The sequence below is a fragment of the Aythya ferina genome (assembly GCF_964211825.1).
Source record: "Aythya ferina genome assembly, chromosome: 14".
In the NCBI taxonomy this organism is placed as follows: domain Eukaryota; kingdom Metazoa; phylum Chordata; class Aves; order Anseriformes; family Anatidae; genus Aythya; species Aythya ferina.
Genome location: NC_140312.1, coordinates 19,673,044 through 19,811,354, shown reverse-complemented (window position 1 = coordinate 19,811,354; position 138,311 = coordinate 19,673,044). Strand labels below are relative to the sequence as shown.

At 53.1% G+C, this 138,311-nt stretch overlaps 4 protein-coding genes, 1 long non-coding RNA gene and 2 pseudogenes across 11 annotated transcripts; 6 read left to right on the top strand and 1 right to left on the bottom strand.

The window, feature by feature from the left end:
* Nucleotides 1–8,357: 8,357 nt before the first annotated feature.
* ARHGEF37 (Rho guanine nucleotide exchange factor 37) lies at nucleotides 8,358–21,279 on the top strand. 3 transcript variants are annotated; one of them, XR_014697879.1, is made up of 14 exons: nucleotides 8,358–8,731; nucleotides 11,200–11,417; nucleotides 11,869–11,992; nucleotides 12,201–12,348; nucleotides 13,177–13,376; nucleotides 14,304–14,434; nucleotides 14,976–15,080; nucleotides 16,472–16,582; nucleotides 16,950–17,279; nucleotides 17,624–17,752; nucleotides 17,949–18,144; nucleotides 18,535–18,707; nucleotides 19,064–20,605; nucleotides 21,085–21,279. XR_014697879.1 is itself a non-coding variant. In XM_084535553.1 (13 exons), the coding sequence occupies exons 2-13, from the start codon at nucleotides 11,214–11,216 to the stop codon at nucleotides 19,271–19,273; spliced, it is 2,061 nt and encodes a 686-aa protein (XP_084391679.1). In that variant the 5' UTR covers nucleotides 8,358–8,731; nucleotides 11,200–11,213; the 3' UTR covers nucleotides 19,274–21,279. The 3 variants fall into 3 exon arrangements, 1 of the variants encoding a protein (XP_084391679.1); XR_014697880.1 differs by lacking the exon at nucleotides 8,358–8,731 and adding an exon at nucleotides 9,329–9,483; XM_084535553.1 differs by having other exon boundaries at nucleotides 19,064–21,279.
* Nucleotides 21,280–27,981: 6,702 nt separating this feature from the next.
* LOC311444599 lies at nucleotides 27,982–29,370 on the bottom strand. Its single transcript, XR_014697977.1, has 2 exons — nucleotides 29,156–29,370; nucleotides 27,982–28,494 (listed from the first exon to the last, which is right to left on the bottom strand). It is a non-coding gene; the product is annotated as an uncharacterized lncRNA (long non-coding RNA).
* Nucleotides 29,371–35,301: 5,931 nt separating this feature from the next.
* PPARGC1B (PPARG coactivator 1 beta) lies at nucleotides 35,302–79,474 on the top strand. The gene is made up of 12 exons (XM_084535983.1): nucleotides 35,302–35,432; nucleotides 63,257–63,430; nucleotides 65,327–65,539; nucleotides 67,394–67,510; nucleotides 67,925–69,074; nucleotides 69,500–69,536; nucleotides 69,852–69,916; nucleotides 70,321–71,080; nucleotides 71,713–71,788; nucleotides 72,530–72,651; nucleotides 72,874–73,028; nucleotides 74,790–79,474. Exons 1-12 carry the CDS (start codon nucleotides 35,349–35,351, stop codon nucleotides 74,891–74,893), a joined length of 3,057 nt encoding a protein of 1,018 aa, XP_084392109.1. The 5' UTR covers nucleotides 35,302–35,348; the 3' UTR covers nucleotides 74,894–79,474.
* Nucleotides 79,475–83,444: 3,970 nt separating this feature from the next.
* Nucleotides 83,445–93,789, top strand: LOC311444400 (annotated as a pseudogene). The gene is made up of 4 exons: nucleotides 83,445–83,578; nucleotides 84,381–84,846; nucleotides 90,340–90,447; nucleotides 92,950–93,789. The product of its transcript is annotated as an uncharacterized misc_RNA (transcript).
* On the top strand, nucleotides 84,846–89,467 carry LOC311444677 (uncharacterized protein). Its single transcript, XM_084535984.1, has 4 exons — nucleotides 84,846–86,601; nucleotides 86,698–86,720; nucleotides 87,147–87,289; nucleotides 88,599–89,467. Exons 1-4 carry the CDS (start codon nucleotides 86,416–86,418, stop codon nucleotides 88,676–88,678), a joined length of 432 nt encoding a protein of 143 aa, XP_084392110.1. The 5' UTR covers nucleotides 84,846–86,415; the 3' UTR covers nucleotides 88,679–89,467.
* A 9,022-nt stretch (nucleotides 93,790–102,811) lies between the features above and the next one.
* Nucleotides 102,812–120,527, top strand: SLC26A2 (solute carrier family 26 member 2). Of its 3 annotated transcripts, none has more exons than XM_084535981.1 (3): nucleotides 102,812–103,197; nucleotides 109,352–110,005; nucleotides 112,363–120,527. In XM_084535981.1, exons 2-3 carry the CDS (start codon nucleotides 109,364–109,366, stop codon nucleotides 113,866–113,868), a joined length of 2,148 nt encoding a protein of 715 aa, XP_084392107.1. In that variant the 5' UTR covers nucleotides 102,812–103,197; nucleotides 109,352–109,363; the 3' UTR covers nucleotides 113,869–120,527. The 3 variants fall into 3 exon arrangements, with proteins under 3 accessions (XP_084392107.1, XP_084392108.1, XP_084392106.1); XM_084535982.1 differs by lacking the exon at nucleotides 102,812–103,197 and adding an exon at nucleotides 103,408–103,559; XM_084535980.1 differs by lacking the exon at nucleotides 102,812–103,197 and adding an exon at nucleotides 103,581–103,865.
* A 6,721-nt stretch (nucleotides 120,528–127,248) lies between these two features.
* On the top strand, nucleotides 127,249–134,764 carry LOC311444399 (sulfate transporter pseudogene; annotated as a pseudogene). The gene is made up of 3 exons: nucleotides 127,249–127,918; nucleotides 128,738–128,941; nucleotides 133,427–134,764. The product of its transcript is annotated as a sulfate transporter pseudogene (transcript).
* Nucleotides 134,765–138,311: the final 3,547 nt, after the last annotated feature.

The following is a 138,311-nucleotide window of genomic DNA, read 5'->3' as shown; positions in this document are numbered from 1 at the left end:
TAGGGCTTCCATTAGTCTTTCCCCCGAGTATGATTTCTTGAGTCATTTTCAGGAGCATGGCTTTCATACATGCTGTGTGTCATGGTGTAGGATGCTGGGGGAAGACAGGAGGAGCAGAGGAGGTGATGCAGACTGCCTGCTGCTGCAGCGGGGCCAGAGCCATCATCCCAGAGAAGGACGTGGCTGGCTCAGCCCTGCCTGCTCAGCACAGGCTTTAGTCACGCTGCATGGAGATGCACACATCTCCTTCCTGGTGGCAGGAGCCAGCTGAGCGCTGCCCATCCCTGCAGGTTCCCCACCACCTCTCTGCGTGCTCTGGGTTTCTCTGCGCATTTTGGGAGGAGCAATCCTGAGCCAAGAGCAGACCCAAGTGCCTCCCTGTCCCCAGGGCCCTCCAAGCAGGGACATTTCTGCTGTCTCCCATCTCCTGCATCTAAAAACGCTCACAGGCTGTCCCCGGAGCAGGAGCTGGCACTCGAGCAGATTGCAGAGGAGGGACGAAGCAAAGGGCTGCTGAGCCTCATGGTTTTATTGCTCACAGCACATCTTATGGTGGCTTTTATCAGCACCTCCACAGGTGTCAGGGAGCCAGTCCTGGGCAGCCAGGGCATTGTAGTTCCTTCCATATTTTTGGAGCAAATTGCTTCCTCCCAAGGTTGGAAATAAAACACAATTGAGAGCATTCCAGAGTCCGCAGAACAGGAGAGCCCCCCCTGCAAGGGCTTGGTGTAAATGTCTCTGAGATTTTGATGCACTCTTACTTCCTAGGATATCCTGATTACTTGGTCCTTGCGAGATTCGCAGCTGACCAGCTCCTGAGGGATGCTGAGCGCTGGCCCATGTCCTGCATGCCATGCACAGAGCACGGCAGTGGGGTGCTGCTGGACAAAGTCTCAGGATTTGGACTTGGGCTGGAGAACCCAATTCCAGGCAAACTGGGGCTGGACTCTGGGGCTGCAGGCCCATTGTGAGTGTGCCCTCCCAGTGCAGGATCTGCTCATATCTCATCACGTACAGCAGTCACCTGCAGGCCCAAACATCTTCTCTGCTCAATGGAGCAGCTTTTCACATCATTCAAAAGCTACTTCTTGTGTAGATTAGAAAAGCAGGGGCTGAGAGATGCTGTTTGATTATGCCTGAATTTTTCTCTCGCCTCCTCCAACAATCATCATGAGCTCCAGTTCATTTGCACTTGTGAAAAGTGCAGGGTGGAAAGTGCCAGGTAAGGGGAAAGGCTCATCACATGTTGTTGCTGCCACAGTGCAGGAAATATCGCTAACAAATCAATCAGCCCCTGATTACACAGCCCTGCTCCGCATCTCTGGAGCAGCACTCGTGCTATGTGGGTTCCACTTTACCATGCGGGGCTGAGTTCATGCAGGTTGTCCCACTTTGGTGCCTCTGAGAGCAAGTTCCTTCAAGGGCTCCTTTACTGATGGTTCTCTGGCTAATTTTAGCACCAATGAACAGAATTTTAGCACAGCTCAGGGGAGCGGGGCCGTAGTTTTCAAAGACAGGTGTCCATGTTAGATGTTGCAGGTGACACAGAAAGGCACAGAAATGTTTGTGCAGGATCTCACATGCACTGCACTCTCTGTGCCCATGCTCCAAACCAGCCAGACACATGCCAGCTTCAAGCCCAGAGCTCGGTGGCACTGAGACCCTGAGGGCACAGCTCAACTCAGGCTCGGTGGCACATTAATGTAGTTTTTGGCCACCATGTCTTCTAGCAATACACTGAATTGCTGCCTGCTGCTCAGAGGCACTGAGCCATTCATTTGCTCTGAAAGTAGCTGGGTGCCTAGAAGAGCAAGGCACTTCACTGATGTCCACAATGCCAACCTGGGAGCAGCACCAGCGAGGTGCATCTCTTCCTGCTGCTCTGCAGTGAGCACAGCTCTTGCAAGAGCAGCCCACATCATCCTCTGCACCATCCTGTGCCGATGGGGGGCAGGGACAGGTCCCTGCTGCAGAGCACGGGGCAGCTCCGCCAGCCTGGAACCCTCCTCAGGTTCATTGAGCCAGTCAGCTCTGCTAATCTGCTCTGCACCTGGTCTGTTTGCACTCAGGCTGAGCAAAAACACAGGTATTTTTATTATCCTGCTGCAGGAATGCCACATGGCAAGGGTCTGCTCACCCTGCTTGGCTGTGCCGCTAGCCTGGTGCAAAGCCCAGCAGTGCCTGGGGAGCAGATCGCAGTGTAGGTGTGACGCAGGCCTGAGACTTGTCACCTCTCCAGGTGACGTCCCTGTGGCTCTGGTAAGGTCCCCGGTGCCCCTGCTCCCAGTGGGGTGCGGAGCCCTCCAGGGCTGCCAGAGGGGAGGCAGCATGGTGCTGGGCCCTGCAGCAAGCCCTGCTGCTCAGCCTGAAGGAGCAAGGCTCCTTGGGGCTGGCACCCAGCCGCGAGCTGAGATAAGCGACGTGCACCAACCGAAGCTTCCTGGGAGAATCCACAAATGTGGGACCTGCCTCCCCTCTGCAGGGAGGGAGGGGGAAATGAAAGCTTAGAGGAGGAGAAATGAGGGTTTGATGTGCACCCAAGGCTGGATCTGGGGTGCAGCAGGAGGTGAGGAGAGGAGACGCACAGATGCAGGCTGGAGACAGAGGCGGAAGTGAGCCCTAGCAAAATAACTTTTTAAAAAATTATCTTTTGTGACCAGAATACATGTTGTGGTTTCCATGAATTCCTGGACTCTTTCCCCCTCCCCTGTCTCAAGGACATCACAAGATGACTGTTAACAGCAAATTTGTTGCTTCTGCTAGGCTGTATGTTGCCTGAGAATCCAGAGAGAGCACAGAGGGATGCTCCGTGTCATGAGGCATTCCAAAAAACACTTCTAGAAAAATAACTCCAGTTCATTATTACCAACTCTTGTTGTAACTCTGCTCTGTTAAACCCAAAGGCAAGGGAAACACCTTGTGGTGGTCTGGAGCTGATCAGGAGCACGGCATGAGCAGGGCTGAGCCCGCGGTGAGGAGCAGCCTCCCTGTGGTGGCTCTGCCCCCAGGCAGCCCAGCACGTCATGAAGGCAAGAACATCAGTGCATGGTGTTCCCGGGGAGCTGCCTTGTGCGTGGCTTCACCTCAGTGCCCAGTGTGGCAAATCCAAGAGCCATGGGGCAGCTCCTCCAGGCCAGTGCCCTGGCTCCAGCTATGGCCACCATCAGGTGATGGAGGAGCACAGTCAGGGTGCAGCAATACTTCCCAGTGCAGTCTCAGCTTCCAACAGTCGTGCAGCCTTCAGGAATTGGTGATGGCTCTCTGTGTTTAATAACTGAGTAGAGTTTTTCCCCATGAATTCATCCTGTTTAAATGCTTTGCATCTGTCACATCCTGTGGCCAGGAGCTCCATGGTTTAACTACGCGTTGAAGGAAGAACCACTTCCTTTTCCTTGTGCTAAACTCCCTGCAGGTAGTGTTAGCTGGAGCCCCTATTCCTGCGTCAGAAGAGGCGGTGCACAGTCCCTCCCATGTCTGCATCACAGCCTCCCACTCATTCCTGCTCCTGGCCATGGAGCATTCCTCATACAGAGGCTGCAGTTCCTTCCCTGCTCCATGTCCCCTGTGGGATGCAGACAGTGGGGATAGCCAGACCTGCACACAGCCTCCTAAACTGTTGGCAATCATGGTCACTTTGCTGTTCCTCCCCTTTCTCAGGCGATTCTTTTTTTTTTTTTTTTTTTTTTTTTTTTTTTTTTTTTTCTGAAAATCCTAAATCAGGCACGTTTGGGCCATTGTTGCCTGCAGCACTGTGGACTCTGGGCATGCAGCAATTTCTCATAAGCAGTGGCTTTTCAACAGTAACCGATCAGCCAGGCTCTGGAAATTGCTCATTGCCAAATCAATGATTGTTCTTCTTCTTGCCTGCTCCTTGAACAGTCCTGAGCAAAATACTCCTGAAAAAAGTCCTGAAAACATAACTGCAGTATCATATGCCAGCACGGTGTGTGGCAGACCCACGGGAAGCCGAGAGCTCCTGTTACCAGTTTGTTTTCTCTTACAGGCTGCTCTCACACCAGCGAGCCTGCCCCAGTGCTGCATTTACCCCGGCCTGACCTGGGACTTCTGTCCACAGAGCTTCTCCGTGGCTCGTGGATAAGGGCAGATTGCCTACAGGATTTGGGTGTGAGGTAGCATGCAGCATCAGTCCTCCAGCTATGGATGCAGTGGTACAGGAGGAAGGAGACCCTGCTGACAGCCCTTTGGAGAGGATCTCAGCTGCAGTGTGGAGCACGGACTGAGCACGAGAAGCCCTGCAAGGCTGGCAGCCAGGAAAACCTGTTGACTTGAAACCTGATAGTGAGCAGAAAGAAAATGTATCCCTCATTATGCATCGGGGCTCCTGGAGGAAAGAAGGGCACACTGTGAGTGGCGGCTCCCTGCTCAATGCTGCTGACCTTTTGTGTGCTCCAGATCTGCTCTCCCAGCACAGAAATACCTGGGGGCAGACCTCTGGTGTGCTTCCCCATGGGGCAACAGCAGGCTGCCTGCTGCAGTGTGCGATGGCAGAAGGACACATCCCCTGCCAAAGGGCCCCTTCCCAAAACCTGGGACGTGCTGGTTTCCTACCAGCCATGGGGTGGTTGGCACAATCCAAAGGCTCCTCCAAGGCCAGCTGTCCTATGAGGAGCATCAGAGTCCATGCCAGTCCACCCTGGAGCCTGGATGGGCTTTGTCTCCTCTCCAGCTCAGGCAGATGTCTGGGGATTCTGGAGAGCCCTGGAGAACCCCATGACCCTCCTTGGCCAAGAGCGGGATCCGAGGCTTGGCAAAGAGTTTTCCAGCTGGGGCGTAGGCTGGTGAGTCAAGGTGGGTGGAAGAGCTACAGCTGGCACCAGGTACCTGGGTTAGCAATGGCGACATCCCTCCTGACGCTGCCATCGTCACGTGGCCGCAGGGAGGCAGTGAAGTAATTGCTGCTGACGCATGAGGGGCCTCGCTCACAGCCAAGAGACTGACAGCGGGCACTGCCACTTAGGCAGGGAGCAGTGCGTCAGTGGAGCTGGAAGTGCCCCCAGTGGAGATGCCTGTTTCTTCCTGACTGGGCATTTATCTGCTCAAGATCCAAAGGGGAAGCCCAGGTATTGGGTTTTTCTCCTGAAAAGGCTCCGTGGGCTTCCTCAGCCCACTACAGAAAGCCTGGGGGCTGCCCACCCCATCCCTCCTTCATGGCAGGGCACGGAGCTGGTGGCCTACTGCAAAGTCTTCCCTTCAGCCCCCCGTACCGTGCTCTGGGACACAGCACGTGGCTGAGATTCATGGGCGGGGCTGTGCCCCCAGTAGCACTCAACGCCCCATTTCCAAGGGGAAGCTGCTGTGCTTGCCTGTGGCGCAGACACAAGCCCTGTCACATCAGAGACACTCCCAGCTGTGTCAGTGGAAAAATGGATGGAGAGCTGGTACACAAACTGGCTTGGCAGCTTCAAAGGCTGCTCCTGCCTTCCACCCACCCTCTGTGCCTCTAATGAGCAAGAAGAGTCACCTCCTGCAATGCAGGAAGCAGCTACTGCGGTGGCTGTGGGGTAACCGCTCCTGCAGGAGCTTACCTGAGGAGCGGATGCTGGTGGGACTCCAGAGGCAGCTGATCCCAAAGGAGAAGGTGAATCCTGTAGGGGTGTGCCTCTACTGATCTTCTCGTGCCCTCACCTTGTGCAGGACAGCAACTGCACCCTGGGGTGGGGTGCTGACTGCAGGGTGCTTAGTGAAGGCACGGTGTGCTCTGGGACCCCACGATGGCAGCGTGGGGCTCCGATCCTGCAGTGGGTGGAGCAGGAAACTGTACAAAGTCAGGCAGGGAGAAGATATCAGTTTGATCAGTGTTGCTGATGGATCAGCATAAATTAGCCAAATTTTCTTCTTCCTCTTCTCGTGCCTCCTCACAGCCAGCAGAAGGACGGCAGGGCTCGGTGGGACAGAGCTCTCTGCGAGCCGCCCTGTCCCCAAGCACCATGCACAGTTCTGCATGTGGCCAGGCCAGAGGAGGGAGCTATGGCCCTGCAAACACATCCTGCACGGCTGTGGGGCCACCAGAACCCAGGAGGGACCCAGTGTCAGCATTCTTGATGGGCAGGAATGGGATGCAAACCATGGCCCTTACAAAACAACCCACCTGCTACCTGGCTGACCGTGCTCCCCAGCAAACTGCTACCCTCCACCACAGAGGTACCAGCAAGAAAAGGCCCAGAATCACTGGCCTTGGGAGGGCACAGGGGATCTCAGAGCAGGGAAAGCAATGCAGGGCATTAGGGGTGTTGTGGGGTGAGGGAAGGACCACAGAGGCCAGTGGACATGAAGCTTCAGGCACGAAAATGTTGGTACAGGAGACGGGAGCTGCAGCCTTGGAGAGGCAGAGAGGAGCTGAAACTTCCTCCATGAAGCAGGTCTGTCTGACCTTCACCTTCCTCAGGAGGATTGCCTCATGGGGTTGCCTGCAGTGGGGGAGGAAAAACCCACAGGAATGGAGGCTGAAGCCCACAGCCTGGGAGGAAGCAGGAGGGGCAGTGGCAGCAGTCTGTGCGCAGGGAACTGTCATCCAGCCATCATCATGCTTCTTTTCCTGCGGGCACCAGGCACGTGCTGTGGGGAGATGAGAGCAGGGAGGTGATGGCACAGCTGGGGGCAGAGCAGCAATGGAGATTTCTGCCTCTGTCACCAAAGACACCCTCACGCAGAGCAGGGAAGGAGCATATCATGCAGCTAAGACAAACAGAGGCCTACAGCCCATTAACAACCCCCTTAGAAATAAAGAGCTGTCTCAGTTTATTCTGCTCGGATCAAGTTCAGTATCTGCTTATTTTTAGCCTCTCCTCTGCCTCATGGTGGAGGCAGTGCCCTGCTGGCATGAGGCTGGAGCCTACAGCTCCTTTCTGACCGCTGGAGCTAAGGCAATCACTGCCTGCTCGGTGCAGCCTGGTGAGCCATGTGGGTGTCAGTACCAGCAGAAGGTGTGCCCAGCCCTCCTTGCTCCCGTGGTGGATTTAAGTACTGGTAGTGTCAACTGGAAGGGGAAGAAGCAGGAAACGAAATGACATCTATATGGAATGGCATCTATGTGGTTTTTCAGGTGGTGCTTTTTCTGATGACCAGCTAGATACGAAGACCTTTAGCTTCACGTCATTTTTCTTCTCTTCCTAGCACCTTGGCTCGAATCCCCTGCTTACACAGCATACACACACAGTGGTGTTGGAGGCAAAGTCCACTTCCTAACCCTGCAGTGTGGGAGGAAGCTCTGTGAGTAGGACACACCTGCCAGCACATTCTTGAGAAAGCTATTTTTTTCCAAGTGTTTTTGTTTCCAACATGAATGGCTGGCTGATAGCAGTGTGTGGTTGTGAAGTCCTTTCAAGACGGGAAAGAAATCCAAAGAAGAGCAATAATAATGGAGAAAGATTGAATAAAGGAAATACAACCTTCCTGTGCGAACACACTGCTCCAAGCAGAACCTCCTGCCTGCCGGTATTGGACATATCCAGAGCTGTCATGCTTTGCATGGCTAGAAGCTGTGTCTGTTTTCAAAGCAAGCCCTGGCTAACTCACACTGCGTCTGCTGCGTTCCCAGAGAGCCCCCTGATGGCTTTGGCATTCACTGATCAGCCTGAGCTTTAAGGTTTTGCATAGCTGCAAAAATCCCTGCACTCTGAGCTGTCGGCAGCAAACAGCCTTGGAGCGAGATGTCAGCGGGCTGTCATCACCCTGCATGGGGGCATCACCCTGTCCCAGAGCAGCCACTGAGCTCCCAGGTAGCAGAGGGTGTGACAGGGCCGGGCAGTGCTGGAGGTGGCTCTAGGAGAAGCTTCCTGGAAAAACAGGCGTGCAGCGAGGCTGCAGCGACCTGCTGCGCAGCAGCAGAAGGCAGCCCTGCCCTGCTGCTCCTGCCGTACTGTGCTCTCCCATGCGTCTCCCCCTCCAAGCTCACTGGGTGCGGTGTTTCCAGGGTCTGAAGGCTGGCTGGCCATGAGGACAGAACACATGGGGCTCCTGCAGATCGGCTTAATGGGAGCGCCAAACCTGGGAACACACTTGTGCTGGGCTAGCCCTCACCTATTTGCTTTTCCCTTGTACCCAGAGCCCAGCAGTGTCAGCTAGCCTGCTCCCTCGCCTTCCTGGCTCCCCAGGGAGCCCTGGGGTGGTGACAGAGCTGTGACACCTGTCACAGAGCCACCCACATGGAGCCACACAGCCCCAGTCCTGGGCTGGATGGGAGGAAAGCAAGAAGGAAACTGCTCACACCAGGGAAAACAACTCGGCAGCATGGTGGTCTTGCAAGGAAAACACCTGAGCCGTGTTACCAAGCCTCTGAAAAAATGGAGTGGAATTGAAAACGTGCCAGGGGGAACGCCCACTGTGTGAGCCAGTCGGGGCGGAGCAGTCAGCCAGGAATGCTGCCCTGCTGTCCTGGCCCATCAGGGCAAGGGATGTAGCCAGGAGGAGAGGACTGCCTGGCCAGGGCGCCATCCGCACCTGGGAGAGCCTGTGCCAGGCCCTGGTGTGATGAGGCAGCCAGTGCTGATGTGGGCAGAGAGGTGGTGAAGTGCCTCGAGGGGCAACGGCTCTGTTGGACGTGGTATCATTGCATCTGCCCAAGGATGGAGCTGGGAAACTCGTGACAGCGCCGCAATGCTGGCCCAAAGGTACCTGGATGGGCACCTCCCTGCTTCACAGCTACCTGGGCAAGGCTAGAGTCGCTGCTGCAGGGGAGGAGGAGCACCTGTGTCCCCGAAGTCCCAGCCAGGTAAAGCCCTCGCTGCCTGTCTGCATGTGGTCAGTTGTGTGCTCCCGTGTCCGTGTCCCCCCCCGGGTGCACCCCTCGGTGGGGCGGTGCGTGAGCCCTTTCTGCCGTGCGGCTTTTGGGACTCCGTGTGCCAACCTGGAGAAGTCCCGGTGCGGCTGTCAGCTCCCCGCGGCTGGGCTGGGGATGAGCACAAGGCTGCGGGAGCTGGCCGTGCATTAGGCTCTGCCTTCTCCTAGCTTGTTTGCAGGGCTGCAAGCACGGTGCGAGCAAAAAATAAATACGTACACATACAAAATGAACACCAAACGCCTGTGGTGGCCAGCTGCGCAGTCTGCGGCACCACTTCCTTCGCTTCTGTTTGCTCCAAGCCCTCCCTGCGGCTGAGCAACGGGGCACGGGCAGGGAGCCGAGGGGATGCCCCAGGCCAGGGGGGGCTCTGGGGGGGGGCTCTGGGGCGGGGGCCGGGCGCCGGCAGCGAGCTGGGAGCCGGGCACACGGGGCTGCAGGAGCGGAGGCGGCGGGGGGAAGCCTGCGCCTACCGCGGGCACAGCTGCTGCCTGGGGGCTCTGCCCCCGGCCCCCCGAAGCCCCCAGCTCCTGGGGAAGCCGGGACCCTGCCGCGCACCCTCGGCCCTGCCGGGGGCCGGCCCTGGCCGCCCGCGGCCCCCCCGCCGTGACGCAGCGGGTTTATCATTAACGCCCCCCCGGCAGCGGCAGCGCGGAGCCCGGCGCCAGCCCTTGCCTCGGCCGCAGGTAAGAGCCGGGGGGAGCCGGGGGCAGCCGGGGGCTCCCACCGGCTCTGCTCTGCCCCCCGGGGGCAGGGGGGCATTTAGGGTGCCGGGCCCGGGGTGCTGCCGGCCCCGGGCGCTGCGGTCAAGGATGCTGCGGGCTGGCGGGGCACTGGGGGAGGCGGGGAGCGGGGGATCAGCCTGCTGGCAGTCTGCTCGCTGCTGAGTTTGGATTTTGTGCGTCCTCCGGGGTGTCAGATGGAGTGGAGGGGAGAGGTTTCCTCAGCCTGGGAATGATCCCCGGGGATGCTGGTATAGGGACCAGTGATGCCCCAAAACCCGAGGGAAACTAGCACAGGGCAGCAGTGGGGGGTCGGGGAGTGGGGCTGGACCCTCAGCTCTGCCCTCGCCTCAGTCCCCACACCTGCGTGGCCAGCACCACACAGAGCTCGCAGCCAGCTCTGCCAGCCCCAGCCATTCGCTTGTTTAACGATGTTTGGCGGCATCCCTCTGACTGGGCACCTCCATGGCACCCAGAAGGATGCAAGACCCTGCTCCCCATGCCCCCCTGCAGCCCACATGCAGATGTACCCGATACACAGGGGGCAGAGATGCCTGCTCACGGGGTGCAGTTCTGTAAGGCGGGCAGAGGTGCCATGCCTTCCCTCAGCGTATGTCCGCTGCCAAGCCCAGGGCTCCTCCACAGTAGCTCTAGGTTTGCTAGGCAGGGGCATCCACGCTACCCAGTGCTCACAGCCACAGCACCCACTGTTTGCTAGAGCAGACCCTGAGCAGAGGCTCCAGTTTGCCTACAGCCCCCTGCTCCCCTGCAGGTGCCTGGGGCTTTCCGCACCCTTGGGGCCACAGTGTCCTGCAGCTGCATGCCGGGGGCCATGCTGGTGTGGGCTGGGCTGTTTCTCTCTCTCTCAAGGCCTTGTGCCTTGCACTGCCAGGTCACAGCACTATCTGTGCTGCCTTGAGAGCTGCACCTTCCTCCTTGGCCTTGGCACGAAGAGAGGACGTTCCCCAGGAAGGGAAATGCCATGAATCAGCTTCCACTTTTCTTGTTCTCTGTGAGCAGAGGAAGCTGGAGCAGGCACCACGGTGCAAAGCACCAGGGGCTTCCAGTGCCTCTGGCAAAGGCACCCATGCCTTCACCCACTTCCTCCCTCCCCTCCTCTCCCCCCCCAGTAAATCAGTAAATCAGCTCTGCCTAGCACAGAAACGCCTGTTGTTCAGGCACTGCAAAAACACTCTTTGTACTTTGAATAGGACTCTTGAATGCGAGGCAGCACGCCAGGCGCTGCCACAGCAGTATCAGCCAGCCCGGGTGGTGCCAGCGTGGACATGGAGGCATTAAAGCCCCAGACTGCTCTCGGGGCAGGGGGGCAGAACTGGTGCTAGGGGTGCGGTGCGGCCCCCTGCCTGCAGCCGGGGCTGCCCCTGTCTGCTCCCAGCTGCTGGAATTTGGGCACGGGTGCTTGGCAAGTCCTCGCCTGCCTCATGTGGGTGCCTGCCCTTGACAGCCAGCCTGCTCCTCACCCGCAGTGTTTTTATGGTTTTATGGTTTTGGAGTATGGCACTGCAGCTTGTGTGTCCTGTGCAACAAGCGTGCATCCCAGAGACGTGCCCGGGGATGTGCTCCTTGCCCTGGTACAGGGCGACCGAGCGTGGGCACCAAGCCAGACCCCGTAGAGCAGTCCCTGCTCAGCCCGTGACCTGGACACACCTGCCCTTGCAGAGCATCCCGCTGGCATGGCGAGCCCCCATGCTGAAGAGCTGCCCGCCGAGGGCACAGCCGACCCCGACGCACACATCTACGAGGAGGTGACGCTCTGCGAGAGGATGGAGCTCAGCCAGCGCCTGGCTGTAGAGGAGCTGATCACTACCGAGGCCAGCTATGTGCACAACCTCCAGCTGTGCCTGTCGGACATCCGGGCACACCTCCAGCAGAAGCAGGTGAGGGGGGCTGTTGGCACCTGTGCTGAGGCTGGGGACTGTAGGGTGAGCCCATCAAGAGCAGTGAGGTACCTGAATCCTGGCAAGGCCAGTGCTGAGCATGGCTCCGAGGTCACTGCCTGCTCACCCTGTCCTTCCAGCCTCCCGAAATGCCTCCATCAGCCAAGGTCCTGGGTTGGACGGTCATCAGGTCTGACCCAGTACAGCCATCCTAAGGCACTAAGTGGTACCTCTGTAATGTTAGAAAGGCCTCATTGTCCTGCTTGGGAGCAAAGCCAGCTCTCAGTATCTCCAAATGCCTCCTGGAATGGAGCATTTCCAGCTCCTCAAATGTCATGAGAGGCAGCTGGAAGGATGCTGGTGCTTGGGAGGGTGGGTGTGATTCCGGGATGCAAGGTCCACCTTCACCTCATTTATTTGGCTTGTTCTGGGGCAACTTTGTTCCCTTCAGCTGCCTGATTTTGACCTGGAAGGACTCTTCTCCAACATTGACGACATCCTTCACCTCTCCAGACGGTTCCTCAGGGGACTCGAGGCCACGGCTGCGCAGGAGCACGATCAGCTGCTGGGCATCAGTAAGTAGGGCAGTGCCAAGAGCAGATTCATGCCAGCAGCCCCTCTGCAGCCAGGGGTCTCTGCTGGATTTCTGACCTGCAGAAAGCGAGTGCTTGGGGGCAGCGTCAGGCTCAGCCCAGCAGGGGTGCAGAGCTGGCTCAGTGTGTGGGACAAGACTCCTTCCCATGGGAAAGGAGCAGCCTCTCCAGCCCGGCCCTCCTTCCCCAGGCACCCTGTTCCAGGAGTTCAAAGAGGAGATGGAGACTGTCTACAAGACCTACTGCACCAGCTATGACAATGCCCTCCTGCTTGTGGAGAGCTATCGCAAGGACCCCAGGCTGCAGGAGGAGATCATGGATACCCTGAATGCAACAGTGTAGGTACCTGCTGCCGAGGCCACCACCTCCCTCTCCGTGGTTTGCCTCCTGGCCTTGCCCTTCTAAATAAGCCGCCTTCTCGGTGCCCAGGAGCATGCACCCATGCTGAGTGCAGGACCGTCATGGCATTGCCTGCTGTAGTTGCTGGCAGCCTCTCCTGCATCCTCTGGGACCTGCCAAACTGGCGCTACAGCCTGGGGGTCTTTTATGGCAGACCCCAAAGCAAGGGATGGGGTGGCACACACAGCCCCTGCCTGCTCCTCACCCCCACATTGCTCCCATCCAAAGGGCTGTGCCCACAGAGGGCACGGACTCCCCGGCATCACCAGAGAGACAGGCTGGCCCTAGGGGACTGCTGCTGCCCTGTCAGCACGGTCATGAGCACTGCCAGCAGCAGACATGGCAGCGGAGGAGCCGCTGGGGTTTCCTGCTGCTTGGAGCACTGCTGACATGACTCCTCAGGCTGGTTGTGCAGGAAGGAGGGGCACTGCCTGCACACCCCGTGCCTGGCAGCTGGACAAGCCCAGCACTCTTCGGGGAGGCCAGGAACCCTCCTGGGGCTGGCACTGCCTCCGGGATGGGGGGGACAGCAGCCCCTTGCCAGCACTGCCCAGGGGGGCACAGGTGGCGGGGAGCTGGGGTTCATGGCCAGAAACCCCACTGGGGCTGCAGGCACAGCTCACCTGCAGGTTCAAGGCAGCAAATCTCTCCTGGTGCTGGAGAGGCTCCATTTTCTCCCCAAAATGCTTGCAGAGAAGCGTGGAGAAGCAGCAGGGCAGGAGGGCTGCTCTTTCCCATCGGCCTCATGAAATTCCCCTCTCCGCCAGGCCTCACACGAGCGCCTCGGACCTCAGCTTCTTCCTGGTGATGCCGGTGCAGAGGGTCACCAAATACCCACTGCTGCTGGGCAAGATCCTGGAGAACACCCCCGCTGGCACCAGTGCCCACCAGGCCCTCGCCGCGGCCGTCAGCGCCATGGCCCAGGCCAATGCCAACATCAACGAGTACAAGCGGCAGCGGGAAGTGGGTGAGTGGGGGCACGGTTAGGGCAGGATACATGGCACTGGCAATGGACTTGGTGCCCGGGAAGCCTCAGTCCAACCTTAGTTGTGTCCTGGTGTTTTTGCGTTAATTCCTGCTCAAGTCCAAGCTCTCCCTTCCTCTTGCCCTTTGGTGGAGCTGCAGCAGGGGCGGTGTGCCGGCAGCTCTTGGCACTGTGCTCATTAAGGGGGCTGCAAGGCACCGCTGGTGCTGCTCAGACAAATGCCACCCTGGCCAAGCTGCAGGAGCAGGGTGGCAACCGGGGGGAGCACAGAACTGGTCTGCCTGCATTCCCTGAGCTGGGGAATTGGGAGGAACAGTCCTGTCCTTGGGACAGGAGAAATCAAGCTCCCCACAAACATGAACTTGCTTTTCTTTCTGGTTTTCATGGTAATTTCCCCGGGGCTGCCCTTCTTTGATGTGGGTTGTGCTTATCCTGTTGATCAGCCCCAGCCTCGCTGCTGTTTGCACCTCGCAGTTTCCCTGCTTTGCCAGGCTGCCAAGGATGCTCTTACAACTTTTCCAGACGTGTCTCATTTTCCCCTCATTCCAGCAGCTTCCAACCAGCTGCCCCAGCATGCACCGAGGCCCCTCAGGCTGCGAGGCAGGGCCAGGACAAGGGACACATCTGCCTGCAGCCAAACTGCCAGCACACAGTGCTTCATCAAACCCAGCATGAGCCAGGTCTGCTGTGCTGGGTTAGATCTGTATCTGCCCGGGCTGTGGGCAGGATTTTGGGTCCCTGCTGTCCTATGAACAATGAACAAAGCACCCTCAGGGTCCTGTGGGTGCTGTAGGGGAGGGCAGTTGTGTGAGCAGCCCCTTTGCCCGTTCCCCTGCAGAACCAATGCTGGGCCCCCGGGGACGCCTGGCCCCTCACCAACTTTTTTCCCTCCCCACATCATGTCTGCAGCGACCAAATACAACAAGGCCGAGCACCTGACGCTGCGGGACCGCCTGGCTCGCCTCAACACCCACTCCATCGCCAAGAAGACCACGCGTCTGAGCCGGCTCTTCATGCACGAGGCCGGCTTTGTGAGCAAGGTGCGAACCTGCCTGTCCGTGGCCAGCACCCGCTGCCCCTTCCCTGGCTGCTTCTGGCACTTTCCTCCCGTCCCCAAGGTGGGGAGAGCCGAGCCTGGCCAATGCTGACTCCCAGTGGCCCGTGCTGCCATAAGAGCCTCTGTCCCACTGCCAAGTGACCTAAGGGTGGCTCCTGCTGCCCCATTGCAAGGGTCAGGAATGCAGGTACAGAGCTTCCTGCCTGCCTCTGTGGGAGCTGCAAATGTTAAAGGGGAGCACCTTGACCTCCAGAAGCCCTGGAGATCCTTGGGCATCCCAGCAAAAGCAAACAAACCCAGTGGCAGGGACCACTGCTTGCAGCTGTGGCATTTTCCCCAGCAGCACCACAACCCCATGCAGTGCCCTGTTCCCGTGTGCATCCCACACACCCCAGACCTTGGCCCTTTTCAAACTCCTGCAGCCCCTTAGGGTCTCCCCCTCCTCATCCCCCAGCTTCATTACCCCTGCCTGAACCCTTCCCTGGCCTGCCTGAGCTAGGGACAAGCTGCCCTGTGTCTTGCAGACGGAGGACAAGGAATATGACAACCTGGAGGAGAAGTTCCAGAGCGTGGCATCCAGTGTGGCTGCGCTGAAGGAGAACGTGGCATCCTACATGGCACATTTAGAGGTAAAACCCTGACCACTTGCAGGGGAGTGGCCCCATCCAGGCCTCAGAATGCATTTCAGAGGGTTGCAGAACACTTCCAAGCAAGGAAACAGCAGTTGGAGATGTTCAGGGACTTTCAGCTCTCAGCTAAAATGAATTGTTGTGCTGGGGGCTTGCACAATATCTGAGGATCGCTCCTGTCCAGGGGAGGTTAAAACAAAGACATTGTCAACAGAGTTGGGTGTCTATTGGGAGCAATCAGTCCTTATGCTGATCATTACTGCAAGGTATCAAACAGCTGAAAGTGCTAAATGTTGTTCAGCCTGGAAACTCTTGCATTAAGAGGCAGAAGGCAGAAGTGTCCCCAAATCAGGCACGACAGCAGACTTCCTTTTGGAGGTGCCCTGGGTCAATAATTGCTATGATTTTCTCATTGAAATCCCTCAGGGCATCTGAAAGAAATGAAAGTATGAGTGATGGCAAAGCTTGCAGTCCCCAGACACTATTATCAGGAAAATCTCAGGAAATTGCAGAGGGTTCAGAGAGCAGAAATGCGAGGGGTGGAAAGATCTTGTCATGAAAATATTGAGAAAGGTTCCCCAGGTTGGATGGGGACAGAGGAAAATGGGACAGGAAGACTCCCTGGAGCCCAAAGAGTGGGTAAAAAGGACAGAAAACAAGAGGATGGCAATCTGCACACCAGTGAGATGTGGCAGGGTCTGACTGTTCCCCAGGACATTGGGTGTGCCTGGAAACCTGCCTGGCACTGCCCCTTGGGGAGCTGCATCTCCGTCACCTGCCTGGCTTCAAGCAGGGCATTAGAGGTCTGCAGACAGGCCTGGCAGCCTGGGAAAAAAGCTGGGGTAGGAGTCATGCTGGGCTTGGATGTTGGGGAAGGTGCCTGCTGTATTTGTGCCATGTCTCTTTCCCTCGGAAAGCTTCTTGCAGCCATCCCAGGGAGTCAATGAAGACATTCCCGTACCGCAGGGGTGGCCTGGCCTCTCTCCACACTGGCTGGCAGGGCTCTGTGTATGCCTGTGCCCCCAGCACAACGCAGAGGCAAACCTTGCTTCAGACATTGCCAGGAGCACCTCTGCAGGGCTGGGGAGCAGCACACAGAGCAGTGGTCAGAGCTGCCACCTCCTACTCACAGGGTCAGTCCCTTTTGTATTTCCATCTCCAGTCCCTTCTGTGGCAGGGAGGGCCGCAAAGGAGAGGTCACCTTTCCCATCCCACCCCTCGTGCTCTCCATAAATGCTTTGCACACAAACAAAAGGAAGCCCCAAAGCTGCTGGAGCACCAAACCCACATGTCAGGGTGGCGTGCCTTTGGGAACGTGGGTGTAGGTGAAGGTGGTGGGCTGGTGCTGGGCAGTGCCTGGAGGCCAGCCCCCATCGCTCCCTTCCTTTCAGGCGTTCCTGGTGCCGGCCCCACACAAGCAAGAGCTGCAGATGGAGGAGGGCCCTGCCCAGCAGTACCAGCACCTCGCAGAGCACCTCCACCGCGCTGTTTTCCCCGAGTTTGTGAGTGCTCCTTCCCTGCAGGTCTTCAGGGTCACAAGCAAGCAGTGCCAGGGCTGGCTGCTCCCCAGGGGAAGGGGAGCCAGAAATTGAGGGTGGCCCCAGTGCAGGGAGTGTCCTCAGCAGCAGGCGCAGCCCCGGGGGGCCTGTGAAGCCCTGGTTTTGTGTGGTGGCCAGGGTGACTGCTCTACCAAGGGGCTGCTTTGGCAGGCATCCCACGTGGATGGGAAGGACACCTCGGGAGCTCCACACTCCACACAAGCCCTCCACCCAGTCCCCCAGGCCTTTCCTAATGCACAGGACAGTGCCCCATGCAGACTGCTGGGCCTGCTGGGGTTCACATGGAGACTTGGGTCCTCTTGCCCCACAGAAGCAACGCCTGGACAGGCTGGTCTGGCAGCCCCTCTGCAGCCTCTCAGAGATGCTGGTGGGGCCACAGCAGCTGGTCAAGAAGCGCCTGGACAAGCTGCTGGACTACGAGGAGATCCAGGAGCGCAAAAGCGAGCTGGGCAGTGTGACGTATGATGAGGAGGCTGCCATGAACACCTACCTCGCCATCAATGCCCTGCTCGTGGCCGAGCTCCCGCGGTTCAACCAGCTGGTTGTGCAGCTCCTGGGGCAGGTGCTGGGCTCCCTCTGCGTCCTGCACCAGGACCTGGCTGCGGAGGTCCTGCACGAGGCAGAAAAAGAGCTGAAGCAGGTGGGAGAGGCTTTGGAGTGGGGGCACATGCTGGTGTACGTGCTGAGCCTGACCTCCCTTTGGGCCGTGAGGGCTCTGAGGGCTTGCTGCATCCCCAGCCTGGGTGGCTGGGGGCTCAGGACAGGACCTGGGCACTGCTCCTTTGGGCGCAGCCCAAGGGCTCACAGCCAGAGGGCAGCAGCTCTTGTTGCTGAAAGGGGATGGATCTCAACTGCAAGGTGCATCTTCATCACTCCGTTCTCTTGCTTTGTCACCTCTTTTCTTCTTGCTCCTTCTCTTCTGACCCTACCCACAGCTCTGTGCGTCCCTACAGGCCCCTCTGACCTCAGGGTCTGTCTTCACAGCTGCCCCATGGCCACATGCCTCTGCCCGCTTTCTGGAGGCTGGTGGAGGACACTCTGCAGCAAGCTGGTGCCCAGCTCCGTACGTTCACCCAGGCGTTTGAGACGGTCACACCGAGCCCTGTGACACAGGTAGGAGCTGGGAGGGGTGTCCTGGTTCAGCAGGACTGAGGCTGCATGGTGCAGGACATCTCCCGGGGGGAGGCTGGCTCAGACAGCAGCACAGGAGGTCACCGCAGCCACAGTGTGCACATGGAGCATGCACACGGAGCACCTCGGCCTACTGCATGTCTGACTAAGAGCTCGTATGTCTCTTGCTCCCCACCAGCCCCTGACCGCTGCCGAGGAGCGGAAGGTCCTTTCCCTCGTGAGCAAACACGGCCCAGACAAACTTTACCAAGTGACAAGCAACATCAGTGGCAGCAAAGACTTGGACCTGACCTTGCAAAGGGGACAGATTGTGGCTCTGCTGCAACGCGTCGACACCAAGGGCAACACGAGCAGGTGGCTGGTGGATGCTGGAGGTACTGCAAGCACTGCGGGGAGGCTCTCCCTGCCTTGGCACCAGGGTCAGAAAACAAATCTGAACCATTTTCTCAGCTTGGATGAAGCTGGCTCAGACCAAACACAGCTCTGCTTTGCCAGCTACACATGTAGCCTTTAGCTCTAAACCTTGGGTTTCCCCATTTGTTCCCTGTCGTGGGTGGGAAAGCGGAACCCTGTGCATGCAAACATCCTGAAACCCCTTTTTTGGGGTTTCGTTGCTTGATGTTCCCTAGCAATGGGCCAGTTTAAGCAGGGCTCTTGTGCCATGCAAGGCAATAGCCAGGTTATCCTCCCTTTCTCCTCCAGCTAGCCCTACATGTGTCAGGCAGCAGGGCTGCTTGAACAGTGTGTATGTGCATTTCCTCCAGGTCCCCGAGGGTTTGTGCCTGCTGGCAAACTGCAGCCCTATAGCCCAGTGCAAGGCCAGCAGACCGGGATGCAGACGCCAACCCAAGAGAGTGTCCCAGACAGAAGGCGACATTCATACACATCACCCGAGGCTCCCAGGCCCCAGGTGGCCACGTTCACCCCGGCTTTCCAGGTGAGAGTGGGGGACACCCCCTGGGCTGTTTCTCACGACCCTTCTAGCTCAGTGCTTGTCCCTGCGTGTGGGTGGGGATGTGGACCTGCTTTTCCAGCACATGGGATTATATATATGTGTAGCTGTTTGCCTGGCTGGAGTGGCACAGCTGGGATTTGCCTTGCTGGGACCTGCTGTGGACAGAGCAAAGCAAGTTGTGCCTGGTGGGATCCCCACCATCCCTCCACTGATGGCAGGATTGTGCTGCCCTCTTGGAAATAGCCTCTGTGTCCCCTATAGATCCTGCCCTGCCTGTCCCTTCCCCTCTTGCCTCCTGTTCCCAGCAAGGGCTCCCTCCCCTCCTTCACTTTCCACAGATGGTCGCTGGCTTCTCCTTCACCGCCAGGAGTCCGCAGGAGGTCAGCCTGCAGGCTGGGCAGCCCGTGGTGGTGCTGGAGCCACATGACAAGAAAGGCAGCAAGGAGTGGAGCCTGGTGGAGGTGAACGGCCAGAGGGGCTACGTGCCCTCCAGCTACCTGGTGACAGTCCCTGTCCAGGAGCCCATGGGCTGGAGCGTGCCTGTGTGAGCACCACCAGCCCAGCACCCCAGGGCGCAGGCTTCGTGCTGCTCTTAGATGAGAGCCATCTGCTTGGCACCCGAGGAGCTCCTCACAGAGATACTGGAGGGGGGTGGCTGCATGGCCCTGGGCTGGGGAAGCAGCAGGATATGGCCCAGGGGATGTGGGCACAGGCACGGAGGTGGAGAGATGTGTTTTGTGCCAATGGGCACAAGGGCTGGAAAGCAGGAGGGTGACATGTCCCATGTGTGTTTGCTTACTACTGGGAGACACAGAGGGAAGGCTCGGGATGGAGTGCCAGCAGGTGGCTGCAGGTTTGCAGGGGTTTGTTGAAATTTGTGTCAGTGGGAAAAGTGTCCCTACGGGTGGTGAGATGGAACTGTCTATAGGTAGTTCAGGTCCAAGCTGCAAAGGCTGTAGTGCCACAGAGGGGTGAGGGGAGGTAGCTGGTGCTGCTCATTTTCTCTCCCAGCCCCAAGGGGTGAGCTGGGCTCTGCAGTACCAGCTATTCCTGGGCCAAACCTCAATGGCCATGGGACCTTACCTGCAGGCTCTGTCCCCAGGAGGTACCCTTGGACGTGGTGTGAGGCTGTGGAGCACCAACGTCCCTCACTTCTCCCAGAATATTTCCCAAACCCTTTGCACTCATTCCTGTCCCAAGCCTCGAGCTGCTCCCTCAGGGTGAGCAGAGGGCACAGGTCTCTTCCAGCCTAACCACAAGGAAAAATAAAGGGCACAAGAGTGCCTTTAAATAGCACGGTGAGGACACGCTCTCCTAGGAGGAATGCTCTGGCCAGGCAGGTGGAACATGCTTGTGACCAGGGACAGGGGGATGGTGGGCAGGGATGGCTCCTGGCCAGGCGCCGGGGCCAAGGTTAGGCATTGGAGCAGGGCCATGCCTGTGGCAGATGCTCCCAGCCTGGGGTCTCGCCATGCCCAGGGCTTTGCGGGGTGGCTGCTGCTGCCTGCATCCTGCCCGCTGCCCTGCAAGTTGTTTGGTGCTGGTGCAGCACCGGGGCTGATTCACATCCTGGATGTGGAGGCATTTGGATGGTGTCCACACACAGGGTGTGCCAGCAGGGATCAAATCTGACCTGCTGGCCCCTGGCCTACTTGTTTGTGTGCTGGGGGGTGCACAGTGGTCTAGGCAAGGCTGGTGTGGGTTAAACTTCTTGCTGGCACAGAGGGGTGCAGAGCCCTGGGAGGGTCTGCAGAGCCAATATGTTGGCCTAGGATTGCATTAGCTTCATGAGCATGAATTGTGTGCGGAGCAGGAGCTCCCTTTGTCCCCACAGTGGCCCCAGGCAGCATGCTGCAGACGTGCCCTGCCCCATCTTCCTGGTGTGCAGGATCCAGCCCTGTACTTGGGGAGGCACAGAGCTGCTTCCCTACCTCTCTGCCTGCTGCTTCGGCCCCAGGGACAACAGCATCCCTCATTCCCTTGCTCTGGTGGGAGGAGAGAGGCAAGAGAGCTAGCTGTCCCTGAGGAGCAGGGTGCCAGCACAGCCATGTTCCTACAGGCATGCAGTGGCTGCTCAGGCTCTGCTCTGCCCCTGCCTTATCTCTGTGCCCAGGTGTGCACAGTCCCAGGGGCACAGTAGGAGGCTCGGCAGGCAGGAGCCACAGTGTGCCTGCATCTGGGCACACTGGGGGCAGGCAGGGATGGCCGTGAGACCAGTCCAGCCAGCACCACAAAGAGGAGAGCAGCACCCGTGGAAGTCCCAAGCTGGGGTTCCCAAACCCTGACCCATCCCCACACCCCAGGGTGCAAGGAGGGGAGGAAACGTGCAGCGGTGTGCAGGGAGAGGGGCTGAATGCAGGAGACGGGTGGCCCAGGAGAAGCAGGACCCCCAGGACCTGCCAGGAAAGCTGGCTGCAGGGCCAGAGGGGGGCTGAGCCCGGCAGAGTGTGGCCCTGGGGCTGGGAGGTGGGAAGGAAGGCACGAGCAGCGCTCCTGGCTCCTGCCTTGCACAGCCAGCACCTGAATTGTCTAATAAAGTGTGAAATTGCTTTCATGCTCTGCTACCTTTGCTGAGATGGACCATCATTAAGGCACCTCCCTTCCCAGCCAGCAGCCGGCTGCTGCCTATGTCCCTGCTGTCACGGCTCTGCCAGATGAGCCATGGGCTCGAGCTGTGCCTGGCTCAGCCCAGCAGCAGTGCTGTGCCTGCTGGTACCTCCAGCCGGTACTGAGCACCCTTGCCTCCTGCTCAGCCCCTGCCCAGAACATTGCGCCCAGCATCCAGCTGGCCGTGAAACCATGCCACAGCGCTGGGACAGGGGCCGTGGACCCTGTCTTTCCCCCTGCCTGCCCTCTGGATGCCCTTGGGGATGCCAGGAGGTGGTGCTCCCTGTGCCAGGTGCCTGGAGCCCTGCTGGACCCTTGCTCTGGCACTGCAGGAGAGCAGGGCTGTCCCCCCACCGTGCAATGACTGATTACCACCAAACCGCCAGCATGTGAGCAGGGACCATTCGCTGGCCTTAATAGCAATAATCAATCATCGCTCTCCTGCTCCAGGCCTGGCTGCTATGCGAGACTCTCTGGGGCTGGGGGGGCTGCTGGGGGCTGCAGTGATAGCAGGGGGACGTCCCCTGGAGGGGACACAGAGGTCTTGTGGTGGCTTTTCTTCCACTGGGAGGGCAGTCCATGTCCCCTGTGGGAGAGGACACGCCAGCTGCTCCACGTCTGTCTGCCTGGATCTCTGCAACCAGCAATTTTGGAGGGAGGATGGGGCTGTGCAAGAGCTGCGGGGGGCTCCCAGCTTGGCCCCCCCAGGTACCTGTGCCCAAGGAGCTGCTGAGTGGGAGCCAGAGGGAGTCGTGCATGGGATTTGTGCATGTGCAACCTGCAGGAAATGCCAGGCAGCCAAGATACTTTGCCCCAGGGAAAAAAAAAAAAAAAAAAAAAAGTAATGTTTTCCAGGCACTGATAAAGTTAAACCCTTGATCTGGTTAAAAGTTTCCTCCCAAAGGAAAGCTGGGATGGGATGTGCTCGTCCTGGGATGGGACGTGGAGGAGGCAAAGCCCTATCTTAACCTGGGTGCTGTCCCCACCATTCCCCCTGAACCTTCACGTAACCCTATACCCCACGCCGCCTCCCCTTGCTGCAGCTCAGCCAAATGCCACCAGCTGAGGGGAGGCTTCTTGCCACCACAAAGCCAGCCTGTCCCCGACATGACGTGAGCCAGCTGGAGCAGCTGGGCAGCACTGCCCACTGCGTGGCGAGCACGACGGCCCTGCACCGCACTGCACCATGCACCCCTGTCCCTGCTGTGCCCCCACAGCATCCCCGGGCACAGAGCCCCTGGGCGATGGCCCCTGCCCCCCACGTTGGGCTTCCCCTGCCCCTCAGTGTGGGTGCTTCACCCTCCTGGCAGCCACCGGCAGGGCCCTGCAGGCCCTCCCATCCCCAAGGTGACTTTGCTGGCGGGTGAGCTCCTGGGACTTTCCAGAGAGCAGAGGCTGGTGCACGTGGTGAGGGGTGTAGGATGAGCAGGGCACGGTCCTGCTGCGTCTGGCAACAACTGCCAAGCTGATAAAAGGGCAGACCCCACAGCCTGAGGTGCTCCTGCACCCTTGGGTGGCTGCTCACAGCTGTCACAGCAATACGTGGGGCTGCAGCAGCAACCTAAATGCCTCTCAGGGTGTCCTCAGGGTGCTGGTGGCCCCCAGGGTGCAAAGGCTGCTCAGCTGGCTGCTCCCACTGGTGCTGGGGGAATCCGCTGTGCAGCTTCCTGCTGGAACAAACACTGATGGTGGGAGATGGAGATGGAGAAGCTCATCCCAGCATGGAGGGGAACATCCCCAGGCATGTCGCTGCCCCTCCTGACTGAGGACAGCCGTGTCACCCTGCCTTTTCCAGGCTCTGGGCTTTTCACGGGTTGCCTGCTGTGTGTGCACAGCATACCTCCTCCAACCACCCCAATGCAGTGCCAGGAGACATTTCAAAGCCTTCTCCTAGCCACAGGCACCTCAAGGAAAAGAAAAGAGCGGTGTAATTCCCACCTCGCTTCCGAATCACCACAAGCCATCCCAGCTGCTAGACAAACCCAGCACCACCTGCAGCCCCAGCTCCCCTTTAGTACTTAACACGGCTGGGACTTGTGAGCACTCCTTCATTAGCATTCCTCCTCCTGGAGCCTGCACAGCCTGTTCCCAAGGCCGGGATGTTAACTGAATTACTTCCCCCAGCACTGCCGCAGCTCTGGGGACTCCAACACCTCCATGTGCCACCGGGCAGCCTCCGCAGAGCCTGCTCTCACCTTCGGGCAGGAGCCAGCTGCGGCCAAGAAAAATACATCCAGGCAAAGGGAAATCCAGGCTGGAGAGAGGGCGCAGCAGCGAGTCACTGCAGGGATTCAGGAATCAGAGCAAATCAAGCCAAAGTGGAAACCAGAAGCCCAATGGGGCTGGGGGAGCAGGGGGTGCCCCTGCCCGAAGGGGGTGATCTGTGGGGTTTGTGCCCCGTGGACTGCTCCTGACCATGGGTACAGGCTGCAGACACAAATCCCTTCTGTGTGCTCAGCTGGCATCCTGGCCAGCATTTACCTAAAACACACCCTGGGGAGGAAAGGATGGGCGGGGGATGGGGAGGGGGAGGAAGGCTGCCTGCTGTTTGTTTTTACTAATGAAGCCCCATAATCAAATCATTTCAATTTTAATTGTAAAGCCAGCAGGCAGATTTCTGTCTCCAGATGGGACGTGACAGGAATAGTTCAAGGTTGGCCATGTTGTACCACTCCACTCAGTGAGTGCCCGGAGCAGCCCCAGGCAGGGATTCCCACCTGGCCTCTGGTCCTGGGGGTGCAGAGACCACACAAGCCCCCCAGGCATCATTCCCTGCAGTAAAAATAAAGCCTTGAGGAAAAAATGAAATGAAATGAAATGAAATGAAACGAAACGAAATGAAATGAAATGAAATGAAATGAAGTAGGAGAGAAGGGGGTTCCAGCTCATGGAGCTGCTCCTGGGTGCAGATGCTCAGCACTGCTGCCTGGCAGCACCCAACATCTCCCCTGCTGCTTCATCCCATAAAGGGGAAGCCCAGGGATGGATGCATGCCCCAGGTTGGAGCAGTGGAGGCAGGAGCCATTTCCCCTGCTTCTATCTCCCAGCTTGTTCAGAGTACATGGGATTTATTCGTGGCTTGCACCTAGCACATTGTATGCTTGGATTTGGGGAAAGGAGAAAAAAAAAAAAAAGAAAAAGGGGGGGGGGGCTTTTTTTTTTTTTTTTTTTTTAACTAGCTGCAATGTTACTCCTCCAGCTGCAGAGAGCTCTGCTCAGGAACTTGGAAGCAAATGACTGAGGAGAGGAAAAAGCTGCCCCATACCTAATAAAACATGTGTCTTGCCCAGCCTCTTGTTTGGGCTCCCTAGGGCTGCTGTGCCGCCCGTGTGGCTCACATGGAGCACAAACACCCTGTGCCCTTCCCAGGGTGATGGCACAGCCATACCAGGGCTGAGCCGAGCTCTTACCAGCGCCTGCTGCTTCTGACTGTGCCTCTCCGAGCTGCTGCCCTCTCCTTGCTCATGCAGCTGGCAGCATTTCTGGAATCCCCTGGGAGGGCTCTGGGCCCAGGGGGTTCCTGGTGCTGAGCAGCCACCAGCATCCCTCCGGCCAGGCCTCTGCGCTCTTATCTGCTTGCAGTTCTCATGCCTGAGTCATCAGGGGCAGGAACATCAGATCAGAAATCAAGCCATTAACTCACTGAGCAGCACTGGCAAAGGACCTCAAATACAGGCAATGGAGCCCCTGCGTCTGGGGCTCCGGGATGGGGGCAGGATGTGTCCCTCTGGGCCCCCTGCAGCACCCTTGTGTGCCACCACCTCAGCACAGTGCCCCTGGGCTGGGCACATTCCACTCCTGCTTCCCACATGGCCTGTGCATGCCCATCCTGGCTGGGCTGTGAGGGTATGTGCTTCTGTGCCTTTACTCCTCCTCCTCCTCTTTCTCCTTTTTTTTTTTTTTTCTTTTCTTTTCTCTTTTTTTTTTTTTTTTTTTCTTTTCTCTTTTTTTTTTTTTTTTTTTCTTTTCTCTTTTTTTTTTTTTTTTTTTTCTTTTTTAAACATGCACAAGTGGGAATTAAATCAAGGCCACTAAACTCATTCGCAGCAGCAGCCCTGCTGGGCTCACAGGCAACGTGTCCCCACCAGTCCCGTGCCACAGCTACCTGTCCCTGGCTGGGACAGCACCGCCTGCTGGCACCCTGTTGGGGATGGGGACCTTGGTGCGACCAAAGGGACAAACCCACCCAAGCCACGCCACCTGCGAGCCATTCCTCTTCCACGTTGGGATCTGAAAATGCAGCACTTAGCAGCTGCTCAGGTGCCCTGGCTGCTGGTGGCCCAAAGCCCCATGGCATCAGGCTTGGGGCTGGGGCTGTGCTGTCAGAGCAGGAGGTGCAGTGCTGGGGGCTGGCTTGTGGCCACCCCTGCAGCACGGCTCAGCCCTGGGGGATGAGGCCAGATGATGAGGAAGGAACAAGTCTGGGAATGCACCGGCAGCCCCTGACCAGATCTCATGTTCGCAGCAGGGAGCAGGAGGGATGCTGCTCGCAGGTGAGCTTCCCTGAAGATGCGGCTTGTCTGCTGCCCAGGGACAAACCCAGAGCAGTGAGGGGATGGGATGGCTGCTGGGAATTTCAATGCCCGCCTGTGAATGCTGGTTTTGTTCTGTCCCAGACATGGCCATGCTCTGCCCAGGAGAAGCAGCATTCAAATGAAGCTGATCATAGGATTCTCGCCTGCAAATAAAGCTGGTCCAGAAAATCCAGGGAGAAATGGAGCTTGAAAGGAGCCCTGGAGTGGCACCCTGCCCCTGCAGGGCCCTGCCAAGAGTGGCAGCCCTGCTGCAGGGAACAGCGAGTAGGCCTGTAGTGGGTTTACATGGCAAGGTTTTGGTAGCAGGGAGCCATAGGAGTGGTTTCTGTGAGAAAGATCTAGAAGATGCCCCATGTTTGGGAAGGGCCCCATTGTTTTCCAGATCTGAGCCAATAAGCGATGTTGTTTGCGCCTCTGTGAGAGCATATTTAAGACAGGGAAAAAAACGCTGCGCCAGACAGCAGCCGGGAGTGAGAGAACAGCCTTGCAGGTGCCAAGGTCAGTGTAGAAGGAGGGGGAGAGGTGCTCCAGGCGCCGGAGCAGAAGTCCCCTGCGGCCTGTGGTGAGGACCATGGTGAAGCAGGATGTCCCCCTGCAGCCCATGGAGTACCACGGTGGAGCAGGGTTCCATGCTGCAGCCCGTGGAGGAGACCACGGTGGAGCAGGTGGCCCTGCACCGACGGAGGCTGCCGCCTGTGGAAGACCCCTGCCGGAGCAGATTCCGGGCCGGAGCTGTAGCCCGTGGAGAGGAGCCCACGCAGGAGCAGGTGATCTGGCAGGAGCTGCTGCCCGTGGGGGAGCCAGGTTGGAGCAGTTTTCTCCTGAGGGATGGACCCCGTGGTACGGACCCATATCTGGAGCAGTTCTGGAAGAGCTGCTGCCTGTGGGAAGCCCACGCCGGATCAGTTCATCAAGGACTGCATCCCGTGGGTGGGACCCCACAGCACAGGGGACGAGAGTGACCGAGAAGGAGCGGCAGAGAAGAAGCGCTGTAGACTGACCATAACCCCCATTCCCCGTTCCCCTGCGCCGCTCGGGGGGAGGAGGTGGAAGAGGGTGGATGGGGGGGGAAGGTGCTTTTGTTTTTTTTTTTCCTTTGTTTTCTCACTTCTCTCGCTTGTTAGTTGTAGGCAATAAATCTTACTATCTCCTTATGCCGAGTCTGTTTTGCCCGTTACAATAATTATTGCGTGATTTTCTCGTCCTTATCTCAACCCTTGAGCCCTTTTCACATATTTTCTCCCCATTCCTCTTTGAGGAGGGGGAGTGAGAGAGCGGCTGTGGTGGTGCTCGGCTGCCCACTCGGAACCACGACAAGGCCTCGGGGGGGGGGGGGGGGGGGGCACGCTCAGCGCCACAGGGACATTGTGGGGATGTGGGGATGTGGGAGCCAGACTGGGCTCTCCAAAGAGCCTCCCACTCCTCTGCACCCCCCGGTGTGCTGTCATCATGGGGCTGGGCCCGGGGAGCTGGTGCTGTGCACATGACCAGCAGGGGTGAGCCAGAGAGAGGAGACATCCAGGGACAACCTCGAGGTAAAGATCTCAGCTTGGTCATCAGCCTGGGATAGGAAACTCTGTCCTGTGACCGACCACGGCTCTGGGCAAATGGAGATGCCACCAATTGCCACAGTTTGTGTATTGACTCTACGCACGCTGTCAAAGCCATGCCTCAAAGAGCTAGATTTGTATGGATAACAACATTTCTTATCACTGTTGCTAATGTGATACCAGTCCATTCCAATCTACGTATTTCCATAATTTATTTTAACGAAGTTTAACAAACTAGTTTACTTTTCAACATTTGTGTATGTCCTGTTTGCTCATTTATGCGTGCAACAAATGACATTAAAGCTACTAAATATTTAGAAAATAACAAGTGTATGTAAGAAGTGCACTTGTCATAAAAAAAAAAAAAAATAATAATAATAAATCAGGTTTTGTCTTCTCTGGCACGTGGAGCCTTTCCCAACACTGGATATTTCCCCCCCTTCCCATGCCACCATCGGGCTGGAGTGGGAGCCCAACCTGGCCACTGCCAGGCCCCATTCCCAGGGAATGCTGAGGGTTGTGACCCCTGCTGCTTTTTTATTTTTATCACCCTGACAACACCGCTGCTTAGCTTGGATTTTATTAAAAGTAAGTTGTGCTGTTAAAGGACAGCCCCACGCTGGTCAGGCCCTGTGGGAGGTGCCCCCAGCCTCCCTGCCCTGCACTCCCTGCCCCTGCCCCTGCTCCCATGCCTGCAGCCCCATCCTCCCAAGCCCAGTGGGGAGATGAACACTGTTTGTCTTCGGGGCATTTGCAGCCTCCAGGTGAAGCTGAGCGAACCTCCAGCACTCTGGGAAAGCTGCTGAAGGCTGTGCGAGGCAGCAACCCAGGTGGGCTTCTTAGGTGGGTACGGTGCGTACATCCTGGCATGGACAAGTTTTGGGGAACGAAGCTGTGGTGCAATGACAGAGCTGCACCCGCTCATGGCCAAGGGGACTGTGCTGCAGCTGCTGCCCTGCTGTGACAACCCCGGTTGCTGAAAGCCCTGCAGGGAGTGCTGTTTGCAGCTGTAGGGATGCAGCCCTTTGCCTGGAGCCCAGCCAAGAACCGCTCAACGTCTGAGCCTTCCGCCGCTTCCTGCTTGCAGAGAAGGAAGAGTAATGAGTGAAGTCTTGGGCAAATATTTTGGAAATCAAAAGATCTCACTCTCCAAGCGCCGCTGAGCTTAGTGGCTTTACGGGGGGCAGCGTGCAGTCAGCATGCGGGTCATGAGAGAGACGTGGCCCCTCAGAGCTCCCAGTTCCCTGCTTTGGCAAGGAGGAGAAATTGCACTGCTGCACTCTGCCTTGCTCCATTTATTCCGTTGCCCCCCCCCCTGCTTTGCCAGCTAGGCCATTCCCAAATACAGCTTCACCCCAGCTCTGATGCTTCCTTCTTATATGTATCAGCACGGCTAATAATAACAGCCCCAAATTCTCCCTGCCTGTCGCTTAGTTCACAGAAATGGTGCTGTGCAGTCACGATGCCTCCATTCGGTTTGTGTGCATGCCCTTCACTGCATAAAACGTGTGGGCATGCCGCTCCCCCCTACCCCAGTTGTGCGACTGGGGGATTTGGATGCAATACCCAAACTCCCAGCTCTTTGCTCCTGGGAATATTGTGCCTGTCCCCATGGCAGGCAAATTAGCTACGTGGCTGTATTCCTTACCTTCCTAATGAGCCGAGAGCACACAGGAGAGATCAAAATAGCCCCAGCTGACACAGATACCTGTGCAAAGCAGTAGGGGCCTGCACTCACCTTTGTAATTGCATGCTGCATGGCGATGAGTCACCCACAGCCCCGCTCGGGCAGGCAGCACACCGGCTGCCTGCCTCCCGCTGCAGCATGCAGGCAGCCTTTGCCTCGCTGAATTTGTCACCGTCTGAGAAAGAGCCGTTCCCCTCCGGAAAGGGGGGTCCAAAGCACAGACAGCGAGTGGTGAAAGCAGCAGGGAAAAGGATGGGAACGAGAGCATCTTGCGGCTTTTGAAGCTCTCCAGGCATTTCCAAGCGTCAAGGAGATGGCGCGAGCTGTGATTTTGCTGCATTATTTCTGTTGCTAGCGGGCTTTGCGCAGTGAGCTGCTGTGTGCATGGGAACTGCTGAAAGCGAGCAGCTCGCAGCCCGGCTGGGGGGCTGAGCATCGCCTGCATGGGAGCAGGCAGAGCCCTAGGACCAGCCTGCACCCTGGCTGGGGTGGGGATGCGGAGCCCCAGGACTGGCCCCTTATCCTGGCACAGCTGCAGGTGAAGCAGCCGGAGAAGGGAGCCGTGTGTCAGCTCACACCGAGCTCCCTCGGCCACAGAGAGCCCCAAGCTCCCCACCCTCCTCCCTGTGGCGCAGGGCTTGGGGCTCCCTCACTGCCAGTGATGGTACTGGCAGGAGGAGATGAATAAATCATTAGCCGGCAAACTTCCACCAGGGAGCTGTGCTGCTGCTTCTCCAGCAGCATGAGCGAAAACCAGGGGAGAGCAGCTATCTCCGGGAGGGGGGTGGCATATTCCCCGCCAGCCTGACTACTCACAGAGCTCCTCTGCAGCTGATTCCATGTATCAAAGAGACCAGGGGAGGGAGGAAGAGGAGGAATCGGTAAAATCAATGAAAGCTTATTTGGTGGGATAAAAGAGCCTGATTTTATTTATAGAGCTGGCTGGAGCTAGTGCTGAGGTGCTGGGAGGGCCAGTCATGCAGACCCCCAGGCCCACATCAGTACCTGCTGCCTCCACACCTGGCTCCTGAGCCCCTGACCACCACCCTCCAAGGGCCCCTGGGGAGGAAGGCAGGGGGGAGGAAGGCAGAGGGCTAGAAGGTGGGGCGAGGAAGGCAGGGGTGCAGGTGCTCAGCAGGGCTGGTGGCACAGCGATGGGGACCTGCCAGGCAGCAGCCGGGCAAAGAGCACCACTGGGGCCATTGGCAGCCCAGCAGGCAGAGCTGAGGCAGGGACAGGGGGTGACATTGATGGGACATGACAGACACTGAACGCAGTGCGAGAGCTGGAGTTCGTCGGGATTGAGACAATAAGCACGAGGGACACGCACCATACAGCATAGCTCCTGTTGGCACTGGTAAGCAAATATTCCCAGTGTCACTGCTCCACGAGCTGCTGCAGGGGACACACATGGCGAGCTGCAGCCCAAAAGGCAAGGGGAAGGCCTGGCTCCTTGCATCGGGATGCAATGAGGTCAACCTTCCTGGGGCAGCGGGGTGAGTGGCATGCCCTGAGCCCTATTTAGCTGCCATCCCATCCCCGGTGCATGGTGCTGAGGGCTCTGGAGCAGGGCTCAGCCCCAGCTGCACGTGCTGCTTCCCGCAGCGCTGTGAGTCACCGGCACCGCCACGAGGAGGCCATGAGCATTGTGGTGTCCTCGCGCAGCCCACGCAGCTGGCGGGCAGCATGAGCCACCACACAAGAGCCTTCCCTGCCCCGCTCGGCTCTGCATCTCGCCCCAGGAAATTCCCATCTGTTTCAGCAGCTAATCCTCAAGCCCTTCTTGTTCCTCTGCCACAACGTTTCTCTCTCTGTAGGTTTCCTCTGCAGTAACAGCCTGACTTCAGCTCCATGTGCAAGGATGAAGGTTTGGAGAAGAGCAGGATGCAAAAGTAGGCTGACTGGAGCCAGGCTCTGACAAATGCAGAGCATCTCCATTCCTTTGTCTGCTGCAGGGAAAGAGCTGTAGCACGCAGAGACATGGGGCAGGAGGGACATCAGCCCCTTGTGTGCCTGTACGAGGGCTTTGACGGCGCTCCATGCTGATGCTGCTGGGGGCTTGCAGGCAGTAAGGGGCCACATCGCAGCCATGCGGATCATCCCCTGCACTTCTGCAGCAGTGAATCCTTGCTGGCCGTGAAGCTGTGCAAATGCAAGGCAAGCACAGCTGCTCAGGAGCCGTTGGACAAAGAAAGCTCTGAGGAAAAGTGATGCTGGGTCCCTGAGCTTGGTGCCTCCTGCTGAAGTGCAGCACTAAGCCGAGAGCCCGGCCGGGCTTAGGAGGAAAAGCAGCAGAGCTTGTGGAAAGGATCCCAGTGAAGAAACCCAGTGCAAAGTGGGGGCACAGCATTGCCAGCCGCTGCCCGCCCCGTGGGGAGCAGTGCCGGCCGCTCACAGCCCGTGTGGATGGAGCTGGCTGCGTGGCAGGGCGGCAGCAGAACCCGGGAGAACTCTCCCACTTGCTGCCCCCAGCTTACCCCACCGCCCCACTGTAGAGCCCCTTCCCCGCTGCCCACCAGGATGGCCACCCAGCCCTGCCCCCCAGCTGGGAGCCCTTAGGCTAGTCCTCTTGGGGCCACGTTGAATTTTGGTGACAAGGAGAGCGTGTCACCAGGCGGGGGGCTGGCGAGGTCCCCTGGGGCCACGTGCCCTCACCTGGAGGAGCCCCATTTGCTGCTGCCCCTCACCCCGCACAGCCCAGGTCCCACAACATTTCCAGATCCACAAACAGAGGCGGCTGAAACCCGAGCCCGCAGGCGGGTGCTGGCACAGCACGGGGTGTCTCCGGGCCAGGCTCTGCTCATTGGCTCTGCTCCGGGTCCCACACTTGGCCTTTGGCAGGTGCAGGGCACACTCAGCCCTCGTCCCCTCCTGACCGCAGGCCCCATGACATGGCTCCCTCTGCACTGCTCTGGAAGGGCATTTGCAGATTTTTGCCTTGTTATATTTTACCTAAGGAATATTGTCCCCAGGCTCAGTGCAGGGGACAGCCCCGGGCTGACACCGGCACAAGGGGACAGCCAGGGGGGGTGCAGCGGCAGGGTCAGCATGCCCAGCACTGCCAGAAGGTTGTGAGGCTCGTCCTCTTGCAAATGGGATTGTGCCCCTTTCTTTGGGGTAAATCAGGAAATCTCTGCTGCCTTTGATTATCAGAGGTGCAAGGACCAAAAATGCCTTTCCCAGCTAAGAGCACCCTTGGCTCTCCCTTCCTGGGTGCTGCTGGTGCTCCTCTGACCATGTCACGGGGTGGAAAATCTCATTTCTCAGGGTTGCTCAGCTCTGTCAGGGGAACTGGCTTGGGCTGCAGGATGCAGCAGTCAGTGGAAGGCCAATCTGCTCAGGTGGCCAAGAAGGCCAACGGCATCCTGGCTTGTATCAGGAACAGCGTGACCAGCAGGGCTAGGGAGGTGATCGTCCCCCTGTACTCGGCTCTGGTGAGGCTGCACCTCGAGTACTGTGTTCAGTTTTGGGCCCCTCTCTACAAGAAGGACATGGAGGTGCTTGAGCGGGTCCAGAGAAGGGCGACGAAGCTGGTGAGGGGCCTGGAGAACAAGTCCTACGAGGAGCGGCTGAGGGAGCTGGGCTTGTTCAGCCTGGAGAAGAGGAGGCTCAGGGGCAACCTTATTGCTCTCTATAGGTACCTCAAGGGAGGCTGTAGCGAGGTGGGGGTTGGTCTGTTCTCCCACATGCCTGGTGACAGGACGAGGGGGAATGGGCTTAAGTTGAGCCAGGGGAGTTTTAGGTTGGATGTTAGGGAGAACTTCTTTACCAAAAGGGTTGTTAGACACGGGAACAGGCTGCCCAGGGAAGTGGTGGAGTCACCATCCCTGGAAGTCTTTAAAAGACATTTAGATGTAGAGCTTAGGGATAAGGTTTAGTGGGGACTGTTAGCGTTAGGTCAGAGGTTGGACTCGATGATCTTGAGGTCTCTTCCAACCTAGAAATTCTGTGATTCTGTGATTCTGTGATTTCTGCACATCTTTTTGCTCATAAGACACTGCAGGATCCTGAGCTCTGTCAGCTCTTCTGCTTGCAAAACTCAGGTTTTGATTGAGAAGGAAACTCATGAGCAATTAATAATGAAACTGCACAGGTGCTCTGTGTGCAGCAAGAGAAGTGTGCCTGTGTATGGCAAATATAACATCCCACTCACCCCACTGCACTGAAGTACTGTGGACAGCACTTGCTCGACACCACCACGGCATTTCTGCACCCACCACATGACTGACCTAAGGAGGTGGGAACAATACCAGCAGTAACATCTTGACCTCCTTTGCCTCTCTCCTGCAGCTTTTGAAGCCCTTTATGAACTTTATTCAGCCACCCCCTCAGCAGCCCTGGGACATGGGGAAGTGCTGTGATCTCTGTTCTGTAGGTGAAAAATACCAACCGGCACAGGAAAGCGCTTGGACTCTGCAAAAGTCCAGAGCAGTCAAGAGCAGAAGCAGGAGCGTGTGAACACTGCCTTGCAGCCACATGAGCTACTGTACTTCATCCTCCAGGATCCCATCAAAAGCCCGGGACAGATCCAGCATCAGGTCCACCTCCCTGAGGTGCCCCCGTCTCACCCCCTCTGGGCTGTCCTCTGGTCCCCCCTTGGCACAAGGGCAGCCTGTCCCTATCCAGTTTCATCAGCCTGCCTGAAAGAACCCCAGGCCAGAGGAGAAATCACCGAGCACAGGCTGGGCTTTGCTTTGCTAATGCTCCCTGGTGCTGTGGGAAGAACTGTGCTTGCCTGCACTACCAGGATAGAAAAGGTGTTTCTGAAACACAAGGCTATGGTGGCCTGATTTCAAACAACCTTTTACAAGCAATTCCCACAAATAGTTACTTCCCATTTGAGTACAGCTTGTTTAAAAGAAATCACAACATACTTGAACAAGAACCTCACTTTTTGTTCATCAAATTCCTCCTGAAAGACTACTTTTATTGCAAAGCCTTCCTGTCCTGCTTCCCCCCCCCCCCCCCCCCCCCCCCGATGGGGCAAAAACCCCCATTTTCAGCTCCCTGCAGCGTTCAGCACATGTACCACTTGCAGGAGGGGCTGGGGGGAACAAACCCCAGGTCACCACCAGCAGCATCAACGGGGAATCCGAGTCCTGGTCTGCAAGGCACTGCACGTGCCCACAGCAGATTCCCTTGGGGCACTGTTGCACTGCTTGTTGGCAGTAATTAGGGATGAGGCAGGGCAGCCTGAGGAAGAGCTGCGGGTAGCTTCTCCTTGCTTTCCCCAGCAGCCAAGCCGCCCCTTCCTCATCTCTCCCCAGCAACACGCAAACACGCATGGTCTGCTGACATCTTTTGGCACAGGGCTCGGAGTCATTGGGAATACCCAGTGTTGCTGCATCACACAGTGCTGACGGCAGGTCCTGAAGCAGAGGGAGACTGCAGGGTTTGGAAACGGCCTCTGAAACAAGAACAAGGCAAGAAAGCTGATGGGCAGCAAGGCTTTTGTGCTGGAGGAAAACCCCCTTCTGTTCAGCCATCGGAGCCCAATGCATCCCTCTCCAACTAGGGCGCTTTGTTTTCCTCAGCTGTTTGGGCATATCAGGATCCTGCAGGCCTGCCTGAGCCACCTGGAGGGCTGTGAGGGGGTGGGCTGTGAGGGTATGGGCCCATCAGGCTGCAGGTGTACACTCGGCTGGCCGCACACCAGCTAAGCCAGGCTGTGCTGCCAAGCCCTGCTCTCTCCCTGTAATTGCTTCGGGTAAGCACACAGAGCATCCACAAGATTTGGGGCCCGCCATCAATATTTCTGAGAGGGCTTTTAGCATCTGCACGCCTCCAAACCTGAGACAGCAAACGATGCACGTGACATGAGCTGCTGGCTGGAGCGGGCTGCGGGGGGAGGGGGGCTGAGACAACAGAGGGGACCCGAAGCCCCCCCGTGCTGCTCCTCACTCCCCGCTTACCCCCAGCCCACCCCGAGCACCTCGGGGCACCTCTCGGAGCCGGCCCCCTGCGGTCCCCCTCCCCGCACGCCTCCCCCCCCCGGCCCGATGCCTGCCGTCGGGCCCCCCTCGTCGCAGGCAGCAGCGCTGCGGCTGCTCCCCCCTCACCCCTGCCGTTCGGGGGCCGCTCGGCGACCTGCCCCCCTCTTCCCCCGTCCCCCCCGCGAGCCCCCGGACCCCCCCGGTTCCCTCCCCGGCTCCTGCGGGCGGGGGCTGCGAACGGCTCCGCCCCGGCGGCCGCCCGGCTCCTGCCGCACGCTCGGAGCCGCCTCAGCCCCTGCCGGCGGTGGAAGATGGCGGAGCCGGGGCCGGACTGCGGCGCCCTGCTCGACGAGGCGCTCTCCTCCTTCGTCTTCAACTACCTCGCCGACAGCCAGGTGGGGGGGAGGGGGCGCCGGGGGGGGGGGGGGCAGAGCGGGCCGGGGGTCCCGCCGGGGCGCTGCGGGGATGGGGAGGGGAAGGGGGGTAAGGGGGAAGGGCGCCGAGGTGGTCCCGCAGCGGGACGCCGTCGGGTTTGCTGGGGAGGGGTCTCGCGGAGCGACTCCCCCTGCGCCCCGCTCCCAGCCCCGGCCTCTCGCGAGCCCCTGCGGCGCGGGGCCGGCCCCGAGCCGGGGATGGGGGCGTCGAGGCGGGGGACCCCGGAGCGGCTCCCCCCGGCCCTGCTGCAGCCCCCGCTGCGCGGGGGGGGGGTGCGGGGGAGGCGGGAGCCGGGCCGGGGGCTGAGTCATGGGCAGCGGCACCCGCACGCCCACGGGCTGCAGGCTGGGGGGGCCGGGGGTGCTTCGTGCCGCACCGCGGCCACGCCGGGCTCCGGCTGCCTTTTGGACGGAGCCGGGCGTGCAAATCGGCTTAAGGCGCCTTGGCAGCTCCCGCACCATCACGAGAGCGAGCCGGGCCGGCTATAGGGCTCGCATGCTTTTCCATTTTGGGGGGTGAAGGCACCGCACAACGAGCCGGGCGGCAGCCGGAGCCGTGGCTGGTGCCGAGCTCCCCAGCGGGTGTTTCGCAGGCAGATTGCCGGGGCTGGTGCAAGCGGGAAGAGTTTTGTGTAGTTATATATCATCCCTCCAGCCCTTCACTTTCATAACCCCTGATTACAAAATAGCTCCGATTGTGCAGCTAGCACGTTCATCCCAACCCATGCTCTCTCACCAATCCAACTTGGGGATTGCACACAGTGGGGTTATGCGTGTGTGTGAGGAGGGACAGCCGGCTCTAATCCTGCTGTTTGGGTGCAAAACAACATCTCCAGGCTTGGTCAATCAGATTTGCCCCTGGTGCATGTGCCAGCCAGAACCAGGAAGGTCTTGCCACCAGCTGGACCGGTGGAGTCCCGGCGCCGCTCCTGGTGTACGCCAGCGCTCCAGCCTGGCACAGGACGCAGGCAGCTTGGTGGGGGCAGAGTGGCGGGGAGGGTCGCGGGCTGCTAACGAAGAACCGATGACAGGCTGATTACAGAAGAAGGGTCAGGAAGGGTGAGAAGTGGGCCAAGAAGGTTTTGTAAGTGGTTTGTGCCTTCTGATTCGGAGGGATTTATTATTGCTGGGGGGAATGCCGGCTGGAGAAAGGAGGCTGGTTTTGCGAGGTGTCATCCCCGCAAAGTGTTTCAGAAAGGCTGAGCTCCCCCCATCCCAATTACTCTCTAGGCAGGTGAAAGTTCCTGGCTCTGCTTCCCAGCAATAACCTGCCAGTTGTCTACGTCTGTAACGTGAAGTGGAAAGCTCGTGTGACTGCAGCACCTATCTGAAGGGTGGCATTGCTTTGCTTTTTTGTCAGCATTTGACGTTTCAGTCTAGGAATCTTATTCCAAAAGGGGACTGGTAAGGCTGAAAAAGAAATCTTGAGAAGTATCATCCTTCTCTGGTGCAAAACCACCATGTTGTGAATACCCTGCAGAATTTGGGACTGTGAAATGGCTTGCAATGAAATAAGACCATTTTTATGGTACCTCGTGAATAAGGCTGGCTGTGTTTGTTGCCTCCGTTCCTCTCCCTCTCCTGTACCTGCACTATGTTGGAGGAGGCACTGTCCATATGTGCATAGGGTCAGTGCTGCTCTGATGCCTGCTGGTGCGTAATCTTACGAGCAGCAAACAGAGCTGGGCAGGCTGCTGCGGGTTCCCTCAGAAGTGCCATGCAGCCTGGGGTTGTTGTACAGTTGTACGGCGCAGTGGCCACTTTAGATAATTGCATTTCCTCCCTGTCCCCCCTGTGCCCTCAAGGGTTAAAGGCTGGTGTGAAAAGGGAGGAAAAGAGAGGGGAAAAAAACAAAACAAACAAACAAACAAAAAAAAGTGTGATTTGCATGCATTTGCTTTAGAAAGGGCTGAAGTTGTAAGTGTGCCTGGTGCTTGTACCTTAACCTCTGATGAAACTGCAGTGGTGGCTCCAGCCCTGGCGCTGTCACATGCTTTCTTCAGAACTATAAACGAGAGGGAGGCGGGTCCCATGCTCCCTCTGACGTCTCTCCCCATTACTACTGTACTAGCCTCTGCTTACAACTGCCTTGCTAACTTCTCAATGAAGCCCCAAAGCTGCTCCCACACGGTCCCCACTGTTCCAGCACGGGATCAGATTATCCTAAGAGGCTGCAGTGTCAGGAGGCCACAAGATTATGAATGTTACCCAGTTCCCCTGTGGAAATGTTGAGGCAGTCTGCTTCTTCCCCCAGCACCTCTCCTGCTGGCTCCCCGCGCTCCTCCCCGCTGCCTCCTTTCGCAGCAGGGTTAGTGCAAGGCACAGCACGACGCGTGCAGGTGCCTGGTGGTCCCTTCCCCTTGGGAGGGCTCTCGTGGAGACGCACGGAGGTTTAACGTGGGCATTTGCATCAGGTCCTTAATTATCTGGGCTTGTGCTGAGGATGCCTGCTAACCTCTATTTACATATCGAGGGCAGCGATGATTCACGTGGTGCATTGCTACAGAGAGAAAATCAGGGTTCTGCACTCAATGCCTGCTTTTTTCCTGCCACCCTCTTTTCCATTTTAACAGCAACGGGAAGGGATTTTAGTTTGCAGCGGCTTGAAACGTGTCATTTCTGGGTCTGTATAATCCATTTTGTGCAATACCACACCCCAGCTGCCTGGGGCTGCTTTGCCCGGTGGCACCAGGCACTGGAAGGGGCTGCAGCAGCTCCACGGAGGGGTCACCAGCCCCGTGTCCTGCAAGAGGCATCAGCATTAGACTCATGGCTTCAATTTGTTTTAAACCCCTAAACAAAGTGCAGCAGGGAAAACAAAACAAAACAAAACAAAAAAACAACCAACAAATAACAATAGGCTGCTTCTCAGAGAGATGCTTGAAGATCACATGAACTGAAATACTACATTCCCTCTCTAAGTTCCGAGCTTCCTGCTAACAGCTTGATCCGTCGATGAGTGCAGAAAGCATGCCAAAGCCCTGGGTTGCGCAGAGGTGCATCAGGTGTCCTGGTATTGTTAGTAATGATGTGGGTACTGTCCCTAATTTCCGATAGTCCTCACTGAGCAGACTGATATTCTGCTTTTTTTGCATGTGGTGGGATCTGGACGATGGAGGCAGCCCAAGGGCCTGGGCAAAGGCTGCAGCGTGGGTCACAGGGCCCCGTGCCACAGAGGCTGGTCTCCTCTCTGGGGGCAGCAGGTGGGCTGCAGCATGGTGGTGGGCACAGAGAGGGGCTGCTGGTGCTGTTTTGTTTGCAAAGCAGGACCCCCGCAGCCGTGCACTCTGCAGCTTTGGGTACAGGAGACGGAGAGTGTGGTGTGCTGCTGAGAACCACGGGAACTGGAGAAGCAGAGGAAGGAGGGCTGGCCTCAGACCCAGCCCCTTGGCAGAGCCTGGGTTTAGACCTGCTGCTTCCAGCCTTGGATCTGAGCGGGTCCTTCTCACCCTGGCAGGACCCCATGCTGTCCCTTGCCTCCGCCCTGCCTGCACATCCCCTCCCTGGTCCCATGCCGTAATGGAAAGGCACCTCTCCAATAGGTGAATAATTAAGGTCTTAACCTCGTGCCTTAAGCAAAGGGAGCTTTGTGAAAGGCACAGATTTCTCTCCCACATTAACCTTTCCAATGTCAAAAGCCTATTTGTAGTTAGAAACTCTGCTTGCTCCGTCACTTAAGTGCTGTCGGTTGAAAATGAAAAATGTCCCTGGGGCTGCAGGACCTTCTTCGCTTTGAGGAGCAGGACTCCGTGGCCCCTGGAGCAGGGCTGGGGACACGGACACCTGTGGGGCTCTGACAGCACGTGCTGTGTTGGTGGGGTTGGGACCGGGCTCATGGGAGAGCCCACGGTGACTGTGCTAGCAGGTAGTGTGCTGGCAAAAGCGTGCTGACAAGGATGTGCTTGCCCTGGGGCAGCACCCCTGGGAGCCTGGGAACATCACCCACCGGGGCAGGTCAGAGGTGATGTGAGGGGACTTCCCGTGCTTCTGGGACAACAGCCACTGCAGGCACCACTCCTCCTGCCTGTCTGTGAATCTGGGGACACAGCTTCACCGAGACAAGGGGTACTTCCTGGGCCTGCACGTCCTAGGAGAGCACTGCTGGGCTCTCCATCACCCCAATCACCCCAGGGAAGGGCTGTCCCCAAAGATAAGGCCCTGCTGAGCAAGTGGCAAGAGGAGCCTGCATTTCTCAGAGGAACCCCCTCAGGCCCCTGCTCCATGGCTGAGTCCCGCTCCATGGCAACCCCGCACAGGCTTATATTTCTCATGACGCTTTGGCAGAGCGAAAGCAGTTGAGCAGAGGGGGAACTCTGCATGCTGCCTGCATGGGGAGGGCCGTGGGGGCATCCCCAAGAGCAGATCTGGTGGGCGCCTGCAGTATGGGTGCAGGTGAGCGGGCGCCCTACTGCCTGCGCCACGTGCCGGGGATGCAAGTGCCCATCATCGCCGACCAGAGCTGTAACGAGCCAAAGACTAAAGGTTAAAGTTAATGGCGCGGACAGGGAGGTGAGGTACAGGTACACTGACCTACTTCCAGAATCAGCCACACTGCTGTGCCGTTGGCACCCAGGTAAAGGCTCAGCCAATGCGCTCCCTTCCACTTATCGCTCACTTCTTTTGCTTTTCAGCACTTTTCCCGAGCTCCAGCCATGGGACTGTGCAAATTATTATTTATTTATCATTTTTTTTTTAATTAATTGGAGCTTCCAAGAAATGCCAAGGACTTTGCACAGATCTGGCAGTGCTCGTGGTCTCGGCAGTGCTCTCCTCACCTGTCTCTGTTTGGCTGTGCCTCCCCAGGCGGAAGGCAGCGACCAGCTCTGAGCTGCTGCTGCGAGTTGTTGCATTAAGCTGGTTCACCTCAGAATTAAGGCAAGGGAAAATAAAAGCTTGAAATCTCCTTTGGTTCTGTAAGAGCTGGAACATCCCCAGGGGGGTCCCGATGTGGTGTCAGCATCCTGAGTGTCTGCTGGTGGGGGTGCAGAGACGGGCACAGCCTCAGGGGCGGTGTGATGGCCCCATCCAGTAGCCAGACTAACCTTTGATCACTCTTGGCTCCTGGGCAGATGTGTGGGGCTTAGGGAAAATGCTTTGCTTATCTGGCCTCCTGCTGTCCTGAGACAAAGCGCTGGGTGCTGGGCACCTCCCTGGCCTGTACCCGGAGAGACCAGTGCTCTGTGGGGAGGATGTCCCTCGGCACCACGGTCTGCAGGAGCCCAGCGAAGACCCTGAAGCAGCACAGGGGCTGCTCACATCCTCCCATGCGCACCACCCTTTCCTCGTGTACCCTTTCTGTCTGGTGAGGGGCCACGCATGTGTTTCCCCTCTAGCAGGGAGCAGAGGGGGAGACCCTGGGCTGTGGGCTGGGGTGGGAGAGACCCCGGTGACCGCGAGGACTGATGTGACACTTCTCTCTTCCCCTGGGATGCAGTGTTACATGCTTTATGTGGATGTTTTTGTGCTGAGGTGGCTGAGGATGAAGCGACTGCCTCTAGCTCTTGCAGCAAATGTGATTGCAGGGCAGCGGATCTTCACTGCGATGCATTTTCTGAATTCTTCCTCTGCGCCGCTTCTGCACTGAGCATGGGCTGCCTGCAGCGACAGGGAGCACGCTGCCTGAAGCAGCCCCTTCTGCTGAGCCAGCACTGCTGGTCAGACACCTCAGTTCCTGTTTCAGTTTGCAGAAAGTTCATCACTGCTGTTGCTTTGCTTCCCTGGCCGTTGTTCAGGGAGGCTACGGGACCCCGTTCAGCCCATGCAGATGGGGTGGTGGGAGTGGGGGCTGGGATGTTTCATCCTTTCCCCCCTGCCAAAAGCTGCTCTCCCCACCTAGTCCCCGAGGAACCCTCATTTCCTAATTTTCACGCACATCAGGAGCAAGGAAATCCTGTGGGGGGGGGGGGAGGGGGGGAGATGGAAGGGAGAAGGCAGGCGGGGATCCGGGTTGGGGCTGTAGCATGGCAGGAGCAGCGTGATGGGCGGTTGGCCGTGTGCTGCGTCCAGCAGGGAGCCCAGCTGCCTCCCGTCGCCTTTCTTCTCCCCCCTCCCGCCCGGATGGTGGGGGAGCTGTGAGTTTCACTGCCTGCAAGTGACAGGTGTGGAGCTGGCGAGGGGACCCAGGGCTGGGGCAGCCCTGGGCAGGCAGAGGTGGGGTGCAGGAGAGCAGCACTGGGAGCAGGCAGTATGCTCCATGTCCCCCAGCTGCGGCAGCCTGCTTGCTGAGCTCATCCTCACTTTGCTTTTTGCCAAAGTGCCTAGGTGGGAGCAGGTTACGTTGTTTTCTTTTATGACGAAAGTGCCCATGTAGCTGTGGGGTGTTGCAGGAAGCACCACAGCGACTCTTTGTGCGCACAGGATTCCACTGGGGCTGGATGCGTGGCTGGCTGACAGCATGCAGCCGGAGGTGTAAAGCGTCGCGCTCACACGGCTCCTGTGGAAGGCCATGCAGGGCAGGAGCTGGCTTTCCTTCCTGCTCTGTGAGCACCAGTGCCGTTGCCCATCTGCACCATCCAGGGTGTTGCTGGAAGGAAAGCAGCTGCGGTGTGGCTGGTCCTCGGGGGCTCTCCAGGCTGGCAGCCTGGGTGCAGCCCACCTGTGGGGCGATTTTCTGCCCGACCTCAGCACGAGGGGCCAGAGAGCAAAGTGGGACACGGGGAGCGTGGCAGGGATTTGTACCGGCACAGCCAGTACTGCCCTGTCCTGCCACGCACAGGTTGCACACCTGGCACCCAGCGCCGCAGGGCTGGACTTTGTTCCAGCCCTGGTCTCCTGATTTCCTAGGACTTGCATAGCCTCGGTGCAAATGTTTGCAACTTCCACAGCCCTTTGCTTTCGGCTAGTTAAACTTTGCAGCGCCGCTGGCTCCTTTGAAACCACAGCCACTTAGCTGCTCGCCTTCCCCAGCCCTGCCCACGGGATGTGTGTGCAGCTCAGAGGCATGCTCCAGCACCGCGGTGCCAGCGGGGTTTTTAAACCTGCCCCGGAGCTCCGCATAGCAGGAGCTGAGGACTTTAGCCAGCCAGCAACGTGTCTCCTTGTGAGCAGGCTTGCTCACAGGTGGTCACGACCTAACCGTGCTAATAATGAAAAGAAAAAAATGTAACTGCCTTTCTTAAAAAGGAAGTTTCTGTGTATGTGTGGGCCCCACCAGGAGAATGGCACATGGCTTTTTTTGGGTGATAAAACCAATTACTCAGATAAGAGAACTTGGGTCTTATGAAAACTGTGTGGTTTTCTCAGTCTGAGAGGTTTGATGGTGCTAGAGCTGTTTTTTTTTTTTTTTTCTTTTTTTTTTTTTCTTCTTGCTGTTGTGTCCTTTTAGGAAGGAATATGAAGCCTATTTCTATGTATACTGAAAATGAAAGTACTCAATGCGTGTCCCCACAAACTCCCGCTGTGCCCGCTACCAAACCCACTGGCACGGAGGCTGCTTTTTGGGTGGCTGCAGCAAACAAAACCCCGGGAGCTGGCGCTGGCCCCAGGTTCAGCTCAGAGTGGAGCAGGGACAGCTGCAGCCCTGCGGCTTTGGGATGAGAGGCAGTGGGTGCACGGGACACGCTCCTGCATGCGGCTTCTCTCCTCGCCAGGCGAGAGGCTTCGGGATGTGGAAGGCGGTGCAGGAGGAAGGAAGCCAGCAGCCGAGCGGGTGGGAGGTCGCGGGGAGCTATTAGGACATGCGCGGGAAAGGAGGGCTGGAGCTGCTTGGTTTGTTTGCTGCTGGAGGTGCAGTGCTTGGGGTGCCTCCTCACCCCTGTTCGCTCCTCCCTGTGCTTTCAGTCATGCTGCCGACGGGGATGGGTTCCTGTCCTGGTGACCTACTGCTCACTGCAGGGCCAGGCAGCCATGCTGGAGCCACAAGGTGCCACTTGGGCACGTGGTGAGCAGAGTGGGTCCCAGGCAGGGCGCTGGGGCAGGGTGGGTGCCCTCAGCTGCAGCCCCTGCTTTCCTGCCTCTGCAGCAGCCCGCACTGCCTGCCACGTGCCTGCGTGTCCCTGTCCCAGGGACCCAGCCCAGCTCTGGCAGCACATCCCCGAGTCCACCAGAAATGAAACGTGGGGACTGTGCCCGGCTGTGCTGCTCACTTACAGCACTTTGAGGACCTTTGAAGTTTCTCTCTGTCTTTACGTAACCCAAACTAATTCTTTTTGGAAACAGCCACTCTAGCTCATTTAGATACCTAAACATAGGAGCCTCTCCCATGGGAGGATAGCCCGAGAGGGCAGTGGTGGGGCTGGGAGCTCCGTGGGGCTGTGCTGGGCAGTTCAGACCTCTCCCCATGGCTGCCATAGCTCGCAGCATCGTGGGGCAGCGCCGGGCGGTGGGGAGCAGGCAGCCCACTGGCACCCCAACTGCAGGCTTTCCTCTAAATGCCTCCTCCGTGCCTTTAGAGGCAGGAGCCCATCTATGCCCCAACACGCTGCTTGTTAGCTTTCTTTGGAGAAAGGAGCTGGATTGCAAAACACGTGGAGTGGAGCTCGGCTGCAGGAAAAACCTCTGGTCCTGTGCCATGACGGGGGCTGAGGCACCTGAGGGTGGCAATTCAGGGCCGCTGGAGCAGGGCCCTGGAGCGTGACAGGGGCTGGGCAGGTGGGAAGGGAAGGCAAGAGGAGCAAAGGTCCTTCTGTCCTCAGGTGTATGGGGCACTGCACGCATCAAAGTCCTCTGAGCTCGCTTAATGAAGGATGTGGGATCTGCCCCTTTGAAACGCCAAGCCCAGCACACCTCCCAAGAACCATTTCCCCTTGTCAGGGCTGTCCTCACAGGGCCCTGCTGGTGGCCTTCCCTGCACCTGCGATGAGGGTGCCTGGGGTCCCTCCGCAGGGAGCAGGGAGCTGCCCTTTGTGTCAGTGTCCCAGGAACCTGGAGCACGAGGCACACATATGCTGCTCCAGGTTCTTCATATTGATCAGCACTCAGAGGGACAAGCAGCTGCCTTCTGCCTCCTGCAGGACAGCAGCGGGTCCCTCAGGTTTTGAGCCTTCATCTCTGTGCCCACCACCAGGGCACGAGCTGCCTGGTAGGAGGAGATGGCGTGGGTTTGGAGAAGGCCTCTCGCTGTTTTGGGGATGCCCTGCTCCGCAGGGTGCTGCTTGCTCCACGGACATGGTCCTGCAGGGTGAAACGGGGCAGGTTGCAACTGCATGTCCCCGGTGGGAGGTAGTGGCATGGCGAAGAGGGCTTGGAGTGGCCCCAGGATGTCGGTGCTGCTCCGGCAGATGGCTGAAACCATCGCGCCCTGCTCTGAGGAATACAAATGCGCGGCAGATACAGTTACCCATCCCCGAGAGCGGTGTTAGCTTTCATCTAGATCGATATCCCCGCCTGCCTGTGTCTGCTGGAGCACTCAGTTGGCAACCCAACCCCAGCCATAAGGAGACACCCGCCAAGGCTCTGCTGCCTGCCCCAGCTCCCCCTGTCCGCCTGTCTATCTGCCTCAGCATGCAGGCAGCCAGCACCGACCGCAGCGCCGTGGCTGCGCTGCTGGACCCCTTCATGCGTAAAATGTAATAAATAGGGCCATAAGCCTTTTACAAAGTCTATTTCCACCCTTGGATCTGGGATTTAATGCATGGCTGCTTAGTGAGGCTGAGGATTTCAGGGGTCAGCGGGGCTAATTGCACTGCTGCAGGAACAGGGTGTGCGGCAGGGTCCCGCACACGGCCAGAAGGCGGTGGCAGAGACCTAGGGGGGGGGACCTGGGTCCCATCCTGCCCCGTCCCCGCACCAGGGCCTGGAAAGCAGCCGCCACACGTGGTGGCTCAGCAGGTGACCCTGGAGAAGAGCTTCTTGGCAGGCACCAGAGACTTTTTGGGTTGGGGGGAGCTTGCTGCCACCCTGCTGGTCCTGGTTCTGGGTCACACAAGCCGGGCTGTGGTGGCACACGTGGGCTCTGAGGTGGTGCCACTGGGAGCTGTCCCCAGGGCCACCAGGAGCGGCCGAGCAGCTCCGGGGCACAGAACCAGCCTGGTGCCGTGGTGTGGGCTATGTGCCTGGCCAGGACGGGGCTGGCTGTCGGGGAAGGCCATGCAGCATGGGGACAACCCACAGGCAGCACGAAGGGACCCAGATGCCCCCAGGTGGGCTGCTCAGCAGGGCCCTGCCAGCGGCCGCAGCAACTGGAGGTGCCAGCTCTGCTCCATCCCTTCCCGGCTGATCCCCAGCTGATCCCGCCATCTCCATCTCACCAAGTGCTGGAGTCTCCATGGAAACAGGCATGGTGGCAGCACCATCACCCGCAGAAACCGTGCGGGATCCTCTGGCCTGCGCCGGGCTGGCTCAGGGCTGCCAGCCCCCTGCTGCTCGTGCCAGATCTCTGCGGGCTGCAGGATGCTGCTGGGCGCCTGCAGTGCCCCTGCCTGTGCTGTCGTGTTCCTGGAGTTGCAGCAGGGTCTGATCCATCAGGGCCTGCCAAGCCCGGAGAGAGCTTTGAAGGATGCACAAAAAAAACCCACACAACAAAAACAACAAAAAGAAACAAAGTGAAAAGCCCTATAGTATTGCTATTAATAGTTCCTTTTGTCAAAGTTATCTTTAGCAGCTTCGTTCCCACCTTCATTCACAACAGTGATTGCACGGGCCTGATGCTTCTCGTGGGTGCCCAGGTGGCTTGGAGGTAGCCCTCCCTGCCACGGCTGATGGAGAGGGATATCTTTCAGGGCTCATTCTTCCCTGGTGACCGCAGCTGTGAACTCTGCTTTGCCTCTCCTCCCACTTCACCCCTGCCTGAGCTCCCAGGCAGCATGGCTGGGCTGTGCCAAAGGCTTTCTTCCTGGAGTATCCCTGCTGGGAGCTGCAGCAGTGCTGGGGTTGAGCTTGGCAGTGGAGGAGGCAGAGCCCAAGCTTGACTGCCTGGGATGGAGCAGATGTTTTCTGCTTGTATCTCAGGGGGTGTTTTCATCGCTTTCAAGCCCTGGTCCTGCTTTCCCTCCACCATCCATCCTCAGAGCTCCTGCAGGTCCTGGGAGGGCTTTGAAGGTGCTTTGAGGCTTGGTGCCGTTCGGCCCCTGCGGCGTGGCAGGATCTTGCAGCACCTGAGAGGGCAGGGCAGCTTTGTCCTGCTCTTGAACTCCGCAGTCACAGAGCGCCTTGGTTCCTGGCCTAATCCGTTCCTGCGTTTAATGAGCTGCCTCATTAGAGTGTCTTTCCCTAATAACCACCCCTCCAGGTTGGGCAAGAGGCTGCTGATGTTCGCTTGTGGATAACTGGAGGCTGCCGAGGGCCTGTCCAGGTGCTGCTGGGGTGCAGGGTGCTCACCACCCCCCTCCACTGGTGCCTGCTCCCTGCCAGGCACGGTGCTGTGTCTTTTTTTGGCATTGCAGTGAGGCTGTGAAGAGGGGCAGCATCCCCAAGCACCCTAAACTTTGCCCCCCTTGCATTCCAGCCCAGGAGCTGCTCCCAGCTGGTGGCAAAAGCACCCAGCTTTACCAGCCCCAAGCCACCAAGGTGCAGGTGGGGAGGAAGGAGAGGGGGTGGCACACAGGTTGCACTGGGAAAGCCATCTGCCCTGCAGGTGGCCAGACTGGGTATACTGGGTCCAAACTGCCCAGCCACCCAGACAGGCTGGTCTGCAGTCTCCCAGGCAAATATACTTACCCGCTGATATCCCGTACTCGGGCTCCTGGCATGAGCCTGCCAGCCAAAGCCACGCGTGCACCATGGGCCAGGCATGCTCAGCGCTGCAGGCCTGGGCGGGTGCGCTGCCAAACCTCAGTGATAGGGTGCCAGCTCGCTGCCACTGTGCTGGGGACCTTAGGCGGCTGCTTTTGGTAAATGGAAATGGAAATCTCCCTCCCAAGGGCCTGCTCTGTGCAGAGTGCCTGTGGTTTGTGGCAATGGGCTCCTCAGGGAGGCCATCTGGGGGATGTCGGTGCCATCTGGTCCCCAGCTCCATGGTGGCTGCCCCAGTCAGCCTGGGAGCCTGGGGCAAGGGGAGGGTTGCTACAAAGGAAAGGGTTCAGCGGTGCCTCTGGCAATGTGACAGCATTTCACATCTGCCACAGCACGTGCTGAGCAGCCCCTGTGTTGGGGCCATGGTTTATAGGGTGGCGATGATGCAAGGAGGAAGGCGCCTGGTGCTGGCACTGCTTATATTTAGCTGACCCACTTGCTAAGTGGGGGCTGCGCCCTGCGGGACAGGGAAGGTCGGGCATGGCTGGCACTTCTCCAGCAGGATTGGTCCCCGGAGGGGGCAGCCCCACCAGGAAATCAGAAGCAGCACTTCGGTGGGAGATGGGGCACATGGGGTGCTTTCCCGAAAAGTGCCACTGCTCACGCTTGTCCTTGCCAAGCTGGAGGGGACATCATGTTCCCATCCGATGGCCTCCCTGAGGTCCCCTTGGCTCGCTCCAAGCTGGCGGGGCTGTTGTACCTGAAGAAAGGCAAGTCTCCGAGGTGGGTCAAAGCAAAACACGTGCTGCGGAAAAGGAAATTAATTAGAGGAGCTTTGCTTCACTCCAAGCAACTGGAAAGGCTGATGTTTTTTCTGATGGACGATAAACTGATTGTAATGACAAAACCTCAACAAAAGCAACGCTTTTAAATGCTTTCTTAATTAATAATTCTCAATAATTACTTGACGTCAATGACCAATAAACATTTCAGAGAAAGGAAGTTGCAGTTAAGTGCCGATACCTTTGTTCCTCCAATCACTGCGCCTGGCTCCTCAAAGTCTTGATGAATCCAACAATAAAACCCAGGGAGGGCCAAAGCTGATGTTTTTAAAGGAAAAAAATAAGCAGGAAAAAACAGTCAGTAAGGTGTGTGCATAGGCAGAGGGGGGGACAGCTGAGCAGCCACCCCCTCTGCCCATCCGCGGGGTGGCAGCGCCGAGTGGATGGCCCCAGGGGATCCCCTCTCCTGCCCCTCCGGTGCTGCTGAGCTCCCCAAAGCCCCAGTGCCCCCAGCTTTGCCCCTGGGGTGGGCTCTGGGGGCAGCTTTCCCAGGGGAGCCGGGGTTCGAGGGTGAGCGTCATGTGCCCAATGGGGCCACCTCCATGGCTTCATCTTGCAGGTGCCTGCCATGTGCCTCCTCCTCCTCTTCCTCCTCCCAGCGGTCCATCTTTAGGGCAGCATCTCCCAGGCCCTGCCAGCACGGCCAGCTGCATTTTGTCAGGTGGGGGTCAGGGGAACCCCTCTGCATCTGATGTTGAGCAGAGCCTCGGGAAAATGTTGAGCAGAGCCTGCTGCTCATCCCTGTCGCAGTGCCCCTGGCACGAGCACGGTGCTGGGAGGGTTAATATCCTCCTCCTCCTTCTCCTCCTCCTCCTCCCGGCCTCACAGCCATCTTAAATCCACTGAGCTGGAGACCTGCAGTCCCGTTCCCTTTTACAGTATGTGCCAGCCGGGAGCCCTGCCGGCTCCTCCGTCCCGTCCTGCTCCTTTCCTTCTTTGGCTGTCCCCGTGCTGCCTGCCCGGTGCCGCTCCCCCCACGGGGCTGCGGACAGGGCAAGGGGCGAGGTGCCAGGGGGTGCCGGGGCTGGGCCAGGCTGGGGCAGCAGGCACGGGAGGCGAGCTTTGCAGAGGTTTCTCCTGGATGGTCCCTGCCAGGAGCCAAGAGAGATGCCAGCCGGCATGGCAGCGAGCTGCAAATCCCTTGGCAGGCAGCGGTGACATCCTCCTGTGGGGGCTGAGTCCCCGTCCCAAGGGCCAGCAGGGGAAACTGAGGCACGGCCATGGTCAGGAGCTGCTGGAAGTGCACGAGGAGATAACAGAGTGGGGGAGCAGGCAGCTTTGGGAGCCTTTCACAGCAAACCTGCCCTGGGGGGCCATGGTGGTGGGGTGAGGTGGGGAAACCTGTGCACCGATGGAGAATTGGGGTGAGAACACAAGGGTGGGAGCCCCTCGCAGCAGGGCTGGGGTGCTGCTTGCTGCCTGTCCTGCTCTCCTCTAAGGGAGCCGCCGGATGCGTCCCCATCACTGCTTCGAGCGTGTCCCCTGGCTGCCAAGCTGTGTCTCTCTCCTGCCAACTCTTATTTTAGGGCTGTGTTTCTCAGCTGCTCCTGGCTCCGTGTCCCTGGCGCTCGGTGGCCTGCTACCCAAATACCAGCAGCAGCACGAGGATCTGTGGCCCTGCAAGCCCAGGGGAAGCAGGGGAAAGGCCCTGGGGCTGGGGAAGGACGGGAGCTCCAGCCTGTCCCTCCCTCTCTCTGCAGACCCTGCCGCAGAGAAGGGCGAGCACCCCAGGGAGCACGTTTCTGGCTTGCTTGGGTTGTTGCAGGCCTGTGCTCGGGACAGGCCCTGGGCAGGGGAAGCAGGGGGAGCAGCCTGTGAAGGCACAGGGATGTTTCCTGATGTGCTTCTGGCCCTGCGAGCTGTTCCTTCTGGCCGGGGCTTACTTCCCAGCATCCACTCTCCCCCAGAAGATGGACTCCTGCCATCTGCAAGGTCTGTCTGAGAAATGGAGCATTTAAACTCCCCCCTCACCCTGAGGGGGGATGCGGGGAGAACCCAATGGCTTCAAGTTTCCCTGCAGGCTCAAAAAAATGAACTGGGTTGTATGTTGGTTGGAAGATGGTAAAACCAGGGGAAAAAGGGCCAAAGCATATCCCCTGTCTCTGGTTCCCAAGGGGACCCTGACTGGGTGGCTTTTCAGCTTCGTTGCATGAGCTGTGTGGCTTGTCTTGCCTGTCCCTATGGGGGAACAGCCTGGGGTGTGATGTCCTTGTGTCTGGGACCCCGAGCCCGTGGGGTTTTGGTGGGGGATCCTGGCGAGCTGGGGACCCAGAGGTGTCCTTTGGCCGTACACTGTGGTCACGGGGCAGGAGATATGGCTGTGACATGCTGGCAGTGGTGTGCCTGGGGGCACAGGCGTCCCCGCGTGCCCCGGCAGCGGCGCGGGATGCCCGGAGTTCCCGTCCTCCTTGGCCCTGTCTCAACGGGACTTGGCGCCAGGAGTGGAGGAGGAGGCTGCTGCAGGCAGCCAGCAGCGCCTCATCCCAGCGGGGCAGGGACAGGCTGGCTTGCAGATCACCCCGTCTCTTCCCCATTCTGCCCCATTTTTCCCAGGTGTTGGGACATGGCAGCAAGTGGGCAGCCCTTGGTGTGGCATTTGGTGGCGCTGGCCAGAGCGCAGCCCCCTGCTCTTGTGCAGCAGCTGGGGACATGAAAGTGTCCCCGTGGCAGGCTGGGGGTGCTGCTAGGGGAGCAGGGCTCAAAGCGTGGTGACAGCCAGCATTTGATGGCCTCCAGGTCTTCACCCCTTGTGCTCTCTGCCAGGGAGTCAAGTCAAGGAGGGTGCAGGTCTCTAGAAAATGCTGGGGGGCATCTCCTTCCCTCAGGGCTTCCTGAAACATTTGCCATAAATGTCCGCTCGCCCGGAGCCCCAGGAGGATGGTGAGTGCAGCCAGATTGAGCGCTGGCATCCTTGGCCGTGCTGGCTGGCAGAGCACACCTGCATTGCATCAGCAGGAGAGCTGCTGAAACCCTGCTCCTGGGGGCTGGATCAGCATCCTGTGCCGGGTGCCCTGCGTCCCACCGCTGCTCGCAGCAGAAGCCTTTCCCACTGAGGCCATGCCCTCTAAAAGAGGTGCTCGTGCGCCTCCAAACCTCCAGGATTCAGAGTGGGGTATTTGGACCCGCAGCATTTTGCCAGCAAACCAATCCCAGGAGACAGCAGGGAGAAGCCTCGTGGTACGTGTGGTGCTTTGCACCCTGTTTGTCTAACCATGCTGCTCCTCCTGCACCTGCTGCAGGCTTTGTCCTGCACAGCTGGGAGGGATTGTGGGCATATGACCAAGCTGTGCTGCAGAGGGCATCCCTCCCAGGAAGGAACAGCGTTTCCATCCTGCTGTCTGCATGACCTGGGACGCAAATTTCCCAGCTTTCTCCAGTCCTTTGTGGCTCTGCTGCAGAAGCCTGAGCTTGATGGGGCTGCTGGGGTGCCCAGCGGTGGGGCGGTGCCACATTGTTGCCTTCTTCCCTCTGCAGCCCTGGCTGGGCTCTGACAGTGGCCTTGGCGGGCCGTCAGCACAGCATCCTGGCTCCTTGCACCAAATCTAGCAGCAGGCACGCTAACAAATGAGGAGTCTATATTTAGATGCAGTCTGGAGAAGTGTCACGGTGTTGCCAGCAGATTTTACTATTCAGCGCAGGCAGGGTTCCCCGCTCCTCCCGTTTGATGCCACCTTTGCAGAAAAGCTCATAAAGGACACCCAGCACGGGCTGGAAAAGCACCCCAAACAAAGCACCCTCTGTCTCTGGAGCTCGGCACCTGGGGGGGAGGTGTGGAGCTGAGCTTCCCAGGGAGCCTGGCACAGGAGCTGCCTCAAGGCCTGTTTGGTTTTGGCACAAGCCTTTTTTTTTTTTTTTTTTCATGGAAGTTGATGGTAAAGAAACACGTTGCAGGGATAGAGCCCATCTTTGGTGCCACCCCAGCCCGGTATCAGCTCCTCCCCCTGCACCGCCACTGCTGCAGCCATGTCTCCTTTGCATCGGCTGGGCTGCAGAGCCCGCTGTGTTTTGTGAGGAGCACTGCAGAGGCTGGCTTTGCAGCACTTCTCCCTCCCCACAACCCCCTGGGGCTCCCCAGATTGGACACCCTCGGCAGGAGGAGCCCGGGGTCCAGGTGCAGCCATGCACCTTGGCGTGCCAGCACCGTGCCACTGACACTATGCGGTGCTGGGCCACATGGTGCTTGCAGCACCAGCAGCCTCTGCCCTGGGGCTGGTGCGAGCAGCCAGGGGATTAGGGAAAATTTCCCTGCTGCTGCCAGGGCTGCCAGGCCCCCACTGACTCAAACAGCAGCACGTGAAGTTCCTGCAATCCTGAAACATAAGGAGAGGCAGCGGTGTTGTGCAAAGCAGGAAGATCTTTGCATGGAGCCATGCTGCTCCAGGTTTCCTGCCCTCCCGAGGGAGCGTGAGATTGGTGCTGGGATGGGTGGGACGAGATTTGCACAGTGGCGCTCAGATCCTGGGCGTTGCCCCCGTTTTGCAATGCGGCAGAGGTTGTTTGGAGCAGACGTGGGGTCCTCTCTGCTCCTAGGCTGGGGAGGTAGCAGGGGCAGAGCCAAATGCCAAAGCATTCCCTTGGGGCATGAGTGTGGCTGAGAAACCTTGTGACAGATGCGGCGATGCCTCCTTTGTGGCTTGTGATGTCTCTTTTTCCCTGTACCCCTCCAAACTGCGACTGCAGCAGGTCACAGGGAACAGTTTGATCAGGTTCCTGTACCCCACCGAGGATGCAGACAGGGTGGGAGACCTGAGCACGGCTGTAATGATGGGCAGCACTCACCAGCAATGTGGCAAGCAGCCCCTTTCCACCTGCGCTGCGCCCTGGGGTGTGTGTAGCCAGAGCTCCTTGCTGCCGGTGCTGTGCCAGTGCCAGCTGCGCATGGACAACCTTTCCTCCACTCCCCCATGGTGCACTCTGCATCGGCAGCACAGGGACGTCTGAGGACACCTCAAGGACTGTGAAACCTGCTGACGGGGCTGCTTCACAGCTGCCTTTTGGTGCCTCCATGCAGCATGTGGAGAGATAAGAACATGCCGTGCTGGGGGCTGGCGACCCCCCGGGTCTGCCCTGGGCACCCAAGGGAGGGGGACACCTCAGTGGCAGGGCACAGCATGTGGAGCTGGGGGGGACAGAGGCACCAGCAGCCGTTTGGGGAGGAGGAAGGAGGCACCTGACTGTGAGGCAGCTGTCCAACTGGTTGAAACGGCTCCTGCTGCTGTTTGCACAAGCAGGCATGGCATGGCCGGGGCTGGGAACGAGCGGCTCCACCCGGGTGCCCATGGCTGGGAGCCCTGTTTGTGCCAGAGCAATGGATGCTGGGACCGAGGGGGCTGCTTGCTGCGGGGGTGGCGTGTTTGCCCCCAGAATTGTTGGGGTTTTGAGGCTGGTTTTACCCATGGCACAGGCAGGGTCCACGCAGGGTGCCCAGCCTGCTGGTTGGAGCCGCAGCACTGCTCCCCAGGGTGACATTGGAGGCGAAGACAGCTCTGCCCAAGGACACCCAGCCCTGCTCCTGTCCCACAGCCCTGACACAGAGCGGAGGCAGCAGGGAGAGGCGGCTGGCCTCCTCTGAGCAGGAGGTGGATTGGATAAAAGGGGCTGGGTAACTGGAGCTGCTCACATGGCTGGGGAGCTCTGCCGAGCACGGGGACCATTCTGCCTTTATGAAGGTGGCACCTGGAGCAGTCACCTTAAGCCCTGCAAGCCCTACCGTGGGGACACGCGGCTGTGAGCAGGGCAAGCTGCCTGCACGAGGAGCCCCTCGGCTCTCATGCTCCCGGTGTTATTCATAGGGAGCTTAGGACTACCCCAGCCTGGTGGTGGCTCTGGGCTAACACTGGTCCCTGGGCACTGAGCTGCTGGACTCGGCTTTCAGGGCTGGGTCGCAAGGCCAGCCTGCCCCAGGGACCCAGCTTTAGGCTGATCCCCAAATTCACTAGATGTGGGGAATGTCAAAAATGGAGGGGACATGGCTTGAGAGCGGACACAACAGTGAGGGCGGTGGCACAGGAAATGAAGCAGAAGGGGCAGGGGCAGGTCTGGTTGGGCACCAGTGGTGATGCTTCTGGGCTGTGTCTGCACCAGGCAGGGAGGAGGGGACGGGAGCAGCCCCCAGCAGCCCCCAGCAGCCGCAGTGGGGAGCGGCCGGGCCCCACCTGGCGTTTACAGCTCCCTGTATGCCCGCTGGTGCCTCTTGGGCTGGGGTTTTGGGGAGGGGAGAGGTGTGGTCCCTTGCAGGGGGTAATTTTGAGGAGCGCGGAGCTTTGTGTTTGTGTGCGATCGGCCTCGTTAGCATGCACTCCCAAACAAGCATTTTGCCCTTGGAGGGTTTTTTTTATCTGCAGATCTCGGAGCACTTTCTTGCTGGGGTGAGTCACTTTTCTGGGGGGCAGAGCGGGGAGCACCCGCCCCCCACGGGAGCTCTCCAGGAGCAGCCAGGCTGGCGGCACCGGCCCCAGTGCCCTGCGCCCTCTGCAGCTGCCAGCATCGCTCCCTGCAGAGCCCAAACATGGGGCAGACACTTGCCCAGGTGGGATTCTGCCTGCTCCCGGGGTACCAGCACGGTGCAGACACAGGAGAGGCTGCACGTGTTTGGTGGTGTAGCTCTGGGAAATGCCCGGGCCAAACAGGTTACACCAGTGAAAGTGCGGCTGGGTGGTGCTGGCGTACACCCGCAGCCAGCCCCGCAGTGCTGGTCAGGGATCACACCTTCGCCATCGCCTCGCAGAGCTGTGGTCCAGTCACGGGATACGAGTCCTGTTACAACCTGCTCCATTTCACCTTCCCAGGCCTTGCTTTCCCCTGGTACCAGCTGGCACAGTATCGATGCTGTCCATCAGTTAACAGAGCTGATTGCCCAGCAGGGTTTATGCTCACCTGGAGAGCACCAGCCCCTCTCCAGTGCCTTTCCCACCACTGTTGTTGTTGGTTTGAGCCACACGCGGTGGTGCCAGCTCTCTGCAGTTTGGGGTGCAGCAGAGCCCAGAGGTGTTGATGCCCACACTGTGCCCAGGCTCCCCCCACGACTTCCCTGGAGCACCAGCAGGGTCGTACCACAGCAGGACCAAGCGGTGACCCCGTCAGGTGGTGACACATCTGCTCCGGCTGGGCACTTTGCAGAAAATGGACAGAAACTGAAAAGGGAGAGTGCAGGGCTGAGGGGATGAGCAAGAGTAAGGAGAGAACCCCCGATTCGGGAGATAGGGCAAATGGGGACCCTGCTCCTTGTCTCGTGGGGGGCCTGGCAGTGCAGGCAGGGCAACAGGCATCCCGCAGAGCAGGGGCAGGAGCCAGCATGGGCAGCGCTGCCTGCTCCCTGCAGCTGGGGGATGCAATGAGGGGTGCAGGGGGCTGGGTAAGGAGGGCTGGGCAATGCGGGCGCTGCCACCCCCGCTGGGATATAGGCCTGGGCACGAATGAACAGGTCTGGTGGGAGGGTGCACAGAGATCAGAGTGGTTTTGCTCTCTCCACAGTGGTTTTCATCCTTAGATGCTTTGCAAGAGCTTCGTTTTCCACATGGGAGCTGGGTACAGTGAGGCTCGGAGGCACAGTGTGCTCCCAGGGGCATGCCAGCCCCTGCTCAGCCCCCAAAACCTGCTCTTAAAGGCTGGGATGTGCCGTGCTGTGCCATGCCATGCCATGGGAAGCCAGCGCCTTCCATCCCTGAGGGTGGCTGGGCATGGGGAGAGGGGAAGGGGGTGTCCTGGCCACAGGTATAAAGGCTTGGAGTGCATACTGGCAAGCGTGCTGGGAGGATGCTGGGGTGTTTGAGCCTGCAGGCAGTGGGAGCAGGGCAAGAAATAATATTGTCCCCTCCTTAGAGGGGGCTTTGGTGACCAGCAGGAGAAAGGGTCCATGGAGGCCCGGTTTCGGTGCTGGGTGTCCTGACCATGGCACTGAGCGTGCCCATGGCAGCGATGTGTTGGGGCCAGAGCTGCTCAGGCTAATGTGGGAAGATCTTCCCTGTGCCTTCTTAACCTGGGCTTGAACCTTCCCCGTCTCCCGCCTCATGGTGATTAGTGCTCAGTCAGTGCTTTGCTTCCTTGTGGTGCCAACGGCAACAAACAGTGGCCATTCTCCTGTGCCAAACCCTCTGGCAGGTGGGAGGGAGGTGTCCCTCTGTCCCCTGCCTGCCACCCCCATGGCAGGATGGGCTGGGGACAGGCTGCCCCAGCATTCCAGCTCTGCACAGGGTGAGACAAGGAACATCCTGCACCGCTGGGCACAGACCTAACAACGTGATAGTGCAGGGCCAGGCTGTGCAGCAGCCACCGGATTATCTTTGCCCGTTCCTCAGCTCTGTGTGTGAAGGGCCAGGATTTGGGCTGGCATTAGCCTCAGCTTCCATTTCACGGCTGCGGATCTGCTGGCACAGAGATCAGAATGTGCCGAAAATCTGAGCCCTCCACCCACAGTACAGCAGGACTGCACATGGAGGAAGGGCCCCCCGCTCGCTTCCACCCCTCAGGAGCTGTGAGTTGTGTCCTAGGCCAGGAGAGAAGTGTATTTCAATAATTGTAGCTCATCCCCTGCTGTCCTCACTTCTCCTGCCAATTCCCAGCCTCTAGACAGCAAGCACTGCGGCGTGCCACTGGATGGAGAGATGGACAGCTGGGTCCCTCGCCATTTCCCAGAGAACCCCAAAAGCCTCCTGGCTTTTCCACACCACCTTTACGAGTCCCTGAGTTCATGGGTTCCCAGGACCACAGGAGCTGGCATGGCCAGGGGAGCTTCACGAGAGCAACAACACAGACACGTGGCTCTGCTTGTGCCTGTAGTGTGGGCAGCTCCGGAGGCAGCTCAGGAACCCGGCGTGGCATGGGACGGGGATTTGTACCACGTTCCCTGTGGGAAGCATCTCTGGTTTCCTCCCCGTGCTATTACTGGTTCAACCTCTCTGGCATTCGTGGTGCGGGGAACCGCAGGACAGTTGCTCGCTGCCTCCTGGCAGGGTTTTGCTCTTCCCCGACTGGAGCATCTGTGAGGGGCTCAGGTGAGCGCGTGGTTCCCATAAAGAGCAGTGCCTGTGGAGCCGAGCTGGTGATGGCCACAGGGGGATACACGAGGGGAGGACATCTGCAGTTCCTAGGGGACAGAGCAGGCTGGAGGAGCGAAGCGGTGGCTGGTGGCCAAGGGGCAGGCAGGGCCGCTCCTCCTCCTGGCCCCCCCGCCAACCCCATCCGACCCAGCAGGGCCCTCCCTCTGCCCACAACCGTCATGTGGCCCCTGGCAGCCAGAGCATCTCAAGAGGAAGGGCTGAAAATAATTGCCTGCTCATATTATCCTTTCAAAAGGCAGGAGTTGCCGTGGTGGGGAATTTTTGTGACAAACAGCCTGGCTCAGGGGCAGCTCCCCGCTGAGTCAGGTGCGCGCCCAGTCCCGTGGCACAGCCTGACCCCCGCAGGCCCCACTGCCCCCTGCCCCCATGGCCATCCTCAGGGGCAGTACCCACACCACCTGGGCCACCTGGTTGGGCACGCGCCATCTGCTGCTCCTAGTTTTGGTTTTGGGGCAGATAGCATGGAGTTCATTAAAACACTGTGGGGGTTCAGGACTGGCTCTACGCTCTGCCGGTTTGCTCCGTGGGTGTGGGATAAAGTCGTGATGGGGGCCAAAGCTGCCTGATAGTGCACTGCCCTGGACAGGACTTCTGTGTCCCAGCTGGGTGCTGAGCACTACTGGCACCCTGCTGTGTGTGCCTGCGCCGCCACAGCTGGCAGCCTCTGCCCAGCAAAGCGCATCCTGCACGCTTGGCAGCAGTCGCGTCTTCATTAACTGGTGCTGAGAGATGAGAGGCCCTCTTGGGGATCATCCTGTCCTCCACTGCATCTGCCTGCTGCCCCTTTTCATCGCATGGGACAAAATAACCTCCCGGCCTGGTTTGCTGCCTGTGCCTGGTGGTGTGGTGGTGGCACAGGGGGTGATGGCAGTGGTGTGGGGCTTTGGGCTCTGCAGTGCCTGCAGCGCATCCAGGCATGGCAGGGGCTTGAGGTCTGTGCCTATCCCACGCAGAAATGAAGTGGCATCTGCACCCTGAGCCCAAATAAACAGCCGTGGGTGCGGAATTAGCATGCAGCTCTGCAAGCTGCGATGTAAGAACTCTGCTGCTGCCCTTCTTCCTAAACTCGACACACCTTTGTTTGAAATGTTCCAGTACACCTTTGTTTACTCAGGGCATTATCACCACTATCTCAGACTCCTTTCTTCTGGATCCATGTTGTGACTCAAGGATAGTTTACTGCAATTTCTTCCATCTTTGCTCCATATCAAAGACACCTTGGCAAGTTCATGTTTATTGTTTGTAGTTAAAGTTTAATATTTCCTACTACTCGCATCTCGTGGTTGATCTTAATTATACCCCTCTAATGTAAGACAAAAGTCAGTGAATGAGAACACTTTCGTTGTGCTTTTGACTACGGCCGTGCCCCAGGCCCTGCGCTGAGTGGCCCAGCGGGTGCCTTGTGCTGCCCACACAGCTTCTGGGCACCTTGCCTGGGGAGAGGGGTGCTGTGCGGGGTGCTGGTGCACCGTGCAGTGCAAGGTGTTGGTGCAGGTTGCTGTGCGGGGCACCAGGGCTCCCCCATGCAGCAGCATAGTTTTTCTCCCGACTGGGCTGGATCAATAAAACAGATCGATATTGATTAAAAAAAAAAAAAAAGGGAGTGCAGAGGGCAAAATCCCCTGACCCTAGCAGGGCAGTGAGGTGTCGCAAGCCCTGTGCAGAACCGGGAAGCTGGGTTCTGCGCTCCTTGCCCCCCCAAAGGTGCTGTTGTGCAAAGTCCCCAATCTCGCTGCCCTGCAGCTCTCCTTTCGTCCCTGTCCCAGGGCCAGGGCTCTGCAGGGAGAGGTCCCATGGGGACCCCAGCATGCTGCCTATAAATATCTCGGGGTGCCGAGGGGTGGCTGGGCTGCAGGCACATCCTGACACTGTGCCTCCTCCTTCAGAGTGACATTTTGTCAAATGCCATGGGGAAGGGGGCTGCTATCTGCAGGCACACGCTCCGGTGACCTTCACAGCTCTGGCCAGGTGCCTCCTTGCTGTATTTGCGCTTATTTATAGCTCTCTCCTCCATCCATCCCCACCTCTGCCCCCTTCCTGGCACCGATGGGGAGCTGCCCACCGCGTGCCGGCACCTCTTATCGGGGGACAGCAAGGGAGCCGGCACATCCCCGCGGGTGACAAGGAGCTGGTGGCAGCTTGGGGACAGGGAGAAGCTGGGTTTGGCGCGAGCTGCAGGGTGCACGCCGGGGCATGGCCAGAGCCCCCCTCGCCTCCCTGCCTCCATGCTGGGACCCAGGGCTGCACACCGGAGCATCAGACATCCGTCCTACAAGGGCCATGGCACCAGGGACAGGTGGCCCTGGGACAGGGGGCAGCCCCTTGCTGCCTGCCCAGTTCACCCCAGTGAAACAATCGCACAGTGTTTGCCTCCCCGCTTGTCTGCAATCCCCATTTCAAGCAGTCTGTAATTACGGATTTCCCTGATAAGCCCATATGGCTGCCTCCAATACCCCTGCCCGAGGATTTTCATTCTTTTTTAGACACAGACTCGGGATGAGGGCATGGAGCGGGAGGCTCCACACCTGCACCTGGCAGGCAGTGGGGCCAGCACTTCCTGAGAGTTCTCCGCATTTTCTCACCAGTTTGAGCTGCAGCCAGGATGCCATGGGCTAATTTGGGGCTCTGCCTCCTGTGTGTGGATGTACATTTATCCCTTAATGCCTTGAGCAGGCACTTAGTGGTGCGGAGGAAGGAGGCTGCTCGTGGGGTGAGTCACGGCCTTGCTCCTCCACGAGGACGCGGCCTCTGCCCCTGTCCCTTGGCCTCCCCAGGCAGCCCCTGTTTTCCTTCCCTTTTTGTTCGCTGGGTGCAGGGAGCAACGAAGTGGCAGGTGAGCGGCAGGCCGATCACACAGCATCCCAGGGACACGGATACAAGCAGCGGCACAAATCTGGCCTTACAGGCTTACCTGAGATTGAGTTATTGAGAGGCTGCTGTGCCCCGTCCAGCTGCGTCTCTGCGCTGGCAGCCTTCAGAGGCCACCCCTCGTGCAGCCTCGCTGAGCACAGGAACGGGCTGCCCACCTGTCCCCTGTGCCTGGAGCTGGGCTGCAGAGCTCTTGGCTGCTTCTTCAAGGGGCTGGAGGCAGGAGCCTTGTAGAGAAGGGCAGTTCCTACCTGCTCCATCCCGGGGATGAGGAAAATCTCTGCCACAGCCCAGCTGCAGGAATGGTTCACTGGTGCCATGCACAGCAGGCGGGGGACCTGCAGGGCTCACCGCTGTGCATCGAGGGGAGCTGAACTGAAGAGCAGGGTGAGATGAACTCGTCCTCATGCTCATCATCCGCCAGCACCTACGCTGAGCACTGCAGGCACCATCAGACCGAGCCACCTCGCTGGGCGGCTGCTGGGTAGGACTGTCGTGGGGGCATGCCGGCCCGGCCCCTGCCACGCTCACCAGCAGCTGGTTTAGCCCATGGAGCCCAAGTTCACGTTGAAAAAGAGGAAAACATTTCCTGTCTCATGAATCCAATATTTGAATTAGAGCTGGGCTCACTTCTATGCAGAGATAAGACCTACACATGCCCATGCTGGGGTTAGTGTGGCTCCAGCACAGAGGGAGCTTTCCAGGGTGATATCCCACCCGCTGGCCCCACGGCAGCAGGAATTCATGGCTGAGCTCTACCGGGTCCCCTTGGAGGTGCAATAGAGGTGCTCCTGGGATGGCCAGCACCACAAGGACACGAAACAAGCACAAATCCACAAAACGAGCAAAAAGCCTCGGTGTGAGTGAGGGTGCTTGCCTGCTTCCTGGGGCAACCCTCAACGGAGGCTTCAGCTCCCGTGTCCCCAGAGGGTGCAGGTGAGGGGCATGGGGTCCCCTCGCAGCCCTCCTTGGCAGCAAGGTCGGTTGGAGAAGCTGCAGAGCCCCCGGCAGCTATGGCCACAGCCGTGCTGCAGCGCGCACAGGCCAGGTGTCTGGGCTGGAGGATGCCTCCGAATTTTTGAGCGTGTCTCCATGGGTATTTGCTGGCTGCACACCAAGAACCCAGGGCTGATCTTCCTACAAACTCCCGAATAAAATTAGAACAAAAGTTCACTCCTCTCCCAAGGCAGCAGGAAGTGGAAAGGGTGGGAAAACGGAGAACTGGAGCAGATGAGTTCTCGTGCCCACAGCAGCCCCACACCGGTACCGCACCGGCAGTGTCAGCATGTGCTCCCCTCCCGTGCTGCTGGCCTGAAATGAATCCTCCCAGCCGAACAAGTGGTGTGGGGATGCCCTGCCAGGAAGGAGGAAGGTGGATTTTGGGGGTGCTCCTGACCTATGTGAGCCAGGAATCCAGGAGCATCCACGGCCGGGCACTGCCTGGGGACGCCGCGAGCAGCAGGGCACCGTGGGGACACTGACCCCAGTGCCTGCCTCCAGTGTGCCCAGCCAGGGCAGCCCAGCAGCGTTGGTTTGCAGGAGTTTATTTTTACCCAGCCCTGTTGCCAACGGGGACGTGTCACATCTGTGGAGTTGATCAAAAGACGTCCCAAGCACTGCTGTCAGCTGCTCCTTGTGATCTCAGTATCAAGATCTTTTCCCTTGTGGCATATCAAAAGGAGCAGGAGGATTTGACTGCTTTGCTATTTTTAATTGAACACACACACACACGTTTATATATGTGTATGGCTTTTCTAAAAATAGAACCCTTTGCCTGTGTTCCCATGGGAAGATTTGGGGAGAAGGGGGAGCCAAAGTTGTTGCAGGATGTTTTCTGGGGCAGGTGCAGGAGCTGGGGAAGGAAGGGAGGAAGGAGGCACAGCAGGTAACACACGTGCCTGGGAGAGTAGAGGGCACCGAACGTGTAGTAGCAGGGCTGGCTGAGCTGGGCTGAAGGGAGATCTGCATCCCCAGACTTGGCAGCGATGAGAACTGGGACCTTTCATCCCACTGCACATGCTCTGAGCACCCAGTGAGCAAAAATTTTGCTGGGAGGGGTTGAAGACCCCAGCCTTGCTGTGCACAGGACCATCCTTTGGGGAGACACCAAGTTCGTCATCTATGATCCTCAATTATCCCAAGGGAAAAAAAAAAAAAAAAAAAAAAAAAGACAATACAGAGAGAAACCCTATCTTTGCCCTTCCTGGAGCTCGGTTTGAGACCCCTTTCCCCCTGCTGTGTGTCGGAGGAGAGCCTGTTAGCACAGCAGAAGTGGAGGCCACCGTGTTTTTCTGCCTCCTCAGCCTCTCACGTGCTCAGATGTTTGCCTGCTCCAAAATCCCTTTGCTGTGTAAATAAGCTTGTTTCCCTCATCACCAGAAAACTCCCCCTGGGCAGCCAATACCAGGTGGATCTGCACCAGACCTTTCACCTCTGGGTCTGAGCCCTGGTTTTTTGCTGGGGATGCATCCAGGAGGGAGCTATATGCTGGGCACGGGGCAGGCAGGGGCTGGCCATGCAGAGAGCTGGGGAGGCAGTGAAGTAGCGAGGTGGAAGCAGGGCAGATCTCAGCTGCTTTTGGTGATTAAATGGGTATTTTTAGCTTGGTTCCTAGAGCTCAGGTCACCCCATGTGCTCCTGGTCATTGATGTTTTTCCATGCCATTTTCTCTTCCATGTGCAAGAAGTGTGGGGGGCTGCAGTGCCTCTGTGGTGCCGTGGGATGTGCACCTTCCCAAGGATTGTCACCGTGCGTTTCACTGCCATGTAGCAGGGACAGGGATGGGGATGGGAACAGCCAGGCTGAACGGCATGAAGCCACCCCTCAGAGCCTTGCCCCATGCACTGCATCCTGTGTGTGCCCTAAGCCTTTTGCCCCCCTCCATTGCTGCTGATTGCCGGGGCAGCTGCTCAACGAGCCTGGAGGTCAGCCTTGCACCATTGAAGGCAGGAAGGGCTGCTGAGGTTCGTCTGAGGGCACTGGCAGCTGTTTGCTTGCTGGAGCAATGAGGCCCTTCCCATGCAGGCTCCACACGTGCCTGGTGCTGCCGCGAGGGCTCGCTGGTGGCAGCAGGGCAGCTTTCAGTGCCCACTGATGGCAGTGCCAGGCTGCGCAAACCGGTTTGCAAAAAGCACAGTGAGGAGGTGCTCCGTGCTCTCTCAGCTGCTGTGTAATTGGTCTCCCTTGATCCATTTGCCAGTTTTATTCCAAAAAGCTTCGTCTGGGCTCTGAGTAATGTGCTCGAGCAGAGGCAATGGCATGTGGGGACACGGCTCCCCCAGGTCCTAGCCGTCCTGCTGTTGTTGCTGCTGGTTGCAGTCTGTTGCTGCCAGCCTGGGTGTCCCCTGCAAAGCCCCACGTGCTGTGGTGTGGCTGTGAGCTCACCTCCTTTTTCCTCTCTCTGCAGTATGAGGTGTCTGGCGAGGAGCACCTCTACTCTGACTTCCCCGAGATCGATTTGTCCCAGCTGGACGCCAGCGACTTGGACTCCGCCAGCTGCTTCAGCGAGTTGCAGTGGTGTGCGGAGCACTCCGAAACCGAGTCCAGCCAGTACAGCACCGATGACTCCGAGCTCTTCCAGGTACCCCGGGGACACAGGGACGTGGGGAGACATCCCTCTGGCTGCTGGTCCCAGGCCGCTCTCTTGCACCTTCCCATGGGCGACTGCCGAGGGCAGAGGCGTGCGGAGTGCAGGGGAGGGGAGAGGAGGGAGGGGAGGTATGGGGGGACAGCTATTAATATCTCCTCCCCAGCTGATTAGTGCTCCCATTAATTTGTGCACTGGGTCTAAATGGAGCTAGCGGAGCAAGGCTAATGAAGAGGTGCCGAGCAGAGCAGGGCTGCTGTGCCAGCCCGCCTGTGCTGTGCTCTCCAGCTTCAGCATCACCTCTGTGCACGCCGGGGAGCGCCCGTGGGTGGGGGTGCCCCCAGCACCCACCTCTGCCTCCCTGGAGTGGATGCACCCTACGGCAGGGCATGCACTGCAGCAGCTGCAGGCAGGCAGGGGCTGCTGGAGCCCCAGTGGGGCAGGGGTGACCGAACTACTGAGCGCTGGTGCAAAAAAGCAAGCTGCACGATGTCTGGTCTCCAATGCTGACATTGACAGCTGTGCCTAAGGAGAGCAAACACTCCCTGCTCTCCAGGGCACAGGGCAGCCCTTGGGTGTGGGAGGAAGAGGAGGAGAGCCAGGAGCAGCAGGGCTGCCTTTCCAAAATCCTCCCTCTTCTTGTGCCATGGCCTCAATGTGCCCCATCCTCCTGGGATGGGGCTGCCGTGCACTGCTGAGCATTGCCAGGTGCTTCCTGCTGGTACAAGGAGGCCAGCTTGGTTGTGGCATGCTGGGTCTCTCTGGTCTCCAAGCAGTGGGTTGCTTGTTGGGAAGGAAGAGGATTTGTTCTTAAAGAAAGGAGGAAAAAAAAAAAAAAAAAGCCCCGATATTTTCTAAACTGGCCATAATAACAGCCCTCTGGCTTTTCTGCTGTGCTGCTGCTGTGCTTGAAAATGGTCCAGTCCAGCTGACAGACCTTCATCACGAGATGCATATTTTCCGCTGAACTTCCTGGGGAAAAGATAAACAGAAAAGAAATGCAAAAGGCAGGCCCGTTAGGAGCAGCAGCGTATAATGATATGTATCCCTCTGAACTTGTGTGCACAGCAGTCTCATGCCAATAACAGGAGAAAAAGAAATGGAGCCAAAAATGGAGTATCCTACTGCCTTTCCCTGGAGCCTGCTCTAGTAACTGCAAGCAAGGTTAGGGCATGGAACTCAAGATATTTAATTTTTAAACAAGAAGAGAGAAATAAGGGAGGCTCTGTGCAGCCCGCAGTCCTCACCGAGAGCCCGAACTTGTCCCGTGCTAATTTTATACCTGAGAGTAGCCTGCTTCTTGTTGGGTATGGTTTACATTGAGCCTATTGAGGAGGAGGACCAAAATGAGCCAAATCCTGGCTCACTTGGGCCATTCCTCTGCTTCTGCACCCTGTCTGGGGCATTTGCACTGTACTGCCAGCAGGAAGGGGCCTCGTGCATGGAGCCTGCCTAGGGTCATTCTCCCCATGCCGTGGGGGCTGTCGCCCTTGCCCTCACAGGGGGCTGCGCTCTCTTTTCCCCTGGGCAGCCCTGGGCTGGGCTCTCCACCTTTCCTTCCCCCCGCCATCTCCTCCAGCTAGCACCAGGGGGCTCACAGCCCAAAGCTGGGATCATTTGGTCAAGGAGCCTTTTAATCACCGCCCCCGTTCCCACTGTGCTTTGCTTCTAAGGACAGAAGATGCTCTCTATTATTTTTCCCGTGGGGTTTGCCGGGGTTGTGGGTGGGCAGATAACATCCCTGCCCCAGTCATTCTCTCCTGCTCCCATCTCCTTGCCCCAGAGGGGGGTAAATCCCCCCATGGCCCCCTGCCAGCCTGACGTGCCCCCCCGGAGAGAGCGACCACGGGTGCCTCGCTCAGCCTGATTCCCTCTCTTTGCTCCTTTCAGATAATAGACAGCGAGAATGAAGCGCTGCTGGCGGCCCTCACCGAGACTTTGGATGATATTCAGGGAGCTGACGTGGGCCTGGCTGCCTTCCGAGCTCTGGAAGAGGGGGACACGCTCAACCATGCCTACACCTCGCCTGCCCCTTCCCCCAAACCCGCTGCCCCGGTCTCGGGGGGGCCGCCCCTGGCCCCCGAGGTTGATGAGCTGTCTCTAGTAAGAACCCACTTCCTACTGTTTAAGGTGGATTTGGATGAGCCCCTGATAAGCCGGCTGCATGGGTATGATAGGAAGCAAAGGTCTGAATTTTTTCATTCTAGGCTTAAAACTCTCTTTAACCGTCAATACCAAAGCATATACTTGTATTGTATACGTATACATGTTCTGCATCATTGCTGTCACCTCCATCGCCATCCTCACGGGAACAAGCTGCTTGCTGCTGTGTGTATATAAATATCTCTATATATACCCAGGGGGCGGGCGCCGCCTGCAGGGGGTGTCACAGTGCTGGGGGTGGCTTTGGCAGGACCCACACACCTCCTTTTCTCGCAAGGCCAGGCTGTGGGGCTGCCCAGGGCTCTCTGTAGTGCATCCCAGCCTCAGCCCCAAACCCCAGGGAAGGTGCCTGCTCCTGCCTGGCTCTGCCCCGGGTCCCCAGGACTGAGCTCCCTGCTGCCCTCGCAGGAGGGTTGACCACCCCCATGCCCCCACATGTGGCCTCCGGCCCCAATAGCCTTGGTGACCAGAGCATCCCTCTCGGTCCCCTGAGGTGCTGGGGCTCCAGCCCCACTCCTGGTCCTGGCCCGTGCTAAGGGGCAGCATTCGCTGCAGCCCTCCGCTGCTCCTGGGAGGTCCCCTGGGGTGGGGGCACCCAGCCCGCTCCCTCCGGGGGCTCACGGTTCCCCCTTAGCCTTTACCCCTTAGCCTTGCCCGGGGTGTTCCCCAAACCGCGCTGTGTCGGGGAGGAGTGACATCCAGTGGTGAGAGCGTGCATTTCCACCGCCCCCAGTCCTGTGCACAGGTGGGTGTATATATCACACGCAGTACAGATGTGTATATACAGGATGTATACGTTGCAGGGAGGGGAAAGGTGCTGGTTGCTTCCACTGACAGGAGCTGCACGCCCAAAGCTGCAGGCATCCCGGCTGATGTCTCCTGGCAGCCTCTGACCCAGGAACCCCCCCATTCCTATCACCCCTTAAAAATCCCTCAGCCCGACCTGGGGGTCTCCAAACTCACAGGCCAGCACAGGGGGGCCGAGCCCCCAGTCTGTGTCCTCCATGCAGCCCCTCCGCAGTCACCTTGCTGCTGAGCCACTGTCGCCTCTGGTTGATAGTGTGACGGGTGGGACACGAAACGTCATCCTTGCTGGCTGGGGGATAAATTTATTTTATATTTTCCTGACCAAAAAAGTGTTTGAGTAGAAGGGAAGAGTTTTGCTAACCTCGCTGTCAGAACGGATTGCGCTGTGTGTAACCTGAGGAAAACCCTGCTCTGACCACCCCGGGGGACTGCAGGGGAGTCTTTGAATGAAGCAGGCTGGGAAGATCCTCAGCCAGCCCTCAGCATGTCCCGCCGGGCTTTACATCTGCAAAATGCTTTGCAAGCTAATTAACGAAGGGAGGCCCCTTTCTGGATGTCGCAGCTGAACAAGCCTTGCAGGGCGACCCAAGTAAGCTGTCCAAATCAGTCACGCATAGAAACGTGAATCCTGGCACCTAGGGACAAAGCTGATGGACGTTTGGATGCCACGACAGCTCCCACGAGTCTGGTCGGAGCCTGGGAATGGCCCTGGGGAGCACATTTCCCTGCTTCTGCCCCCGTCCCCACCACCCCTGCCCTCTGCAGGGTCCTGGGCAAGGAGGCTGAGCGCTGCTGAGCACTGACAGGTGCCTGCTCGCAGCCCCAGCGTGAAGCCCCTCTGTGCCCTTTTATCAACCCCCCCGGTTTTTGAATTGGACGCTTAGCAGTGGGCACAGCCTGCAGCCCCTGGGGCGCAGGCAGCCCCCGGCAGAGGTGTGGTGCTGTCGCTGCGGTGCCGACGCGCTTTCTCGCCGCTTCTCGTTGCAGCTGAAGAAGTTGCTCCTCTCTCCATCACACGCGCCTCCCAGCTGCGAGGCTCAGAGAGACGGGAGTGCCCGGCGCCCGGGGACCCCTAAGTCCCGACCCTCGAGGCCCTGCACAAAGGTATTTTCAGACCTCTCCGTCTCACCGGGTGCTAGTTCATGAAAGCCGCCCCCTCGCCCCCCCTTACCCTGATGATTTACACCCAAATGTGGGATCACTCGGCCTGGGGAGAGCTGCCTGTCGCACCACAGAGCCTGATCCTAAACTAATCTCCTGCATCCCAGCAGAAGTTGCCATCAAAGATTTTTCTACTTGGCTAATGGTAATTGTGCAGTGCGTTAGGCTGGGCAAATTAGATTGCCTGGGAACAGATGCAAATCCTTCCTGGGGAGGAGGAGCTGCCTCCTGGCATGCCTGAGGGAAACCCGCTATCCCCAGCAGCCCCATTACCCTGGGCGGCTCTGTCCCCTCAGCACTGGGGCTGTGTGTGAGGGCGAGGCGCGGGGCTCACCATCTCCCCTCTTCTCTCCCAAGGTGGAGGCTCCCCAGGACCGGAGGGCGAGCATCCCGCAGGTGCAGAGCCGCAGCTGCACTGAGCTGCACCGGCACCTCACCTCAGCGGCCCCCTGGACACAGACCTCAGCCCTCCGCGCACCAGAGGAGTGTCCCGGTGGCCGCCACCACTCTGCCGCAGGCAACTGCGCCCACCACGAGGACGACAGCGACTCCAGCGAGGACTCGCTGAGCTCCGGTGACGCAATGACCTCCCCTTCCTCGGCGGAGGATGGCGCCGGCAGCTGGTTCTCCTGCGACGGGGAGATAAACACGGTGGTGGAGCTCATCCGCTACATGCACACCTACTGCCTGCCGCCGCGGAAGCTGCCCGCCCACGATGCCACTGACGCCAAGCCCAAGCCCTGCAGCAGCCCCTTCAAGAGAGCCAAACCGGACTGTCCCCCGCAGCCGGGACACCCTGGTGGTGCTGAGAGCCAGCTGGGCTGCACCTGGCAGGCAGCCGGGGGCTGCAAGAAGCCTGCAGCATCCTTCTCCATCCTGAAGGAGCTGCTGGCACGGGACCTGCTGTGTGATGTGAGCAAGCCCTACCGCCTGGGCAAGCCCGTGTATGCCTCCTTTGCCCAGCTGCCCGCTGCCAGCTGCCCCGCCATGCTAGTGCAGGATGGGGCGGACACTGGTGGGACCTGCAAATCCAGAGCCAAAGTGGTGCCAGAGAAAGCGGAGCCAAGGCAGAGCCTCGGGGCCGAGGCGAAGGCTCCACAGGAACCTGGCAGTTTGGAGGAGGAGGCTGGGAAGCACGTGGGCGCCTCAGCTGTGTCCACAGGGAAGGCAGCCCGGCGGCCAGAGAGTACCATTTACGCTGTCCGCCGGTCCAAGAGACTCAATCCCGAGCTGGGCCACTGGCTCTCCTTCCTTGATGAGCCACCACTCGAGCCTTCTGTGCCCCGGGAAGCCCCAGCCTCCAGGGAGCCCACGCTGTGCCCGTCGCCGGAGGCCTTCTCCACTGAGGAGCCTGTGGCTGAAGTGGAGGTGGGTGGCACGGAGGAGGGAGACGTCGGGAGCATGGCACCGCCACCAGAGCCTCAGCCCCTCGTCCTGGAATCCCCAGGGGGCAGCGAGGAGGGCGAGGGTGCTGAGAGCCAGCGCTGTGCCCCCTGGCAGCAAGCAGGTGAGGGGGCGGGAGGTGACCCCTGGGTGCCACCTGGCTGAGGGGTCCCACGCATGGGGAACCGGCGGCTGTTCTGGTTTTGGGGTTCTGTTCCAATCCACTCCCCCTGTGCCTCCTGCCTCAGTTTCCCCATCCTTGTAGCATGAGGAGGCAGGACTGGGCTGCCCCCTCCCTCAGGGTTTGCCCTGTGCCTACACACTGCAGTTCAGCTGTACCGGTGCCCCAGAAGCGCAGCTGCCATCATACTGTCACTGGCCAGCACTTTGTGCGTGCGAGCAGCTCCAACCTGCCATCCCTCCACTCGTGTGGCTGCTGCCACCTCACCGGCAGTGTCCCCAGCCCCGGCTCCTGCTGTCCCCTGCCTGCCTCGTGGGCGCTGGAGGGAGCCCAGCTCCGCTGTAACTCTGCTTCTCCCTGCCTTTCAGAAACACCCCGGTGTCTCATGCTGTCCTTGGCGCAAACGTAAGTGCACATGGGATTTGTGGGGGCTAAATTAATTGTGCTAGGGCTGGAAAGCCGCATCATGCACCTTGCTCACAGGTGCAAGGCGCTGGGAGAGCTCCAGGCCCTTGGCGAGCGTTGGTGCCAGGGTGGACGTGCCCGGTGACCTCACTGAGGCTCATCCCTGCTGTGGTGGTGGCGAGGGCATGCTGCTCGCCCCCATCTCTGTCAGGCACTAGGCATGCTGGGAGGGTTCATTTGTATGCAGCGTTTTTATCAGCTTCCTTTTTTTTTTAATTTTCTGTGTTCACCTACACACTTTCCCTCTCCTTTCAGTGACCCGACCTTTGGGAAGAGAAACTTTGAGCCAATGCTGACCGTGGAGCTGTGTGGGACAGCAGGTAGGACAGGCTCTTAATGTTCTCATTTCTCCCTGGGATGGGAAATCTTGAAGCCACTGCTTCATCCCATGGTGCAGGAGCACTTTCTGTGTGCTGGTTTCGTGCTGGAGCACCATGAGCAGCTCACGGGCTGCGTCATGGGCACTGGGGAAAGCATTTGGGAGTGAGGAGGCTGTTTGGAGGGGCTGCTGCTTGGAGGGAGGCCAGGAGGGAAGGGAGAATTGACGGGTCCCCTTGGGGATGAGGCATCCTTCTTTTTCCCCAAAGTGCCAGTGGGTGGGTAGGGTGGCGGAGGCTGAGCAGCCTCCCTGCCTTGCAGTGTCGGTGCAGCTCAGGCATTGGGATTGGATGAATTGTGATGGAGGGCAGAGCTGACTCCTGTTGTTTGTTCACTCGGGTTTCAGGTCTCACGCCGCCCACCACTCCGCCGTACAAGCCCGCCGAGGAGGACCTGTACAAGCCAGATATCCCCCAGGAGGCTGGCGACGAGGACAGCATGGCCCCCAGCCCTGGGGCCGGGAGCACAGGGGACACAGGAGCCTCCCAGAAAACCCTGAAGAAGCAGCCCGAGAGGACAGAGCTCTTGGCCCACCTGAGCCGTGCCGCCGAGCAGCCGGGCATGCTCAAGCGGCCCTTCTCATGCTCCTTTGGGGACCATGACTACTGCCAGGTGCTGAAGCCGGAGGCCACCCTGCAGAGGAAGGTGCTCAAGTCATGGGAGCCCCCGGGCCAGATGGAGATGGAGCACAAGAGGAGGGTCCCGGACGCACACTACCAGGGGCTGGACCTCAGCAGCAAGGAGGCGGGTGGCGAGATGGTGTGGAAGGATGGTGTCAAGCAGCTGCGAGACCAGGAGATCAGAGCCAGCTTAACGAAGCACTTTGGCTTCCTGGACAGTGCTCTTGATAGCGAGGATATGGCCTTCTGCAAGACCCCCAAGTATGACACTGTCTTTGATGACAGCTGCAGTGAGAGCGGCTCCCCGGTGGAGGAGGAGGAGGACGAGGAGGAGGAAGAGCACTGTGACAGCCCATTGGATACCAAGCTGTGCTTGCGGAGAAACCCCCTTTCCAGGACCAGTTTGCATTACTGTTCCCGGAGCAGGTCCAGCTCGGGGTCTTCGTGCTGCCGGTCCCGATCCCCCACCAGCAGACGCACCTTCAGGTATGGGTGGGCAGCAGAGGGGATGGAAGCTTGCAGCAGCTCTGGGGGCACACTATCTTTTAGAGACCTGCTTTTGGCCACTGCAGGGGACGGTCCTGGCATGGCATGGTGGCTGTCCCCTCCCTTGCTGCTGCTGGGAGGTGGTGTGGGAACCCGGGTGGACCCCGCTCCCAGTTCTGTCCAAAGGCACTGCATGACAGCACTGGCTCTCTCTGGTCTGAGTATAAAGATGCTAATTAGTTAAAGAAAATCCATCGAAATAATTGGTACTACAGCAGCAGCTGCCAAAAACATCAGCCAAGGCCAGAGAAAGCAGCATCTGGGGAAGTAGCTGTGGGTTTCCATCATGCTGGGAGCAACTGACAGGGGCTGGAGCCATTTGTGAGAAGGGCACACATTGGCTAGGGACTGCTTCTGGCATCAAGGAATGGGCTTTCCAGTATCATAGCAGGTGCAAGAGAGATGATGTGGCCCATAGAAGCTCGAAGCTCTTTGCATGACCTCATCTCCCAATATTTGCCAGGCACTTGCCTGCCTCTGCAGAAACCCTCTGCCTCACCTCCCTTTTGCTGGCTGAAGCGTTCCCTGCAGGTTCCCCTTTTGGGGCTGACCTCGTCTCTCGTGCTCCACAGGTGTGAGAATGGTGAACAGTGTCAAGGTGGCAGTGGGAGCCGGGGCCAGCTGGAGAAGAAACGGGAAAAGGCCATCGTAAGTGAGCAGGGAGCAGCGCTGGCCCCGGGGGCAGCAGCCGCTCCCTCCCGCCGGCACCTGCATGCGCACTGGGACAAAGCAACCCGCAGCCCTCAGTAGTGCCCTGCTCCAGAAAAGCAGCGGTGGAGCATTAGCCCTGGCTTCAGCATCCCTTGGTGTGAGGCCAGTGTTAAACAGGGACATGACTGTGGGAGAGAGCAAAGCTAAAGCAAAGTGGAAGCAATCTGCAATTGGCAATACAGAGTCCTTGGCACAGAAATGCCCGGCGCATCCGCGGAACTGGCAGCTGGGGCAGCAAGCTGGGGAATCCCTGGAGCTGTGCAGCCACCAGCACTGCTGCAGGGGCAGCACGGGTGCGGCATGTACAGTGGCATGGGGCTGCGTGTGCAGGGAAATAGCTCTTCTCCGCTGCCATGTCCACACATACATGCTCACGTCTGCCCATCTGGCATTTTTCACCTGCAGCACAGTTGAATTTGTCCTCCATAAGTTCTCAGGAATGTTTCCTGGTGACTTCATTGGGATAAGGTACAAAGGCTGCAGGGACACGGGAGGCATTGACAGGGGAGGAAGGGGTGTGTGGCTGCTTTAACTTGGCCGTGACAGCAACGGGCTGGGGGCTGGGCAGTGCTGTGCAGCCAGGGCGGAGGGCTCCTGGGCACCCCACGTGTCCAGCACCCATGGGCAGTGCTGGAGGCGCGTGTCGGGAGCCTGAGACCTCTCGCTTGGTGCTGGCAGGGGGAAGGCCGGGTGGTGTACATCAGGAACCTCTCCAGCAACATGAGCTCCAGCGAGCTGAAGAAACGCTTTGAGGTGTTTGGTGAGATCGTGGAGTGCCAGGTCCTGTCCAGGACTAACAGGTGGGTGGCGAGATGCTGGGCTCGTGGGGCGTGTGGTCACCTCTACCTCAGCTCTAGGAGTGACAGTGACAGGGCAGTGCTGGGGGAGTGAAGCCTGCACTGCCCCAGCCCACCCCATGGGTGCAGGGGTGGGCGGCAGAATGGTGGCAGGGCACAGGACAGAGCTGTGTGAGCAGGGTTGTGGAGCCTGATGCATCTCTGCTTCTTTCTTTGGTTGCTCAGGGGGGATAAATATGGCTTCATCACCTACCGGTATTCAGAGCACGCTGCCTTATCTCTGAAGAACGGCACCTCACTAAGGAAGAGGAACGAGCCTTCCTTCCAGCTCAGCTCTGGTGGCCTCGGGCACTTCTTCTGGACCAGATACGCTGACTTGGGTAAGAAGGCTTCCTTGGAAGCATCCTGTTCATCAGCATGGCACAGTAACAGTACGTTACACGCGAGGATCTAAAAGCTTTTTTCAGCCTGCAGCAAAAGCCCACCTGCTCTGTATGGCTCACACAGCTGCTCCCAGCTTAGCCCAGCCTAGCTGGATGGCTTTGGGCACTGCGGGGAGAGAAGGAAAGCAGCTTGCGTGAGGATCCAGAGCATGTTGGCTGCGAAGCGTAGCATCCTACCCCAGAGCCTTTGGGTTTCAGCGGAGGCACAGCCCATTGTTTCCCAGCTGCATTTCTGCACGGTTCTGGACGCTTTCCAGCTGAGAACTCCCTTCCCCATGGTTAGAGAAAGCGGTCAACAACAGCTCATTAGCCCAAGAGGTGATCTGGGTTGTTTGCTGCTCCACAGGACAGATTACTCAGCATTGCATGTGTACTTTTCATCCAAAATGAAGACATTGAGATGCGCTGCAGTTACAGTAACTCTGGTGTCACGTGGATTTCTGCTAGCACACACTGCTCTCCACAGGTCTGCCTCGCTAACTTATCCAGGGCTCACTCAACCTTGTCTCTCAGCCTTCGATAATGGACAGGAGTGAAATCCTATGCTGGTCTTGAAAGAGAAATGTGATCGGGGTGTCACTTGGCCCTCATCACTGTGATCGTCAGGTGTTTCATGAACACCACGCTTTCAGTTTTGCACCCTCTGCAGGCGGCGAAGTGGTTCTGTTTTCCCACTTCATGCATAAGATAAGGCAGCCCACTACATGCCCAGAAAATAAAGCCCTAAGTCTTCATTTACCTCTAGGTGCTAAGTCTGACACAAGTACTGCCTGGTCTCTTAGCACCTGACAATATTTCATGTGCACAGAGCAGCGTTCTCTCTGACTTTGGCTGTGGGTGCAAATGCTCATTATCCATGTAGTAAGCTAGGATATGCCATTCTGGGCTCTGAGGAGGTAAGAACCAGCAAGCACCCTGTGACAAAAATGTCAGTTGTGCAGCACTGTGGGGAGGGCAGAGCTGCAGGGGAACCCCCAGCACTGCTCCCAGGTCCTCACCCCCTGGTTTCTGCGAGAAAACAGTTGCCCCTGACTACATGGCATGGTTTGTTCCTAAATCCTGCTTGCCCTGTGCACAGGTTGAGACAGAGAGCCTACAGGAAGAAGTGAAATACAGCCATGCCATTAACAGCTCTATCAAAAATATACACACAAAGGGGTTGAGCTGCTGTTCAATTAGGCGGTCTTATTTCTGGCATTTGCTAGATTTCACAGGCTTTGTGATGGCACTCTTTGTTCAGCTTCTGATGCAAGAGCTGGGGAGCTCTACAGGCAGACACCCACGCTTGCCACGACCTGGCTGCTCATGTGGGAAGTGCCGTGTTTCAGCAGCTCAGAATTCACCTGGGTCTGGCAATTTTTGTGAATGTGGGAGTGGGCATCTCTGCCCTCTGACCTGAGCGGTGAGAGCCCCTCTGCCAAACAGCAGTTTGCTCCTTTTCAATGGGGAGAAACAGCACGTTTTCCCATTTTATATTGTTCTTGGACATGGGACAACATCGGTGCCTTCCCAGGAGGAGGCCAGGGCAGGCACACAGCTCAGGGAATGCTCAGCAAAGCCATCACCTGCAAGCACTGCCGGGGTGGCCGGGGCTTCGTGACACCGTGCGCGGGCACGGGGAGCACACAGTGCGCCTTGTGCCCCTGCCCGCCTCCTGCCATCCCTCACCATGCTGTCCTGTGTCCCTGCTGTCCCCAGATTGCAGCGCGGAGGAGTCCTCCCTGGCACCGGTGAAAAGCAAGTACGAGACCATGGATTTTGACAGCTTGCTGCAGGAGGCCCAGCTCAGCCTGCATCGGTAACAGCCTTAACCCTGGAGGAATACCTCAATACCTCAGTCAAGGCACTTCCAATATGTTTACGTTTTCAAAGAAATTATTCAGTCTATGACAAGCGAGAGAGAGCGAGAGAGCGAGAGCACGCACGCGCGAGAGAGAGACTGCTGTCCCTTTCAATTGATGTTTACATTGAACAAAGCTGCTTCTGTCTGTGAGTCCCCATGGTGTTGATGTCTCACTGCCACACATTAGCCTCCCCGCTTCTGACTGGTTGTTTTAGGGTGAGCCTTGAAGCCCCTGCCCCCTCCCCGCCCCGGCCCCGACCCCACGCTCCCACCGTAAAGTTGCAGCTGTGTTCACCATAACATTTTTTGTCCGTAGTGTGTGATGATGAAATTGTTAATTGTGAATAGAATCAGGATTATAAACTAATTTTTAATAGAAAAGGAAGAAAAAAAAAGTATATACTTAAAAAAAATGTATTTATGGCTCAGATGTACTGTAATTCAGATTTATTGTACCGCTTCCTTGATTTTTAACTATGCACTGTAATGAGGCACTTGCCACTGAGCAAATGGGGGGTCAGAGCAGAGTCACAGAGCCAGCATTCAGCCACAGAAGCGCCGGCCTCCCCAGCAGTGCGCTGGGGCCCTCTGCACGCGGGGCTCCCCCACTGCTGACAAAGCCATTTTCCTCACTGGGGGGCGAGCCCCTGGCACCCAGCTGCCAAGCAGGCCCGCTCAGAGGCCCGTGGGCCGCTCCTGCCATGGAGCTGGCAGCCCACAGGTGCGAGGGAAAGGGGTGGTGGAAAGAGGCAGCATTGAACCGCTGCCGGGTGGCCTGCGGCTCTGCTGCCTGCCGGCCATCATCGCTGCGGCCCTGCCCTGATAGGCCTGGGGCGCCCGTGGAGGGAGCGGGGCATGAGGATCCTTCTTGTCTCTGCCTGTCCTCTGGCCGGTGTCTGATAAGCCATATGCTCACCTAGCACCTCGTTGGCAATGCGGACCCGCACCCCCCTGTCGGCACGGCACGCTCTCTGCCGTTGCCTGTGCCCCCTCAGCCCAGCTCATGCCCAGCAGTGTGAAGGAAGTGTCATGGCTTTGCTGTGTGTTTGCGGCTCCCGGCTGGCCTGCCGCCACTCGTGCCGTCCCCCCTGCCTCTCGCCAGGGCCCTCAGGCCTCCTGGCAGCGCTGGATGTAAGGCATGCTCAAGCAGCATCCCCGCCAAATTTGCTTGCAAGCTTGCCCCCTGCCTCTGGGAGAGGTGGGAGGAGGAGAGCCCCCACCCCTGGGTGAAGGAGCCCCAACCAAGAGCAGGCCAGAGGCACCATTTCCCAGAGGGAAAGGAAATCTTGCTGGCTTCTCAAGCCATCTCCATCATCTCCATTTACTCCCCAGACACAGAGACCACTAGGGATTCAGCCATTGTATGTAGATAGAATATTATAGCCTTAACTATGCCAATAGATAGATTAGAGTCTTCTGGGGTTTCCCCTGTATGTGACTTAGGGATTTTATTCTCATTCCTCCATGCGGACACCATTTCATCCTGCAGGGAGTATGACTAGCGCCTCCAAAATTGCATGAGGTTCAGTTCCAGAAATCCATACCCTGCCGACACGGCCCTTGGCTCCATGGGCATGTTTGCACCCCTGACAGCCCACACTGATCTCTGGCAGGAGAAGGGGTTCCAGCAGCGACACCAGCATCATTACTTGGTTATTTCATGCTGCTCTTGTGGAACCTGCGGTTCCAACAGCAACTGGTGAGGCAGTGGGACAGCCCCAGTGGGTTGAACGGCAGCTCCCAAATCTGCTGCCGGTGCCAGTCGCTGTCCTTGTGCCACTTCGGTCTCAGCCCAGAGCAGTAGCAAGGATCACTGTCTCTCCTGCTATAGGCTCCCCCCACCTCCACCCCGACTTAGCATATGTGAGTAACCCTGGCCGAGACTGAGCATCTGCTATTGGCAATTGCCTCATTGTAGCTTTGCCTTTTTCTGTCCTAGTATTTCCTCACAACAATGATGTTTACATGTGATTGCTATAGAGCTTACGTAGAATGTATATAGCGACACATTTAGGGTGGGTAGTACTGTCCTGTGCTGTGCTGATGTTTTTCAGAAAACAATCAATCAAAAAAAAATAAGGAAAAAAAAATGCCAAGTGGAATTCTTCCATCTCCTTGCTCAGCCGCGGTGGGACCGAGCCCCAGGCCGCTCCCAGCTGGAGGATGCATCAAGCGTGGTGGAGGGGAAGGGGCAAGCGCAGCGAGGGCTGCCCGGGCCATGAGGAACCCTCTCCCAGGGCAGCCCTCAGGCGCTTCGCCAGCGTTGGTTTCTGTGTACCCAATCTGCAATTGGACATAGCTTTCCTGTGGCTTCCCGTGCTGGCCAGCAGCCCGCCACCATCGCAGAGCTCTTGTGCAGCGGGTACAGCACTCCCAAGCAGGGAGGTCTTGTAATGCACAGAGCCAATCAGTACCGCAGTCTTAGGATAGGAAGAGATGCAATAAGTGGTCTTCGTGTTGCCTGAAGCCTATAAATGGATTTTTGTTGTTGTTTGGGGTTTTCCCTCCCCCCCCCTTTAAATTTTGACAGCTCTTTTTCCCTCCTCCCTTGAGAAATGTCTCCTGCACTGATGCAATACGCACAGAGGTGCTCAGGATGTGCCACGCAGGGCCAAGGCACCCTCCCTGTGGCCGCCCGCCCCTCGCTGCAGCAGCAGCAGAGCCTGGAGGGGCACGCTGCCCACCCCTGCCTTTAGGACCTGGTGAGTGCAGAGGGCATATCTCAGCTTAAAGAAGCACAGGTGTGACTGCCTGCTGGGTCCAGAATTGCTCTCGCGGGGTTAATGGTTGAAAGTAAGTTCCCACTTGACTTTTATTTTTATTTTTTTAGTAGAAAGCTTTCATTAGCTCGCAGTGCTCTAGGGGCATGGGGGGCTGGGCAGGGGTGGGTGAGAGCCCCCCCTGCCTGGGGGGGCTGGATGCAGGGAAGGGAACCTGGCTCCCCTCACCACTGGGGCCCAGCCCTGCCCACAGGTAGGAGCCCCAATCCAAAAGGAACTGGGAGCAAAAGGGTATATTATGGTAGGCAATAAGTATTGAGGAGATCTATTTTTTTAAAAAAAGTATATAACTATAGAATGTCCCCTGATAGTTGCCTGTAAGTACTGTGGGGAAACGCTAAATATGAAGGGTCTGGTGATAAAATGCCTGTTCGCTTTTTTTGCACAGAGTTCCCCATAAAATCTCATTGTTCATGGTGGGATACCAGGTTTCCTGGCTGGAATCTGGCAGAATCCTGGGGCTCCGTAGGAAAGGAGCAAATGATTCTGAATGTCTGGGCTGAATGCAGAGGACAATCCCTGGTGTCAGGTTCAATGCTGCCCCAAAGGAAAGTTTTATCCCAACTTCTGCCCAGCGCAGCTTGCTGGGCTGCACGTCTTCCCTATGGAAACAGCAGCTCAGCCACCACATTACAGTCCAAATGTCTGGTTTCAGCACTGGTCCATGCGAAGGAGCATTACAGACCAGCCATTTTTTTTTTCTTTTTTTATTTTTTTTCTTGTATTTTTCTTTCTTTTTGGAGTTACACTGAATACCGAGCTACATCATTGTTCATAGAGAGCCCTGAAATCCTTTCTGTTCTATCTTAGCCCGTCCCTGACAATCTGAAGCAATAGAGAACCAAATGCAGCCTTTGGGCCACATTCCTCGTCCCTCCTCAAGCCGCAGCCAGGGATGGCACGGCCAGGGCATTACTGAGCAGAGCCAAACCCAGCGCACACTGACGGGGCAGGGAGTGTGTGTATGCATGTGTGAGAGAGAAAGGTTAAACTGATGCATTTCTTGAGAAAGGTGCAAGAATTTCACCTAAAAAGGGGCACATCTGCTTTGTTATTTATAATAAAAGCTAAACTCTCTTTTTCTTTTCTTTCCTTCTTTTTCTTTTTTCTTTTTTTTTTTTTTTGTTGAATAAAAGGACACTGCTTATAATTACTAGGGGCCAATTCTGCCTCCTTCCTCACGCTGAGTAAGTACTACTAAACTCTGTGATTTTCTACTTGCAGGGTAAGCAAAAGTGGCAGAATTGATCCCTTTGCGATTAAGAATCTAGTTTTTAATATGTTTTCTTTTTTTTTAATTGGTAGCGGTTTTTTATATTTCACTTAATTTTTTTCCCTCATTCCGTTCCATTGTGTCCTTATTTATGTAATATACTTTAATCTTAAAAGATGGCATGAATTCTTATGCCTTTCCTTTATTATTATTGTTATTATTTTTAAAAAAGAGATTTATTTCTAGTGTGATTTAACTGTCTACCTTCTAAAACGAGAGAACGTTTTCTTGTATTTTTACATTGTCAGATTCTATAGTTTCATAGATAATTTAACCAAATCGCTCAATGTATTATCTATATCTATCCGGTGGGTATAAAAGTTCTATTTTAAATTGTGTAAATACTTCAGAACTGGCTTCTTTTTCCAGACTCCCCTGCTGTGGAGTTACTTGTTTACATCACAAAGACTGTAGAATCTCTACGCTCATGTACTGTAAATAGTGAAGTGATCTGCCTATAAATAAACAATAACATATATACTATAAACTGGGAGAAAAAAAAAAAAAAAAAAAAAGAGTAACGAGTCTGTGCTGCTGGTGCTTCGGATACCGGTGCAAACCCGCTCTGGAGGAGGCGTTTCGCACTGCACAATGCGCTTGTGGCCGGCTGGCAGCAGGATGTCAGGGTGCAGCGCAGCACACGGTGCACTGGCCACAGGGCCATGGTCCCTGTGTGAGCGTTTTGCTAAGGCTGGGCCAGTGCCGGGACAGATGAAAAGCCGAGGAGCTGATGGAAAGCTGTGGCTGGGTGGCCAGGTTGGGGCTGGAGGAGGCTGGGTATGGCTGAGGAGGGGGCACAGGAAGGACCCACCCATGGTCAGCGCTTGTCCTGACCCCAGCGCTCCCAGGGACCAAGGGCTGGTGCTGTTTGTTCTGTAGTATCTTGCAAGCAGACCTAAGGGTTGTGGGGAGCTGCTCGTGAATACATAGCTAAATCCACGATGCAGCTCTGTTAGACCAACAATTAGTTTCATCCATTTGAAAAAAAGATACCAAAAGCCACAATACCAGGGCAGTTCATCCTTTGGGCATAACTTTCTGCTAAAACAACTTTTCACAAGCCTGGGCGCTGCTCTGGTTGTAGCTTGCATGCCTGCTCACCCTGGATAAACAGAAGCGGCCTTATGTCCTGGACCAGGCTCAGCATGCTTTACAGTAGGAGAAAAGAAGTCAAGAGCTGGCTTTTGGGTGTAGGGACAACTGCTGCTGCTGCCCTTGGCTGGCCGGCAGCATGGGCAACAAGGGTAGCGTGGCCATGCCCCCAGCTGCAGGCAGAGCTGGGCTGGGTGAGATGACGGCTGCCCCTTGGTCCAAGAGGGAGCATCTTCAGCATCTTCTAAATGACTGACCTTCAACAGCATCCCCCTCACGGGGGTCTGTTGGCTCCGTGCCAGCACCTGGAGGATACCCGTGTGATGGAGCAAATGTGTGGTTTGAAGCTGGTTGGTCTCAGAAGTGCCAAGGGCAAGGGACACGAGAACACAGGGACTGGGCGCCAGGTGCTCACACCCGAAGTGGAGGAGTGCAGGGATTGCCGTTAGTGGGAAAGCAGCAGCTCAGTGAGAAGAGCAGAGAGCAGCCCCTTCAGCCACCCAGGATGAAGGTGGGGAGGGAACAAGCATCGCTGGAGGCTTCACAGTGCTGCCACGCTGCTGGGTAAGCAGTCAGCTCCGTCGTGCTGCCCGGTGCCAGCAGCCTCTGCCTCGGGTCAAGCTGTGCAAGTACAACTGCCCCCGGTCTCAAAGCACTGGGCCTGGGGTGCTGGGAAGCACCACTGCTGCTGCCTGGGATTCATTTCACTGTCTGATCAGCTGTCCTGGGCTGCCCTTTTAGTTTCAGCATCTATCCGTGCCTTGGGCAGCAGCATCTGGTGCCTAACATGCCCTGGCTCTGCGGGGCTGGCTGTGCCGGGATGGGGCTGTCCCAGCTGCAGAGCCCAATGCAGGGCTGCCACCAGCTCAGAGCTTCCCGCTCTCCAGTGTCAGCACTTAGCACCGCCCAAGGTCCTGGGCAGGAGCTCTGGAGGCTTCATGTAATGTAATGTGCACTTGCCCACTCCCAGCATTTCTCCATCCCAGCTCCCTGGCCAGGTCTGGCAGGTGCCTTTGCAGGGAGGAGTGGGGAAAGGTTTGGTGTCTGCCTCCTGCCAGCTCAGGGACATCTGCCCACTCGCCCAGCGGCACCGACCTCTCTGCCTGCAGCAGCTGCCTGGCTCGCTTGCAGGCACTTCCTCCCAGCTTGCTGTTGCTCTTCCTGCCCAGCTTTGCTCTCTCCACACAGCTCCTGCCTTCTGTGCTCACTGTACATCTTTAGGAGCTGGTGCAGAGCTTACTCTAGATGCTACCAGTTTTGGGTTCTACAATCTCTGTTCCCTCTTTCTCTTCTCGTCAGTCCTTGGCTGGATACATTTTATTTTTCCATACTTGGTCGGTACCTCCAAGTACCTCTTCAGACTCAGACTTGGATCCCTTGTGTCTCTCAGCAGCCTCCAGCAGGTAAGACACCACTCCCCAACAGATCCCCTCCTCAACTCCCCACCCCGCTGCCAAGCCAGAGTGAGGGTGTCTTGCTCCCTTCATCTGCAGGCTCTGGCTGCTTGCGTTGCACAAGGGGCTGCACTTGGCATGGGCTGAGCAGCCCTTGGTGAGCTTTGTAGCAGGAGCAGACCTGCCCCAGGCAAGCCACAATGGCTGTGCAGCAGCTGCAGTGGGTGAGGTGCAGGTGGAACTCTCCTGCAGACCTTCTGGGGCTCTCTGCATGTCTGAGCATCTCTGCTTCCCTTTCAGTTTGGCAGCCACAAGGACCCCATGTGCACTGAGCACTGAAGAAATTGCAGCTGGGCAGAGAGCTCAGACATGCAGGAAGCTGCCCTTCGTTGGGCACCAGCCTGCAGAGAAGAGGGGAGAGACCTCCCCACCACCAACACCTAAAGGATTCTGTGATCTTATGATCCTATGATTTTAGAGGGAAATTGTGGCACTGCGTACATGCTCAGGACCTGATCCTGCCAAAAAGGGAGTATACAATGCTCCAGGCTCTCGGTAGTACCCTGAAGCACTGAGGATTCGCTGCCCATGCAGAGCCTGCTGGAGAAGGGCACAGAGAGGGATTAGGTTTACCTGCAGCTTGGCACACTCCTTATCTGCTCATGCTGGTTTTCTATCAGAAGGAGTCTTCATGTCAGTGGGTTTGCAAGATATCAGCATCTGCCTGGAGAGAGGCAGGGAAAGGATTCAGCTCACTACTGCTAAATGGAAAAACTCTAGGGTTAAAGCCCTTTTGTCATCAGCACCATCTCCAGTCATCACTGCGAGGCATTTGTTTCAGGTCCAGGCAGTAACTCAGCTGTCCAAAGAGAACAGCAAACTCGTGTGGTCCCCATGTGCTGGGGGCTCTCCATTGGATGCTATGGCAGTGGAGGAAGGGACGTGGCTCAGGAAGCATCCTCAGTCCTTCACACTCACGTCTGGGAAACACAAGTCCAGTTTTCTTCTGCTGGGTTTCTGCAATCAGTCAAATCCAACCATCTCTGAATTTTTATTTCAAAATTATGTGGAAAAATGAACCCAGCTGGCAACTAAGCTATTGCTCTCTTGTGATGTTAGCTGTACCCTGCTACTGAGTTTAGCCCTCCCTCCAGGAAGAAGGGAGACACGGAAGCTGCCTCTTGTCACAGTTAGGCAGAGCCGGTCACCTCACTGCACACTGTGAGCTGGTACAAACCCAGGGACACAGCCTTGAGAAAATGAGGGACTTTGTGAAGAGCTGCTGGGTTGCAGTGTTTCAAGCTGGAACACTGAAAATCTAACCTGGGAAATTAACATCAGGCCTTCCCCCGTCAGCAGCAAACTCCCCACAAAGGTGTGGGCTGCAGGTGCAGGAGGAGGCTTCCTACAGAATGGTGGGATAAGGCATTGCGTCACCAAAGCGCCCTGTACAAAAGCATTTCTCCCGCAGCCAGCCTGGCTCATGTTTCCACGCATGGCTGATCTGGGAGACAGACAAGAAACAAGGGCCTGGACTGTCATTGCCATGGCCAAGGGGAACAGAGTCCAAAGGGAAGAACTAAAAAGCCTGTTTGGCTGAGGGAGCACACCATTATGCCACGCAGGCTGTCTGCAAATGGCTCAGGAGATAGCAGCAGATTATTTACAGTGGTCATTACCTGCAGCTTCCAGCACCTTCTGGCTTTCATCTTCAATGAAAGGATTAATAACTTTAATTAATCAAGGGTAAAGAAACAAGACTTCTGGCCAGTCCGACTGAAGGCAGCATGCCCAGCAGCGTGCACAGCAGCCATGGGGAGCCCCAGCTTGTCTCAGCCTGCAGGGTGCAGTGAGAAACCCACAGCGGCCACAAAACACCCACGGGCTCCTGCAGGGAGCAAACCCTAATGTAGCCCTCTTGGGCTCCACGCAGAGAAGTACCAGGTCTTTTGGTTCAAGGTGCATGCAGCAATGTGGCAGTCAGCTGGTGCCATAGGTACGAAGGGCAGCATTTGCAAATGCAAGTTCTGCCACACTGGAGGTGAGGAAAGGCAACAGAAGGCAGTAGTTTTCTGCATTCTGGGGGAAGCGGACAGCAAGGCCAGGTGAACACTGAATGCAGTGTTCGTCGTGTCTGACACAGCTGGGGAAAAGCGATCAGCAGTACTGCAGGGTGAAACCACAGACCCCATGGAGGAGATAAAAATAATAGTAAAGGACACACGATGCTTGGCAATAAGAAGAAACAGAACAGAAAATCTCTGAAGCATTAGGTGGGCCAAGGCCATAAGAAAGCATTAGGGAGCAGGCAATGGGCAGCAAGCTAATAAGGAACTTGCCCTCTGTGGTTTGGATTGTGCCCCTCCCCAGCAGGTGCAGCGACAGATAGGACCAAGAAGTGAATATCATCAGGAAGAGGTTTATAAAATAAATTCCTGAAAAATAATTAAAATAACTTTCTCCTCAGGGCATTTAATCAAGCACAAAAACATTGCCTGGGCACTGGCTCAGAAGTCTTGGTTAGAGCAATACATCTTTCACAAGACCTCAGGAATCCAGGAGCAGCCAAGAGCAGCCCACTACCACCAGCCTTTGCAGACACCTTGGACACAAAGGGCTCTGCCAGAAGGGTCTCACAGGGACAGCTTTTGCTAGGATGCTGTTACTGACAGTAGGACAGTAACTGACAGTAGTAGTCAAAGCTTCTCAGAAGACAGGAAAAGGAAAGCCTTGAACTTTTCAGCCCAGCTTATGAGCTACATGGAGAAACAGTACTAGGGAAAGAGGAAGGCAAAACGTGTGACAGAATGGACATTTCTGCAGAAAGACAGCACTCGTGGAGAGGAAGAAAAGCATAAAGTGCAATGTGAAGAGATGAGAGAAAATTCGGGCCACCAAAACGAGAAGGTCATGTGATTTCTGCCTTGAGAAGCCCCTGCCAATGGTGCAGAGCCACCTGAGCTGAGAGACGTCCCTGTGCCAAGCCCACCTGGACAAGCACAGCACAAAGGCTTCCCTGAAAGACCACGTCCTGGTGGAGCCCTGTGATGTTGATGTTTGTGCAGAGAGGAGATGCCCCCAGCATGGCAAGCTGCTGGAGTGCTACCATGTGACAGACTCAGTCTGCATCTGCGTACTGTGCTGTGTCACCAGCTCCCACCAGATACACAAGATCATCAGTGTGGAAGAGGCTTTTGGCCAAGTGCAGGTAAGAGGCTACCAGGACAGCTGCCTGGAAAGGGGGTGTTCAGACTGTGTTGTCTGTGGCATGGAGAGATGCCTGCAGCACAGGGATGAAACCTCCTCAGCTTCAGGTGTGCAGGCTCAGGTTGGGGCGAAGCCCCCTTCTTGGGGGTCTGGTTTTGCCTCAGACTGACTCTGGGCTTGCCTCTTGGGATGTAAAACAAGTGTATATAAACCCTTTCTTCCCATCCTGAGGAGCCAGACTGGTGGAAATGAGTGCTTGTGGCTTTGCTTTTAGTTCTTGTTTCATTTTCAAACAGGAAAATCATCCTGCATTGCATTTGTGCAACAGAAATTAATGGCGGAGTAACAGAAAGGAATCGGCCACCAATAAAAGTAGCTTTCTGTGTGTCTCTCGCACATGAGCAGTTTTTGTTTTGAAAATATCTTTCCCGCACTCAGAATCATGTTTTTTCTTCAGGGACAAAATCTTCCAGTAAAAGCTTTCTGCATTGGTTTGTGTTGAGAGCATGCAGTGAACAAACTTTCAACAGGTTTAGCTTAACCCATTTCCACAAAATTGCTGGTCTGGTGCATGTATGTCTGTCCTGTTCATCTGGTTATTTTCACAGAATGATTTTCCTAAAACTCTGCAATCAGTGAAAAAATATGAAGCTGCAGTGAATAGAAGCTTAGAAAACCTGCTGAAATAAAAGAAGGAAGTAAAGGTTTGTTCCCTGATTCCATATTACTTAGGGGATGGTTTATGCTTGTAGCTGATTAGATAAGGTTTTCTTTCTGTCTTCCCCTGATCATGGATCCCAGTGTTTCTTAGTTCCTGGGTGGTTTCTCAGGTATTTTCAAGGTTTCTTCCTTGTGGGGGTCTGGAGAACAAATTTCTTATCAGACTGAGAAATACATTTTCAGTTTACAAAGGATCTTTAAGCTTGAAAGCTGTTGTTGAGTCCATGCCTCCTGTTTGGTGGTGGTAGGTTTTTTTTTTTTTTTTCCAGCCTTCTTCCAATTGCAGACCATAAAATATTTAGGGGAAAGACGGAGACAACTTTATAGTGATTTAAATCCTCTTTAGAGGAATCCTATTAGGTCAGCCTGTGAATCTAAAAACTCTGAAGGAACAGGAAGTTTAATACAGATCTCCAAATTTTACTTCATTCTGCTTAGGCAGAATTGGTATTTGACTTCTTCCAACAGTGGAAATGATGGGATTGGAACTTCTGGCCCCAGGCAAGGCAAATGTTCCTTTCTAGTCTGAAGGCAGAACTGTACCCATTGGCAGTGTCCTGTTTGTGGCAGTGTAGCTGTTTGCCAACACTGAAGGCAGCTTGGTGGAGGCAGTAAGCAGATAAAATGTTTTTCCTCACCCTTCCTTAAAAGGACAAAAGGCAATGGATCCATAGAAAAATACCAGTGCAGAAAAAGGAAAGATATGTATAGGGGAAAGCTTTGAGCAAGCTTCCTGCAAGAACTGCTGCTTTTTCATCTGCAATACAATTCTGGTCCTGCTGAGAGCAGTGAACTTCCCAGCACTGGAAATCCAAGCAGAGAGGAGCTGGGGTTGGTATGTTGCCATGTGGAAAAAGTAGGAATACTTCCTTAAGAACAGAAATGAGCAGGCTCTCTTCTGAGTCAGAGTTCTCAAGGAAAATGTAAGATTCTGTCCCTAACAGCTTTGAAAATGTTTTCTTAAAAGGCTGCGGGGAGTTTGCGAAGGAATCGGCTGGAGAATCTCTTTGATGAAATGTATAAGCAGCTGGGTAGCAGAAAAGGAGAGCTCCTGGAAACCCTCAGTCATGGTGAGGAGCAACAGCTTTCTCAAATTCAGGCACAGATACAAACATACAAAGAGAGGAAGGATGTGACCAGCCATGATATACAGGAGATGGAGGCTCTGAGAGATCAGAAAGACCCACTACTTTTCACTGAGGTACCTAACAGCCGCTCCCTTCCCAGTGATACTGCAGCTCTTGAGTTGGCCTTTGCTTGCACTATACTAATTCTGCTTTCAAAATATCTTCTGCAGGGTTTGACAGAGATACAAGCCAGGTAAGCTCCTCTCTGGATGGTCTATTATTGCATTTCACTCTGCTGCTGATGGCTGATCCTCCGTCAGTCCTGGGCTGCTGGCATATTTTGCACACACAGCAGGCCCTGGGCTTGTACTGGTCACCTCTTCAGCACGCTGACTGCACACACAATATGCCTGACTTCATCAGAGATAGCACCAGAATTTTAATTGAGGTCATGTGTGAACCTCCACCCATCAGCACCTGTTCTTGAGACCAACTCTGAGGGCAATTCTTGAATATTTAGGTCCTTGCATGGTCACGCAAAGGACAGATGAGCTTCTATTCTGAGTCATCCTCCACATTACATTGCCCTCTGCTTGCCTGAGTTGTTGGCTCAGGGATGGGATTGTGAATGGTCTTCCCATGACTTGCTGCTCTTCTGATGTTTTACTGCATATTTTAGGATAAGGAGGCCAGTTCCTGAAGAAGCTGCTGTAAAACTGCCAAAGCCACCTATTGTTTTAGATGAATCAACAAAAGAGGCTATTCTAACACTTTTCCAGCAATTCGTCTTGGTCATGAAGCTCTCACTGGAAGCATCACCTGGTAAGTGACCAGTTCAGTAAGTGAGAGGGAAGATGGAGAAGTCAACAAAACATATTTGAGAAAGGACTGTAACAAAACAGCAATACACTGAATATCTAGAACTGATTAGTAACGCTGTATTTGGCTTTTGCATATATATGCATAAAAGAGGAGCTTGTGCTGAGCCTCAGTGCTTTGATATATGATTTGAATGCACCCTGTTAAAATGGTCTGTAGGTAAAGAGGTGCAGAGGTCCCAGGAATTTTCTAGGAGGATGAATGGAAGAGAATAGCAACACCTCTTCTGTCAGTAGCATCAAAGTAGGTTGTGTAACTTTAATTCAAAGCACAAGGAAAGGTGAGCACTCAGCAGCAGCAGGTGGAGTTTGTCTTAAAATGTAAACAATACATTATTTCTATGTAAATAAGTCTACTCTTCTATGCTGTGTACAGTCTTGGTACTGTACACAGTGAGATGCTTGCCTAACTGAATTAAAAAAAATCTGGTTCCCATGCCATCGTGACCTCATGTTATCCTTGCTGACAGTGAGCCTGCAGTCAGGACCCAGCAACAGCTGGGGTGGAAAGGTTTATGCAGGTTGTGTGTGGTAGTGGGCAATGTGCAGACCTAACCAACCCACCGTGTGTACAGCCACGGCAGATGAAGAAGCACAGCATCGCCACTCCCAGACTGTCATTGTGGTCCCTGTAAGCATTGTCCGGAACTGTTCTGGCTAGAAAGCTATGGATCCATGGTTTTGTAATTGCCTATCCCATTCAAGCAGTTTTAGTTAGTTGCCCAAGTCACTGCCATTGTTTCTGTTCCAGGGCAGAAAATGTCACAATATTGAAATGTATTATTTGTTTGAATAAGAACATTTAGTAAATTCCTGAGGGCAGAATTAACTGCTTGTGAAGGTTTATGCTAAGAAGTTTTGAAAGTTCTATAAAGTGGCTTCACATTGTACTAAGCAAATAACCATTTATAAAATGGCTGTGCTACTGTTCATACAGCTCCTGTGTGTGAAATTTAATCCGGGGAGTTTTTTAAAATGCATAATGAAACTGTGCAGGATAATGATGAAAACTAAAATCTAGGAGTTACTCTAGTTGGAAACAAAAAGCAAAAGATGTGTTAAAATTGTGAAATATCAGCATATCTTGAACTGTGTTTTTCACTTCATAGGAGTAGTTGACAGAGGTGCAGAAGGTGTTTTCAATTTATATATACTTCTAATAACTTGGATAAGCTCAAGTTTTTTTTCATCAGCAGAAATACTGTATTTTAGAAATACTGTTTTCACTTTTTTTTTTTTTTTTTTTTATATAGTTCATGAACATCTGATTTTTGCACCATCTTGCATGGGTATATTCTACATAAGTGAATATGAACTCACTGCAAACCTCTAGATGCAGCAACAAATATCAATGTACAGAGTGAGGGGTCTCCTGCCTGTGCACAGCACCCAGAGCTTCTCAGAGGGCTGGCACTTGTGGGAGGCTGACATCAGCTGTGCAAGGCACTGGAAGCTGGGGGTCACTCATCAGTGTTTTCATTGCTACCTGCAAATGTATGGCAGTAATCTCAGTGTGTTCCTAGATAATACGAAGATCACAGAAAAGGCTACTACTACAGCTATCAGCACAGTCAGGGTAGAGCTGGACTGCAGAAGAAATACAGTGTTATTTTATAACATCAAGACTAGAGTCCTTGCTAAGAGACATCAGCTCATACAGATGGCAAACATCCCTGCAAACTATCCTGTCCATGCTGGCTTCAGCATCTCTAGCGGCTCCCTGAGACTCCGGTAGAGATGTGGGAGCAGGTCTGTCTTGCCTTTTAAGCTTTGTTTCTCTATGTATCAGGGCTGCTGCTGTATGGGCTCTCCTACCTTGGCACAACAGAAACTGGGCTTTGGGCTGGGCCTGTGAGTGGCCAGCCTGTCCCCAAGTTATAATCAGGTTCTAGTCTTCAGCAGCAATGGGCTGAATCGAGAGAGAGAATGAGAAAATGAAAACCTACCTCTACATGTTTCTCCTCAGATTTTCAGCATGCTGTGGCTTGCTGCAGGAACTCCTATCTTACTTCTTACTTTTGATAATCATGATGAAAATATTGTGAAGTTGTACTTTAGTTCAGCTGTATAGATTGCTGTGGTGGATGGATGTTATTAAAGTAACATAGTTTGCAAAACTCAATGGTAATCTAGTTTATTAAGAAGCATATGGCACAACACTAACTGCTGCAGCACTCACAAGCAGCAATGTTTTCTCTGCCCTAATGCACCTCCACCTCCTCGCCCTGTCCTGCACAGCAAGAGCATGGCCAGCCTGGGAGACAAGCAGAGACCCCAAGCAAGGATCCTTGGCTACCTGTGGTCTCTGACGCTCTCAGCCCCTGGCCCCTGTGAGCTCTCTGGTGTGTTGCTTGTCTGCTTCTTGCATCAGTTTTAATATTGTCCTCACCTGTGCAAAGTCTCACAGTAAAGGAAGCAATAGAGAGGAAAAATCCAGTGCCTTCAGTCTGTGCCATGTGGGGTCTGGATTGGCTTGTTTTTAGGATTGTCCAGACACCTTGGAGAGGATGAGGTGATATTCCTGCCTGCTGCCAGTAGCTCTGCTGCTTCAGACTTCAGACAGGGTGTTTGCTTGAGGAGGTCCAGGAAGGAGCCCTCCACTCTGGCAGGGAAAGTGAAGGACCTTGAGCAACACTGGGGTTTTACACATGCTAAAAACAAGCCCTGTTCAGTCTCAGAAGAAAGTGACTCCTTTTTGCCTTAAGCATGGTATACACCAAAATGATATGGAAAACCACATGGGTAGAGGTGTGTCTCAGAGGCCCCCTTCTCCTGAATGCAGCTGCACTGGTTGTGTCCAGCTCTGTGATGCTCTGACAACTTTTCGGAGATACAAGTGCAATGTGAGGAGAACAAGGCTGGCAGCACAGCACAGGGATGTTCCTACCCTAGCGTGCCTTTCAGAACCTCTGCCAGCCAGATGGAGGTAGGAGAGCAGCCTCAACAACTCCCAGGATAAAACTTTACCCTGGGTTCTCCCTTTTTTACTTCCAGGGGGGTGCGTTCAGCTGCTATGAACATGACAAAACGGGAAACTCCAGGCCTACGCCAGACAGGCCCAGATTCGGCCCATCCCAGGTTCACCTGGGCAGAGGGTGGCAGGTGAAATGTCGGTCCCAGGCCACGTCTGCAGAAGCCTCCCTGGCCCGGAAGGAGCATGGAGCAGGGCAGCTGCCGGCCTTCCCTCACAGCACAGGAGGCTGGGCTGGCAGCCTCCAGGCTTTCGGTTTCATTTCTGACGGGTGGACAAACACGTCAGCGTGGCCACGGCAAAAGCTAAGGAAGAACATAGAAAGTGTTGCAGCCTGGAGGAGGAACTCTGCTGTCCCATCTGCCTGTACAGGAGCCCTGTGTCACGCAACTGTGGTCACAGCTTCTGTGAGCAGTGCATCCAGGAGGCGCTCGGTGCCCAGAAGCAGCCCCAGGCCCCATACCCCAGCCCTCTGCGTCAGGTCCAGCTGGGCCCATCCTGGAGCTGCATGAGGACTTCCAGCTGTGCAGCAGCGTGGAGACGTTTCTGGCCACCAATGGGAAATGGGATGAGGTTTGCAAAAGGTTTTTGGTGCAAGGAGCCTTAGTTAGATTTGATTATTTGGCTTCAATTTTTTCAAAAGCTAAAACTTTCCAGCTATGACAAATATTTTGTGGAAAACCTGAACTTTCTGATACCATTTTTGTTCAAGAGGCATTCGAATCTGGCATGTGTGCCTGTTGAGGCCATTAATGGGTGCTGGAGGTATGAAAACACTACTAGAGGCAGGTGAGGAGCAACCAGAATCCAAGGCACCAAAGCCAGGCTGCAATATCCAGACTGTCTCATCCCTGAAGAACGAGCTCTAACATCACCCCTGAAATCTGCTATCATACATTATAATAGCACTCACTGACTGTGATATCTTTTAAAATAAACAGCTGGGTGAGTAAGTATCAGTATTCTGCTGATCTGAAAAGATGGTTGCTTATCACCTTATCCTCAGATGCCACAAATGCTGACAGATATGAAAACCAAGGATTTGGATCACATTAAGCACACACGAAGATCAGCAGGAACAGAATTTAAATGGATAAACTCTGATTTATTCATTTAAAGTGAAATTTACTTATTCAAATTGAATGTTATTTATCTATTAACCTACCACATACAAAGTTGCACATAAAAATTAAACACTGACTTGAAAGACTTCAAGAATTATATTGGTTTTGCATTTATGCCCTATCTTTATGAGGAGGCAAGTAAACACAGTTTATTGTAGAGCTCACTGTAAAGACACTGGTGCTGAAGAAAGCAGACAGGTAAAAAGTACACTTGCCATTTTACCACCTCCATGAATGGCCAGTTTGTTTTAAAACTACTCATGCTGCTTCCATGTTACAAAGTTCAGTGCTCCTTTTTCCTCCTACTAGGATGTCCTGTCTTGCACTATGAATCAGCTGTGGGAACATAAAAATACTCTAGCTATCGCCCTTGGGAAGCTTCAGCGAAATGAGAATCAGCTCAAGGTTTGAGCCCAGGTCACAGCTAATTCAGAGCATCTTCCCTCTGTGTTTTCTAAGAAATAAGTGATGGTCTAAGAAATCAGTGGATGCCATCTTCAGCAAGTTGTTCTGGGAGATGCACCTGCAAAGATACTCCAATAATTGATAAAATTATCAGGCATAGCCCAATATGGGTCTGTGCAGCTGGTGGTGGTCTTGGGACTGCTTTGTGACAGCAGTTTCAAGCCAGGGCTGTACAGGGGTGATGTGGCTGTGTTAGGAGCAGACAAAGACTGCCTGTGCAAGGCTGACTGGCAGCAGGTGACCTCCGCTGACTGCGCTGCTGTGGGCTGCCTTCCTCATCCCATCTCAACCCCCTGGGGAACAGTAAAATCAATAGCCCACAACTCTACTGCATTTTCACTTACATTTATTAAGGTCTCAGGATCTAGCATGGCTCACTCACAATAATTAATTCATTAGGAAGAATGCTCCTTATGAAAAATACTGACTATTATTATTATTAGACCTATAGAATAAATATGTTAAGCAAGGAACATCAAAATTTCTAGCTAGAACAGCAATCAAATCAGGAGGAAAATTCAAGTGTCATCTTGATGCCTAGCTTCTTGGACTATAACTACAATTAGAGAAATAGATAAATAGGAAGAGGTACCATCCAAAGTAGGGAAAACACTGATATAGTAAACTACCAGAAGTCAAGTTTCTCATGACCTCCCAATAGCTCCATAGAAAGAACCAGCTGGGATACTACACCATTTTTTTGTGGTTGACTTCAGTTATTTGCACTTTACAGTTTGTACATAACATTATATATATTTTACAGTTTTCTATCCTTTAAATAAAAGTATACAAAAATAAATAAAGTGGGCTTTTCAGTGCTTACCAATACAGTTCTCACATTGCTAGCTGAATTTTGTCTGATATTGTTACTATAGCAGGATAATATTCATACCTCTCTGCTTAAACCAATAGTCTAAACAAACACTTATTTTAGGCTTCTTTCTAAAGCCAGTGTAAAGATCAGAGACATGCCTAATTAATAGGCTCAAAGCTGAAGTGTTGAGCTCCTGAGCCACTTCACCATTTTGTTATCTGTTCATTTAGACCAATACAAAAAGAGGGACTTCTCAGCTGCAAAAGCTGTTCAAAGAGATGAAGACAGATAAATGAGAAAGAGAAGATCCTCAGTGGCATTCAATCCATTGAGGAATCACAACTGGCAGATATTGTCAAACTGAAGAAGGAAACAGAACAGAAGAGAGGTGAGGCTGTGCAGCATCTTCAATCCTTGCAGAAGATCAGACAACAACCAGACACTTTCCTCTTCCCCAAAGTAAGCAGCTGTTCTTCATGCATATGCCTATTTCTCAGCTAGCTGCCCTTTCTGGAAATCACACTGCAGATTTTTTTTTTCTTTTCAATCCTATTTGTAGGAATTTAAACTGGCACTGAACAGGTATCTTCCTCCTGAAAACATTTGTTCACTTGTTTTCTCAGAGACAAAGACCATAGGGTTCAGTTTATAAGCAGCTGTGTATTTGTGACACTCCCATACTTCAGTTGCAGTGAAGAGTCCTTGGCTACAGAGAAAACTGTCTCAGTTTTGGTTCTGTTTGTGGACAAGCTTAATAGCTTGACAGATTTATTATGCCTTCTCTTGCAAGTGATACATTTAATTTACAGTTTATCACTTCCTAATTGATGTGTGTGTGTCAGCTGTTAATTTGATGGTGCAAAATCATACTGACAATAATTTACAAGTTGACTAGGGATTTTGCTGCAGCAATAAACTCCTCAGTCTTATAAAGGGCTGACTCTAACAGCTACCTGGATTTTAAGATATCATCTCTGTACCTTGCACAAATTAAAGCTGCGTTTGAACTTGGATTGTAAGGATAACTTTGAATCACCATGTACCCAGGGGCTGTGCTGGCAGCAGTGCAGTCCATTACTCATAGCTGTGCCACAAGTCAAAATCTAGCCTGTGGGATTAAAGTCATTTTCCAGAAGCCTGGACACCTTTTAATATGTCTGGCATTTTCTTTCTATCATGATGGCCATTGTGCTAGAACGGTAACAGCCTACCTGCAATAGGTCAAAGCACTGTTCACACAAGAGTGTTAGCTAAATGGCTCCCCCTTTCTCATTTTCAGCATTTCAAAGTTCCTTTGCAAGTCTGGTGAGTAAGTGACAGGTAATGCCAAATAAATTGCTACCTACAGCGATTGTGACTCATTTGACCTTAACAAAGGCCATGCTGCATATTGCCAAAGCACCCTCCTCTTTGCAGAGTCTTTAATGAAGGAGTTTGTTAACTTTCCAATGCTATATGGCTTTCCATGGTGCAATATCTGTTTGCATCCTAGGATTGAGAGTCTGAGTTTCAACACCCGCAGGACAGGCACATCAGTGATGCAGCTGGATCAGGCCAAGACAACAGCTACCAGCTGCTTGCAGCGCCTGGACTTGCTGCAAGCTGGGCACAGCAAGTGCCCTGCCCTGACCCAACGGCAGCATGTGGCCAAGCACTAGCACAGACCCTTCCCTCAGCACCCATTGATGGCTCCTTCCCTCAAGGGTTTGGAGTGAGAGTTCAAGTGGGATTTGGGGTTTTTTCGAGTGCAGTGTGAGTTGATGGAGATGGAAAGGGTAGCAAGACCATTTCTGGGGTTGAAAAATAAGGGCTCCAAACCTGTGTAAGGCCAGCTTTTCCTCCCTCTGCCCTAGTTCCCTGCTCCCACCCGCCTGCCAGGCACTGGATACCCAATCTCGGTTTTGAGAAACATCCTCTTTGTTTGCCTACCACCCTCCCCATCAAATTTATCCCTGCCCATGAGACCCAAGTGCACAGTACCAAATTCCCGCACGTGAATGCATTGCCAGCTTTGTGAAACATTGTTCTCAGTCTTATCTGGGCCAACTCACTAACCAGATTCAGTGGGACAGGTTAAACCTTTTCTTTATTTATGAAATATTTCTCCAGCAGTTGCTCAGTTAAGGACTGTACATCCTCTGCTTCTGTGCTTTGGTCTCAGGAAGGGCCAGGCAGATCCTAGAAGGTTGTATTTTACCTCAAAAGAGGGGAGTAAAATCCACTGGTGTCTCTTATTTTGTTATTCCCAAGATTTGATTCATGGGTTACAAGGCACTAACATCTACTGCTGTTTCTTTACAGTGGGGTTTCAGCTGCTGGTATCACTTCAAATTGGAAGTGTTCAAAAATACTAGCTATTCCTCAGGTCTCTGGCACTGAGACTGTGAATCTTGCAGAGAAAATCTCTCACCTAAAAATGCCAGCAACATTTTGTTGCATGCTTCTCCTCTCCTTGATAGAGGTGAGACCAGTGGGAGTGCAGCCTCTGGGTACAGGGCACAGTTCACAAAATCTGCAGAAATCTGTGGGAACTCACCAGAGAAATCATTTATCTTCATTTTGAGGGAGAGGCTGGTTTTGCTTCAGTACTTGGTAAAAGCCTGAGTCTGGGAAAGACCAAAGAAGAGTTCCCACTGAGCAAGCCTAGTGCCTGAAAGGATTCCCAGACAAATCCACATGCTACAGGAGATGTTAAAACTGTGAGCACTATTACTTTTCAAATATCAGTAAGACTCAAACAGATTTCTGCTGGGTAGGATATGGTACATTTTTTTTTTCTGTAAGCTTTTCTGAAGAAAACCTATTAAGAACTTATTTGAAAGACTTAATTGCTGTTTTTCTGCAACTAAAATTCATTTCACAAAAAAAGTTTTATTTATTTATTTATTTATTTATTTTAATTCAGAAAAGATGTGGTGCTTTCTTTTCCACTTTTTAATTTTTGGAGAGGAAAAAAGTCAATTCTGACAAATATTTCCTATGGTATGATTGATGGTAAATCTTTATTTTACTTTGGAAGGGATATGTTTGAGAACAGCTATATAATGGGGGATTGAGGACAATGTCATCTTGCCCTAACTGCAAACATATTTGTTTTACCACACACATGTAAGAGACCACAAAAAAAACCAAACCAAACCAAACCAAAACAAAACAAAAACAACAACACTATTAAATGGAGTTTGAATTACACAGTGCAGCTTAACTTTGGCTAGTTGCTTTGACGTTAAGAGAGCCAGCCTCAAATCTAGAGATATATCTTCAAGTCACGGTACATCGCCATTTGTTCGTCTTGTGAGCTTAGTCTTTTACTGACTATTTTTTAATGTCTATGTTGTGTACAGAACTAGGCTCAAAACAGAAGGGGGAGAAGATTTTTTTTTTTCCAAGGGAATGTTAAACTGTAATTGGAGGCAACTTGTCAAATACATTATTAGTACAGCAAGAAAATATTGCTTTATTGTTTCACTAAGTAAATCTTTTCCATCTCATGTACTTCTACAGTATAAAACCAACTGAAAGGACAAAATGGCAAACATGAACAAAATGAATGGTTCACATAGGTAATGGTCCACAGGGAAAAAAAAGCCAAAAAAAGTCAGAACTGAGGGGGAAAGGAAAAGTTAAACGTTGTTTAAAATGTCCTCTAATTCCAGGTACCTGCCAAGTGCCTTGGCTTCCCCGGCATACCTACTAAAGCAATTCCATAGCACATGCACATCTTGTAAAGAAGGATTAACACAAATATAAGAAAATCTGCAACAGCTGCTGGCTTCCAGACCATGGTCCACATTGCTGCTGGTCTCCACTTAGAGGGTTTACAAATGATATGCGGTGCCCTCAACACTCCCAGTAAAATGAGAATAGTTTGCCTGGTGAGTTCACACAAGATAAATAACTGAAAATAAGAACACTTAGCATAAATAAAATAAAATTTGACAGGTAAGGAATGAAACTCATTTAACATCACAAATGGCCTTGGGAAAGGGACTCAGCAGATGCACCCGGTCTTCTCAAGGAGTTGTTGTAGGAACAGTAATAATGTCTGTGTAAAGAGCCACTCCCTTCATTATTTCCATGGCCTTGCTTTCCTTTGCCTCTTCCAAGGACTGGAAGGTGGGGAACTTGGCTGGAGCGGCACGGGGCTGAATCCACAGTGGGGCTGTACGTGGGGCAGTGCACGGCTGGCAGCAAACATCCCACATACAGTGCAGCTCCCAGCACAGTTCCCAATGGGCTCAGATTCTAGTGCTCTTCCTGCACGACCACTACATTTTTGAAGCATCCTGGACTGGAGGGATGGGTACAACTTACTACTTGCAATAATCAATATACATGTATACTTAATTGTATGTAGTAAAAACAATAAAAGCAGCAAAACCAATTTCAGATTTAAAGTGACATATCTGCTCAGTGTTTAAAGGGGCTGACGAACTGTGGTGGATCTGCAGCCCTTGCTCTGCCACACACTTCAGCTGTCAGCATAACAGAAAGCACATGGCCACATTTTGGGAGCTCAGCAGCAGCTCAAGGTGACTTTGCAAATATTCCCTACTGCTTCAAGCCAGTGGGACACAAAGGACAGCTGCTCTCAACCATTCAAATGAAGCAGAAGAAATGAGCCTGTTCCTCGGCTCTTTCATTACCTAGGCTTCTCCCTGACTGCCAGGTACTTATTGCTTTCACCCTGGGTGAACGAACCATGACCAGCCAATGCAGCCCGCCTCTGCTGCTGCAAATCAGCACAGAGTGAGGGGTTTACTTGCTGCCATATTTGAAGTAACTCCTCCCCTCCTTGTCTCTCTGCATCTCTTATGTAGGCTACACTTAGGAAATGTCAGCACCTCTGTATCCCAATCTGCCATACCACTTCAGCATTTTCCCGGCATAAACCCATGTTACAAACACATATTCCCATGCCTCCAGCCACAGGATGCTGTGGGAGAGCCAGGGTACAGCTTTTCCCCTCTCTAGCAGAGTGAAAGGCAACTAGCTGCAGGATGCTGAGAAGCTCCTGCTCTCCTGCATGTTCAGGATAGATAGCTACCTCCTCGCTTGCAAGCTGCTCTCATTTTTTAAATATCATTTCTGACAGTCTTGGAGGAAAAATGATGCTACTGTCCCCAGGAAGGATGAGGCACTGACTCTGCCTTTCCTCTAATGCCAGCAGTTGGCTTCCAGAAACTCCAAGCCCCTGGTAGAAATTTCTGTGACCTGTTTAGAGAAGGGTCCTCCCAGAAACCCTTACCATACACAGCTGTCCAGTTCTCACGAGTGGAGTCAGATTCACAAGAGGTGTTCAGAACAGCTAGGAGCAGAAGCCAAGACGAGTACTTCCAAACCAGGCCAGGAAAAAGCTTTTTGTGCTTCAATGAAGAGCTCTGCAGCCCTCACTAGGCAGTCCTAATGCTGCCTTTGAAGCATTGATCACAGATAATACAGTACCCCACTAAGATTAAAATACTTAGATTAACTAAAACCAATGGGATTTATTGACCAAAACAAAGACAATAGTTTTCTGGAACTTGAAAATCATCTAATTTGAAGGGAAAAGTCCATGGAGCTCTTCATTGCTCAGCTTACTGGACTTGAATTTGTGGCTGATGTAAATGGTTGCCAAAATGACGCAGAAAGAGGTGGCTCTATCGTAGGCTAAATTAACGTGATGGAGGAGATAAGGATTTTATAACAGCCGCTATATGGCAAAAGCAAAGGATTTCAAGTAGCTTGGAAAAAATTACATTTTTCGATACTGCCACAGGCTCACAAAGCTTGGGGATGAAAATTAATATTTAGGGATGCATTTTTTCTGAGTTAGATAAAAGGCTGATGCTGCAGTTTATTTCCCCATATATTTGACCTGCTATAGGATTAGCAAAAATGGACTCCTCTGAATTTCAGACTAGTCATACTTTTAATATTCCTCGGATTAGCCTTGAAGAAGCAAAGAGAAGTGAAAGACTTGATGAAAGCAGTGTAAGAAAATACACTGGAGTCCAGTAATTATTTAACTAGGCCTTCTATCCCACAACAATGCAAAAAATTGAATACCTAATTAATTGTTGATTCTAGGAGACCTTATTGGACTATGGCATACATTGAGGGTGAAGCAGTTCTGCACGGCTATTTGTGCAGAACACTCTTGATAGCAACACAGCACAGTGTGATATGTAGTCCTGAGATACGGACAGAGCTAATTTCTTTCTAGTATCTTTATGGCCCAAGTATTTAGATTACTTACAGACTCTGATTAATTACAACTTCGATTATTTATTATGCTCTCTTCACTCCACCCACATCAGTTTACTTGGCATTGTCACATTTTTGATGGAAATCTTTAGAGGAGAGTGAAGTAGCTGATTTTATGGCTCTTTTTTTGGTTTTGCCAAGCATTGTGTGATGTGGCTGAATTTATAATCAAATACATAAATAAAGTGCATTTCAAAAGCTAGAACACACATTTTTCTGTTACTTAGTCTGATGGGTTTTCTAAACAAGTCAGACATGCCATATTGAGACCTTCATGTGTCTGGCACTAGGGCTTGCTCTGACCAGCAGGTTGGACACCAGACCCCATGGGTGCCACTTGGGTTTTGCACACAGAATTCAGGTTGTCTTGCAGAACGTTGTTATTAGCCCCTCAGTTGTTCCCCCAAAAGGCTCATGTTCGAGAAGCTCAGGGTGACTTAACATTACTTTTGCTTTTTGTCCCTATTCTCCTTTCCATTGCCTACCGATGTTTACTATAGTAGCACCAGCATGGTGGTGTTCAGTTAATGAGGAATTAAAGCCTGCTGAACAGGGCTTCCTTGCTGGCGAGCCTGGAGACCCGCAAGCAGCTGCTGGCACCCCTGTGCCTAGCCTCCTCCTTTCAGCTCCTGATGCTCAACCAGGTAGTTTGGCCACGCTCCTCGTCCCCAGTTAGACTGGCTCCTAGCTCCTAGCTGGCTGCCTCGGCTCCTTCTCCTGCTATCCCATCCTGTGGGGAGGAGCAGAGAGCAATGTGGCACAGCTGCTGCAGGAACTCCTCCACTCTCTGCAGGCAGGGGAGTGTCTCCAGGGCTGATGTTCGTGTCTGTGCAACCTGGCAGCAAAGAGGCAGGAGAGGCTGAGCCCTGCCGCTGTGATCCTACACCCACTGCTGCACCAGCAAGCTGGTGAAGGGGAAGTGAGACCTTGCTGAAAGAGAACAGCAGAGGGTGCATGGGTGGGCGCTAACTGTGTCTTTTATCTCTGGCTGGTCTCTCACAAGCAATACCTGTCCTCTTGTGGGAGACCAGACAGGCTGCCCATGTGGGGAGGCAGGTCTGCACAAGCTGTGAAAAGCAGATACAGACCTAAGTCTCTGGGAAGCAAGTTTGGCACTGCCCATCTTCCTCATCTCCAAATTTCATCAACATTTTGCAAAAGCAGGCCTGAACCCCAGTGAATGACAAGGAAGCAAGGATAAAGAGAGAAAAGAAGACACATTTTTAGCAGCTTTCACCATAGCCCACCTGTCCCACACTGGAGCTGCAGGCATGGCAAGCCTGCTGAGGACAGGACAGGGAGTGAGGAGGTGGCAGGAGGATAGAGCTGAGCTAGAAGCTGAGCAAGGACTGAAAAGAATTGGGAGACTTGCTATACAGCATTGTCTTTTACAGGGCAGAGAGAGAAGACAAAGTCTTTGCATGTAGCCTGTCTAGCGGGGTGCTGAGGAGACCAGGATACAGCAGGACTATACGAGAGCTGCTGAGCAAAAGGGGACCAGGAGTGCTGTGTGCGGGGCTGTGCAGGATTACGTGCATGCTGGAACAAGATGGAGTGGTCCACCGGGGTTTTTCAGGTTATTTAGCAGGCCAACAAACTGCTCTCTGGAGATCTGCTATCACAAAAATGATGGGGCAAATTGGAGAAACAGAGGCAGCAGGTTGGACATGTAGACTAGGCGGGATGGGGAGGTGGCACATATTGGTGTTCGTACATCAGCAAGCCTCAGACCAAGTTTCTTGGCAAGATTCTTGGCATGAGAAATCCCCAGACACATTTCTCCAAGGCCAAAGGTTCCCTAAGCAGAGAAATGAATTAACCACAAAACTTAATATACCTTAGGAAAAGAAAAGCAGTTGGAAGTTACTCATCTTAAATACTTAGTTGAATTTTGTACCCACTTTTTAGAAAATCAGCGTACAATAAAAAGGAAAGAAGAAAAAACACAATCCAACAATTGTCCATATCCAGTTAAAAGGACAAAAATAACAATAGTGATGATTCTGAAAAAAAAAAAAAAAAAAAAAAAAAAAAAAGTACTTGGGAATTATTTCTTTAATAACATTTTTTTTTTATTTGTGTTCCATGAAGCTACTATTGCCTTGTTTTTTTCAAGATGACATGATATATTTGATGATCCAAATTGTTCCACAGCCAATGCCTCTAAAGACAATGAAAAGGCTATAAAGACTGTCTCTTTGTTTTGTGGTATTAGGTTTCTGCAGAGCTCCTACACAAAGGCAGTCTCTTAATGCTTTTATAATAGCTGTCAGTCCGCACAATGGTTTGCTCTGATGGTATTGGAGTCACCATATACTTCAAACTCCATTAAACCTCCTGTGTTAATCCCTAAAAAGATTGGGAAGTTAGAGCTGCTGATGATTTTGACAGCAGATAGCTAGTGGAGAGGAAGGTAACTTTTTTTTTTTCCTTTTCAACTTGCATCTTCCACTTACCATCATTTCTAGTTAAAATCTTGTTTTAACTAGATGTTTACCATGTGAAGTATGCTGTTTTCTACAGAATGACAGCCCTCGAAAACAAGATTTTTATCATCTGTGTAGCACCAAAACACATGGAATCTACAGGTTTGACGTTAGTGTCGCTTTCTCCAGTCATACACTGATGTGCTATTTGGTGGATCAAGGTTTCACATGAAATGCAAATATTAGGCAATGTTCGATTTCAGATAATGTATGTTTTTCTGTGCAAACAGTGAAGGAAAGGTAAGCGGGGCTGGGTACAGCTCATCTGACCATGACTCTTTAGTTCAGAAGGAAAAAAAAAAAAAAGAGTATGGAACATTTGACTGGACAACTAGTACTTTTAAATACAGAAATGGCCAGAGATCCTGTGTTCGTCGCAGCTGAACATACTTCCCAGATAGATCTGGATACTGAAGTAAGTAATATGAAGGTCTTCAAAAGACTGGCTATTTTTTTAATGAATATTAGTGGTACCCCAAAGCACAGCGAGGTCATTTTCTCCTTAAGAAATTGTTACGGTATCCCTAACAGTTATAGCCGTGACAAGTTTTAGGTCAGTTTACCTGAAGTTACCAACAGATTATTAATCTTTCAATTTTAAAGTTGGTGTGACTTAATTAACTAAAGCATGGATTCTTCACTAGAATTCCTTTTTTGTTTGTTTCTGTTTTTTTTTTTTTTTTTTTTTTTTTCTTTTTGTGGAAAGGATTAATATGAGTCACTCTTTGCACTAGACTTTTTCAGGCCTCTCATAATTCAGAACATACTTGGAAAGAATTAGAAAGTAAAAACTGAAGCATTACTAGTGCCTTTGCCATGGAAAAAGCCAATTAAGTAAAAGTGCACATTTTTAACTCCTTATACTCATGGCAGAGCAGGCAGGTGCTTGGCTCTTAAAGCGTAACCCAGCACACAAAATACCGTTACCTCTATGCCACAGGTGGAATACACTGGAAGATGAGGTTTTCAACCACTTCCAGTCTTGTGTTAGCACTACGCGTGCTCCTTTGTAGTTTCAGAATTTCTCCCCTTCGTGTCCTCTAGCCGTCTTCCCGCACCTCAGGCCCTCTGGCCATCCCACCAGGAGGCTCAGAACCACACAGCCCCACAGTGCGGCCCCCAAATCTCATGCTGACAACCCCTAGGCCTGCTCTGATCTCCTTGCTGCCAGCATAGCCCTGGTTGTTTCCAAGAGCAAGACTTCTGCTTTCCCACACACCTTGTGCGTGTGAGGGTTCCAACAACCCCCCACACGGATCAACCAACGTCCCCACACGGTGTCCCTACACACTATCCCTACAGCCCACGCAGGACCACCAGGGCAGGGCCCTCACGGTGGGACCGAAGGGCAGCAGGAGGGAGCCGGGGGTGGGGTGGGAAGCTCAGCCCGGGCGCTGCTAACACCCGGCGGGGCTGGGCCGCGGCTCGCAACTGCCATTTTGTCCGGGTTCCTCGCCCTCAGCGGCCCCGTCCTGCCGAGCGGGGCACTCGGCTGTCCCGGCCGGCTCCGACCTCCCCGCCGCCCCCTCGGCTCTCCTCGGCCGGTGGCCCCGGGGGCCGGGCGCCGCTGGCAGCAAGGACGGCCCTGCCCGGCCGGCGGCTCCCGATCCCGGCCCCTCGGCGGGGAGGCGGCTCGGGGGCGAGGCGTGGGGCCGGGCCGGCGCTGCCGAGCCTCCAGCAGCTGCCGGAGCCCAGCCGAGCCGAGCCGAGCCCGTCCTGCCCGCGGCCGCCGGCGGCCCCGTGGTGAGTGCGGCGCAGCGGAGGGGCTGAGGGCAAAGGGTTGAGGGCAGGGGGCTGGCGGTGTGAGATCGCCCCGGCTCTTCCAGGGGGCTCGGTGTTCGCAACCTCGCTTCCCGGAGCATCTCTTGGTGCGGGGTTTTAAATAATGCGAGGCGGCAGGAAAGAGAAAATGAAAGCCGCGGAGCTGCGAGCGGGGCAGGGAGCGCGGCCAGAGCGAGGCGAAATGCGGCTGAGGTCGGGGGGTGGCACTGAGCCCCCCGGGGACAGCACGGTTCCCTTCGTGATCCTGGCAGCTCAGACCTTCCTTGGCTTCCACACCGCTACACGCGTTCTCAGCAGAAATCGCAATTTCAGGAGTGTGACGAGTGCGTGGATATTCCTTTTTTTTTTTCTTTTTTTTTTTTTTTTTTTTTTTTTTTTTTCAGTGAGTATTTTTTTACAGGTTTTCAGTTTTACTCTCAGCTACTTGCACCGTCCGCCCGGGCCCAGGGAGCCCCCCGTGCCGTGCTGGGGTGGCAGGGCTGCAGGCTGAGCCACGCAGGGAGCGGGTTCCTCATGAGCTGGCGTTAGCTGCTGCGGAAATTCCTTCGGGGCAGAGCTTCCTCTGCGTGCCCAGCTCAATGTCTGGCCCTGAGCGCAGCCCCTGGGTGCTCTGACCTCGCAGACTAATGGTAAGGGCAGACGGAGGGGCCCGACACAAGCGAGTTGCTGGAAATGCTCCGTGCCAAAGTAGAAGGCTGTTGGGGTTATGTGGGAGGCAGCTGTTGGCTATCTCCGAGGGGATCTGCGGCGTGAGGGCAGGGCAGGCAGCGCGTGTTTCGCCCGGGACACACAGCTGCCTGGCAGAGATGGGTGGCTCTTCCCTCCACAGAGTGGGCCCAGCACCTAGGGGCATTGTCACCTGGCTGAACTGTCGTTGACATAGGAAGAGATCCCATATTTCATGCAAGCAGTGTTTTATTATCCGTCTTCACGTGTGGCAGCATGTTTTCCTGTGCATGAGCTCAAGTTTGGTGATTATCCTGGTAGCTCGGTCCCCAGCTGTGCTGGTTAAGCATGATAAAGGTGGTATGTCTTTTTACGCTCCTCAGAAAGATCTCAGTAGAAATGAATGTTTGTATCTTGAACGTGTTGTTTGAAAGTGTTAAGGATTATGCAGTGCTGCTTTGGTGCCTATCTTGGCGTTATCATGGCAGTATTGAATTTCCTTGTTGCTCCACAACAGTAAGGAAGTTATTTGCTAACAGCTGAGTCTATTGTCCAAAAGGAGTAAGTGTGAAGATTTCGTTATCAAAATGTAGTGATATGCTTTCCTCTTATATTCTTAGGGTGAAATTTTGCAGGGACCTTGAGGTAGTATCCCTGCTCCTGTTCAGTTCATATTGAGCTTGGATTTCTAATTTACTCATTTCTCTTCTACGTCTCTTCAAAAATGATCATGCCTCTTCAAATGATGTGTTTATGCATTAGTTTTCAAGTGCATGCCTGAAACTTCTTACATCTAGCAGGTGGGTACATGAGGCTGGATAGTGAGAGCATACAGTGGCAATACATTCAAATGAAATTTAGAGAAATAATCTGGAAAACTAATATCGGTGTTATAGAAATGACGCTTTTATTTTCATTTATTTTCTACTCTTAATTACTCAGGTCTTACATTTAAGCTTGAAGTAAGTTATTCCAGACCTCGAGTGAGCTTCACAGTCCATTAGTCTCTTACTGTAAGGGTGACTGTGTTCTGGGACACAGTCCCAGGCATCCAAGCCCTGTGCTGCAGGTAGTTTCCAGTAAGACAAGCATTAGGCAGATGTTAGTTCACCTCTAACATATAAAGGGATCGGTAAGAGAGGCCCACATGGGATTCAGAAATAGTCTGTAAAAGTCATTGGATCTCAGGAGTGCAGTACCTCCCCATATCTTGATTTTATGGCAGTTGCTTGATAACATGATGGAGAGATACTGGAAATTTCCACAGTTCTGTGCCATATCCTTTGCTTATGTAGAGCTTTCATGGCAATCAGACAACCCCTGAAGATCTTACTGAGGCCAAAAGGAGCAGATAAAAGTGAATTCTAGGCATACAAATGACCTGTATGAAAATAGCAATTTTCAAAATAAAAAACACAGTAGTATCTTTTCCAGATTAAATATGCAGAATATCATTCAGCATACAGATCTTATTTTTTATTTTTTTTTAAGAACAAAATCCATTTTTATTCAGTGTGGTTGGGCTAAATGGTTTCAGGAGTAATGCTTTCAAACAGAATCGGGTGAAACAGTGTTGAAAATTGTGTCATTTCATAGTGTCCTGACATCCTGAGAGGCTGTGACTGTGTGATGAAAGGCCCTTTTCATGCCTCGTACAGAAAGCTGTTATGCAGGTGAACACAAAAATCCAGTATACGCCTGCAATTTGGTAGCCAAGAAGATTTTCACTTAGAGCATTTTTGTATGGTTGAGACAACCAAAAAAAACAGGTACCATCTACTGTGCAGACATTTTATGACACTACACAGAGCTAAATTGAACTAGCTGGGTTTCATGTTTGAGTTTCCTGGTGGATTAAGAAAAATTCTCAGATTTCAGTAAGCTGTCTGGAAGTCCTGTGTAAGGTAAGAGGAATCAGAAGGCTTTTCATTGCTATTTTTTTTTTTTTTTTTTACTAAAATGTCAGAAGATGAAATAATCTAACTAATTTGCTACATGTAAAAAATAGCGTGGAGGTGAGTTTCCCCCTAGCTTTTCAGTATGCTGAGCATTGGATGAAGGCTTTTTGATTTGTAACTCTGTGCTTGTGAAATGAATAAAACTGCTTGAGCAGATACAAATACAGAATGTGCTTGTGCTGGGTGCTGCAGACACTTGCTTTTGCATGCTATATTCATTTTTTTCTCTTTTCTTGTATGTGCTATAAAAAATTCCTAAGTGGACTTTGCAATAACTATTGGGTGGGTCAGATTAGATATCTGGATTGTGAGGATGTGTGCTGGGAGTTTGCATTGTCCTCGAAGTGATCCTTGCATGAGCTTGAGTAAGTCACTTCTTGCACCATAAAGTTCTCATTGTAAAGATCCAAGTCCTTCATACAGCTATGCTAACCATATAATTATTCTAAAGCATGCTATAGATAGTGGACTGTAAGATGTTAATCAAAGGACGTTTGTCGTTATGCGGTGTATTTAGGTATGTGGTACAGCAATTCCTTGTGGCTAGGCGGCACTAAGATGGAATTCTGGAATAATTAGGACCACAGATAGGCAAAACTAATGCTTTCTTCTCTTTCTGTGTATTATACTAGGTGATTGACTTGTCCAAGAAGAGCAGATAAGAAGGCTAATAAGTGCATTTGGAAACTTACCCCTAGAAATGTAAATATATTACAGTTCTGGGTGGACTAATCTTCGGATGCAGAACTCACAGTTCTTTAACTTATAAGGGTCAGGACCAATAGAAAGACATAGATGCCAAAAATAGGACTTGAGTTCAAATTGTGACGTTTTCCACTTAGGTCTCACCTAACACAGGAGTGCATTAGCCTTTTTTTTTTTTTTTTTTTTTTTTTTAAATGTGAATTTTCCAAAGCTGCTGTTCAGCCTGCTCTCAGTACTGCAACCACAAAGAGGCACGCTCTCCTTGGTTGTTGTGCTAAGTCTTCTTTCTGGTTTGAAGATTCTGCCCTGCAGACCCCATGTGGCTTTCAGATGGGGTAGGCATAGAGTTGAAGGTGTGGGAGTACAGAACAGGGCAGGAGCAGGAGAAAAGCATTGACACCTTGCTGTAAGTATCTGCTGGGTGGGGAGAGCAGGAGCCAGGTGTTAGTGAAGTGTCTGAGACCAGGCAATGCTGCTCTGTCTGCCCCAAAGTATAACAGAGTATGGGTTATATAGGTCATGATAACAGGAAAGCATACAGTCCCCACCTTGTGCAGCAAATCCACCCCTCCTGATACAACGGCGTTACTTACAGTTCTGGGGCTAGGGAGGTCTCTGTTCAAAACAAAGCTGCCTTTCAGTAGCGTCCAGGGGCCTCCAGCAAAAAGGGAGCAGTGTTTGGCTATGTGAAAGGATGTAGGAGCTTACCTGTCAGAGAGATGCTCTCTGTCTCTGGGTTTGGAGTGAACGAAAGCACCTTTTGGGGTTAAAATACCAGCCCCTGGTATTTCTTGTTGGCTATCTATCCGCATTATGTAGTGTGTATTGATTTTAAGTAGCCCTGTACAAGCTGTAGCCTGGTAGGACAGTCTTGGGAATTTGGGCTGCTAATAACTGTTCAGAACAGTGGGGAAGGTTGACCTGGTTCAATATAATTGTAAAGCTTTGTTTTGACAGGCTTTTTTTGCAACCAAACAGGTACCTCAGGCTTGAACTTCCAGGAAACTGGGGCATAGACTGCAAAACAGAGACTCTAAGGAGAAGTACGCTGTGGCGTAATGTGGAAGAATTGGATCAGTCAGGTTGAGTTGCTTTCTAATTAGGAGGTTACTATAGAAATCCATGAATGCTTTTGTCTGGAAAGAGAAGTGGGTCTGTAGCTGCTCCTACTGTCTTGTGGGTCCTTTGATAAGCTTGGTATTCTATGCTTTGGGTGTTTTAAGATAGTGACTACTTGGGTTGCTGTTTCTAGCCAGAAGAACCAAAAGCTGTTCATCTCTTGAGCAAACAGACTGTTAGAGATGTGGCTGTTTGTAAACCATTATGTGTGTGGTCCACATCTGGATACCCCCTTGTGACAGTGTGCTAACCTAGAACAGAAGAAGAAAAATTGAACACTCAGTTGATTAGAACAAAATCTAAGAGAAGTAATTTCCTCTCTGCACAGCTCTGAAGATCAGTTTCAGGCTGCAGGAGAAGCCGGCAGTTTAAACACCACACATAAATTCTCTCACTTCTCCCCACACACATTTTTCAGAGGTTCATTCTGAAGTGATAGTAGCAGTAAATGTTTTATAGCTACTTGTGAGATGTTGATTAAGTGAATAAATTTGGAGATGTATACTTAAAATGCTCAGTGTGGCTAGCTCTGATAGATGTGATAGTTAATTCAGTTGTAAACATTGCATCAAATATTAGTTTGGTTGATGTTTGCACTGCATAGAGAAGGTATAATTAATACCTAAGTGGCAGGTTGTTATTAGCACTCAGTGACTACAAAGGCAGAGTTCAAAAAGACTTTCAGAGTTCTGCTGCAGTGTCTGACCTTGACTTGCAGCACCAGAGTGTGTTTCTGGATGAAATTTGATGACTTCAACATACTGGTGGTAACAGGTATTGTGATGGAAAGAGAGTTTTCTGGACCATACTGGATGTTTTCCAGAAACTGACAGTGCTGTATGACAACACAGCAGTGCAGGCAATCACAGTTGGGATCGTAAAGTTTCATTAGGACTTGTCTCATCAAGAATTTGGTCTCTCACATTCAGGCAATTTGTTTCTGTTCCTAAATGTGCTTTGATATAATCACCTTGCTTTATGGTATGTAAACAGTCTGTATTAGAGCATGTGTTCTGGCAGAAATGTGCTGCCTGCCTTACACTGTCCCCCTTAATATGCCTTCCACTTGTTTGTATTCTTTTGGTTAGATGTAATTTACTTGAAAACTAGCATTTAAAAAATGTGATTAGATGAAATAAAGTCATTGTGTAAGCATTAAATCTTTTCAGGTGGCAAATCTTTACAATATTTGGCAAGTGTAATCACTGTGTTTAAATACATTAATAAATGCGTAAATAAATGAGGTTTAGACCAAGCTATGCAATACAAAAAATACACTAATTGTAGTTAATTTTCAGCAACTGAATTGAAGTGACTGTTGTACCACAATAAAACTCCTTGTCTGTCGTTGGACTGTGGAACAGACTGCAAAGAGCATTGTTATCAAGGAAGCCTCTCTAAGAATGCTCTTGCATTCTTTTCCATTTCACAACTTTACCAGCAGCAGGTTTATTCTACAGGATATCAGCTTCCTTCCTAGAGAAGATGATTCCTTGTTTTAGGGGTTGTAACGAGGAGGCTCTTTCCAAGTTTGATTGGAACTTGCTTTCTCTGTGCTTAACCAAGACTATTGGCCCTTGCTTTTCATATCTACTGATCCGACTCCATTTAAAAAGTCTGACGTAACACATTCATTTAGTCAAAATGTTCCTTCTTTGTGTTTCTAGGCAGTCCTCAAGATGGCAGCCACGGCAGAATTCAGCAGTGTCCAGTCAGTGGCAGAAGTGCCAGAGGGAGATGATACTAAGCATGTTTTCCATCACAGAATGTTCTTGGAACCTCAGGAGGAGAAGAAGGACTTGAAGGCTCTGATGGTTAAGCGAGCAAAGGAAATTTGCAGCTGCACTCCAGCCAAAGTTAAAGACTGTGTTTTCAGTCTCTTTCCCATCTTGCAATGGCTTCCTAAATACAAACTAAAAGAGTGCCTTCTGGGAGACTTAATGTCTGGTGTGATTGTGGGAGTCTTACTAGTCCCACAGTCAATTGCCTATTCTCTCTTGGCTGGACAGGAGCCTATCTACGGCCTTTATACGTCCTTTTTTGCAGGCATTATTTATTCCATATTTGGAACCTCTCACCACATCTCCGTTGGTATCTTTGGTGCACTTTGCCTGATGGTGGGCCAAGTAGTGGATCGTGAAGTGCAGAGAGCTGGCTACGACTTGGAGGCAGCCACTGTTAGTGCCCACACGGATACAGTCATGCAGGTAAACACCACCATTGTGCCTCTGAACCAGACGTCGCAGATCCTGCTCTGTGATAAAACCTGCTATGCAATAAAAGTGGGAGCCACCATGACCTTCATAGCTGGAGTTTATCAGGTGAGAGAAGGAGGACAAACAGGTATTCTGTGGAAACAGTTTTAATTCTCTAAGCGATTGTTCCTGTGGGCTGTCTGCTGGGGTTGCACATGTTCCCTGCATCTCAGGCGAGTGGACGAAGGGTAGGCTGGTGGTCTCAAGTTACTGTGGTGCAAGAAACTTGTCTTTGTCCTCTCCTTTTCTAAACAGCATTTTGTGCTTGCTTTGTTACCATAGTGGGAACTGTAAGGACTTGCACTGGAGCATTGCCTGACAACACCTGCTGTTCCTGTAGCTTTCTGCTCACCACCTTCCTTGCCTTGCCCTGGAACTGGCTTATATCTTGGGCCTCCATTTTGTTGGGCCAAAATGTGGTGTGTCAGCTTTTAATTCCAGACTTGGGTCATTTGGCTTTTCTTTTATTGAAAAATAATCTGAACAGAAAAGCTATTTCCAGTTTCTTTTCATTTGTTGATGTGCTTGTAAAACTTTGCTGTCTGCCCTTTCAAAGCCAAATTGATGTCATTGTATGAAAAGGATGCTACTGAGATAAAATAGTGTTGTATTGAAACAAAACTTTTAGTTATTACCATATCAAAATACATTATTTAACAATATTTTACTATTTTGTCTCTGCTTACTTCATAGAATTACGTGCTTGCTGAAATTAAAGCAGATATCTTTGTTTTTAGACTGTCAGGCATTAACTAGGATGGATTTAATTTTAACAGTACTGCAGAGCTGTGATATTTCATTTCGTGAGTTCACATTCATTTCTTCCTGCAGTGGCATCCCTGCTGGTAGCTAATCAAATTGTAGAGGAGAGGAAAAGGAGACATACCTTTGATACTCTAAACCATTGCTTTTAGGCATTACCTAGGACTTTTTCTTGTACTGAAAGATAGTGTTGAATAATTTCACAAATGTTCTATGTCGCTTGGTGTACAGTGGATTTATCACTGTAGGATGTAAGCAGTTTTGGAGCTGTGATGTGCACTGAACTTTGAAGGTACAGTTAAGTTTCTTTATTTGAAAAGTCAAATTATTTTATCTTCAGTCACTCTGAATGTTAAGCATACTTTACTTGCTGTCTCTCAGCCTGCCAACCAATAGATCTTCACACACTCGATTTTTATTAGTTTAATTTTAATGGGAAGCTCCAAACAAACTCACATTCTCTTTGTATTCATAACTTTACAATCAAATTACAAAAAGCAAACCTGGTCACATCAGTTGCCTACAACACAGTTAGGTAAGATGATTATCACTACTTTGGTTTTACAGCTGGGAAAACCTTGAATTAAATGAATTACCTAGACTGTGGAGGAGCCTGCTATAGGTCTGGAGCTGAACCCATGTCTATTCAGTCCAGGCTCCAAACTTGCCTTCTCTTCAGTAATGTTTTGAGATTCTTAGGAAGTTTCCAGCCATGATTAGCCTTAACTACCTAATGAAATATATCAAGATGACACTGCTTAATGTTTAATATGTGTAAGTTCTGGCCTGCTGTCTTCAGATAACAGTGTAGGCAGCCCTGTTGGCCATCTCGGGAAGTTAAAAGGTTTCTAGAAAAACCTGTTGAGATTTCAAAAAGTTTCTGTAGCTGCTGTGAGAAAGTCTGTGCTCTGTTTTGCATGAAGGGTGGTGGGAAGGAAGGGAAGTTTACCAGGTGTGAAGACACACAGGGTAGGTATCCATAAAACCACTCATTCCTGTGGAAGAGCACCAAGGATTTTTCCGTTTGACTAACATTAATAAAAAATGAATGACAAATGACAAAAAATTATCTCTATTCATATATATGTATTTTCATATATTTTATATATTCATATATAATCTGCATCACAAGGGCAGCTCATATACTTTCTGAGCCAGATGGGCCAAGCTTTATACAGTGCAAGGGGCAGCTGGTATGCCATAAGCTGTATTTTTATAGCAGGTTGTGAGCTTGAGTGGGAGACAGACAAAAGCATAGGTTTTGGATCCCTGAAAAGTACATAGAAATCAAAAGAACTTGTGAGAGAAATGGCAAAAGTGGCTAGTATTTCAAATGCTTTTTCCCTTGTGTTCCTTTTTTGCCCACTAAGGCAGGCAGAGGTACGTTGAGCCAATGGGTAAACAGTAGGCACATGTTCAGAGTATGGAGACCTCCGTGACCTCTAAAAAAGCCTTCTCTGTGTTGGAAATGCAGTTCGTTTAAGTGCAGTGCAAAAAGAGCAGCTGAATAATGGAGACTCTCTGCTCCATGTTGACACCATGCCTTGTTCTCCAAGGCCACATATGCTGCTCTTTTTATCCCACTTTCCTCCAGAGCCCCACAGGGATGACTTGTGCAAGGTTTGGATCCTAATCTGTTTTGTGTGGTTGATTCCTTGCAGGTGGCCATGGGTTTCTTTCAAGTGGGCTTTGTCTCAGTGTACCTCTCCGATTCGTTGCTCAGCGGATTTGTCACGGGTGCCTCCTTTACCATCCTGACTTCACAAGCTAAGTATCTTCTGGGTCTGGACATTCCACGGAGCAGTGGTGTTGGCTCCGTCATAACCACATGGATAAACATCTTCAGAAACATACACAAAACCAACATCTGTGATCTCATCACCAGCTTCTTGTGCTTTCTTGTTCTTATCCCAACCAAAGAGCTTAACGAACACTTTAAATCCAGGCTTAAGGCTCCAATACCAATTGAATTAGCTGTGGTTGTGGCAGCTACTCTGGCATCTCACTTAGGGAAGCTGAGAGAAACATATGGCTCGAGCATTGCTGGAGAGATCCCAACTGGGTTTCTGCCACCCAGACCTCCAGAATGGAACCTGATTCCTAATGTGGCTTTGGATGCAATCCCCATAGCCATCATTGGCTTTGCCATCACAGTCTCCCTCTCAGAGATGTTTGCCAAGAAGCATGGTTATACCGTGAGGGCCAACCAGGAAATGTATGCCATTGGCTTCTGCAACATCATTCCCTCTTTCTTCCATTGCTTCACAACAAGTGCAGCTCTTGCCAAGACTCTTGTCAAAGAGTCAACAGGCTGTAGGACCCAGATTTCTGGCATAGTGACTAGTTTGTTAATTCTAATAGTCCTCCTTGTGATTGCACCATTGTTTTATTCCCTTCAGAAATGTGTCCTTGCTGTCATAACTATTGTAAACCTCAGAGGAGCCCTGCGAAAGTTCAAAGACCTGCCAAAAATGTGGCATTTGAGCAGGGTGGACACAATAATCTGGATAGTTACTATGGTGTCCTCAGCACTCATCAGTACTGAGATTGGTCTTTTGGTTGGTGTTTGCTTCTCTATGCTCTGTGTCATTTTCCGAACTCAGAAACCAGAGGCACCCTTGCTTGGCTGGGTGGCAGAGTCTGAAACATACGAATCCCTGTCTGCTTACAAGAACTTGCAAACTAAGCCAGGAGTCATGGTGTTCCGTTTCGAAGCACCCCTCTACTATATCAACAAAGAGTGCTTCAAATCCACACTGTACAAGCAAACTGGAGTCAACCCAGCCCAGGTGAAGGCAGCAAAGAAAAAGGCAGCAAAAAGAATGCTTAGACACAAAGAGGTGGGTTCTGGTGGCAACCAAACTGGCATCTCCTTGGAGCTTGTCTCTGAACCCTTGGGGTTTCACACAATAGTGATCGACTGCTGTGCAGTACAGTTCCTGGACACGGCAGGAATACGCACGCTCAAAGAGGTCTGCAAGGACTACAAGGAGATAGATGTCCAGGTGCTACTGGCTCAGTGCAATCCTTCGGTGAGGAGTTCCCTGATCCGCGGAGAATTCTTCAAAGAGGGCGAGGACCACCTTCTCTTCCACAGCGTGCACCATGCTGTGGACTTCGCATTGGGTGTGCAGGAGCACAGTGGGACCTCTGCTTCTAAAAACTAGCTGGAGGAAGGCAGGAAATTGGAACAAAGTCTGGAAAAAAATGGGTGTGGTCTGTGTGTTTGTGTATGAAACATATGTGCACTCAGATGGAAAGAGGCAGGGTTGTTGGTAACACATTGGTTACTGTGCAGTGTGTTTTAATGCTTTTCTTTGTCTGCCAGGTGTAATGATTCAATAGGTGGTACTGAGTGAAGGCAATTCTTAACTTGATTGTGACCAGTCTGTGAACTGAAGAGTTTTCATGTGGATTTTCATCTCCTTTCTCTTCTGTCATCAAATTTCCGTTTCTGTTCGCCCCCCGAGTTTTAATCATCAGCATTGAAGTCTGTCTGGATGGGACAAGATCCTGAAGGAGCCTGGGCATCCTGTCTAGCAAAGTGCTACAAAGCAACATATTTTTTGTCTCTAGTTGTGGTATTGCTTTTTCATATCATCACACCTTTATATTTTTAAGGAATGACTGACGGGGACTGTTGGCTCTGGTCTGTAATGTGTAGTCCTTAGCTGGTGATTCTGAGACAGCTAGGTAAGTAAAATCTAGACATGCAGGAAAAATTCTTAACGAATAGCTTATAACTACCTATCACCTCTAAATGCTTTGTCGTCATCTTCTGACAGACTAATGCAGCCAAATCAACAGGGACATGATTTTCTAATTTCTACGCAGGTTTTTACATGCCAGGAAAGATTGTCTCTTTAGCTTGGTTCTCTTTGGATAATCTGGAAGGGTTTTTATTCAGAGAAGATTGTTTAGAAGTATGATTCGTGCTTATGGTCAATCATTCATTTTCCTAATGTTTAGGAGCACTTCAGAATTGTGAACATTAGATATGGAGATCTGTAATTCATGGGTCTCAACACACTGCAGCTCTTCATAGCCAGTTTTACAAGCCAGGCAGAGTCACAGGAGCCAAAATGAAAAGGGCCTCATAGACTAGCCAGCATCTGTCTATGTCACACAGACTTTATGTGTGAATACAGGTTTTATGGACCATAAACCCTTTACACATGTTCAGTCATGGACGTTTTGAAATGGGGATGGTAGGCCAGAAAGTACAGAAAAAGAGCCAGAGAGGATTCTGCTGAAAGCTGTTCACCATGTTAGTGTAAATAAAACTTTGTATTTTGCTTTTAAATTATGCAGAACTGTAAAGAGTGTCTGTTGTTCACTCTAAAATAGAAGCACTGAGTAGGAAGGCTCTTCTCTTCTTACAGCAATAGAATACAATTATGAAAGTATAATTGAAAGATTAACTTTTTTTTTTATTTTTTTCTTTTTTTTTTTAACTGAGTGCCAACTATACCTAGCACACCCTACACATTTGGAAGAGGGTGGTTTCTCCCAGGGAAGTTTGCAGTCTGTAGTCTGTGCTGCGGTTTCTTGACAGCTTTTACAAAGGAGAAGATGTTTTATACGGACAATATGCTTAGTCTTAATCATTGAAAAATAATGAATCAAGAATCAAAAGGGTAATAAAATGCAATATAAGTCATGAAACATCTTCTAAATAAAAATCTATTGTCTTTTTTTTAGGATTATTTTCTACTTTTTTTCCTGAGCAACTAGTAACTGTTCACTTCTTTCAATGAAAGCTGAAATGTCACACGTCACTTCATTGTAGGAGCCTAGACCTCAAGAGAATGAATAGATAGCAGAAAGATGAGTCCCAGGACCTAGCAACATTTGTATGTTAAGTGTGTCCTACATTTTTTAGGACATTGTAGAAGCATGTAGAAATATTGAGGAGATGGGCAGAGGGACACACTGTAGCATATAACTGAGATCCTAGAATTATGTGTTCTAGAACTGGCATTATTAAGGCAAAAACAGGTCTTCAAATACCAGAGATAAAATTGTAATGCTTCTGCAGTGTTCAAAAAGCACAAATATTTTTCTTTCATAGCCTTAGGGTGTGTTTATACAAGGAGATGAATCCCAAACAGCTAGTTTTGCTTTTTTTTTTTTTTGCATGAACTTTTTTTATTCTGTGCTGAGAATCCCTTATGCAGTTTGGATAATTATAATTAGCAAGCTTATGTTACCAAAGCGGGGGCCAGCGTCGGGAGGGAGCAGCCATGTCCTCAGCAGCTTCAGCAGCCAGGCTTCTGCTTCAGGAGGGCTTTTCACTTTAAGCAAAATCCTCCATGCCATTTTTAAACACTGATTGTAGCTATTATTTTTCAAGACAGCAGAATAGTGCTAGAAGTGCCCTCTCCTCAAAGTCGTGATGAAAAATTAAATCACAACAACCAATAAACGGTGCACCCTGTTGAGGCAAATTTTCGTGCTTACCCCCAGCCACTCTTTCTCACTCTCTTGCCCCTCGGGCTTGTAGCTGAGAGGGAGAGGAGGACCGAGAAGCTGCTCTGGCCCACCAGGAGACATCCTCTGAAGCAGGGATAAAGTAAAGTAGAAGTTGTTTTGGGTGAGTTTTTCCTCTCTACACTCTCATGATGACTTCTACCCTTTCCATGCTGCCCAGGTGAAGATTTTTTTGACCTGTAACTGTACAGTAGGGTAACAGAAGGAGAAATCAGAAAATATTAACATTTCTTTCAAATTCATTTCCACTTGTGCCAGGGAAGGGAGGAATAAGAGTGTTACTTCCAAGATGCAGTAGTTCCACGGCTGTCAGGATGCATATTTGTAGCACCTGGGTATTTGTTTGCATTAAAGCACAATAAAACAGCCATAAATTGATTTTCAAAGAATTAATTTGGATTACAGCTAAAAGATACACTAAAGTGATTTATGTTCAGGTAGAGCACATCATGCTTGGCTGCAGTGCTGTTTGTGTAGCCGCAACTGGCAATGTAGCTTCCAAATTCCATTTCAAACAAAACATTAAAAAAGCATAGTAAAGTCCAGTGGTGAAAGCAGCCAGCCAAACAGAAGAACAACTTCTGATGTTCTTATTTAAGATAATATCCGGAGGCCACAGTTTATCCTCTGTATAAACTCACACAGCCCTGGTTAAAAGGGAACAGAAATAAATACCAGTTGTCAGAGAGTTTAGTGTAATAGAGAGTCACTGGACGTTAACTGGAGATTAGAGCTTATCATGGCAGGGATTTCTTTAAACTGTGATTTTAACCATTTTCTTTTTAGGCCAATATTTTCTTTTTAATGGAGATGTGAGTCTAAGCAAAAGCAAGCCTCCTTCGTAAGAGGAGTATGCTTCAGTGTGTTTATGGACCCTTTAGAAGTAATCCAACTTCATATTTAGGAATCAGGGACCACAGCTGAAAACTGTTTCCCTAAAAAATTTGATTAATAAAGGAATTTCAGACACGCGTACGTGCCTTTTGCAGCTGTTTGACGAATGCAGCAGCTGTATTTCACCAGTTGTGTTTCTGTGACGTGGCTGTTTTCTGTTCTGGAAGGGGCTCTTCTGCCGTCTGCTGTCTGAAATAGACAGGGGAATGCATGTACTGGATTTTAAAAGGAAAAGTCTGCCATACCCACTGCCATCTAGCCCTTCTCTCATCCCTGTCTCAGCGTAATGTGTAATCTATGGGAAGAAGGAATCCCAGAATGATTGTTTTTGGGAACACTCCTCTGACCAGAGAGCAGTGACGTTTGTCCTAGCCGCAGCTTTCAGAGCGCTGGGCCAGCCTGGAATGTTGTGTAAACCCCCTGATCTCTAGCAACTCTGCTCCCAAAGGCATTAATCCAGCAATTACCCGTCTAAATGAGGAATTAAGAGATAATTAACGAATTCATTAATGATAACAACACAGCATTATGGAAATGAATACTCACAGTCTCAGCCATGTTAAATGCTCCTGGAAATGTCTTTAGTATTCTCCTGCAAAATGTCAGACTTTCTGCATTTATTGCTGCTGTATATAGCAGGTTCAACTCCTCCTAATGTGCCAATTGCAGTAATAAATGTTTAACTTGTGTAAATGTTTTGATGCAGAAACAGTTTTCAGTCTACTTCGTAAAGTGGAAAGGTGCTGCCACTATGCACATGGTGCTTATCTTTGGATTTATGATGACATGGTCAGCCCCAGTCTTGTGCGATTTAGTGATCCTGATTTCCTAGTAAGTCATTGCAGCTACAGCTGCTGCTCCCTAATTCGCTGCCAGATCCACCTCATCACCTTCTTCCACGCCTCTTTTTGTGTTTTGCTTACAGTCAAACACATACAATGACTGTAAGCAGAAGAATTGTTGTATATTTTGCTATTGCCTTTGAACTGCTACTTAGTTTTTGCACCAAGGCTAAAGCAAAAAGCTATAAAACAGCCCCAAAATATCCCGGTCCTCTGGGCTCTGAGCCTGGGATGAAGGGAGCTGTGGGCAGCCAGTGTGCCTTTTTCCATAATGAGTGTAATAGTAACGCAGGGACCAAGTTCCTGCTCAGTGCTGCTGCATGAGTCAGTGTCCTATACTAGGTATTATCAGGTATTTCTGGTTTTGTGCTTATTTATTTTTATGTAATTTTAATCTAATTCTGTACTGGGCTCCCCCAGCCAGGGCAGCTGAGCTGCCATGACTTCCTCACTCCCTCCCCACCGGGCTGCAGTGATGAACGGAGGGATCCTCTCTCTTGAGAAAAAAACACAGCAGTTCCTTCATCTCTGCTTGCTTCTGCTGGCTTGTGCTGAGAGGCAATAAAATCCATCGCTGACAGGCCTGGCATACAGACGGGAGGTTCTGCAGGCAGAAGAGCATCCTGGCTGCCACTCTGTGCTGGATCCTAGATCTACATCTCAAACCTTACTTGAAAAGACCAGCAACACTGCACGTCTCCCCAGATCCAGTTCTTTGAATCTTCTGCCCAAGGGCTGTGCAACCTCACTGTGCCTAGCTGCCTGCTGCCATCACCCTGGTGTTGATGCTACGAGTTTTTAAGGAAGTCAAAGGCATCACCCACGCGACTGGACTGTCATAGACTGCTGGTCTACCAGAAGATCATAGAACAAACTGGAACAAGAGGAAACCCTGTTAGTTGAGGGTCAAACTCTTCAGGCAGATAGTTTGTTTCAGGGCATTATCTTCTGGGTTTTCTTTCACATGCTTTGGAAAGGTGATTAAGTGATCAAGGTGATTTAAACTTTGTTTTAATAGCATTAGCTGAGCTAATGAAGCTGCCATGGAGGTAGCAGTCGTCTACTGCTAATGCCATACAACGTGCTTTGTATCTGTGGAGCTTGTTGTGCTTTGTGTCTCAGTCTAGGATGCTAATAATGATGTAAGTGTTTGCACTAGAGGGTTTTACACGTCTGCTATGCTGGCATAGCTAAAGGGTCAATCTCTTCAGTGCAGATGAGGCACTGTGCCTTTGCACTTTAAATAACGTTGTTACGTCCCAAGAATTACTTGCACTCAGTTGTCATATTTGTAAGCCTTTGGTGGAGCAGCTGCACATGTGAGAAGCCACCTGTCTTTATTATTTCAATCAAATTCTACCTGAGGTGGAAATCATTTTGGGTCTTGCTTTTTCTTTTGAGATGACTACAATGCTAAAAGTGAGGCCTCTGGCTAAGTAAAATTTCAAATATTTAATACATATATATGTATTTAGTGCATAATATAATTAGTACCTTTCTATTGTGTTTTATAAATAGGCACATTGCTATTTTTCTAATGTGCAAATACATAAAATATTACAACATTTGATGGAGAATCAAATCCCTGTTGTGGAAATGTACTGCCTAAAATACTTGGATTGCCAATCTCTGCAGCAATGAAAGCTGTTCGTTCTTAGTCCAGCTCCCTGGTGATCTCAAGACTCCACAGGACAATAGGGAACCAAACATTTTGCTGGACTTGGGTCCAAGTTTTTAATGTCTAATCTTTGTCTTTAGGAATAAAATTTTGTGTATATTTGAAGTGCAGCTGAAATGTGCTTAGAGGGGTGAAGCTTCCCTTTTTCTGGTAAGCACACGGTGATTTGATTTCATCACCTCTGGTTGCTAACAATCATTTCTGGTACCATAGTATGCTATGGGATATGATTTCTGAATTATTTTAAATTCAGAGTGATTTTAGATATTATTCATGACATAATGTTTTGCAGAATAAATAATATGGCAAAAATTGCCTGGAGCAGCTTTTTCACATTTGGGAATCCATTTAAACAAACGTGACTTGATGAATGGAACAGGCCACGTTGGCTAGCTGACCTGAGCAGTTTACAGTAGTTTATTCCCAAATAGTTTGCAGAAGTTGCATAGCACATATAAGAGATTGCCTTTTTACTGATTTATCTGTGCGGTACAAATGAAGTGTAACATTTCCCCCAGTCTGGTGCTGGGATCCATGGTGCTGGGGAAGCTGCCTGCTGCGTGGCTTTGCTCCGTGCTGGGTGTGTTTGCTAATGCATACTTCACTTTGCCTTGGGCACAGCCTGAGAAGGGATGCGATGCCATCAGCTCCTCGCTGAGGGCTGTACTAGCTGACCAAAATTTGCCATGAGAGTTGTATTGTGTCAGTTGTTGTCATACCAAAAAAATGTAACAGTGGGTTATATCCTCTGCTTATTGTTGCCTTTCCTTTACACTGTGTCCATCTGCTAGTTCTTTATCAATTGTCATTTTTAAATACTAATGTGCCTTATTGTCATTGTATAAGATGTTAGCACAGCAATTTTTATCAAATGTGGTAAAATCTTTGTGATTTCTTTACCATCATTAAAAGATATTTATGTTTTTTTTTTTTGTTTTTTTTTTCTTCCTGCTGTCAGACACATGCCTGATGCCTTAGCAGATGTCGCAGCTATAAACTTTAAGAGGAAAAACCACACATACCTGAACAGTGAACCCCTAATCCCTGTTTCTCTTGATAGATGCAGCAGACCCTGTGGTGAAGCCTGGTGTACACACAGCTGTGTGCACATCCTTATTTCCTAAGCTAGAGATAACATATATCATAAACCAGAGCATAGTGTTCTCCTGGACTTGTGTGTATTTGGTACACGGTGGCACATGTGGAAGTTTCCTGCCAGCATAGAACAGGGCACTGGCTGACAATACACGGACAGCAGCAGGCTTCATCTTTTTTTGGTGCTCTGAGCATCTCGGCTGTTGTTTGTGTCCTGAAGGGAGCAGTAAGAAAAGCGATGCCAACCCTGTGCTGTGTCAGGGTGAGCAGCACCCTCCTGTGGGCCAGGTGCAAATTCCTAAGCTGCAGGAAACAGCTTTGCTCAGGTTTGGTGCTGTGCTGTAAGAAATGTGTGCTTGCAGCACATGGTATCCACCTTTGTGGCCATAATAAATCGCTGCAATGTGTTTTGGGGTTATTTGACATAGCAGTTATATGCCCTGGTCAGGTCATGGCCAGTAAGAGTCAGAGCAAAAATAGACCAGCTCCGGGAGCAGCTCTGGGCAGTTACTGTAAACGTGTGTGCCCTTGTGTTACACAGGATTTTATTGATCCAGCTTTTACCTGAGGGCACCTTTTACCTTAGGAAACCTCAGAGCAGTGCTGTAGTTCCTGCATCGGTGCCAAGAGTGGTAGGAGCATTCAGTTTCAGGTAGTGCTGGCAGGAGCTTTGCACTCTCCTGAAAAGCAGAGGACAGCTGTTGCCTTTAGCAGAGCAATGCTGGTGCCTGCTGATGCAGAGCCCAGACGATGGGCTTCAATTAGGAGCACCCTTTTTGCTGGTGCCACATGAGGCTCTGTCTTCCCTGCAGACAACCATAATTGTCTCCATATGTGCTCCTGTGCCAGAGGAGACTCCCCAGCCACGTCTCCTTCTGTTAAAAATCTGTTGGCAGATCCAGTCTCATCATACGGTGGGTGGTTAGAGATGTGCTCCAGTTTCTGTGCTTCTTACCTCCTGCTGGGGCATCTTTGTTTCCTGGGGCACAGAGATGTGACTTCTGCAGGGTCCCTCCCCGTGGCCGTGGTGCAGGGAGCTCAGGAACCACACTGAGGCTGCTGTGGAGCCGTGGGGCATGGCTGTGGTGGTGGCAAAGTTGGGTTCATCTCAAATAGGGTGACCTTGTGGGCCGGCCAGCAGCTAAAGGGGCCGGTGGCAGCCAGCACAGCCTCGGGAGCATGGAGGGCTCACAGGTAAAACACACGGGCCCAGCCTGAAATGATGCCAAACAACCTGGGCCAAATGCCAATGCGGTATGAAATAGTAATGTGTTTCCCTGCTTTTATTTCATTGCATGCATCTCTAATCAATTTAATCAGCTTACAGAGCCATTATAGAATTTTCAATTATTAGCTGGATAATTTGGAAAAGGGACATAAGCACTGGACGTTTATCACGCAGGAAAAAGCAGGAAAACAGCAACAACCCGCTGTGAAGTTCGCAAGGCATTGTTTTCATCTTCCTTACATAGGCTGAGATTGCTCCCCAAATCCTCTAGCTGCTGTGAAGTGCTGGTTTCTTTCTGTGTCCTACAAGTGGGCATCCGTGTTGGGGAAAGGACCTGGGGCAGGGCATGTCAGGGGGGACCCAATCTGTGGGGTCCTTGATAGGCTGCCAGGTGGTGTTTGACCTCTGTGGCCAAAGATGCTCTTCTGCATCCATTTAGCTCTGCTTTCCCTATGCCAAATCCCTTTCCAAGGACATAAGCTCCATTTTGTATCTTCCAAAATACACTAAAAAAAAGCATTCCTTGCATGTCTGTCTTCACAGCTAATTGCTGGCAGAGAGCAGTAGTCCAAATTATCATTAGCAGTCCTCTTTATCATTGTTTATTTGTAGGCTCCTTGGACCTTCTCAAGCTTTAGAGCGGAGTGACTGCATTAACAGGTGCAGTCAGTGCAGCAGCGACAGTTCTGGCCTCACATTGTCTGAAGATAACTTTTCTCTTTGTCTTGCATGCTCTGCTGTGACCCCTGCACATTATCATAAACTCCCCTGCAAAATAACAGGAGGCTGCAAAAAGTGTTTTATTTTCTGGGATGACCTAATGTACTGCTTCCACATTCTCTGGCATTACCTCTTGCAAAAAAAAGAGTGAGTAGTTTATTTCTAGGAAACCATAGGAGAGGTTCTGTTCATCTTTTTTGTCCCCTGCTTTTGTTGCAACTCGCCATGTCTCAGCAGTGTGACCAGTTCAGGGTTTGTCTCCTTTTTCTCGTGTTTCCCTTAAAAAAAATAAATAAAAAAGTGTTATTGCAAATGACTACATCTTGAAAATTCATTTCCACGTGGAACTGAATCAGCAGCCATTTGAAAAGACAGTTAAGCCCCAAATCTGAAGGGAAAGAAAAGCACCTCTCTCAGCTACCTGGCACCATTTCTTGGCCCTTGCTGTGTTTTGTGGAAGTGGGCTGTGCAGAGCAGGGGGGTGCCCCCCTGTGCTAAGGCAGGCTGGTCCAGTTCTGGGGCCAAGACACTGGGGATGCTGCTTGAAGTGCTTCCAGGAGCCAAACAGTCGTAAGTGCATTCACGAGCCTTAAAACAGTTAAATCACTGTGCAGTGCTGTTAGCTCTGTTCCAAAGAAAACTGCTGTATTAACCAAGATGTCAGCTTGTCCTGCTAACCATAAAGGTTGCACTGGTGCAGCTCTGGTGAACTCGCTACGTTTGCCCATTGCAAGATATCTGGGTAACAATCACGGACCCGGAGAATTTTATGTTATGTTTTTTACTACAGGACAGAAACACATCACCACCCCCTGTAAGAATGAAGTCGGTCTCCTCTGTACTTGGAGTGTGGGTTTCCACTGCTCTGGTTCTAGCTGCTTGCGGTGGAGTTGCATAGATGGATGTCACATTGCTCACATACCATGCTATGAATGACATTTCTGAATTTTGTCCTTCCTGCTTGTCTTAGAAAGAGGGTAAAGTGTTGCTGACGGGCAAAGTCCTGCCTACGCTTGCAAGGTTAATACTCACTGTCCGTTCAACCCAACCTTTCCCATAATGGAGTTAAACAGTTAGGTGAGTTTATGGTGCCAATAAAGATCCACTCTGGAATATGCATTTGAAAACAAATTATTTCAGAAGTTTAGCTATAGTGACCTTGCGTTTGGAAGACTTTGCAGCCTCAGCCAGCTCAAGGTCACATGAAGTGCTGTGGGTTTTTTTTTAAGCTTGTCTGTTACATATTTTCCAGAGTAAATGTGAAATATTTCCAGCTCCTACCCTTACCCCACCTCATGCAGCAGAAGTGATTTCAGAGGTGTATGCAGTGTTAGTGTGAGCAAGGATGCTCCTCCATCCTCTCTGCTGGGAGGGAGGATGCAGAACGGCCTCTCCTCAGTGCCCCCAGCTGGAGGGGCCAAGCAGAAGCTGCCCTCGCACAAAGAGCTTCCACTTCAAAGAGATCAGTGCAGAGAACCAAAGCCCACAGGGAAGCCAGCTGGGACGAGGAGCTCAAGAATGTAATAGCAGGGAAAGTATGGAATATTTTAAAATCGAGTATGAAAAGTCAACTGAGAATTTGCACACAAGAAAGGGAAAAAATGTAGGGTAGGCTTCAGACAATTAAAAAATCATGTTCACAAAGGATGGCAGAGGAAGTACAGAGACAGAGGAATGGAAAAAGAACTGCACACTGAGAGTTATACCTGTGAGAAGCAAAAGAGAATGGGTAAATCAAGACTTACCAACTTATGCCAAGTGGGAAAGGAAATGATAACACACCAAAGAGAGCCAATACATGGAACAAGATGGAACTTGGAGAAGAATTGCCATGCAGTGAGGGCGGGGTTCACGTTAAAGGTAGCCTAGATATTGTCACAGTTGGAAAATATGCTTTGTCCCATTTCTTCGGAGGACAGTAATGCGGAAGATACGGACAAGATCAGAGATCCAGAATTAGAAAGGAACGCTTCCTAAATAAGATCCAAATTCAAAGGATGGATTGTGCTTAGACATGTTTCATCCCAACAAATAAGCCAACTTAAAAGACTGGCCAGCTCCTAAGTGACAGGATTTCAAGATGAAGGAATCATACAAAAGGTGGAGATCTGGGTCCTTTGCTAAAGAAGGAGATTGAAAAAAAAAAAAAGGAAAATCAATGGAGATGATATCAGACAGGCCAAGATACAAAATGAGCTGTAACTTTGAAGGACTATAAAGCATATGAAGGGATCATCTTTTAAGGACAAGGGGAATGAAGAGGCTGAGGAAAGAAATAGTCCACTCCTGAAAGAAGGGAGGGGGAAATGAGCTGTGGAGCAATAGCAGAGAAAAAGAATGAGTATAAGTAGCTAAATACATTGAGCAGCTGTCTCCCCTGCCATATGCTCTAATTTTTTTCCTGCTGCCAGAGAGCACTGATGTTTCTCGTTTATTTACTCCTAATTACTGAGATACAGCCTTGCACTAATGAGATAAACATAACTCAGGATGCTGATCTTCCCCTCCTCTTCCCTCAGGGTGTCTCCCTAACATCTAAATCACAGACCTGTGACAGTGCCATCTCTCTGTGCCCTCCACCATCTCCCCAAACCCCATGGGCCCCAGTCACCCCCCCAGGCCCAGAACAAAGCCAGTGCCAGGAGCAGGGGTTGGGACCAGGCTGCTCCCTGCCAGGCAGCGCTGCTGTCCTGCTCCAGGGGCAGCAGCACATCCAACAAGGTCTGAGGCTAGGTCAATGGAAACAAGATGGAAAAGAGTCAGCGGAACCTGAGATGTTACTGGCAAGCAGAAATATGTGCTGAGAGGTCTCATGTAGGTTGTTGGCATGGATTGCAAGGGAAGAAGTGTTTATAAGACTGCTGGTTTAATTCAGGGTGATGAGACATTGCCTTTTTCCTTGCCACTAATGCAATTGCTCAACTTTACCTCTGAAGGCAGTGCAGCCCTGCTCTTCTGCAAAGTAAAATCCCTTGTTACTTTTCCACAAAATCCCTTGTTCTTTTGCTACAAAATCCCTTGTTCCTTTGCCACGCTCTTTAAAAGGCACATGCAGAATGCGGGCTACGCAGATTTGCCACATGCCACTTTCTCTCTCTGCCCAGAAATAACGATGCCATCACACCCCCGCTTGCAGTGCATGAAGGCTTTGTGAAGGCACGCACAAACGGTGCATGCAGCGTGGCAGAGCAGGGATGGGAGCACTCGGGGAGCAGCCCAGCACGTGGCTGCGGCATGCGTGGGGCAGAGCCTGGGGTGAAAATGCGGTGGTGGAGCACGTTGGTAGAAAAGCTACCAGCAAAGAGCAGTGTTGTTGTTTGATTGTTTTTATGGAGCAAAAAGATGCTCAGAATAGATGAAGATCTGCATAGAGAAGCCCAGCAGGACTTGAGCCCCAGCGAGGGCAGTGTCACAGCACATGCAGGAAGATTTCTGTGTGGTGTTGCCGTTGTTTAGCCATGTCCCCAGATACCAGCAATGCTGTTATCTGGCAGGAGCACTTCTCCAAAACCCCTTCAATCATTCTTAATGGGCAGAACAAGTTTTCATCAAAAATACTCTCCCCAAACAATGTTTGTTTTCAAAACACAGCTCTGTTTGGCTGGCTGCACAGCCTTCCTCAGCTGCAGCAAGAAAAGGGCCAGTTGCTTGGCTGAATAATTCCGTTTTCTCAAGAGAAGCAACACATGATACAGAAAGAAGGCAAAGGAAGCAGGTTTGCTGTTGTTTGGCATGTGCTTTCTCTGCTCAGTGTGTGCTGTGAGGTGAGGAGACAGGTCTGCCAGCAGGAGGGGGACCTGAGGAAAACACCCCCAGTCACTTGGCTCCTGCAGCCAGAGGTAAGAGACTGTGGTCAGGCCCAGGGATGTGAAATGAACCCGTAGGGCTGGAGAATGGGCATTGCCTCAATTCATTACCCCAGTTCAATTTCCAGAGCCTAGGTCTACACTCAGGAGAATTTTCTCTTTGTATATTGATCAGTTTTGACAATAAGGTGTGTTTTGTTGCAACTCTATTTTGACTGAAAAACTTGGAGTAGCTCTGGTAAATATCTTATTTAATCATATGGAAGAGGTTGAATGCTTTCATTCTGCAGGTATCAGCCTCTGTAATGGGCTTGTTTGATGCAAGCCAGCAAGGTAATTTAAAATGTTTTTTTTTTTTTTTTTTGTTAAAAAAAACAACAATGTTAAAGGAAAACATATTTTGCAAATAACTTCCCTTACCCATACGTTGCATTCCTAAAACATCACTTGGAATGCCTTAACAGTTTCAAAATAGGTTTTGTTTAAGTGGTAGCATTGTCAGGAAATGCAGGGTTGCTGGAGAAGTTTTAGTTCAGTGAAATGACATTGATCATAAGCCACTCTGCTGTCCTATTAGCCAAGAGCACGGCAGTTGCCGTAGCTTTGTCTGATGTGGCCCTCTGTGCCAGTGGGAATGCCATGTGAGAGCTGTGGTCTCGGGGCTGTGCTTAATTAGGTCCATAACTGATAGCAAACAAATCAACTGGCACCGCAGGAAGGTGCTTTTCTTTTATTTGTTTATCCATGCAATCTGCACAAGCCCTGGAGCTAAGTAAAGCACTTTATGCACATGAATGCAACTCTTCGTGGCATGCCTGCTCTCCTTCCAGAGCTCTCCTGGTGCAATGGAAGGCACACTGAGCCAGATATCAGGACAGAGCAAAGATGTACCGAGCTCCCTAACCCCAGGAGAGCCTCCTATCAATTTTACATGTGTCAGGTTGGAGGAGAATGAGCCCACAGACTTCAGCACCAAGGATTTCATCCTGAAGAAAGCCAGAGAGGTCTGCAAATGCAATCATCAAACCACCATCACCTTCTTCTGTCGGCTGTTCCCAGTGCTGGACTGGCTGCCCCGGTACAATGTCAGGACTCAGTTCCTTGGGGGTGACATATCTGGGCTCCTGGTGGGGACAGTTACCATCCCTCAGTCCATCTCGTACTCACTGCCATGAGTGTACATGAGCCAGGATCTCATCTACGGAATCTACACCAACTTCTTCTGCAATATCATCTATGTGGCCATGGCCACTTCACGACACAACTTCGTCGGATCCTTCGGGGTCCTTTGCCTGATAATCAGGCAGTCTGTGAACCGGCACCTCCAGCTAGCAGGGTACAACGACAGCAGCACTGGCTCTCTGCTGGTGGACAATTCCACCTTCCCTGGGAACGGGATGGCTACCTGTGACAGAAGCTGCTACTGTGGCCCTTTCCCTGAGCTTTCTGGTTGGCCTTTACCAGGTACGGATGTTCACTGCTGTGCTGTTTCCTCTCTGTCCTTTCCCTGCTAGGAATTTCTGAGCTTAACAGCTCTAAGTCCCAGTCTCACTTCAGACTTAAAAGCCATGAGCAATGTTTCCTAACGTAACTAGACCCTTGACCCAACTGTAGTGATTTGGAAAGCCCAAACACAGCTGAATTTGGGGGTTTGCTTCCCCCGTGTGATAGGCCAGGTGTCTGGATGTGTCTGAAACATGCTTAGGAGCAGATGCGAGGGAAGAAAGGGAACCGTGAACCACCTTCCCACCACCCCAGTCCTACCTGAGCTGATGACTGGGCAGGTCAGAGCAAGTTAGGGTGGGCAAGAACAGCCCTCAAGGACCCCACCATCAGCAGGGCCTCCATTAAAGGCCGCACAGTGTCCCCAGTGGAAGGGTCTTGTGGTCAGTGGACAGCTTCAGGCCCTCCCACTGTGACAATTAAAGTCACTGCGCTGCACTGTCTTGATGCCACTGAGAGATGCTAATGGCTGTTTGGATGTGGCTGCTCCCTGCACCTTCAGAGTTAACTGTGAGCCCTTATTACCTGAAGGAAACAGCAACCAGGATCATGTAGGCTTCTTTGTATGGCATCTCCAGCCACAGACAAGTCTTCTAGGTAGCTCTTTAGTTCTTCGTACCACAGATTAACTCCTTAAGAAAGAGGCCTCAGTCTCACGCAGAATGCTCAGCAGGCTGGAGAGCTGGACGGGTTGAAGTGGAAGCAGACTGCCAGAAGTTGCCCACCACCTCTTCTATCCCTTCTCATGGATCCTAATGATACAGCTGGCTTGCATTTCAGATCCTGCTGGGGGTTTTACAGCTGGGCTTTGTGGCTGTCTACCGGTCAGAACCTCTCCTCAGTAGCTTTGTGACCTGCTCCAGCCTCACCATTATCACCTCCCAGATGAAATACCTCCTGGGACTGAAAATCCCTTGGCACGAAGGTGTGGGCTCCTTCATCCTGATGTGGCTTGACCTTTTCAGGTACATCCAGAACACCAACATAGAATCATAGAATCATAGAATATCCTGAGTTGGAAGGGACCCTTAAGGATCATCAAGTCCAACTCTTGACACCGCACAGGTCTACCCAAAACTTCAGACCATGTGCCTAAGTGCACAGTCCAATCTCCTCTTAAATTCAGACAGGCTCGGTGCAGTGACCACTTCCCTGGGGAGCCTGTTCCAGTGTGCAACCACCCTCTCTGTGAAGAACCCCCTCCTGACGTCCAGCCTAAATTTCCCCTGCCTCAGCTTAACCCCGTTCCCGCGGGTCCTGTCACTGGTGTTAATGGAGAAAAGGTCTCCTGCCTCTCGACACCCCCTTACGAGGAAGTTGTAGACTGTGATGAGGTCTCCCCTCAGCCTCCTCTTCTCCAGGCTGAACAGGCCCAGTGACCTCAGCCGTTCTTCGTACGTCTTCCCCTCAAGGCCTTTCACCATCTTCGTAGCCCTCCTCTGGACACTTTCCAACAGTTTCATGTCCTTTTTATACTGTGGTGCCCAGAACTGCACACAGTACTCGAGGTGAGGCCGCACCAGCGCAGAGTAGAGCGGGACAATCACCTCCCTTGACCTACTAGCGATGCCGTGCTTGATGCACCCCAGGACATGATTGGCCCTCCTGGCTGCCAGGGCACACTGCTGGCTCATATTCAACTTGCTGTCTACCACGACCCCCAGATCCCTCTCTTCTAGGCTGCTCTCCAGCGTCTCATCGCCCAGTCTGTACATGCAACCAGGGTTTCCCCGTCCCAGGTGCAGGACCCGGCACTTGCTCTTATTGAACTTCATGTGGTTGGTGATCGCCCAGCTCTCCAACCTGTCCAGATCCCTCTGTAAGGCCTTTACGCCCTCATTTGAGTCCACAACTCCTCCAAGTTTGGTGTCATCAGCAAACTTGCTCAAAATACCCTCTATTCCTACATCCAGATCGTTTATAAAAATATTGAAAAGTACCGGCCCTAAAATGGAGCCTTGAGGGACCCCACTGGTGACCGCCCACCAGCCTGACACAGCCCCATTTACCATAACCCTTTGGGCCCTGCCCGTTAGCCAATTGCTCACCCATCGTATGATGTTTTTATTTAGCTGTATGGTGGACATTTTGTCCAGTAGGATCCTATGGGAAACCGTGTCAAAAGCCTTGCTGAAGTCCAAAAAAATCACATCAGCTGGTTTCCCTTGGTCCACCATACGGGTGATCTTATCATAAAAGGAAATCAGGTTAGTTAGGCAGGACCTACCCTTCACAAACCCATGCTGGCTGGGACCAATGACTGCTTTGTCCCCCAGGTGCGCCTCAATAAGTTCGAGAACCAACTTCTCCATGATTTTACCAGGCACTGACGTGAGACTGACAGGCCTGTAATTGCTAGGGTCTTCTTTCTGACCCTTCTTGAAAATTGGCACAACATTTGCCAGCTTCCAGTCTACCGGGACCTCTCCAAATTCCCAGGATCGTTGAAAAATAATTGAAAGAGGTTCCGCGATGATGTCCGCCAGCTCTTTCAGCACCCGGGGATGAATCCCATCCGGACCCATGGACTTGTAGGGATCCAGGTGGAGTAGCAAATCCCGCACGCGTTCAGGGTCAGTTGGGAGTTTGTCATCCCCACCGTCCCGGTCCTCCAGCTCAGGGCACCCTGGGTCCCGAAGCCCATCATCGGCATTGAAGACAGAGGCAAAGAAGGCGTTAAGCGTCTCTGCTTTGCCTATGTCATCGTCTGTGAGGAGACCTTCCCTATCAAGGAGCGGCCCTATGTATTCTTTAGTTCTCCTTTTTCCATTTACATATCTAAAAAAACCCTTTTTATTTTCTCTCACAGACACAGCCAGCTTCAACTCTAGCTGTGCTTTGGCCACACGAACTTTCTCCCTACAAACACGAACAGCATCCCTGTATTCTTTCCATGACGCCTGGCCCTCCTTCCAGTAGCAAAACACTCTCTGTTTCTCCTAATCTCCATTAGAACGTTCCTGTTCAGCCACGCCGGCCTCCTGCCCCGCCTGCCTGACTTGCGATATTTAGGAATTGCCTGATCTTGTGCTTCTAGGAGGCATCGCTTAAAGAGTGACCAGCACTGGTGGACATCGAGGCCTTCAAGAGCAGTTTCCCAGGGGACCTTGCTGACTAGTTCCCTGAGCAGCCTGAAGTCCGCTTTCCCCATATCTAGGGATGAGGTTTTGGTGGCACTTTTCCTTCTGTCACCATAAATTTTGAACTCAACCACTTCATGGTCCCTATGACCGAGGCGGCCACCAATCACCACATCTCCCACCAGACCCTCTCTGTTTTCTAGCAACAGGTCTAGGAGGGCACCTTTCCTAGTTGGCTCCGTTAGCACCTGTACCAAGAAGTTATCATCTAGGTGCTTCATGAACCTCCTGGACTTGCTCGTGTCAGCCATGTGGCACTCCCAGTTAACGTCCGGCAAGTTGAAGTCCCCCATAAGGACAAGGGGAGTTAATCTCGAGGCCTCTCTTAGTTCTGTAAAGAATAATTTATCGGCGCTATCGTCCTGGCCAGGCGGTCTGTAATAGACTCCCACAACGACATCCCCTTTATTCCTTCGTCCCTTGATCCTTACCCAGAGGCTCTCAACTTTGCCATCGCCGACCTGAAGTTCCACACAGTCCAGCCCCTGCTTCACATACATCACCACCCCACCACCTCGCCTACCCTGCCTGTCCCTCCTGAAGAGCCTGTAACCATCTATCGCAACACCCCAGTCACAGGACTCATCCCACCAGGTTTCGCTTATGCCGATGATGTTGTAGTTGCGGGACTGGGCCAGGACTTCTAGCTCATCTATTTTATTCCTCATACTGCGTGCGTTTGTGTAAAAGCATTTCAAGTGCGTCTCCTTACACTCAGCACCTTGTGGATCTGACCGAAGGACCTCACTGGCACACAGCCCCTCTGATTCTAGCGTACCATCCCTTAGGTCTTCACCGGCGTGCCTGGTTTTAGCCCCTTCCCCCTTTGACTCTAGTTTAAAGCCCTATCTATCAGCCCTGCCAACTCCTGACCAAAGATCCTTACCCCTCTCCGAGAGAGGCGCATCCCATCCGGTGCCATCAGGCCCGGTGTAGCATAGACCTTCCCGTGATCAAAGAAACCGAAATTCTGCCGGTCACACCAGTCTCGAAGCCACGAGTTTATGTGAACAGCACGCCTTTCAGCTTCGATCCCCCCTATCGGAAGGACAGAGGCAAACACCACCTGCGCCCCTGATCCTCTAAGTAGTCGCCCCAAATCCCTAAAGTCTCTTTTGATCGCCTTCGGACTTCTCATTGCTACTTCATCGCTACTAGCCTGAAAGACCAGTAGCGGGTAGTAGTCAGTGGGCCGTACCAGGCGCTTGACTTTCTTGGCAAAGTCTCTCACCCGAGCCCCAGGGACGCAACAGACTTCTCTGCGGGTTGGGTCCGGTCGGCATATCGGTCCCTCTGTCCCTTTCAGGAGGGAGCCCCCCATAACAATAGCCCTTCTTTCTTTTTTGAAGGATGATGTGGCAATGCGACGTGTAGGTCGCCTTGTCTTAGGCGCCCCCTCCAACTGGGACGGGTTTTTGTCTACTTTGTCATTTAGATTGTCTTGCTCTAGTCCTTCATATCGATTATTTAAGGGTAGATGAGAAGGTGAGGTGGGCAGAGAGAGGGCTCGCCTACCACCCCGAATAGGCACCTGCCTCCATTCCCCCCCTTGATCTAGGTCTCCTCCCGCTGCCTGGCAGGAGGAGGGAACCTCCGTCTTCTGCATAACAGGAGACGCCTGTGCTGTGGCAGGCTCGTGAGCCGGCCTCAGAGAGGGTAGAGCGCACCTCCACCAGTCAATTTCCCTCTCTGATTCCCTGATGCTCCTGAGCCTGTTCACCTCCTCCCGGAGCTCCGCTACCTGGCTGAGCAGTTCTTCAACCTGGGCACACCTCCCACAGGCATACCCATCACTGCTGTCGGAGACCGACAGAAGGCTGGGGCACACTCTGCAGCCCAGGACCTGGACGGCTGCGTGTTTCCCCGAGCCCTCCGTCTGAGTAGCCACACTGGCGACCGTGGCTGGAGATGCCGCACGAGATGCGGAGGCCACGGTTTTCTGCCTGGTTGATACCACGGTCAGGTTCTGAGCAAGCAGGTTACAAGAACCGAAGGGAGAGGCAGCTGCAACAGAGCGACGATGGGCCCCCCGCTCGCCCTGCCCGTGCGAACTGCCGCGCAAACTGCCACGCCCTTCGACGCGCCACGCCCTGTTTGCCCGTCCTGGTCGCCGCGCTCCTGGTCGCTCGCGCTCCCTAGGAGCAACTTTTAAACAGCCTGGAAGGGGGCGCTGCTGGCTCCGCCCTCGCCTCGTCAGCCTCCCTTGCGAGGACTGCCGGGTCCCGGCGGCTCCCCCGAGTGGCCTCAGTGCCGGACAAAAAGCCCTGCCCGCCTCGGTCCCCTGCTCCGCTGCAGAACACGTCTGCCCCGGAGCCGATCGCCTCAGCAAATCTGCGACCTGCTCACCAGCCTCATTGCTTTGGCCATCATAGTGCCTGTCAAAGAGCTCAATGACCGGTGTGAGGACAGGATGAAAGCCCCGTTCCCCATACAGCTGCTTGTGGTCATTGTAGCCACGGTGGTATCTTACTACTTCAACTTTCAAGAGCGATACAAGTCGGCTGTTTGTGGGGCTATCCCCACTGGTTTCAGGAAACCCACTCTGCCAGATACGAAGCCGTTCTCCAGCTTGGCAGTCAATGCCCTGCCCATTGCTATTATTGGCTTTGCTATGACTGTCTCCCTGGCAGAAATCTTTGGCAAAAAGCATGGCTACACCATCTGTGCCAACCAAGAGATGATCGCCATTGGCATGTGCAACCTGATCCCGGCTTTCTTCTACTGCTTTGCCAGCTCCGTGGCCTTGACCAAGACTCTGCTGAAGGAGTCCACGGGGACGCAAACCCCGATCTTTGGCCTGGTCACCTCACTGGTGCTGCTACTAGTGTTGCTGTGAATCATGCCACTCTTCTACTCGCTGCAGACCTCCATCCTGGGGGTGGGCACCATTGCCAACCTGCGGGGGGCCTGAGGAGGTTCTGCAACATCCCTGACATGTGGCAGCTCAGCAAGCTGGACACAGTGGTGTGGTGGACAACCATGCTGGCCTCCACGCTGACCACCACGGAGATCAGGCTCCTTGTGGGCATCTGCTTTGCTCTGCTCTGCATCATCTTCCACATGCAGAGACCCAGGGCCACGCTCCTGGGCAAGGTCAGCAACACAGATCTATGAGGACCAGGCCACCTACAAGCAACTCAGCAGTATTGCCAACATCAAAATCTTCCGCTTCGAGTCGTCCCTTTACTATGCCAACAAAGATTATTTCAAGACTGTTCTCTACCAGAAAACTGGGTTAAATCCCATCCTGCTGGCTGCTAGGCATCAAAGGGTGGAAAGCCAGGCAAATGCAGACACAGGCAACGGTGAGAGATTTTTTGGCACTGGGTTTGTCTGCCTGAAACCTGCCAAGACGAGGGCCGAGAAGTCACCCCCAGATGTCTGCCCTCCCTCCGTAGATACACACACCTTAATCATTGACTGTGGGGCGATGCAGTTCGTAGATACCGTGGGTTTCTCCATGTTGAAGGACACACATCATGACAACAAGGAGATTGGTGTCCAGGTGCTCCTGGCCAACTGCAGCCCTTCCATCCGCCACCGCTTTCCACAGCGTCCTGATGCAGCGCAGGTTGCTGAGCAGTGGTATCAGGTTCATCAAGAGAGCAGGGAGAAAAAGGATCCGCTCCTGGACCCTGAAGACCCACACATCCAGATGTCTTTGTAGATCTGTGCATGAGGAATGGTTTCTAATGAGGGTGGGCTTAGTACGTGCTTCAGAGCAATTTCAGTTTTCATGTGATAAGAGCATGAAAAAAAACAAAGGAACTGTGAGCAACAAGCAAGGGGCAAAAGTACTGGGGATGGAGGGGGTTCAGCAGAGATTGCCCCTAGCCTGAGAGGCATTTCAGGGTTGGTTGTGTGGGCTGGGAGCCTGGCTGGCTTTTACCCTTCTCCCTTTGGAAAGGGCTGATGGCAAGAGACAGTGAGCAGTGACGTGGGCCTCCCGGCTTCCCCAGGGGTCGTCCACATGAGATGCCACCCTGCGGTGCCTCTCCCACTGGCTGTCTGCTCCTTCCCGACCCACCCAGCACACCTGCCGCCACCTGGCTCCCGCTCTGTCGCCGGGCTTGTGTGGGCACTGGGTGGCAAGCGTGAGCCGCGCTGCACAGCCCGCAGCCTTTGCACAGGCCCCCAGCTGCTGCCCTGGTCCCTTTGCCGGCTGAATCTGCAGGCAGGCCCTGCCTGCCCCTCTGGAAGGAAGGGTCTGCGTGTATTCCCTCTGACCCTTCTGCTTGCAGTCATCCATGAGAGCAGACCCCAGCCCCGCTGAGTGCAAGGGGACCCCAGCCAACTGGGGCATGCATTTCCAAAGGCCTGGGGAGCCCCTGGGTGCTATCACAAGGGAGCACTTGGCCACCTCCCGGCTGGGGCTGTGTCCCTTGGAGTCTGGCTGATGTTTGGAGGTGGCCTGGACCCCACATTGACCACTGGGGCAAGCAGTATGGGACATCCTTGTCCCTTACAGCTGCAGTCCTCGGGCAGCAGCATCTCTAACTGTGCTGTGTGTGCGGTGGAAATCACAGCAGAGGCTTTGCACGGGCTTGTGGAGAGAAGCCTGGGGTGGGGGGACAGGCTTGATGCAGGAGAAAAGGGAAGTGCAGAAGGTCGGATTCATAAAAGACAAGGGTGGAGCCTGCTAAATCTGGAACTGTCTTGATCCTCCTTTTTGTCCTCAGTGACAACAACAAACAAACAAATGAAAAAACACCACCAATGGCAATGTTCTCCAACCCAGCACCAAGGAAAAGCTGCTCTACGGAGCACACTTAGGAGCATTCATAATGCAATTATAGCTTAGGGAGTTTCGTTCTAGGTGCAACTCCAGTGTCCATACCCAGAATAATTAGGGAAAGGGCTGCAAGAATCCCCTCTTGTGCAATCTCTTGAAAATCGCACAGTGGAGAAATGTACATCCCAAGGCATCTTTGGGTGCCAGACTGCGAGGCCACTCATGAACCTCCTGAAACATGGGGAGTTTGGGCCCAGCTGAACAAGGGGTGACACCAAACATTCCCCCTTGCTCCTTCCCTGACTGACACACATCCATTTGTTGCCACTTTCATTTTGGACTGGCCTTCTCCACGCTACATCCACCCCGAGTCAGTGTGGGAAATAAATCACAGAGGCTCATTTGTCTTCCAAACACCCTACGGCAGAGAGTTTAATAGCCCCTCAGTGGCCACAAAACAAAAGCAGCAAACACAGCAACAGCAAAGCACTTCCCTTAAAAGCAAACTAGTTTTAGAAGACTGCTGTGATTTGCCCCAGCCAGCAGCTCTTGCTCAGCCGCTGTGTGGGGCTCAGGACGTTCTGCTACAGGGCAGGACGGGTGCCTTGCTCTGCTGTGGTTCCATGATAGATTGCAAAGAACTCCCACTGCTGAAAGTGCAGCTTCCCTCCCGAAAAAAAAAAAAAAAAAAAAAAAAAAGTAAAAAAAAAATAATAATAATAAAAAAAAAAGTGTCTGAGATCATCAGCTACTCTTTATCAACTGTGAACCAGGAGTGCTTGTACAGTGGCTAGAAATACCCATGGTTTTCCAAGTGCTTACCAAAATCTGTGCTGCCTTCTGAATGCACAGTGGGACGATGATGAGAGGCAGGGCCATGGTGCTGTGAGCCAGGACTCCGATCCCAGCAAGGACTGGGGCTGCTGGGGAATGTGGTGCCACGCAGGGCCGTGCAGTGCGTGCAGCACCGCAGGAGGTGCTCAGCAAGAATTGGCTCACTCGGGCACGGGCCCTTTCCTTGCTGGTGTGCTGGGACAGGCAGCATGCTGCTGGTTCTGCGTCCCCACGGGGGAGTCCTTGCTCTGAGCAGCGAGGCTCAGCAGCATTGTCAAGTGCAAAAATAGCTTTTTGGTGAGCACCATCTGTAAAAACACTGTGTATGTTTTGGTTTAATCTGGGACTATTTCCATGCCACCTCTAAGAAACATGGCACCAAAGATGTTTGCTGAAGTGAACTCTAGCTTGGACAACCCTTTGGAAGCCCAATGATGGAGACTGTTGTGAATAAAGTACATGGAAAAGGAGAGCTGCTGCCTCTGCTCAGGATGCTATCTCCTTGTGGTCTGAGACTCCTTCAAGCAAATTGAGGAGCACAGCATGCCCGGCTGCTTGCTGGAGCAGGGTTGGAAGTGTCGGCTGAAACTAACTGGACTGAGGAGGTCAGTACCAGCCACGCAGGGCCGAATGGCAAGGAGTGTGTGGCAGAGGGTGCAGGCTGGAGTGGGGTGCAGCTCTTGGAGCACCTCCTGAGTTCTCGCGGGCTGTGAGAGCATGAGGCAGCCCTCAGGGAGCTGCATCAGGCACCCAGTGGTGGGTTGTGGTGTGTCTGAGCAGGAGGGACTCAGCAGGCTGGCAGAGAAAGGAAGCCTTGTGAAGATTGTGGCTTTCTTCCTTTTTGGAGTAGCACTGCCATCATTTTCTTTACAAAACTGTTTACAAGGAAAATTAAATGGTTTTAGTTAGACTTTAGATGCATTTACAATCTCAGTGGGGTGTGTAAAGCTGCAGCAGGAAGTGAAACCAAGTCTCAGGTATCACCGGCGGTGATAACTCCTGGGCACTGCCCGGTGTGAGATAGCAGGGGCAGGGTTACCCTCGGAGCAGGGGCTCCTGCAGCCCCCTGCCACAGGAAGAGGCTTGGAAGCCCCAGAGAGTGGTGAACGTGCCAAAGCACTACCTGGCAGTTGTTGCAGGATACCATCCCTGGACAGGAGCGAGGTGACAACCCCCTTCCCAGTCCCAGAGCAGCGGGATCTCTCTGGCAGCTCCTGCACACTCCGCTTGCCTGGAGCCCCCTGTTGCTTTCCAGCCACTGCCACCAGCGCTGGTGACACAGCCTTTCTGTTCCTGCAGCTCTCCAAGGTAGCTCAAGGACATTTGCCACTTTCATATCAATTCCTGTGAAGAGGTCCTGGGTTGTAAATGACACAGACGAGATAGGACACAAATGACACAGTCCAAGGGTAGCTAATAATCAGCATGGGAGATGCATCTGGCTCCTCACAGCCTGCCTCTGCTGGCCCAGGCGGACAGCAGTGTGAAGGGGCAGCAACAGCTGTGGGACAATTCCTGGGGACAAAAGGGCTCCTGGAGGGGGCATGGGGCATCCACCTGCCCCCAGCACCCAACCACGACAGCCCAGGTCCCTTCGTTTGCGCCATTTCCTCCACGTTCACCTGGGGCTGGGGGGAAACACGTCTCC

Excerpts from the sequence above, each read along its gene's own strand:
- ARHGEF37 (XM_084535553.1), top strand. The coding sequence starts at position 11,214 with ATGGCGAGCCCCCATGCTGAAGAGCTGCCCGCCGAGGGCACAGCCGAC. Across the intron at positions 13,377-14,303 it reads CAAGCGGCAGCGGGAAGTGG|CGACCAAATACAACAAGGCC; the intron begins GTGAGTGGGGGC and ends TCATGTCTGCAG. Across the intron at positions 18,145-18,534 it reads GTGGCTGGTGGATGCTGGAG|GTCCCCGAGGGTTTGTGCCT; the intron begins GTACTGCAAGCA and ends CATTTCCTCCAG.
- PPARGC1B (XM_084535983.1), top strand. The coding sequence starts at position 35,349 with ATGGCGGAGCCGGGGCCGGACTGCGGCGCCCTGCTCGACGAGGCGCTC. Across the intron at positions 65,540-67,393 it reads AGGTTGATGAGCTGTCTCTA|CTGAAGAAGTTGCTCCTCTC; the intron begins GTAAGAACCCAC and ends TTCTCGTTGCAG. Across the intron at positions 71,081-71,712 it reads ACCAGCAGACGCACCTTCAG|GTGTGAGAATGGTGAACAGT; the intron begins GTATGGGTGGGC and ends CGTGCTCCACAG.
- LOC311444677 (XM_084535984.1), top strand. The coding sequence starts at position 86,416 with ATGTATAAGCAGCTGGGTAGCAGAAAAGGAGAGCTCCTGGAAACCCTC. Across the intron at positions 86,602-86,697 it reads ACCCACTACTTTTCACTGAG|GGTTTGACAGAGATACAAGC; the intron begins GTACCTAACAGC and ends TATCTTCTGCAG. Across the intron at positions 86,721-87,146 it reads TTGACAGAGATACAAGCCAG|GATAAGGAGGCCAGTTCCTG; the intron begins GTAAGCTCCTCT and ends TGCATATTTTAG.
- SLC26A2 (XM_084535980.1), top strand. Across the intron at positions 110,006-112,362 it reads TCATAGCTGGAGTTTATCAG|GTGGCCATGGGTTTCTTTCA; the intron begins GTGAGAGAAGGA and ends GATTCCTTGCAG.